The 142,208-nt window shown below is 30.3% G+C and overlaps 19 protein-coding genes across 25 annotated transcripts in view; 8 read left to right on the forward strand and 11 right to left on the reverse strand.

The window, feature by feature from the left end:
- Positions 1 to 6,426: 6,426 nt before the first annotated feature.
- Positions 6,427 to 8,096, reverse strand: LOC149497385 (heavy metal-associated isoprenylated plant protein 46-like). The gene is made up of 3 exons (XM_089718867.1): positions 8,091 to 8,096; positions 7,927 to 8,005; positions 6,427 to 6,767 (listed from the first exon to the last, which is right to left on the reverse strand). Exons 1-3 carry the CDS (start codon positions 8,094 to 8,096, stop codon positions 6,427 to 6,429), a joined length of 426 nt encoding a protein of 141 aa, XP_089574993.1.
- A 6,931-nt stretch (positions 8,097 to 15,027) lies between these two features.
- Positions 15,028 to 15,864, forward strand: LOC149497386 (uncharacterized). The gene has a single exon (XM_089718868.1). The coding sequence runs from the start codon at positions 15,028 to 15,030 to the stop codon at positions 15,862 to 15,864; it is 837 nt and encodes a 278-aa protein (XP_089574994.1).
- A 5,257-nt stretch (positions 15,865 to 21,121) lies between these two features.
- Positions 21,122 to 22,858, reverse strand: LOC105647996 (heavy metal-associated isoprenylated plant protein 16). The gene is made up of 3 exons (XM_012234234.4): positions 22,768 to 22,858; positions 22,603 to 22,681; positions 21,122 to 21,441 (listed from the first exon to the last, which is right to left on the reverse strand). Exons 1-3 carry the CDS (start codon positions 22,771 to 22,773, stop codon positions 21,122 to 21,124), a joined length of 405 nt encoding a protein of 134 aa, XP_012089624.2. The 5' UTR covers positions 22,774 to 22,858.
- Positions 22,859 to 33,184: 10,326 nt separating this feature from the next.
- Positions 33,185 to 33,803, reverse strand: LOC105647997 (heavy metal-associated isoprenylated plant protein 16). The gene has a single exon (XM_012234236.3). It carries the CDS (start codon positions 33,588 to 33,590, stop codon positions 33,219 to 33,221), a length of 372 nt encoding a protein of 123 aa, XP_012089626.1. The 5' UTR covers positions 33,591 to 33,803; the 3' UTR covers positions 33,185 to 33,218.
- A 1,752-nt stretch (positions 33,804 to 35,555) lies between these two features.
- On the reverse strand, positions 35,556 to 35,933 carry LOC105647976 (heavy metal-associated isoprenylated plant protein 16). The gene has a single exon (XM_012234203.4). The coding sequence runs from the start codon at positions 35,931 to 35,933 to the stop codon at positions 35,556 to 35,558; it is 378 nt and encodes a 125-aa protein (XP_012089593.3).
- Positions 35,934 to 40,187: 4,254 nt separating this feature from the next.
- Positions 40,188 to 40,822, reverse strand: LOC105647977 (heavy metal-associated isoprenylated plant protein 16). Its single transcript, XM_012234204.4, has one exon. The coding sequence runs from the start codon at positions 40,688 to 40,690 to the stop codon at positions 40,331 to 40,333; it is 360 nt and encodes a 119-aa protein (XP_012089594.1). The 5' UTR covers positions 40,691 to 40,822; the 3' UTR covers positions 40,188 to 40,330.
- A 3,029-nt stretch (positions 40,823 to 43,851) lies between these two features.
- LOC105647978 (heavy metal-associated isoprenylated plant protein 16) lies at positions 43,852 to 44,392 on the reverse strand. The gene is made up of 2 exons (XM_089718869.1): positions 44,049 to 44,392; positions 43,852 to 43,924 (listed from the first exon to the last, which is right to left on the reverse strand). The coding sequence occupies exons 1-2, from the start codon at positions 44,390 to 44,392 to the stop codon at positions 43,852 to 43,854; spliced, it is 417 nt and encodes a 138-aa protein (XP_089574995.1).
- Positions 44,393 to 52,909: 8,517 nt separating this feature from the next.
- On the reverse strand, positions 52,910 to 53,381 carry LOC105647979 (heavy metal-associated isoprenylated plant protein 16). The gene is made up of 2 exons (XM_089718870.1): positions 53,038 to 53,381; positions 52,910 to 52,913 (listed from the first exon to the last, which is right to left on the reverse strand). The coding sequence occupies exons 1-2, from the start codon at positions 53,379 to 53,381 to the stop codon at positions 52,910 to 52,912; spliced, it is 348 nt and encodes a 115-aa protein (XP_089574996.1).
- Positions 53,382 to 58,842: 5,461 nt separating this feature from the next.
- Positions 58,843 to 60,917, reverse strand: LOC105647980 (putative glycosyltransferase At5g03795). Its single transcript, XM_012234208.4, has 4 exons — positions 60,638 to 60,917; positions 60,326 to 60,555; positions 59,905 to 60,253; positions 58,843 to 59,536 (listed from the first exon to the last, which is right to left on the reverse strand). The coding sequence occupies exons 1-4, from the start codon at positions 60,914 to 60,916 to the stop codon at positions 58,874 to 58,876; spliced, it is 1,521 nt and encodes a 506-aa protein (XP_012089598.1). The 5' UTR covers position 60,917; the 3' UTR covers positions 58,843 to 58,873.
- Positions 60,918 to 62,119: 1,202 nt separating this feature from the next.
- On the reverse strand, positions 62,120 to 64,902 carry LOC105647981 (putative glycosyltransferase At3g07620). The gene is made up of 4 exons (XM_012234209.4): positions 64,633 to 64,902; positions 64,337 to 64,503; positions 63,367 to 63,715; positions 62,120 to 62,858 (listed from the first exon to the last, which is right to left on the reverse strand). The coding sequence occupies exons 1-4, from the start codon at positions 64,792 to 64,794 to the stop codon at positions 62,196 to 62,198; spliced, it is 1,341 nt and encodes a 446-aa protein (XP_012089599.2). The 5' UTR covers positions 64,795 to 64,902; the 3' UTR covers positions 62,120 to 62,195.
- A 1,775-nt stretch (positions 64,903 to 66,677) lies between these two features.
- On the forward strand, positions 66,678 to 70,718 carry LOC110008610 (putative membrane protein At3g27390). Of its 3 annotated transcripts, XM_020684868.3 has the most exons (10): positions 66,682 to 67,095; positions 67,167 to 67,275; positions 67,385 to 67,577; positions 68,314 to 68,450; positions 68,574 to 68,862; positions 68,997 to 69,103; positions 69,251 to 69,398; positions 69,478 to 69,673; positions 69,947 to 70,178; positions 70,289 to 70,718. In XM_020684868.3, exons 1-10 carry the CDS (start codon positions 67,002 to 67,004, stop codon positions 70,464 to 70,466), a joined length of 1,683 nt encoding a protein of 560 aa, XP_020540527.1. In that variant the 5' UTR covers positions 66,682 to 67,001; the 3' UTR covers positions 70,467 to 70,718. The 3 variants fall into 3 exon arrangements, with proteins under 3 accessions (XP_089575271.1, XP_089575270.1, XP_020540527.1); XM_089719145.1 differs by lacking the exon at positions 70,289 to 70,718 and having other exon boundaries at positions 66,678 to 67,095; positions 69,478 to 69,662; positions 69,947 to 70,085; XM_089719144.1 differs by lacking the exon at positions 70,289 to 70,718 and having other exon boundaries at positions 66,678 to 67,095; positions 69,478 to 69,677; positions 69,947 to 70,080.
- A 609-nt stretch (positions 70,719 to 71,327) lies between these two features.
- On the forward strand, positions 71,328 to 72,260 carry LOC105647984 (uncharacterized). The gene has a single exon (XM_012234215.3). It carries the CDS (start codon positions 71,328 to 71,330, stop codon positions 72,258 to 72,260), a length of 933 nt encoding a protein of 310 aa, XP_012089605.1.
- Positions 72,261 to 73,078: 818 nt separating this feature from the next.
- LOC105647983 (protein transport protein sft2) lies at positions 73,079 to 75,726 on the reverse strand. Its single transcript, XM_012234213.4, has 4 exons — positions 75,276 to 75,726; positions 74,418 to 74,685; positions 74,183 to 74,287; positions 73,079 to 73,377 (listed from the first exon to the last, which is right to left on the reverse strand). Exons 1-4 carry the CDS (start codon positions 75,482 to 75,484, stop codon positions 73,267 to 73,269), a joined length of 693 nt encoding a protein of 230 aa, XP_012089603.1. The 5' UTR covers positions 75,485 to 75,726; the 3' UTR covers positions 73,079 to 73,266.
- A 546-nt stretch (positions 75,727 to 76,272) lies between these two features.
- Positions 76,273 to 78,504, forward strand: LOC105647982 (period circadian protein). The gene is made up of 4 exons (XM_012234211.4): positions 76,273 to 76,497; positions 76,602 to 76,701; positions 77,642 to 78,034; positions 78,220 to 78,504. The coding sequence occupies exons 1-4, from the start codon at positions 76,391 to 76,393 to the stop codon at positions 78,346 to 78,348; spliced, it is 729 nt and encodes a 242-aa protein (XP_012089601.1). The 5' UTR covers positions 76,273 to 76,390; the 3' UTR covers positions 78,349 to 78,504.
- A 1,191-nt stretch (positions 78,505 to 79,695) lies between these two features.
- LOC105647985 (uncharacterized) lies at positions 79,696 to 91,668 on the forward strand. The gene is made up of 16 exons (XM_012234216.3): positions 79,696 to 80,266; positions 80,706 to 81,406; positions 83,252 to 84,718; positions 84,869 to 85,204; positions 85,660 to 85,731; positions 85,820 to 85,900; positions 86,042 to 86,079; positions 86,194 to 86,281; positions 86,359 to 86,505; positions 87,417 to 87,608; positions 87,697 to 87,776; positions 87,898 to 87,970; positions 88,057 to 88,158; positions 88,542 to 88,647; positions 89,473 to 89,560; positions 91,237 to 91,668. The coding sequence occupies exons 1-16, from the start codon at positions 79,873 to 79,875 to the stop codon at positions 91,415 to 91,417; spliced, it is 4,146 nt and encodes a 1,381-aa protein (XP_012089606.1). The 5' UTR covers positions 79,696 to 79,872; the 3' UTR covers positions 91,418 to 91,668.
- A 5,850-nt stretch (positions 91,669 to 97,518) lies between these two features.
- Positions 97,519 to 104,962, forward strand: COL9 (CONSTANS-like 9). Of its 3 annotated transcripts, XR_001047560.4 has the most exons (6): positions 97,521 to 97,721; positions 98,625 to 99,308; positions 100,286 to 100,513; positions 102,117 to 102,421; positions 104,009 to 104,200; positions 104,302 to 104,962. XR_001047560.4 is itself a non-coding variant. In XM_012234218.4 (5 exons), exons 2-5 carry the CDS (start codon positions 98,727 to 98,729, stop codon positions 104,136 to 104,138), a joined length of 1,245 nt encoding a protein of 414 aa, XP_012089608.1. In that variant the 5' UTR covers positions 97,521 to 97,721; positions 98,625 to 98,726; the 3' UTR covers positions 104,139 to 104,962. The 3 variants fall into 3 exon arrangements, 2 of the variants coding, with proteins under 2 accessions (XP_089575518.1, XP_012089608.1); XM_012234218.4 differs by having other exon boundaries at positions 104,009 to 104,962; XM_089719392.1 differs by lacking the exon at positions 100,286 to 100,513 and having other exon boundaries at positions 97,519 to 97,721; positions 104,009 to 104,962.
- Positions 104,963 to 105,979: 1,017 nt separating this feature from the next.
- On the reverse strand, positions 105,980 to 108,966 carry LOC105647988 (Rrp15p protein). The gene is made up of 8 exons (XM_012234221.4): positions 108,373 to 108,966; positions 108,186 to 108,287; positions 107,910 to 107,991; positions 107,772 to 107,791; positions 107,578 to 107,638; positions 106,844 to 106,917; positions 106,441 to 106,527; positions 105,980 to 106,242 (listed from the first exon to the last, which is right to left on the reverse strand). Exons 1-8 carry the CDS (start codon positions 108,817 to 108,819, stop codon positions 106,180 to 106,182), a joined length of 936 nt encoding a protein of 311 aa, XP_012089611.1. The 5' UTR covers positions 108,820 to 108,966; the 3' UTR covers positions 105,980 to 106,179.
- A 14,504-nt stretch (positions 108,967 to 123,470) lies between these two features.
- On the forward strand, positions 123,471 to 125,352 carry XERICO (RING/U-box superfamily protein). The gene is made up of 3 exons (XM_012234223.4): positions 123,471 to 123,674; positions 124,358 to 124,429; positions 124,568 to 125,352. The coding sequence occupies exon 3, from the start codon at positions 124,670 to 124,672 to the stop codon at positions 125,141 to 125,143; it is 474 nt and encodes a 157-aa protein (XP_012089613.1). The 5' UTR covers positions 123,471 to 123,674; positions 124,358 to 124,429; positions 124,568 to 124,669; the 3' UTR covers positions 125,144 to 125,352.
- A 5,979-nt stretch (positions 125,353 to 131,331) lies between these two features.
- The window catches only part of RNEE/G (RNAse E/G-like protein), a 12,423-nt gene continuing 1,546 nt past the window's right edge, over positions 131,332 to 142,208 (forward strand). The window contains exons 1-13 of one of the 3 annotated variants that reach the window (XM_012234224.4): positions 131,338 to 131,747; positions 132,020 to 132,120; positions 132,992 to 133,173; positions 133,897 to 134,146; positions 134,235 to 135,235; positions 135,367 to 135,684; positions 135,834 to 135,875; positions 136,510 to 136,634; positions 137,137 to 137,284; positions 137,919 to 137,991; positions 140,906 to 141,018; positions 141,326 to 141,445; positions 141,818 to 141,973. In XM_012234224.4, the coding sequence (XP_012089614.1) occupies positions 131,584 to 131,747; positions 132,020 to 132,120; positions 132,992 to 133,173; positions 133,897 to 134,146; positions 134,235 to 135,235; positions 135,367 to 135,684; positions 135,834 to 135,875; positions 136,510 to 136,634; positions 137,137 to 137,284; positions 137,919 to 137,991; positions 140,906 to 141,018; positions 141,326 to 141,445; positions 141,818 to 141,973 (2,793 nt within the window). In that variant the 5' untranslated portion in view covers positions 131,338 to 131,583. Of the gene's footprint in view, positions 131,748 to 132,019; positions 132,121 to 132,915; positions 133,174 to 133,896; positions 134,147 to 134,234; positions 135,236 to 135,366; positions 135,685 to 135,833; positions 135,876 to 136,509; positions 136,635 to 137,136; positions 137,285 to 137,918; positions 137,992 to 140,905; positions 141,019 to 141,325; positions 141,446 to 141,817; positions 141,974 to 142,208 lie in introns of those variants that run through there. The other 2 variants (XM_012234225.4, XM_037638267.2) reach the window with 2 other exon arrangements.

A 142,208-nucleotide genomic window follows, 5' to 3' on the forward strand; every position in this document is an offset into this window, starting at 1 on the left:
AATTTACATGTGTTTGGTAAGAACATCAACTTCATGGATAATAATGCAAAATACAATAATGTTTATTATATAAATTTAATTACATTTAAGTAGTAAGATAAATTTGTGAGTTCATTGCATTTAACAAAAAACTGTAACTTTCCTATACCTAAAGGATTACCAATTATATGGGAAGTACAGGTCTTAAGAATTACAGTTTTCAGGGAATTATTTTCTGGAAAGAATAATTTACATGTGTTTGGTAAGAACATCAACTTCATGGATAATAATGCAAAATACAATAATGTTTATTATATAAATTTAATTACATTTAAGTAGTAAGATAAATTTGTGAGTTCCTTGCATTTAACAAAAAACTGTAACTTTCCTATACCTAAAGGAGTTATTTCCGAGAGAGTTAGGTGATCTTTCTCTAAAAAGGTGGAATTGATATCATAAATCAAACAAAAACATTTTATATATAGAAAGTTACACTTGCTCGGTCTATTTATTCCAAGAAAATATTATAGAAGTCTTTAAAATGCTAAATTTAATGAGGACAACGTTTCATGAAATACTGTCTCAAACTCTAAAAATATAATAGATGTGACATTACCGAACACAATAATTAATTAAAACAGTATTTTAACCCAATTAAAACACTAAACAGTACTCGAAATGCTCTTGCCGAACAGAGCCTCAATATCATTAGTATTGTGCTAATAGTTTTCAAAACTATATTGTATTGTTAGCTAATATTATAAAAATTGATTTGATAGTCGATGGAACATTCTAAGAAAATTTGTGACCTTCTATAATAAGAAAAAAAAAATTAATATGTAAGGACGACTTATGCGTTGATATTAATATTATTAAAATTGATTTTGGTTAGTTGAAGGAACCTGCTATTCAAATTTTGACCTTCTATTATATTTTAAGAAATAAATAATTGTCTCCCAAAAAAATAAATAATTAAAAAATCAAGGACAGTTTATGCATTCATGTTAATGGACCATGAAAATGAACTATTTGCTTAATTAATTAATTTAATTAATTCTTTAATTCCAAAGTTTTACTGTCATGAGTGATTAAGTTCCCATAAACAACTAATGTTTTGGTGCTAATAACAAATAAAAACTTGATCATATAAATAAAAAAATAAAAAATTAATATTTAGTTTCTAAAATTTGAGTTAATTATGATTTTATAAAAAAATATAACCAGTCTTTTATGTTTATTTATGTTAATAAAATAGTTTATCTAAGAATTGGAAACCGCATGCACTAATTAGGTATTTGAATCTATCCGAATCCGTTTAAAATGAAATTTTATTATTCATTCAAACTCTATTACAATTATGTTTGATATCCAAACCCATTTAAATATTGTTCAACATTAAAAATATTAGTTTATTTTAATTTTTAAAGATAATATAAATAAAAATCATAAAATTCAATTTTGATGACTTAAAATTATGGCACTAATACTGTAATTAGAAAGTTATATTTATAATTTTTTGAAAAAATAATTACTTCAATATTTTAAAATATTAATTAAATGAGTAATGGGTAGCAGTTATCAAATTATTGAACATGAATATGAAAAATTTCATCCATAAAGCTTAATGTTTTTAATGGGAGATCTGTGAAAAATTTGAGCTTTTAACCATTTACAATTTCTTAGTGTGATTAATTGGTTTTATCACGGATTAATCAATTTTATTGATTTGAGAGAGAAATAGAAAGCCTTTAGTTCAAGAGTTAAGGAATTTATGGGTTAAACATAATATTTCACTAGAAAGATAATATAGTTAGTTTAATATTAAAAAAATTAGTTACACTATTATTAACAAAATGCGCTCTGGAACTAACGCAATCATTTTTTAAATGTAAAATAGTAATTCCAATCAAAGTAAACCCTCTATCTATTTTATTTTTTTTTATTTTGAATAAAAGCTCAAATTAACTATTATTTTTTTATTTATTTTTTGATGAAAAACATTTTTTCTGATACAAAGGAAAATTACTTTTACATTTTTAAAAAAGTTTTTAACCTCATTTTAATGAGTTTAATATATATATATATATATATATATATATATATATATATATATATATATATTATTTGTTTACTAGTGAAATATATCAAATAAATGTTTATTCGTAGAAAAATATTAGTTTAATTGGAAAATATTTTGTCAAACACATGAACCGTCCCACCTAATGAAAAACACGTGACACGTCCCATAATTTCCATTGAAATACTTCGCAAGTTGGCCAATTAGTTCCTTTATAAGGTCCATGTCGTAATACCCGTTTATAATTTTGGCGGCTTCTTCGCATTTTCTCCTTCATTTACTCTTTCTGCAATTTTTAATATTTTATATTCAGCTATATATTCAATTATTATTAATTATTAACTTTAATAATAATAATAATTATTATTATTATTTAAAAGGAAATAACAATTATTATTATTATTAACCAATTGATGCTACAATCTACTTCTTACAAATATAAATTTTGCTCTCCAATATGAAAAAAATAATATTAATATATTTAATTATCTCTTAAAAATAATTATGATATGCAGACCAAGTCATCGTATAGTAATAATTACATGTATAACTTAGTAATAGATTTAAGTTTAAATCACTTTCAATACTAAAAAAAAAAAAACAATATGCTCGCTGTAAGGACCTATTTGTAATTATATAAAAGTAGATCCTTGAAATGCAAATTTTGATCCTTTTTACCTTGTTCTCCATTTCTTGGCAAGTTGGACCAATCTATATCTTGGTTATTCAGTGCACGTTAAGGCCGATAATCAGTAAGCAAATGGTGAACTGAACACTTTATCTTTTTACATTATTCTCCATTTCTTGGTTTTTCTTTTCTTTGATTTATCTTTGATTTCTTTTCTTTGAATATGACCTGTTGGCAACTAGGTCATATTTTTATTATTTTTAATTCATAATTATATATATATCTAATAATTGATGATTCAATGTAAGAGATCAAATTATAGCTCAGTAGGAGCAAGTTAGACTTTAGAATTTAAGGAAGTCAAAATAAATTTTTCAAAAGTTAGGAGACCAAAATAAAGAAAAAAAAAATTTATACTAATTAAAAAAAAAAGAAATCTGAAGTTTGGGGCCCGGGCTCCCCCAGCCCCCCCCCCTCCCCTGTAGCTAAGGACCTCAGGTATTAAATAATCAATTTCCTTTAGTTTTTAGAATATGAATCTCATTTTCTTCTTATATCTCTTACTGTCCTGATGTATTTTACTGAAATAAATTATCACAAAAATTAATAGGATAAAGTACTTCTTATTTTTAGAAGAAATCAAATTAGAAAGTTCATTAAGTGGAAATTGTATACAAATATAAGATGCAAATCAATATATTTATATATTTTTGTATAGGAGGTTTAATAATAAACAATTTATACCACTACAAAAATTTCGGTTATTACTGACGGAATTTTCTGTCTGTAAAATATAAAAATCTGTCGGTAATTAGGTTTGCTGATGAAATACCAATGGAAAATATTCGTCGATAAAACCCTTGTTGGTAAAATATTATCAACCAAAAACTTATTCCGTCTGTAATTTAGTGGTATGATATATTTATAATTTGGTTTTAATTGGTTTCGTCAATAAATGGTTGTTAATCCATTGGTATTTTTAAAAAGATTTTAAAAAATAAAAATTTTAAATTATATTATTTTTGAATTTTTTAATATTTCATAATCAATAATCAAATCAATTAAATTAATTACGTCTTAATAATTACACCGATTAAATTTAATTCATAACTAAGCTAGTTAAAGAAAATTAATTATAAACACAAAAAAGGAAGAAAAAAAGAAAAAGAATAGAGAAAGAGGAGAAGAAAAAGGAAGATGCAATAGAAGTAGAAAAATAAAAATAGAGGAGAAGGAGGAAAATGAACATGAAGGAAAAAGAAAAGAAGGTGAAGGAGAAGAAGGAAAAGAAGAATGAGTGTGAAATAGAACTAGAAAAGAAGAAGAGGAAAAAAAATATAACACTAGAGGACAAGGAGAAGAGAAGGAAAAATAAAAACATGAAGGAGAGGAAGAAAAAAACAACAGGTGTAGAAGAAAAGTAAGAAAAAGGAAAAAAAAAGAGAAGTGAACATAAAGAATAAGAAGAAAAAAGAAAGAAAGACAAAGAAGACGAAGAAGAAGAAGGAAAAAGAAAGTAGAAATAAAATGATAGGAAAAAATGAAGGAGGGAGAAGAAGATATGAATTTATACTGTAGATTTTGCAATTACCGACGGAAATCTCGTTGGTAATTGAAAATTTCTGTCGCTAATTTCTTTATTTTTTCACCTATTATGGAGCCAAAAAATTTAAAATTTACGGACGGAATTTCCGTTGCTAAATTTGGTAATTTTCTGTTGCTAAATTCTAAAATCCGTCAGTAAATTTGGTAATTTACCGTCCATTTGTACTGGCTAAATTTTTAATTTTTTTTGGAATTTCGTCAGTAATCTGTCTGTAAATAACTACTGATTAGCAATGGAATATGTTTTGTCACTACTTTGTGAGTAATTGGTTGTGATCTGTCGGTAAATTATTAAAAGTATGCACGAATATATTGCACTTTTTTTACCTATGAAATTTTAAATCCATCGGTAATATGTTGCTAATCTGTCGGTAGAAATAAAAAATTAGCACAAATATTTGACGCTCTTAACTGCCAACAGAATTTAAATCCGTCGATAATTTATGGCTAATTACCAACGAAAAAAGTTCCGACGGTAATTGCCGAATTTTTTGTAGTGTACAAAAAATTAAAAAATACAATCTCGATTTAAAGTATCTGATAGAACTGATAGAACATAATATTGGTGCCATAAGCGATCGCTTGCTCCACTTTGTAACTATTTATAGTCACTATTCGACTTTATGGTCTTCTACAAGTCTGATCTGATTACTTTCAAATTTCTTCCTTCTATTAAAGAGTAGATCTGTATTTCTTTCTGCATAACTATCTAAATGATAAAATACGTTAGACAAAATCACTATAATGGTAATAACAATAACTCAAAACTAGATTTGAGAACAAAATCTCAATATATAGGCAACAATAAATTCCAATATTTGCGACAATAATTCAGATTTATATACATATCGAAAGATTATTTACAAAAAAAAAAAAAAAATAAAAAAAAATAAAAAACTAAAAAGGGGAAGTGATTACCACTGGGAGAGCTCACCGGTGGCCGCCCTTTAAAGAAGAGAAAAGAGTTTTAGGTTTTAGATTTGAGAGAAAGAGAGTGGGGAATTAAGTACTTTTTAAATATTGAGGGTTGACTAAATTCATTAATATGTTTTCCTTCTATTTTGATAAATCATATAAAAAGTTTTGAGATTTGGTTTTGTCAAAGTATATAATTCTTCTATTAAAAATATGACATTTTAGCCGCTAAATATAAGTGAAAATACAAAAATACTTTCTATTAAATAAAAAAATGTTTAAAATCTCTATTCATGTTCTTCTCTCTCATTTTCTTTATACGATCCAATTTCCGAAGTGATGTTTTCTTTAGATAATTGGAATTAGAATTAAAAAAACCGCAAACTTTACTATTATTTAGATCTCTCACTATTGATTTTAAAGATTTTTTTTATGAGATAAAAATTTTTTCATGTTTATTTGATTTTTTTAAAAAAAATTGTTATAGATTTATATGGGCTTAGTTGCAATTTTGATGTTCGAATTTTTAAAATTTTTTATTTTGTATAAATGAAAAAAATATATATAATTAGAAGGTTAAATTCTTAATAATTTTACATTCAAGTAAAATGTACACACGTGGACAAACTAAAATTCAACGTATGATGACTGAATAGTCTAAATCCTACGAGTTCATCTTTTTCTTAGCATCATTCACCATTTCTCATCGCAAGCCCCTTACGTGAATAAAAGTCCAGAGGTCGAAATTCAACATTTCCCATCAATATTAATAAACCACGGCAAAGTGTAAATTAGGTTGTGTTACCGACAACTTTTTAAGTAGTTTTTAGTATTTTAGTCAATTAAAATGCTAAATTTTTATTTTTTATAGTATCCAGTAACATATTATTTGAATTAGTTTTTAGAGATTAAGATAGTATTTTATAAAAACAATTGAAACAACTGTTAGCTACTCAAATAACTAAATTCTATTAAAAGTTAATGGCTAAGTTTATCGAACATGCTCTTAGTTGGAACAAATTAAAAAAAAAAAAAAGTACAAAGAAGCCATTATTATTAGAATACAATATTTAACTTAAACATTATAAGATACAACACTTGAACATTAGATTATTAAAATTATCCCAACAAAGATGGAATAAAAACCTGACAGAGTTGAAACAAAACTACAAAAAGAGTTGCAGAATTTTTTTTTTTTTTTTTTTTTTTTTTGAGTTGATGCTCAAAAGATGCAGCAAGGGTAGGGATCAGGTTCCTTAATGCACACAAACTGAGGGGCGCACTGATGGGCACTGCCCTTACATGAACAAGGCGCTGGATCTTTCTTCTCATCTTTCTTTTCGTCTTTCTTTTCTTCTTTCTTCTCTTCTTTCTTCTCTTCTACATCGCTCACGCTTACTAGCTCTGCGTGCACCATCTTACACTTTGGTGATACACAGGTGAGAAAGTTGGGCCATTTTGCTGACTTCTTCCTTAGCGAAGTTGTAAGTTTCACTGGGTCTACTTCTCCGATCACTTCTAGCTGGTTTTCTTCTTTTCCGCCTAATGCCACTGAGTACACTCCTGATTGATGCGGCAATTACCAAATTAATGTCGTTTCATCAACAAATTAATTACTCAATCTGAAAGTTAAAAGTTACACATAAGAGAATACTAGTAAATTTATATCTTCAATGGTCACTTTACGAAAAATTATAATTTGGGTGCCTAGGTTTCTAAGAGAATGCTATTCGGTTCGGTTCCATTGAGTTACTTTTAATTTTTTTGCAATTAAGCAAAATTTTCAAGTTTTCTTTTTAAAATTTTTATTTTTATTTTAATTTTAGAACATGAATAGATAAAATAATAACTATTGTTGGAAAAACTACAGTAAAAAAATCTTGAGCATTTGTTTAAAAAAATTATAACAGAAATTAATTGAGAGTTACATAAATAGTTGGTAATTTCACAATTTTTTTTTTACTGTTTTTTTTTAAAATTGACTTCGTGTATAGATAGTTTTAAACGCTTTTTGTTTTTGGAATTATAAGCCCAATGGGCTTCCAACAAACATTAAAAATTCAAGTTTTGTATCCCGCTTTCGTTCGGACAACCAAACATTCCAATATACATTTTGAACTTTGATTCAAAATTTTGTTTTAGGTTAATGTTCACGTAATAGTCTAAAATAGAAAGCAACTAAAATAATTATTACTTGAAAATAGTTATTTCTAATTTATGAAATGGGTAACCTTAAACTTAAACTTTAGGTCCCTTAACGGTTTAAATTAGAAATGTTTGGTAAAAATAATTGTTTAATTTAAAATTAAAAAAAGAAAAAACATCAGCTGTTTAATTAGCTGAATTCGAAGAGAAAAAGACAATAGGTATAATTATCTAAATATTTAATTAATCTCCATGAAATACTAAACGTTACATTTACATCTAAAAACTATTATAGATAGTTAAATACTATATTATCAAATTATATAATTAATATAACATCTAAAAACTATTATAGATAGTTAAATACTATATTATCAAATGATATAATTAAAAGAGATAGAGTCAAAACATCAAAGTCTTAATTTATTCTACTGTTTACTTCTCCATTCCACAAACTAAACAAAGCCTTAATTTTGAGCTTTCAGTCAAAGTGACTGATATTTTATTAAGAAACCATTCAACAAGTTAGGAAAAGCGTAATTAAATTAAAAGCGGTAGATTGTCAATTTTAAATTACCATAAACGCTGGCAGCAATTTTCAGAGCCTTGGAGCGAGGCTTATCACTCTTCAGGCACATTTGGACTACTATCCTTTTCTGCAACAGTCAACAGAAAATTAAGCAATTTTTCGTTTCTCATATATAGAAAGTTTCCCAATAATATACATGTATATACACGAACCTTCATGGTTTTTGTCAGTTAGATGGAGGATGCAAGAAACGAAGCAAAAGCTTGGGGAGTGTGTTAATGGTGGTGGAGAGAGATGGTTGGGTGGGTGAGATACCTTTTGCTATTTATAAGCCCTCAATATATACCCTAATGTTGTTGTGGGGTCCCTCCGATATGTGGTACCCACACACTTTTGAAAAAGAAAAAAAGGGAAAACATGTTTTGGTAATTCATCTTCAAAGAAGGTTGCGCTAATAATTGAAGATGGATTCGTTAATTACACGTCAGTCGGTGACGTGTTGATTAATGCATCCCCTTCTCCTATAAATAAGAGAAGGATTTCCCTGAATCAACACAAAGCAGAAAGGAAGGGGAAAAAAATATAGAGTGAGTTATCTAGTTTTAGGAAAGGTTGGGGAGAGAAAAATAGTGAAAAAATTATTATGAGGTATTTTTGGGAAACACTTTGAATTCCACTATTTTTTGTATTACTCTCTTTGTGTACCTACTATTTTTTAATAGTGGAAGAATGATTCGTAGTTTGTCCTGTGGACGTACCTAAACAGCTAAGGGTGAACCATGTAAATTTCTGTGTGTCACAATTTTGATTATTCCACTGCGTTAATTTTCTCTTAATTGGTTGAAAAGGCCTAACAAGTGGTATCAGAGCTGAGGCAAGTAGTACCTGAGGCCCAACAAATGCTTCTTTTTATTAATTTGACCATTAGAAATTTAAACTCGAAACCTCCTACTTCCCTGAATATTTGAGCTCTCAAAACTTATTGGTAATATGTATTATTTAAAATGTTACAAAATTGACCAATATTATTATGAATTTACAAAATAAAAACTTAAGAAACACGGTCAACTTAAACAATAATTAACATACAATTATGAAAGAATCTATGTACCTAATATGCCCAATGGTCTTATAATGATGTCCAAATAAAAAAATAAAAAAAAATCATAGAAGCGCAACCAGAACTGAATAATGTATAGTTTACGAATTGTATAAATCTTGATAAACATGTGAGTTGATCCAAAATCTAAATGAGTTGGAAATATTATACTATAATGTTGGCGCATGGTAGTCTTCCCATACAAATAACACTTGCCGAAAGTTATATGCACTTATTACTAAATTATAATTTGGTATACATTTATTTTATACTAGTTCAATTACTTTGAAATAACTAATTTATATTTATATAGTAATTTATGGTAACTTAAGGATAATATTTTTAAATACCATTAAATAAAAATCTAAGGGTGGCTTCTATTATATATTTAGCAATAAATGAGTATAAATATTGTTTTTCAATAAAAAAAAAAGAAAAAGATACTTCATATTATCCTATCTATTCGTCTGTGTACTAGGAGACAATGAAGCAATAATAAAAAATAATAATACTTCCTAAATATTTAGGCAATGAAAATGTATCGGAATAAGGTATTTGAAAGTAGAGACAAAATTCCCCAAAAAAAAAAAAAAAAAAAAAAAAAAAAAAGAAATAGAGACAAAATTTTGGAAGTAATAATTCACCATCAAAAATACTTGTCTACCTACACTTAATATATGCTAATAAAAAAGAAATGTTAAATTTTATTATTATTTTATTATTTTTCTTCAATGAAAAGACTCATATACTTTCCTTTCTTCGAGTAGTATTATTGGATCAGATTGATATATGAATACATTCATATACGATATAGATAAGTAATTATTAAATAATAATTAAAATACACTTGTAAATAATATAATAGACATATTATTTTTGTATATATATTGAATTCCAACTTTGTCTAACACATGTTCAAAAAAAAAGAAAAAAGGAAATGACATTTTGAAATTTAAAAGTTATATAAAAACATATATATGAATGCTACCAATTCTACGTTGATACGTTGAGAATATAAATTCGATCTTTGAGAAAATATTTGTTAAAAGACAATAATTTTATGTCTTACGGTGGAAGGAGATTAATTCACACCGAAATAATGAAAGATAGCTCCAAATTTTACCCAAAGAAAAAAGAGCAATATTGTATGCTGCTGTTTTTGCAATCCGTGAAATGATTTTCACTCGAGGAAGGTCTATGGTAGGAGTAATATACTTGAAGGTTGACATGGAAAAAATGGCATTCCTAATGACTATAGGACCTCTTTCTTCATCTTTTCGTGAATAGGAAAGCTGCTCAACTTCACAAAACTAGGTTAATACACCACAGATAGTCTTTTAATTTTCTTGTCGTGACAGCATTAAATATACCATACTCTGCCAATGAAGCTTTAGCTTAATGGCTAAAATGGAAGTCATGGGTTCAATTTACTTCCACAATAATAAATTAAGTATTGTAATCGCTATTTTTGCCTCTTATGGATCAAACTACTCTTAATGAGTTTTAATTTGATATAATTTGTGTTTGAAAATGCAACTGCGATGTAAATAAAAGGATCTCCTTCTCCGTCTTTTGCAGAAATTTAGGAAAATGCATAGACATAGATCAGATAATTTATTTAACCTCTTGTCGTGTCGTGGTGTCAATAGAATCTGCATGCATAGTAAACAGTGTATATCCTTTGGACTGAGTCTGTCTCTGTCGTACGGAAGTCCAACACAGTCTCCTCAGATGTAACCATTCTGTCTTTGGCTCTCTGGTTTCCTTTTTCCTGCAATTATTTTCTAACAAATCCATTGGAGTTATGTTTCCAAAAAAAGAAAAAAAAAAAAAGAAGAATCTCATTGAGTTCACCGACTAATTCATTTTTTTTTTTTTATTATACATCTATTGATGGTGATTATGATTGAATGTTTTTTTTTCTTCTTTCGATTCTTACTAGATAGCAATGTATACGTCTAACGATGATGATCTTTTTTTTCAATTCATTTAGTGCAAACATAGGAATATTAACAGAATATGGTTGTCAAATTCCTGATTTTAGCGGTTTTGTTCGGCAAAATTAACAGTTTTATTAGTGACTTAATAGTTGTTAGCATTTGTATTAACTTTTTCATCAAATATTAAAAGGAAAAATATTTTATAACATTACTCTCTTAAATTTTAAACATTAATATAAAAATTATGTCACCAAACACTATATATAATTAGGCATGACCACCTATTCATTTTGAACCAGAACTAAACCATATTGTAGATGAACTGAAGCCGGACCAAAACCGTCGGTTCAAAGTTTAGAACCAAAATCGGCGGTTCAAGGGCCGATTAAGGTTCATGTGAATGTTAAGATCTGAACCTGAACCGACGGTTCCGGTCCGGTTCGAACAGGAAATTTTATATTTTTATTTTTAAAATGATAATCACTTAGCGTATTTTATACATCTCTAAAAGTCTTAATAATATTTTACTACATGATATACTTTACTTAAGATTTTTTTTTTTTAAAATACACTTTACTTTAAAAGTTAAAAATCTAAAAAGTAAAATGGTAAAAAAAGAGAAAAATATTTAGTGTAAACTTATATTGTTTTTAACTTTTTTTTTTTACCCTTTTAAATTATTTACTAAGTTTAAAATTACATTCTTTTGAAGCATTTTTCAAAATTCTCTTATAATTTATTTAATTAATAACATTTAAAAAAATAAAGCGATAATTTATTTGATTATTTTGTAAAATTAATTAATTTTATTCTTATATGAGTATGAGCATTTTAAAATTTATTTAAAATAAAATTTATAATATTTTTCAAATTCATATTAATATTTTCGAAAGAAAGATGTAACATTAGAACCGATTTAAAAAAAAAACACATATATCTCCGAAAATCATGATCGAAACCGGTCGGAACTGGAACCGGACTGGAATTGACGATTCAAGGATCGGTTTAGGTTCAACATTTTAAAAATTTTGAACTGTCGGTTCTGTAAACCGGAACTGACTGTTCAATGAACCGGCCATGCCTATATATAATTGAGATAATGTTTTGATTTTAGTGAAAACACTAAATACTACGTGAAAAGTAATTATACAATAGAGTCGATATCATTTGATTGAAATGAATTTTATATTGATTTTATATTGAACGCAAGAGCTTCGTTGACATTGGGTCCTTAATCCATGAAACAAATCGAAAATAGCAGAAATCGAAACCACAACATGATAAGTTTTGATAGCAGCATTCACAAAAGCATACCAACCCTCAGCAGTGATATGACAATAGAATAAAAATTTTGATATGGGCAATTTAGTTCAAAATAACATTGTGAGATTAATTTTGTGCAATTCATTTTAGATTTAATTAAATTTAATACAACTTGATTTTAGTTATAATCAATTCTATATAATTATTTTTCTACAATCGAATTAAAATTTTCTTTTCAAACCAAACATATATATATATATATAGAATTTAACTAAATTTTGTAGAATGTGTTTAAACAAATACCAAATTTAGCATATAGGCAATATCACTATTTAATTTTAAACCGAAATCGAAATGGTCAAAATTGAAACCAAACTGCGGTTAACGGTCCATTTTTTAAACTATAACTGAAATTGTTTGTTTATAGTTTGATTTCGGTTCTTAATTTTAAAAATTAAAACCGATGGTTTTGGTTAAAAAGCAACGGTTCCAATTTGAAACCGTGAAAAGGAAATCCTGATTTATTTTTTATTTTATTACAATCTTTTAATATAACTTTTAAGGCTTTTATTAAATTGGTTAAGTCTTTTCAATAATATGCTACAAAATTAACAAAAAGAATTACAAAAACTTGAAAAAATAAATCTCTAATTTTAGTTTTAAACTAAATCGAAATGAAACCAGCAGTTTCGAGATCATCATAAAAATAGTCTAAAAAAAATACGATTTCGATTTCACTATTATTTTAAAAACCACCTCAAAACAGTTTAGTTTCAATTTCATTCTTTTATAACAAGAAGCGTGCTCATCCCAGTTGGTGTAACCTCCTGCTATTACAAAAAATCAACAATTGAATGGCGAAAAGTTTATCTTTTTTTTTTTTTTTTATTGATTATTCTAAATGATAGTACTTAAATGTCTTCTGGGTATACAATTCATTAGAAGTTTGCCTTCTTTTTTCTTTTGTCTCTGTCATGAAGCATAAAATATCTTCTAGTGGCATTGATTTCCTTCTTTCCCTATAAATAATTATATACTTACCTAATCCTTTCTGTCCTCCTCAATGCTCTTTTTTTTCCCTTGAGAATCTTAATAATAAATTCTAAGTTCTCTCAAAAAAAAAAAAATCTTAATATTTAAGCCTAATAGCCTTGTTGAATTGTACAACCATACTGTTTTAGTCTTTTAGATGGAAAATAATTATTTCATCTCTAAAGTTTATCATAATTATCTAAGTAATCCTAACCATTTTATAAATATTTATGACATTCTTAAATTTTGTTTCTGGCGTATCACTTAGTCATTTTATCCAAAAAACACATTTTATGGTTAGCGAGACTTGTTGCCATTCATGGACACCCTGATCACCATTTTTTGCTGCAATAATGAACAGAAAATTAAGCTACTTTCCGATTTCACTATACTCTATACAGATACAAAGTTAGCTAATGATATAATATACGGACCTTCATGGTTTACACCAAACGACTTGTAAGCTTTAAATTTTAAGGGATAGAATATCAATGGCGGTGGAGAAGGATTGGTGACTCGTTCTCCCTATTTATAGGCCTCTTCTTGAATATATTGTCGATGAGGGCATTTCTCAGATCATGACTTTTCTTGTTTCGTAATTTTGTCGTTTTCTTTTATATATTCCTTTAGTCCATGTGATCCATATTTCAAACCTTTCACTGGTCTGATCCAAAATTACCAATTATGTGGGAAGTACAGGTCTTAAGAATTACAGTTTTCAGGGAATTATTTTCTGGAAAGAATAATTTACATGTGTTTGGTAAGAACATCAACTTCATGGATAATAATGCAAAATACAATAATGTTTATTATATAAATTTAATTACATTTAAGTAGTAAGATAAATTTGTGAGTTCATTGCATTTAACTAAAAACTGTAACTTTCCTATACCTAAAGGAGTTATTTCCAAGAGAATTAGGTGATCTTTCTCTAAAAAAGTAGAATTGATATTACCTAATTCCAAGAGAATTAGGTAAATCAAGCAAAAACATTTTATATATTTAGAAAGTCACATTTCCTCGGTCTATTTATTCCTAACAAAACATTATAGAAGTCTTTAAAATGCTAAACGTTAATGAGAATAAATTTTAATAAAATACTATCTCAAACTCTAAAAGTAGGATAGATGTGATATTACCGAGCACAATAATTAATTAAAACATTGTTTTAATCCAATTAGAACACTAAACATTACTCGAAACGTTCTTACCAAACAGAGTCTAAATATCATTAGTATTGTGCTAATAGTTTTCGAAACTATATTGTATTGTTAGTTAATATTATAAAAATTGATTTGATTAGTTGATGGAACATTCTAAGTAAATTTTTGACCTTCTATAATAAGAAAAAAAATAATTAATATGTAAGGACGACTTATGCGTTCATGTTAATATTATTAAGATTGATTTTGGTTAGTTGAAGGAACTCTATTTAAATTTTGAATTTCTATTATGATTTTAAGAAATAATAATTGTCTCCCAAAAAATAAATAATTAAAAAATCAAGGAAAGTTTATGCATTCATATTAATGGACCATGAATGTTAGGATTAATTCAAAATAATATTATGAAAAATCTGTTGAGATTTCAATTTTATTTAGTGCAGATTTTCTGCAGTAAATTTTGATATTTTTGTTATTACGATTAATGATTTTTAGGAGTATTTTTAGGTCTTATTTGATTCACTTGTAAGCCTATAAATAGACACATTCTTTTGTTAATTGAATGAAGTGCTAAATATTGTTAATCATCTTGTGCATTTCCATTTTTCCTTCCTTTCAAAATTTCAACATGGTATCAGAGCCTGTCTGTTAAATGGCCACAAACACTATTCCATTTTCTTCCCCTCCAATTTTTGTTGGTGAAAATTATCAGCTATGGGCTATTAAAATGAAAGCTTATTTACAAGCTTATGACTTATGGGAGCATGTTGAAACAGAAAAAGAAATCCCTCCATTGCCATCCAACCCAACTATGGTTCAAATTAAGAATCATAGTGAAGAAAAAGCCAAAAAATTCAAAGCAAAAACCTGTCTTCATTCTTCTGTTTCGGATATAATTTTCACAAGTATTATGACTTGTGAAACAGCAAAGGAGATATGGGACTCATTAAAAAATGAGTATCAAGGCAACGAGCAGATGAAATTGATACAAATTTTGAATCTTAAAAGAGAATTTGAGATGCAAAAAATGAAAACATCTGGATGTGTCAAAGAATATGTTAACAATCTCATGTCCATTGTTAACAAAATTAGATTACTTGGTGAGGAATTTCCTGAAAGAAGGGTGGTTGAAAAAATTCTAATAAGTCCACCCGAAAATTTTGAGTCCAAAATTTCTTCTCTTGAAGACACAAAAAATCTTTCTGAAATTTCCGTTGGTGAACTAACTAATGCACTACAAGCTGTGGAGCAACGAAGAGCATTCAGAGAAGATAATACTATAGAGGCTGCTTTAGTTACCAAGACAACGAACAAATTTTTATCAAAAAGAAGAAAATTTCCACCATGTGGCATATGCAAGAAAGATAATCATGATGAAAATGATTGTTGGCATAAAGGTAAACTTCAATGTTTTAATTGTAAGAAATTTGGTCATATTCAAAAAGATTGTAGGTATAAAAATCAATCAAATTTTGTGCAAGAGGAATGAACTCTTCTTTGAGTATTGGAGAGATATGCTCCAAGAGAACATTGGAGAGAAGTGCTCCAAGAGAACATTGGAGAGATGTGCTCTAAAATAAAAGAAAGTGATGAGAAGTGCATCAATATTTGAAGAGAAGTGCTTCAAAAAAAAAAATTGCTAGTTTGATGAGAAGTGCATCAATATTTGGTGAGAAGTGCATCAAAATGATGAGTTGAGATTATTGTAATAAAAATTTTAATTGTTAATTATTGTAATAAAAATATTATGTTTGAATTAAGAGAGAATGTTAGGATTAATTCAAAATAATATTATGAAAATCTGTTGAGATTTCAATTTTATTTAGTGTAGATTTTCTGCATAGAATTTGATATTTTTGTTATTAGGATTAATGATTTTTAGGAGTATTTTTAGGTCTTATTTGATTCACTTATAAGTCTATAAATAGGCACATTCTTTTATTAATTGAATGAAGTGCTAAATATTGTTAATAATCTTGTGCATTTCCATTTTTCCTTCCTTCCAAAATTTCAACAATGAAAATGAACTATTTGCTTAATTAATTAATTAAATTAATTCTTTAATTCCAAAGTTTTTCTATCATGAGTGATTAAGTTCCCATAAACAACTAATGTTTTTTTTTTTTTTTTAAAGAACCTATCGGTGCTAATAACAAATAAAAACTTGATCATAAAAAATAAAAAAAATTACTATTTAGTTTCTGAAATTTGAGTTAATTATTATTTTTTAAAAAAATATAAACAGTCTTTTATGTTTATTTATGTTAATAAAATTGTTTATCTAAGAATTGGCAATGGCCTACACTAATTAGATACTTGAATCTGTCTGAATCCGTTTAAAATGAACTTTTATTATTCATTCCAAACTCTATTACAATTATATTTGATATCCAAACCCATTTAAATATCGTTCAATATTAAAAATGTTAGCTTTTAACTGCAGATCTAAGAAAAATTTGAGCTTTTAAGCATTTATAGTTTCTTAGTGTAATTAATTGGTTTTATCATGGATTAATCAGTTTTATTGATTTGAGAGAGAAATATAAACCTGATAATTTGCTCTTAGAAAAATATTAGTTTAATTGCAAAATATTTTGTCAAACACGTGAGCCGTCCCATCTAATGAAAAACACGTGACACGTCCCATAATTTCCATTGAAATACTTCGCAAGTTGGTCAATTAGTTCCTTTATAAGGTCCATGTCGTAATACCCGTTTATAATTTTGGCGGCTTCTTCGCATTTTCCCCTTCATTTACTCTTTCTGCAATTTTTAATATTTTATATTCAGCTATATATTCAATTATTATTAATTATTAGCTTTAATAATAATAATAATTATTATTATTATTTAAAAGGAAATAACGATTATTATTATTATTAACCAATTGATGCTATAACCTGCTTCTTACAAATATAAATTTTGCTCTCCAATATTAAAAAAATAATATTAATACATTTAATTATATCTTAAAAATAACTATGCTATGCACACCAAGTCATCATACAGTGATAATTACATGTATAACTTAGTAATAGAGTTAAGTTTAAATCTCTTCTAATACTATAAAAAAATATATATATATATGCTCGCTGTAAGGACCTATTTGTAATTATATAAAAGCAGATCTTTGAAATGCAAATTTTGATCCTTTTTACCTTATTCTCCATTTTTGGCAATATGGACCAATCTATATCTTGGTTATTCAGTGCACGTTAAGGCCGATAATCAGTAAGCAAATGGTCTTTGACTCGTTCCTTGGCTTTTCTTTTCTTTGATTTATTTTTTTGGTCGAGTCAACTAGGTCATATTTTTATTATTTTCAATTCATATATATATATCTAATAATTGATGATTCAATGTAAGAGATCAAATTATAGCTGAATAGGGGCAAGCTAGACTTTAAAATTTAAAGAAGTCAAAATAAATTTTTTAAAAGTTAGGAGACCAAAATTAAGCAAAAAAAATTTTTATACTAATTTTTAAGACAAATTTAAAAAAAAAAAAATCTGAAGTTTGGGGCCCGGGCTCCCCCAGTCCCCCCCCCCCCTCCGCCCAAATAGCTAAGAACCTCAGGTATTAAAGGTCTTCACCACTAAATAATCAATTTCCTTCAGTTTTTGGAGTATAAATCTCATTTTCTTCTTATATCTCTTATATCATTTTTATTTTTAGAAGAAATCAAATTAGAAATTTCATTAAGTGGAAATTGTATACAAGTATAACATGCAAATCAATATATTTTTATATTTTGTATAGGAGGTTTAATAATAAACAGCTTATATCACTACAAAAATTTCGGTTATTACCGACGGAATTTTCTATCGATAAAATACAAAAATCTGTCGGTAATTGGTTTGCTGACGAAATACCGATGGAAAATATTCATCGATAAAACCCTTGTCGGTAAAATATTATTAACCAAAAATTTATTCCGTCTGTAATTTAGTGGTGGGATATATTTATAATTTGGTTTTAATTGGTTTCGTTAGTAAATGGTTGTTAATCCATTGGTATTTTTAAAAAGATTTTAAAAAATAGAAATTTGAAATTATATTATTTTTGAATTTTTTAATATTTCATAATCAATAATCAAATCAATTAAATTAATTACGTCTTAATAATTACACCAATTAAATTTGATTAATAACTAAGCTAGTTAAAGAAAATTAATTATAAACACAAAAAAGGAAGAAAAAAAGAAAAAGAATAGAGAAAGAGGAGAAGAAAAAAGAAGATGCAATAGAAGTAGAAAAATAAAAATAGAGGAGAAGGAGGAAAATGAACATGAAGGAAAAAGAAAAGAAGGTGAAGGAGAAGACGGAAAAGAAGAATGAGGGTGAAATAGAACTAGAAAAGAAGAAGAGGAAAAAAAAAAATAACACTAGAGGAAAAGGAGAAGAGAAGCAAAAATAAAAACATGAAGGAGAAGAAGAAAAAAACAAAAGGTGTAGAAGAAAAGTAAGAAAAGGAAAAAAAAAAAAAAAAGAGAAGTGAACATAAAGAATAAGAAGAAGAAAAAGAAGAAAGAAAGAAACAGAAAGAAGAAGAAGGAGGAGGAAAATGAAAGTAGAAATAAAATGATAGGAAAAGATGAAGGAGGGAGAAAAAGATATGAATTTATATTGTAGATTTTGCAATTACCGACGGAAATTTCATCGGTAATTGAAAATTTCTGTCACTAATTTCTTTATTTTTTCGCCTATTATGAAGCCAAAAATTTAAAATTTACCTATGGAATTTCAGTCGCTAAATTCTAAAATCCGTCAGTAAATTTGGTAATTTACCGTCCATTTGTACTGGATAAATTTTTAATTTTTTTTTGAATTTCGTCAGTAATCCGTCTGTGAATAGCTAGGGATTAGCGATGGAATATGTTTTGTCACTACTTTGTGGGAAATTGGTTGTGATCTGTCCATAAATTATTAAAAGTATGCGCAAATATATAGTGCTTTTTTTACCTATGAAATTTGAAATCCATTGGTAATATGTTGCTAATCTCTCGGTAGAAATAAAAAATTAGAGCGAATATTTGGTGCTCTTAATAGCCAACGGAATTTAAATCCATCAATAATTTATCGCTAATTACCAACGAAAAAAGTTCCATCGGTAATTGCCGAATTTTTTGTAGTATACAAAAAAATTTAAAAATACAATCTCGATTTGAAGTATTTGATCAAGCTGATAGAATATAATATTGGTGCCATAAACAATCACTTGCTCCACTTGTAACTATTTATAGCCATTATTCGACTCTATGGCCTTCTACTAGTCTGATCTGATTACTTTCAAATTTCTTTCTTCTATTAAAGGGGAGATCTGTACTTTTTTCTGCGTAACTATCTAAATAATAAAATACTTTAGACAAATTCACCATAATAGTAATAACAATAACTCAAAACTAGATCTGAGAACAAAATCTCAATATATAGGCAACAATAAATTCTAATATTTGCGACAATAATTCAGATTGGGAAAGGGATGACCACTGGCGAGAGCTCACCGGTGGCCGCCATTTAAAGAAGAGAAAAGAGTTTTTAAGTTTTAGGTTTTGAGAGAAAGAGAGTGGGGAATAAAGTACTTTTAAATATTGAGGGTTGACTAAATTCATTAATATGTTTTCCTTCTATTTTGATAAATCATATAAAAAGTTTTGAGATTTGGAGTTGTCAAAGTATATAATTCTTCTATTAAAAATATGATATTTTAGCAGCTAAATATAAGTGAAAATACAAAAATACTTTCTATTAAATAAAAAAAAAGTTTAAAATCTCTATTCATGTTCTTCTCTCTCATTCTCTTTATACGATCCAATATGTTATCTAGATCTAATTTCTGAAGTGATGTTTTCTTCAGATAATTGGAATTAGAGTTAAAAAACCGCAAATTTTACTATTATTTAGATCTCTCAATACTGATTTTAAAGATTTTTTATGAGATAACAATTTTTTCATGTTTATTTGATTTTTTTAAAAAAAAATTTTGTAGATTTATATGGGCTTAGTTGCAATTTTGATGTTCGAATTTTTAAAATTTTCTATTGTGTATAAATGAAAAAAAATATATAATTAGATGGTTAAATTTTTAATAATTTTACAATCAAGTAAAATGTACACACGTGGACAAACTAAAATTCAGCGTACGATGGCTGAATAGACTAAATCCTACAAGTTCATCTTTTTTTTTTTTTTTAATTTTTTTTTTAGCATCATTCATCATTTCCCATCGCAAGCCCCTTACGTGAATTAAAAGTCCAGAGGTCGAAATTCAACATTTCCCGTCAATATTAATAAACCATGGCAAAGTGTAAATTTTGAAGAAGCAAGGATTAGGTTGTGTTACGGATAACTTTTTAAATAGTTTTTAGTATTTTAATCAATTAAAATGCTAAATTTTTATTTTTTATAGTATCCGGTAACATATTATTTGAATTAGTTTTTAGAAATTAAAATAATATTTTATAAAAAACTATTGAAATAGCTATTAGTTATTCAAATAATTAAACTCTTATTAAAATTTAACAGCTAAATTTATCAAATAGACTCTTAATTGGAATAAATAAAAAAAAAAGTACAAAGAAGCCATTATTATTAGAATACAAATATTTAACATAAACATTATAATATACAACACTTGAACATTAGATTATTAAAATTATCCCAACAAAGATGGAATAAAAACCTGACAGAGTTGAAACAAAACTACAAAAAGAGTTGCTTTTTTTTTTTTTTTTTTTGAGTTGATGCTCAAAAGATGCAGCAACGGTAGGGATCAGGTTCCTTAATGCACACAAACTCAGCGACACAGTGATGGGCACTGCCCTTACATGAACAAGGAGATTTATCTTTCTTCTCATCTTTCTTTTCGTCTTTCTTCTCCTCTACATTGGTCACGCTTACTAGCTCTGCGTGCACCATCTTACACTTTGGTAATACACAGGTGAGAAAGTTGGGCCATTTTGCTGACTTCTTCCTTAGCGAACTTGTAAGTTCTACTGGGTCTACTCCTTCTCCGATCACTTCTATCTGGTTTTTATCTTTTGCGCCTAATGCCACTGAGTGCACTCCTGATTGATGCGGCAATTACCAAATTAATGTCGTTTCATCAACAAATTAATTACTGTCGTTTCATCAACAAATTAATTACTCAATCTGAAAGTTAAAAGTTACACATAAGAGAATACTAGTAAATTTATATCTTCAATGAACACTTTATGAAAAAGTATAATTTGGGTGCCTAGGTTTCTAACAGAAAAACTGAACCAAATCAATGCTATTCGGTTAGGTTCCATTGGGTTACTTTTAATTTTTTGAAATTAAGCAAAATTTTCAAGTTTTCTTTTTAAAATTTTTATTTTTATTTTTATTTTATAGCATGAATAATAATAATAATAATAATAATAATAATAATAATAACTATTGTTGGAAAAACTACAGTAAAAAAATCTTGAACATTTGTCTAAAAAAATTATAACAGAAATAAATTGAGAGTTACATAAATAATTGGTAATTTCATTTTTTTTTTTTTACTGTTTTTTTAAATTGACTTCGCGTATAGATGGTTTCAAAGGTTTTTTGTTTTTGGAATTATAAGCCCAATGGGCTTCCAACAAACATTAAAATTCAAGTTTTGTATCCCGCTTTCGTTCAGACAACCAAACATTCCAATATACATTTTGAACTTTGATTCAAAATTTTGTTTTAGGTTAATGTTCACGTAATAGTCTAACATAGAAAGCAACTAAAATAATTAGTACTTGAAATAGTTATTTCTAATTTATGAAATGGGTAACCTTAAACTTAAACTTTAAGTCTGTTAACGGTTTAAATTAGAAGTGTTTGGTAAAAATAGTTATTTAATTTAAAATTAAAAAAAAGAAAAGACATTACCAATTTAATTAGCTGAATTGGGAAAGAAAAAGACAACAGGTATAATTATCTAAATATTTGATTAATCTCCATGAAATACTAAACGTCACATTTACGTCTAAAAGCTATTATAGATAGTTAAATACTATATTATCAAATGATACAATTAAAAGAGATAGAGTCAAAACATCAAAGTCTTAATTTATTCTACTGTTTACTTCTCCATTCCACAAACTAAACAAAGCCTTAATTTTGAGCTTTCAGTCAAAACGACTGATATTTTATCAAGAAACCATTCAACAAGAAGCTAGCAAAAGCGTAATTAAATTAAAAGCAGTAGATTGTTAATTTTAAATTACCACAAACGCCGACAGCAATTTTCATAGCCTTGGAGCGATGCTTATCACACTGCAAGGACATTTGGACTACCATCTTTTTCTGCAACAGTCAACAGAAAATTTAAGCAATTTTTCATTTCTCATATAAAGAAAGTTTCCCAACAATATACATGTATATACACGAACCTTCATGGTTTTTGTCAGTTAGATGGAGGATGCACGAAACAAAGCAAAAGCTTGGGGACTGTGTTAATGGTGGTGGAGGGAGATGGTTGGGTGGGTGAGATACCGTTTGCTATTTATAAGCCCTCAATATATACGCTAACGTTTCTTTTTATCAATTTGAGCTTATTAAAACCTTGTAATTTTCCGAATATTTGACCTCTCAAAACTTATTGATAATATATATTATTCAAAATGTTATAAAATTGATCAATATTATTATGAATTTACAAAATAAATAATTAAGAAACACGGTCAACTTAAACAATAAATAACATACAATTATGAAAGAATCTACGTACCTAATATGCACAATGGTCTTCTAATGATGTCCAAATTTAAAAAAAAAAAAAAAAAAAAAATGGAATCATAGAAGCGCAGCCAGAAGTGAATAATGTATATTTTACGAATTGTATAAATCTTGATAAACATATGAGTTGATCCAAATACACCACTTGTCGGTTTAAGTAAACAAAGTTTGAATTGAGAAATTTACAAGATTGAACACCACTGTATCTTTCTTGTCCAGAAAATAAGAGCTTTTTTTTTTTAAACCGAAATCTAAATGTGTTGGAAATATTATACTATAATGTAGGAGTATGGTAGTCTTCCCATACAAATAACACTTGCCGAAAGTTATACGCATTTATTACTAAATTATACTTTGGTATACATTTATTTTATACTAGTTCAATTGCCAATAATTGGCATAGTGGTCCAACTTTGAAATAACTAATTTATATTTATATAGTAATTTATGGTAACTTAAGGATAATATTTTTAAATATCATTAAATAAAAATCTAAGGGTGGCTTCTATTATATTTTTAGCAATAAATGAGTATAAATATTGTTTTTCAATAAAAAAATAAAGAAAAAGATACTTCATATCGTCCTATCTATTCTTCTATGTACTAGGAGACAATGAAGCAATAATAAAAAATAATACTACTTCCTAAATATTTAGGCAATGGAAATGTATCGGAATAAGGTATTTGAAAGTAGAGACAAAATTCTCCAAAAAAAAAAAAAAAAAAAAAAAAAATAGAGACAATTTTAGAAGTAATGATTCATCGAGGAAAATACTTGTCTACACTTGATACATGCTATGAAAAAAAGAAATGTTAAAATTTAGTATTATTTTATTATTTTTCTTCAATGAAAAGACTCATGTACTTTATTTTCTTCAAATAATATTATTGGATCAGATTGATATATGAATACATTCATATACCAGATATAGATAAGTAATTGTTAAATAATAATTAAAATACACTTGTAAATAATATAATAGACATATTATTTTTGTATATATATTGAATTCCAACTTTGTCTAACACATGTTCAAAAAAAAGAAAAAAGCAAATGACATGTTGGAATTTAAAAGTTATATAAAAACATATATATGAATGCTACCAATTCTAGACGGTGAGTGATCTCGATTTCTATAAAGTTAAGAATATAAATTCAATATTTGAGAAAACATTTGTTAAAAGACAATAATTTTATACCTTACAGTGGAAGGAGATTAATCCACACCGAAAAAATGAAAGATAGCTCCAAATTTTACCCAAAAAAAAAAAAAGAGCAATATTGTATGCTGCTGTTTTTGCAATTCATGAAACGATTTTCACTCGAAGAAGGTCTATGGTAGGAGTAATATACCTGAAGGTTGACATGGAAAAAATGGCATTCCCAATGACTATAGGACCTCTTTCTTCATCTTTTCGTGAATAGGAAAGCTGCTCAACTTCACAAAACTACGTTAATATACCACAGATAGTCTTTTAATTTTCTTGTCGTGACAACATTAAATATACCATAGTCTGCCGATGAAGCTTTAGCTTAATGGCTAAAATGGAAGTCATGGGTTCAATTTACTTCCACAATAATAAATTAAGTATTGTAATAGTTATTTTTGCCTCTTATGGATCTAACTACTCTTAATGAGTTTTAATTTGATATAATTTGTCTTTTGCAGAAATTTAGAAAATGCATAGACATAGACATAGACATAGATCAGATAATTTATTTAACCTCTTGTCGGGTCGTTGTGTCCATAGAATCTGCATGCGTAGTATATAGTGTATAACCTTTGGACTGGGTCTGTCTCTGTCATTCGGAAAGTCTAACGCAGTCTCCTCATATGTAACCATTCTGTCTTTGGCTCTCTGGTTTCTTTTTCCTGCAATTATTTTCTAACAAATCCTTTGGAGTTATGTTTCAAAAAAAAAAAAAAAAAAAAAAAAAAAGAATCTCATTGAGTTCACCGACTAATTCATATTTTTTTATTATTTTTAATTTTATTATACATCTATTGATGGTGATTATGATTGAATGTTTTTTTTTTCTTCTTTTGATTCTTACTAGATAGCAATGTATACGTCTAATGATGATGATGAACTTTTTTTCCATTCATTTAGTACATACATAGGAATATTAACAGAATAAGGTTGTCAAATTCCCGACTTTAGCGGTTTTGTTAAGTAAAATTAACAATTTTATTAGTAATTTAATAATTATTAGCGTTGTATTAACTTTTTCATTAAATATTAAAAGGAAAAATATTTGATAATATTACTCTCTTAAATTTTAAATACTAATATAAAAATTATATCACCTATACTACAGAGATAATATTTTTATTTTAATCAAATCACTGAATACTACATGACAAGTGACTATCCTGAGTCAGTATCATTTGATTGAAATGAATTTTATATTTGATTTTATATTGAACGCAAAAGCTGGAGTTGACATTGGGTCCTTAATCCATGAAACGAATCGAAAATAGCAGTAATCGAAACCACAACATGATAAGTTTTGATAGCAGCATTCACAAAAGCATACCAACCCTCAGCTGTGATGTGACTATAGAATAAAAATTTTGATATGGGCAATTTAGTTCAAAATAATTTTGTGAGATTAATTTTGTGCAATTCATTTTAGATTTAATTAAATTTAATACAACTTGATTTTAGTTATAATCAATTCTATATAATTATTTTTCTACAATCGAATTAAAATTTTCTTTTCAAACCAAACATATAAATATAGAATTTAACTAACTTTTGTAGCATGTGTTTATTAGCATATAGGCAATATCACTATTTAATTTTAAATCGAAATCGAAATGGTCAAAACTGAAACCAAACTGCGGTCAACGGTCCCCTTTTTAAATTATAACTGAAACTATTTGTTTATAGTTTGATTTCGGTTATTCATTTTAAAAATTAAAACCGATCGTTTGGGTTATAAAACAATAGTTCCAAAATGAAACCGTAAAAAAATACTTTCAAAAGAAATCCTAATTTATTTTTTATTATATTACAATCTTTTAAAATAATTTTTAAGACTTTTTATTAAATTGGTTAAGTCTTTTCAATAATACTATCTATTATTATTATTATTATTTATTCGAGCTACAAAATTAACAAAAAGAATTAAAAAACTTGAAAAAATAAATCTCTAATTTCAGTTTTAAACTAAATCGAAAATGAAACCAACAATTTCGAAATCATCGTAAAAATAGTCTAAAAAAAGTACGATTTCGATTTCACTATTATTTTAAAAATCACCTAAAAACAGTTTAGTTCCGACTTCATTCTTTTTATAACAAGAACCATGCTCATCCCTGTTGGTGTAACCTCCTGCTATTACAAAAAATCAACAATTGAATGGCGAAAAGTTTATCTTTTTTTTATTTATTATTTATTGATTATTCTAAATGATAGTACTTAAATCTCTTCTTGGTATACAATTCATTAGAAGTTTGCCTTCTTTTTTCTTTTTCTTTGTCATGAAACATAAAATATCTTCTAGTGGCATTGATTTCCTTCTTTCCCTATAAATAATTATATACTTACCTAATCCTTTTTGTCCTCCTCAATGCTCTTCTTTTTTCCCTCGAGAATCTTAATAATAAATTCTAAGTTCTCTCAAAAAAAAAAAATCTTAATATTTAAGCCTAATAGTCTTGTTTAATTGTACAACCATACCGTTTTAGTCTTTTAGATGGAAAATAATTATTTCATCTCTAAAATTTGCCATAATTATCTAAGTAATCCTAATCATTTTACAAATATTTATAACATTTTTAATTTTTGCTTCTGCCATTTCACTTAGTCATTTTGTCCAAAAAATACACTTTTATTGTTAATTTTAAAAGAAAAAGAAGAAATTAACCTTCATAAATTTTTTATTCTCATTCTTGTCAATCTTTCTCCTCTAAAGTACCTAAACTTCAAATTCCCAACGTCTTTCTCAACCTAATACCGCTCTCTGTCGCCATAAACCACAATGTTGTCCATCAACCATTATCTCCATCACCAAATCACATTAAAGCTAAAGCTTTACATCCAAACCCAAATCGTCATCAACCTTCACCAATATCTCTCTCTCTCCTTCATTCTTCGACCACCTCTTCGCTCAAAATCCCTAAAACGAAATCCCTATCCCTCTAGTACCAATTCATCCAGTAGCCACCACCAACCTCTGCTTTCAGCGACCATATCACATCCTTTAATCGAATAACCACCCTCAATAAGTTGAAATTCGAGCAGTTTTAAATTTAGATTGTCCCTTTTCGATTTTGATGATAGAATGCTATGAACTAGAATGGATCCACAATGATACCAAAATTGCAACTTGGACACGATGATTTTTGCTGCAAATAACACTACATGCTACACAATACGAGGTAGCATTTTCTTTTGCTTACTAAATTGGTGAAAACAATTGTGGTTGAGAAGATTCAAATTTGAAGTCTCTCACTCCTCATATAAATGAAAAGATCAATCAGACCACCACCTAATTTCTTTTAGATACAAATTTAGTCTTCTTTGCAAGCTCAATAACATAAAACAGGACGAGGAAAACTTATTAATCAATATCTTACATCAAATGAACCAATTGAATGGGAGCGTTTGAGTTAGTCGTCTTGTCGTTTGCAAAGTCCATCAAAACTCGCATTTACGTTTTTTTGACCTTTGTATCCGAGACAAATTAGTCTTTCGTTCACTCTTTTAGTCCACCTTGCAAGTATAGGAAAATTCCAAACGCAATAATTACAATAGAGAAATATATTATTTAATCCCTGTAGTTTGATGAATTAACTACATTTATACCACTGTTTTTCAAAAAATACATCATTTAGACCCTGTGATTTGCAACCTGTCCAAAGTTGTCCTTTTCTGATATATAAAATTATGCGTAGTAATTAGTGGTTATGTATGAATATAAGTTGGCTAGAAAGTGATGTTTCTATCAATGTCTGACTCTAGAGAATTTGTCTTTACAAGATTGAAAGGTCAGAAATTATATCTATTGTATTTTTAAAAGCACTTAACAACAAAAATTATATCTATTCGACATAACTCAGAAGGACCACTTTAATCAATAATTCCAAACTACATAGACTAATATATGATTTTTTAAAATACAACGATTAAATAGTTAATTTAATCAAATTATAGAAATTAAATAGTAATTTTTTCTTATAATTATATAAATACTTAGTCTTAAAATATATGCATGTATTAATAAAAAAATCAAATAATTTTTTTGCAATTGTTTTAATTTTTTAAAATATGTATTAGTGAATTTCTTTTTAATTATATTTATCATTGACCTCCTTAAAAATTATGTATTAATCCTAAGCTAAGTTTTAATTTTTGATGGGTTGCCCCACAAATTTATTTTATTTATAGAACTTGTCTTATTTCACCATTCATTTATTTTCTTTAATAATTTATCTTTGTTTGGTCTCTTACAAAATATGGATTTACAAATTAGTATAGATTCGGTAGAATAGAAAGCATTAGAGGAATACGATTTGGGATGGACACAAGTTGTACATATTTTGTAAAATTTTAATTTAATTTAATTAAAATATTTACATTGGTCCCCATATACCATATGCCTTATTAATTAAAATAATAAATAACTCAAATTGTAGGAACAGAGTGAGTAGGTATTATCCCTTTTTTAAAAATATTTTTACTATTTTTTGTAAAATTATTTAATATTTTTTCAATTTGTCCATATGTTTGCTGTTATCCTGTATATATGCTATTAACTTTTACCAAATAACTACTACCAACTATGTGAAATGTTAATTTAAGAATCACTAGTCTTTTCTGTGACACAAACATTGTTTATGCTCATTATGTACAACTTGTGATTTTATTTTTTATTACATATATAATTTTCTATTATTTTTTATCTATAATTATTCAAGAATAAAGGATATTAACTATAGAAATCTTAGCCATATATGTATATATACCACTTCAGGATTTCTTTGAAAGATAATAATTGTAATTCTTCTAAAAAAAAGGATAATAATTGTTATTAAATTAAATATTTTGTGGGTACGGGTACAATTTTAATATATGATAATTTTTTAGGGTACAATTATAAATTTTAATCAAGTTTAAACAATGCTCAACATATAAAATTATCTATGTACTTTTTACAAAAACTTTTTGGCATTCTCGACTTTTGTTTTGACCTATTTAACACTTTAACTTATAAAATTAGACTTGTTAAATATTTTATTTAATCTATTGAACACCTAAACTTGTAAAATTAGATTAATTGAACACTTATTGGATAGTTGAAAAGTTAAAAATCTTTAAAATTATTGTTTTTAGTGCAAAGAGATATAAATTATTACAAAAAAATGAATTTCAAAATACGACAAGGTGGATTCTAAAATTCAGGAACTCACAAGATTTTTACCAAAATTCAAGTGTTTAGTTATATATTCAATCTTTAAATAATATATTAAATTCGTGCCATTTATTAATTCTTTTACGTGGCATAATAAAAGAAAAAAAAAAGGGCGAAGTATCGTTTTTAAACTATCTGACACTTGGACAACACCTTAAATCTGTATCAAACGCCAAGTTTAGAGCAGCTAATAAGGATGGCCCATTAGGCCCACCTTGCTTCATTACGAAAAAAAAAGTCAAGGCCCAGTCCAAGACCTGTATAATGAAAGCTTTGTTATCCAGCTTTTCTGCTTTTATTTTATTGGTAGGTATCACTATTCATTATTATTACAACAAGTATATCAGTTGTCCACGTAATTTTTATTGACTTATTGACTTCTTACACAGTGTACAAGGTTGAAAGGAAACACTAAAGGGAGAAAATGTGGTTTGGCTCTCATTCATGGTTGTGGCTTGCTTTCATAGGGAATCATAAAGTAACACTGTTTTTTAAGGGCCCGATCCACAGTAATTTGAGCTGTGTATAATTCAGAAGTGTAGCTTTAAACAACTACCTCCAACCTAATGTTAATTTAGTTAAGATAGAGTGATTGGAAATTAAAAATTTCGAGTTTGAATTTTGAATTTGAATTTTGAATATGAAAATTGTCGCTCTAAAAAAGTCGCTCCTATATGGACGCTGCGGTAATTAAGTCAGATTAGGACTTTCGAAAATTATATCAAAATGGCAATTTTACTAAAGTTGTATTGGAACCGATCAAAATTAGAACTAGCTCGAAATTGATAAGTCCTAAGTTAAACTTAGTTCCTCATCTTGGTGATTTGAAATTGCTTGTTAATAATGTATGAGTGATACATACATTGTCAAATGGCTAGCTAATTTGAATATGATTTTATTTGGACTATGTTAAGCTCAAAAAAATAGTTATTACTAAAATTTTTAAATTAATTTTTTAAGATTGCTTTATTTATAGTTGCTTAAAAATAATAATTATTATTAAATAATATTTAAAAAATTAAATTAATATTTTTTATTTAAATAATACATTAGAACAAAGAATAAATATTCACTTTAAAAATAAAAAAATATATAAAAATATTTATATTCTTAATGGTCATTTTACATTTTAATAATAAATTTCTATCGAAATTTTACCCGATACTAAAATTCATTAGCTAATTGTTATCAATCATCAGCCATTATCTATCAGTCATGAACCACTAGCTACTGGCACGAACAACTAAACCAAATGCGCGTGAATATAAAATCTAATCCAATGATATATATAAATGAAATTAAGAGGAAATGACCATTTAGAATTGGTGTAAATTTAAGAAAAATTAGCCCCACCTAGTACGAATCTCTTCTAAACTATCAAAATCAAAAGACTTTGACTAGTATTGTCATGCTATATATAAAAAATTAATTTTTTACGATATTTGAAAAAATTACTAAAAGATAATGAAAAATATTTTGAGATTATTTTACGAATTAACTTTCTTTAGATTCAACTTATTTTACTGATTGGTTTCCTTATAACAGGGCTGCAACTTAACTTGCCAATGGTCCTTATTAATAACTGTTTTATTTATTTATTTATTTATTGGTAGATTCAATGATTAAAATAACACGATATGTTGCACAATATGAGATAATTATCTATTTGATTCATCAAATTGATAAAAATTTTTGTGATCGAGAGAATTTAAACTCAAAATACTTTAATGTTCATATTAGTGAGAAGACCAACCAAAATACACCTGGTTGATTCTTTATTAATAACTTGGATACTTAGAAATTAGAATTGTAAAATTAGTACAATATATAGAAAATAACTAATAATAATATTTAAAATTATAATTAAATAAAAACAAATAAAATTAAGAGAAGAAAATGATGGAGTGATCATATGTGGACGAATTTCATTGAATGAGCAAGACCATACATAAACTTGACTTGCTTCAAGTCTTCTCTTAAGCGAGTAAATGTCAAGACGACTTCGTTTTGGAGATTGAACAAGTCAAGTATCTCAAGAAAACTACGATGGTCGATGGACCAACATCAACTGCCCATTTAATTACTCGTATATATATTTATGACGATGATGTATGCCACCTTGTATGTCCATATTTTATATACATGGGAAAATTATACTCCTATTTAGCTTAACTTAACTGTATTTAGGGTTACAAAAAATTGAGAATAAATCGTAATATTTAGGTAAAAGCTCTTTCAAAAACAATAATGATTTTAGATTTTGAGATATTTAATTTTATAAGTAAAGTTTACCTTACAATGCAATCCACTTTGATTTAGCCGTTTACCGATAAATTTATTTTTATTTATTAATAATTTATCTTCAACAACGGTAGAAGTTTTTAATTTGGCTCGATTCATTAGAATTTTATAAGAAAAGTCCCTTAATTTTGATTTTATTTAAATAAAATCCTTCAATTTATAAATTATATACATTGAACACTTCAATTTTTAAAGTTGTACCCATTAAATATAAATTTATATAGTTTTCAATTATCGAAAACCATATTTAACAGGTTAGTTGCTTTATATATATATATATATATATATATATATATATATATATATATATATATATATATATATTAAACACTTCAATTCCTCATTTTTCTTTGCAAGTTAAATCATTTTTCTTGCTCCTTTCTTACACGACTCAAATGAAACCAAAACTCCTGTAGTTTCAAATCAGTAGTTGCCGCCCATTGAAATTATTGATGAAAGAAAATTAAGAATTTTAGGGAATTGGGAAATAGAGAACTTACATTCATCTTCTTAACCTAAAATGATGCATGATTTTTGTTCTTATTGTACTTTTTTTGGTACATTAGGACATTTTGAAAGGGAAAAATGTTACTACTAGATATGAATTATTGATTTTTTATATTATTAAATAGACATTCAATTATTGGACCGTTGATCCAATAACTTGCTATTTTGAATTTTAGAAATTATGATTTTTAAATGTCAATGCCACATTCATTGACTACAAGCTCTTCCAGCAACCATGATATAGACTTAAAATAATTATATGTAATATCATCTCTTAATTTCGAATAAATAAATTTAAACATTTCATGAATTTGCAAGATTTTTTTATTTAATTAAAAAGCAATGATCAATAGAATTGAAAATGTCCATCATTTGGTTAATTTCACAACAAAAAAAAAAAAAAAAAATCCAATTTCATAATATTTTTGTAAATAATTTTTATTTTATTTCACAAATATCTTTTAAATTCATAACTTTTAATGGAAAAACTGCCTGTGTGACAATCCATGAAATTTGAATTCACATTCCATCCATCCAAACCATCATTTACTTGTTTTTTCAATTTCCATGGTGATTGATAATGGGAGTTTAGAAGTTTCAAATATGCCCTAAAATACTCGTATTATGGAAGAAGAAGAAGAAGTTCCACACAACATTAAAAATATACTGATTTATATACAGAGAAAGAGAATTAACGGAAGGGACAAGTCTTATCTCTTAAATATATATTGCATTTATTAGTTAACTGTGCATGAATACAAACAATTAACATGTATTAACTTCAAACAAGAACTCTCATAACTTCTTCTATCATAAAATAAGCTTAGCAAAGTGCAATAATGTACACAAACAAAATCCTCTGTTTTGCTTATGAAATTACATGATGGAACAGGAACTGGGTTCAGGGTATTGCTGGTAATGGCATGGAAGGTATTGAGGAACTGCATAAACATATTCACTACCCATGTATGGCCATGCTTTTGCCTTCCCTTTCTTGTCTTCTATATTTTCATTTTTCTTCTCTCCGACAGCGCTCACGCTTACAAGCTCTGAATACCCAATTTGCTTTCGGAGCAGAGTAGTAAGCTTTACAGCATCAACTCCGTCTCCTACTACCTCTATCTGGCTCTTGTCTTGGCCTCTTAATGCTGCAGATTCTACGCCTGCAACTCCAACTGCAATTTTCATGGCTTTAGAACGAGACTTCTGGCTGCTCATGGAAACCTTTATCACTATCTTTTGCTTCATTATCTTGGCTGGTTCGTGTAATTGTATATTCGTTATGGGATTTTTGGGTAATAGCGAAGCAGAGGAGAATTGTTTCTTTTCTTTGTTGGTTTCAAATTCAAGTGAAGGCAAGTGCTGGTATTATTTATAGAGTTTTTGTTCTTACTATTATTTAAGAATTTTTTTTATATATTTTTAAATAGTTTTGGAGAAGAAATCAGATTTTCAGTAACATTTGAGCTTTTTTTTACAGAAAGACTAAATTTTACTACGGAGCCAAATCTCGGGACTATATAATATAATATAATATTTATTAGGTTTACCAAAATGGAGTGATGGACTAATGAATTAGTCAAACATTAGGGACTAAATAGTATTTTACCCTATAATGGATGTTTACTTGTTTACTTATTTTGATAATGGATGTTTTGATTATGGAAGAATTAGTTCCATGCAGAGAGAATTAGTGGAGGGGAACCAATCAAACATATGTATTAAACTGCACTCAAACCCTAGAGTGCGTCTATGGCAGCGACGAAAGAGAGAATGGATGGTTTTGAGTCTTTGTGCGTTCATCTTAACGGTTCTCTTGTTCGTCTGGATCTGAAAAGTTACAAACACAATCCCTCTTCAGCTATACCTCCATTCACACCGTCAGCAACTGTTGCCGTAAACTATTCAGATATTGGTCATCTTGACGATCGTGATCCAATTGCCGTTGTCAGATTCGAAATCTACTGGGCGGCGACGGCTTAAAGGATGTCTACGAATTCGATACCACAAAAAGTTCCCTTAAGAGATTTGAAGCCTCTTTGAAATATCCCAAACGGTTGGCTATGGTGGAAACAATTGAAGGCAAGATTTATGTTCTAGAAAGACGGTCCTCATGGGTTTTCAGTTTTCGAGGTTTTGAATCCCTCTTCTTTCGATTCCTCTTGGGAGATACTACCTTATCCCTATTACTATTCTCTTTGTGGTTCTGATAATAATTCTGATAATCGTGTGGGACGGCATTTTGTCCTCGGCCATAATCTGTATATCTGTACCGTGTCGATTATGCTCTACTACTTTGACACCACCCGCGAAGGACGTTGGGATACTGATAGAAACATGTTCAAATATATGTATGAATATTCCAATACTTCTAATTACCCCAAAGTGTCTTCCTTATTGATTCCAATACAGGGAAGGATGGCGTTGGAAGATGTAATCATTTCTTATAAGGAAGATAGGTTTGAATTCCCTCATGGTATAGGTCCAGCGGTACAATTTTATGGGTATCTCTACTCGTCAGACGGTTGTCTCTTGGTATGCCAGAAACTAGGTGATGTATTCTCTGGCATTACTCCAATGAAGCTATGGGTAGACAACATTATACTTTGATTAAGATGAAAGATGGAAGAATGTGTGCTCTAGGAGTCGGGAGCAATTTAACCATTCCAAAATTAAAGTTAATTCTTGCCGTTTCAATCTTTAGTGTCAGCAAAATGCCTAATGCCAATGCAATCCAAGACGAAGCAGCAGCAAATATGCTGTAGATATCGTCATTGAGGACGAGGTAGAGGACAAGTTCCTGAAAGTGCAGGTTGAATAGCAATACATCTCTTTTCCTGATGATTTTACAAGGCCCGCTCTGGGGGCATTCTTAGTTTAGCTTATTGCATTTTGGCATTGTGATCTACTTATATTTTCAAATTATGTTATGGTCTTCTATGTTTTTTTTTTTTTTTTTAATTATGCTATGGATTTCTTGTTCAATTTGAATTATGTTGAGGATATCTTGTTTAAAAAAAAACATATATATTAAACTTTTTTTCTTTTTTCTTTTGGTACTGAGAGAGAACAAACACACCCTAAACACAACTCTTGTATACAGTAAAATAAGTCTCCCATCTAAACGCTTCCAATTGAATAAAATCTTAGCTTTTCAAATTGGAACGTTTTGCACTCAATCAAAATCCTCTGTTTTGCTCTGTTTTTATAAAATTACATGATAGAACAAGAATTGGGGTCAGGGTGTTGCTGGTATTGATGGTATTGAGGAATTGCATAAACAAATTGACTAGCTGTATTGGGCCATACTAATTGCTGCACTTTTGCTTCCTCTTTCTTGTCTTCTTTCTTCTCATCTTTCTTTTGTTCTACAGCGCTCACGCTCATAATCTCCGAGTAGCCGACGTGCTTTCGTAGCAGAGTTGTAAGCTGTACAGCATCAACTCCGTCTCCTATTACCTCTATCTGACTCTTGTCTTGGCCTCCTAATGCTGCGGATTCCACGCCAGCTACTCCGACCGCAATTTTCATGGCTTTAGAACGAGACTTTTGGCTGCTCAGAGAAAACTTTATCACTATCTTTTGCTTCATTATCTTGGCTGGTTTGTAATTGAATTTTCGTTAATGGGATTTTTGGGTATTGACGAAGCAAAGGAGAGGAGAAGCAGGTATAAAATGTTTGTTTCTTTTCTCTGTGAGTTTCAATTTGAAGCGGAAAGCGCTGGTATTTATAGAGTTTTCTTCATTATTATTTAAGAATTTATATATATATATATTCTTAAAATAGACTAGAGAAGAAGAAACAAGGAAAGAGAAAGACCCCTTCCAAACAATTTTCAGCTCAAAAGTCCGAACAGTGTCATGAGATGAGATGCCGCCATGTAAGTTCGAGCCTTCGAGGAACTTCTTGTTGTAATTTGTATTTGTAAGAGCCGTACATTGGTGGGTCAATAGTCAATACAGCTAATGCTTAGCATGGCATTTTAAAACTAAGGCAGAACTTCGTTTGGAAAAATTACTGACGTTCGGTTCGGTCTGGTTCGATTTGATATTTTACATAATTGGTTTTATTTCAGTTTTAACGAGAAAACTACAATTTTTTAGTTCGGTTAATTTTTATAAAACCCAAAATATGTCAAATTTTGCTAATAATAAATAAAATTAAATTTGAGTTGATTCAATTCGATTTAATTTACTTTTATACCCTATTCTATTTGAGTTAAAAATTTTAATTTATTGAAATCATAATATTGATGTGATTCAAAACACTCAAAAATTCAACCTTCCTAAGAAATGTCAAATCTTATTTGAATCCAAAATTGGATTTAAATAGAATTAGCTTGACTCCAATGAGATTTAAGCTCCGTTTGTTTCTTTAAAATAATTTACAAAAAAATAATTTGCTAAAAAATATTTTTATAAAAAACATTTTCTTTGAAAATATTTTCCGTTGTTTGGTTATAATATTGAAAATTAGTTTAAAATATTATAATCTTTATCTTACAAGAACATAAAAAACATTAATAATAATAGAAATTTTATTGTTAAATATGAAAAGAATACAAAAAATATATATATAAATTATGAAAGCAGCCAGTGGCCAGTGGTGGTGGTGGTCAGTGGTAAAGGGTAACTAATGGTAGTAATTATGATGATTAATAAATTAAAAAAATATAAATTTATAAGGTTTGCTAATGTCCGGAAAATATTTTATTCTCTCGAAGATGGAAAGTTATTTTTCTTAAAAAATGACTTAATTTTCCTTTGACCAGGAAAATATTTTTCGTCGACTTATTTTCCTAAGCGCCCAAATAACAAAAAATTGTAGAAAATATTTTCTGACAAATTAATTTACGGAAATAAACGAAGCCTTAAAACATATTTGAGACCATATGAAACTCAATAAGATTTTGAACTTAATTGGTTAACAAAATTGAGGTGAACTAAATAATGCTGATTTAAAGTAATAAAAAAGTTTAAATTGTTTTTTAACAATAAAATGAACAATTGAAACCGATTTGATTTAAAAATGGGTAAATTATTTGTAAAATCTTTTTACTCGCCAACTTAATGATTTATTCGAAATTGAAAATAATATGATTTGTAAAAGATTTAAATAATAGTCTCTTTAAACACCCTTGAAAAAACGTTTTGCTATTTTTATAAATTTACTCCATATGAATCCAGATTATTCCAACCAGTATACTTCGAAAATGTTAAAAAAAAAATAAATAAAGACCCAAGTAATAATTGGAGGCAAGTCAACTATGAATTCTCACCCCTTTCAAAAAAAAAAACTATGAATTCTCACTTCTGAGCATAACTCCACACAACTTGCCAACTATATCAATCAACGGATAGCACAATTCAGATAGCAGCTTTAAGACTTAGACCAAGTCATTTAGGAAGCTTTAAGACTTAGACAAAGTCATTTAGGATTTTTACATCATTTTAAATTTATATCTCCTACTTTTCAGATTTTGTTTTGGATCATTAAGAATTTAATCATTTAATTACAAATTTTATAATATTTGTTACAATTATATGATTTTTTTTTAAAATGATCAACTTTACCGGATGTCTATTCTTTTTTTTAGAATTTATATATTTGAAGCCTAATGATTTATTTATGACATATTTATATATAAGGAATATATTGCAAATTTCTCTTAAAAAAAAGAAATGTATTATAAATCTATCCAGAAGCAGTTCTGCAATTTAAATAGACCATTACATCAATAAATTATTGCAAATTACGTCATCAATATAAGAAATAGTGACGTCAATATAATTTGTAATTTCTACAATAAAAGTGATGACTTGATACGCGGAAAGACCAAGTCAAGCCCACTTTGGTCTTCAATTGTAGCCTCAAAAGTTGATTGCAGTTCATATCGTACAAGAGTTTATTTATACAACTTCCCTTTATTTCAAGTGTCCCTTAAGGTAATTACACAATAATGAAATCAATCCTATTACAAAATGAAAGAATTCAAGAATTCTAGTATTCTTGGGGAAATTCTAGTCGGTGGACAAGTAATAGCAACTGTATATAGCCGGTCGTAGAGTTTTAAAATCCATCGCTGCACTCTGAGAACAACATTAACGATTTAGAAACTGTTGAACATCGGTCGCAAACAAGAAAAAAAAGAAAATTTTTTCGTTAAGGCATCGCAAATTCGATCACGATGATGCGCTATAAAAAAAAAAAGTCCTAATACAATGATTGATTACTAATCGGTCGCAATCTGGTCACTAGCGGTCTCAATTACATTGCAACATAGTTATTATATTTTTAATTGTGAATCTATTGCATGAGATCGTAAATTAGTCGCAAAGTTGCGATAAATCCATTGTAAATTTCTTTAATGCCCATTTCACGAGTGGAAATATTCAATTCTTTTTCCAATAATACAATATTATGAATTAATAGTGCATAATTTATTTATTTTTTGTTTATACACATGTATTTGCTGTCGAATAATAATAATAATTAGTTAAATTTCTCTCGACAATAGTGATTAAAATGAACATGATTTATAAAAATTTTCAAACTAAATCAAACTATTTAATAATAAAATTTAATCCAAATCAACATCTAATGAAGCAGAAAGCAGTTTGGTGACTGTAAAAGACTAGTTTTGCATTAGTGAATAAATATAATGACAAATTTCATTAAAGATGAAGGAAGTGTAAATTTTGCTTCATTTTATAGTTGCATTCATTGAAATTATTCACTAAATAATTGATAAAAAAATATTTTAATTATTTAATACCAACTTGCTACGCAACTAATAGAAAAGATCACATGTTTCTAGATAATAAACTATGTATTATTATTTAACTTTTGACAATTTTTTAAGGGCTTAACCTAAAAAAATCCGACTTTTGCGACTCATTGCAAAAATACTCTAATCTGACCATCGTCTCCCTGACACTCTAAAATAAAAACTTTGTAATATTAGCACTGTAATATTAGTTTTGAATAAAACTAATAAAACTAATAAATTACAATATATAATTATCGTATTTTGATCTTTTTAGTGATTTTTCATTCAATTATTTCTATTCTTATAGCAATAAAAAGATAATTAATAATGATATGGTAGTGGTGGTGGTTACGGTGGTTGTGGTGGTAGTAAAATGGTGGTGGTTATGGTGCTAATTGCGATGGAGTGCTGGTTGCAGTGGTGTTGATAGTGATTGTAGCCGCAATGGTAGTGATTGCAATGGTGGTGGTGGAGTGATGGTGGTGGTGATTGTGATGGTGATGTTGCAGTGGTGATTGAGAATAGTTATGCCCTTTGAAGAATCTAATGAGATTTACATACATTTTTTTTATGTAATGAATATTATATCAATTTAAATAATAAACATTACACATATAATTTCAATTACATTATAAAATTTTAAAAAAAGTCTAATCAAATAATGTAGTCAACGATATAATGTAAACATAGCCTAAAAGAATTATGTATACTTAATAGTTACTCAAAGATTCATTTCTTTCAAGACAACACTGAGTCAAAATTTTTCACTAAAATGATCTCTCATTCGAAAATTATCCCATTAGTTTTAAACACTTGAACAATTGATGATCAGAAAAATAAGTAGAGAAGTGAAAGATAAATTTTCTATTACCAACTTGGTGGATGACAGCTGTGATTTTCACTTTCACATATGTAATATAACCACCTTAAATTTGTTGGACAAAATTGAAACGAAATCAATAATTACTATTCCCATTTTCATTCCTGATTTAAGTTGATTCCTTGTTGCAAACCTAGCCTAATTAAATTCTTGAACAATTGAGGAATGAACGAAGTAAATTTAGAAATTCAAATGTAAGAAAAAAACAAAGTGCTATAATTTAAATATAAATTGCATAGAAAAAAAAAATACAATTCCTGAACACAAAAGATAGCATCTTTAGCAGATTGCAATTATGAAAATGGGTAAATCCTCTGTTTTGCTCTGTTTTTACAAGATTACATGATGGAATACGCAAAGGAGTCAGGGTATTGATAGTACTGAGGAACTGCATAAACATATTGATTACTGCCCATGTAAGGCCATACTAATTGCTGCACTTTTGCCTCCTCTTTCTTCTCTTCTTTCTTCTCTCCTACAGCGCTCACGCTTACAAGCTCCGAATACCCAACTTGCTTTCGCAGCAGAGTAGTAAGCTTTACAGCATCAACTCCGTCTCCTACTACCTCTATCTGACTCTTGTCTTGGCCTCCTAATGCTGCGGATTCTACGCCTGCAACTCCAACTGCAATTTTCATGGCTTTAGAACGAGACTTCTGGCTGCTCATTGAAACCTTTATCACTATCTTTTGCTTCATTATCTTGGCCGGTATGTATATTGTATTTTCGTAATGGGATTTTTGGTTAATGGCGAAGCAAAGGAGAAGAGAAGAAGGTATGGAAATAAATGTTTGATTCTTTTCTTTGTGGGTTTCAATTTGAAGTGAAAGTGCTCCCATTTATAGCTTTATTATAATTAGTATTTAAGAATTTGTTTTATATTTTTTAAAATACATTAGAGAATGAACACGGAAAGACCCTATACAATTACAATATTACCATCCAGCTAAAAGGCCAAAACGACAAGGTGATGAGATGTTGCCATGTAACTTCTAGGAACATATTCAAGCTGCATCTAATGGTTAGGGTGGGCACAGTCTTACTGGCAAGGGCCCGAAGCAGAGATGTACATTTTTTGTTTGAATCCCAGAACTGGATTTGAATTGACTTCCTCTGACTCTAGTTAGGTAAATGAGCAAACTGCTCATTTAAATTTAATAGACTAAGTTTCAGCTTTGGAATTAAGGTCCGCGAGCCTTATTATCAGCTGATTCATGAGCCAATATTAACATCAAATTATGAATATTAGTTGTTTTAATAGATATGATCGTTTAAATAGCCGTAAGTTTTTCATAGGTGTGATATAAACATTAAAGAGATTATTGTCACCTAACAGTCTAAATAATAGAAGTAATATTTTAATCCTAGTTAAAATGCTAAATATTACTTTAAAAATTATTACCGAGCAACCTAAATAAGACTTTAAAGAAGTCTATATTTGAATATAAACTTATAAATGGGCTATAATATTCGTTAACTATAAATTATAAACAAGTAAAACACAAATTAAATTGATTAGCATATTTGTAGCATAACTTGAAATCATTTATAATTTATCTGAAAGTGTATGAATTATTCTCCAACTATATTCTATATGATTTATTCTCTCACTCATTTTATTTATTTATTTTACTAAATTTTGAAGGGAATGATTATTATATAGTCTTTAGATTTTTTGTTAAAACAATGATAAGGACTTCAATTTTTATTTTACTATTTAGTCTCTGCATTATAATTCTGCTATATTATAAAGTTCAACAATTAGTTGTTCGGTTAAGTGATGGTAAATTATCAAAAATATTATCAAGGATAATTACTATATAAGTGATGGTAAAATATCAAAAATATTATCAAGGATAATTACTATATAAGGATTAGATAATATAAAATTATGAAAATTGAAATTTTACTAGTGCATTTCACCAAACTATAGGGACTATATAGTAATTACCTTTAGGAGCATTTTTAACATTTAACAGTCACATATCAGAAAAACTATACGTTAAATTTTATTGTATAATAGAATTATAATGCAGGGACTAAATAGTGTAATAATGAAAATTGAGGTCCCTATTAATGTATTTAAGCAAAATTTAAGAATTACATAGTAGTTATCTCGTTTGAAAATTTTAATAAATAAAAAGATCTTGATATCTTTGCATAGGAGTATAAAATTATTTTTTCGATCTTAAACATTTATTTTGTTTGGTGTTAATTTTAGCTTATAAAATTTGTAATCACACATATGAGATCGGAATAAATTCAAATCTGACTTCAACCCTAATTTAATTTTTGTTGAATAGATATTTAAAATAGTGACCTCATTTTCAACATCTAAATGTGAACATCTAATATATATAATTAACACATGGCAAACATTTAAAGTTCAAAAAAAAAAAATTTAAATTACCTTTCCCCTCCATTAATGCTTCGGTATCACAATCTAATTTCCAAATTGAAAGTAACAACAGGATACACGCGGAAAGACCTTTCTGAATTTCTAGAATAGGTACAAATATGTAACAACTATTTAGCTGAGATTATTCATATTGACTCCAAGTCAACCCCACTAGCTCTCCTTAATGGTTGGTTACCTGCAAGCCGCCAAGCCCATTTTACTATGTCTAATCTTGCTCACGCTATGTCAAGTTCACAAGAGAAAAGCGTCCCACTGAAAATTTTCTGCATTCATAAGTAGAAAACACTCCATTCATTTTTTAAATAACCTGAGTCTTTTTCATTTAAACCAATCCCTCTTGTTAGTTTTAGTAGTATTAATTGACTTTTATTTGGTATGGATTGACTTGGTATGAGAATAATAAGAATTCAAAAGTTAAGCAGAGAGTACTTAATGATACATGTAACTGTAAATACTCATCAGCTTAAATCAGTGAGAAAATAATAGAGAATTAATGGAATAAGCTAAGGATTCACGGTGTTTATCTAAATTGATGACTTGAATCAATAGAATAATCAAATCATTATGTGAATACGATTTTAAAATATCCATGAACAATCTAATAATCATATTGTTAATTAATTTTTTTTTTTTAGGATAATCTAGAGGTGTAACTTTTTTGGACCGTAAAACGTAAATGTTTTTAGACTTTTCAATAAAATTCGCTTCCTAAAAATCGAATTTTACTCTTCGGAAGATTGAGATCACTTATCTACCGCCCCAATCCACGTCTTGTTAATTATTAACTGATATTTTAGTTCAACAATACTAATAATTAACATTTGATAAATAGACACATGGATTAAAAATTACAAACTAAAGAGCATATAGAATTTTTATAGAAAGAACATATATAGAAGAAAAAACATTTCCTATGATTCATGAGAAGATTTTATGAGATACACATGACATATCTTCTCCTCAAAATGACATAACACAAAGTGATCTTTGTAGGATGTCATCTCAATTTCATCATCAAAGCAATCAAGTCCCTTTAAATTAATTTAAGGCTAACTTTTCAACAATCAATAAGATGTTTTCATCATCAGAAAGATAGAGGCCAGATAATAATAATAGTTTGAACATGGCCCAGTAAAACTCCATAAATCATTTATTAAAAGAAATTTAGACCAATGGAGAAAGAAAGCTAAATAAGACCAAAGACTCGTTGCTTCATTGCGCTTAACTTCTTTTCATTATATTATAATTTCTTTCATCAACCAAAAAGCAATCTAATAATTGAGATTTTTTTTTTAAAATAAAAATTACCTCATTCGAGAATTTTCTTAGTAGCAACAAAATATGTAGTTGTTAACGTGTTAATGACACACGTTGAGGGCATAAAGTTAGGATTTATGAAGAATGGGAAGATTGTTCGAGTGTTCTATGAATTTTGATTTTTCATTTCTGGTTCAACTGAGTAACAACAGGAGATTGTTTATTTTCTGAGCTCAACGGGAAGAGGAAAGTTCCCCTACAACATTAAAAAGAGAAAACTTAAAACAAAATAATTACAACATACAAAGGATAGCATCTTTAACAGATTCAATTATGAAAACCCGTAAATCCTCTGTTTTGCTCTGTTTTTATAAGATTACATAATGGAATAGGCAAAGGAGTCAGAGTATTGATAGTACTGAGGAACTGCATAAACATATTGATTACTGCCCATGTAAGGCCATACTAATTGCTGCACTTCTGCCTCCTCTTTCTTCTCTCCGCCAGCGCTCACGCTTAGAATCTCTGAATGCCCAACTTGCTTTCGTAGCAGACAAACAAGCTTTACAACATCAAATTCGTCTCCTACTACCTCTATCTCACTCATGTCTTGGCCTCCAAATGCTGCGGATTTTACGCCTGCAACTCCAACTGCAATTTTCATGGCTTTAGAACGAGACTTCTGGCTGCTCATTGAACCCTTCATCACTATCTTTCGCTTCATTATCTTGGCCCGTATGTACATTGTATTTTCGTTATGGGATTTTTGGTTAATGGCGAAGCAAAGTAGAAGAGAAGAAGGTATGGAAATAAATGTTTGTTTCTTTTCTTTGTGGGTTTCAATTTGAAGTGAAAGTGCTCCTATTTATAGCTTTATTATAATTAGTATTTAAGAATTTGTTTTATATTTTTTAAAATACATATAGAGAATGAACACGGATAGACATGTAACTTCCAATTATAATATTACCATCCAGCTAAAAGGCCAAAACGACAAGGTGATGACATGTTGCCATGTAACTGTTATGGTGTGCCCACTTAAATGGGAAAAATAGGAGCGGCCAGTTCAACAACAATGGCTTTGAATTGCTACACATGGGCGGTGAACGCAGTGTACGCATTAGGCGGTTTTGAACGCGTTAGGCAGTAAATGCGTTAATTACGCGTCTCTTATTCTCACACAACAGATAAAAAAGAAAAACTGTATCTAGGAAGGACTAAGAGGGAAAAATAGTGAGGAAATTATTATGGAGTGTTTTTGGAAAACACTTTAGTGCCACTATTTTTGTATTATTCTCTTTGTATACCTACTATTTTTTAATAGTGGAAGAATGTTTTGAAATTTTTCCCATGAATGTATCCCAAAAGAGTTAAGGGTGAACCACGTTAAATTTCTGTGTCACAAATTTGATTATTCCGCTGCATTAATTTTCTCTTAGTTGGTTGTGAGAGCCCAACAAGTGGTATCATAGTTGAGGCCCAACAACTGGTATCAGAGCTGATGCCCAACAACTGGTATCAGAGCCGAATGTTTCGGCAGGTCTAGCCGGTTAGATAGCGGTACCTGATCCGTGGATATATTTTGAAAATAAATATACCACGACGAAGAGAAAATTATGACGAGTCCATTGGTACTATCCTCTCAGAAAGACGCTGCAGAATCGACTTAGTGATGAATAGTAAAATAGTAACTCAAAGTTGATGGTGAACAGTACTATTGGTTGCAGAGTCCGTTTCAAGTAAGCCCAGCACTATTACACATAGACTATTCACGTGTACAGTCACTATTTGAGTATACTATCACTATTCATGGTCACTATTCATGTATACTACTGTTCACGTATACGGTTTATGTTGGTGATGATTTTCTGCACAAGTCAAAATGGACAAACAAAATTATCAGTCTAAATGGCGGGAATTACCATATATGGAGAAATGAGAGATCTCCTTATGGTAATTAAAATGCATTTGCCTGTGTTTAGTTGAACTAAACCGGAAGACAAGACTGATGAGGAATGGGCTTTCGAGCATGCGTCCAAATCTCGGTTGGCAGATTTGATGATAAAGGTTTCTGTAGCACCTTCAGAAATGGTCAGTGGAAGCTCACAAAAGGTTCATTTGTGGTAGCTAAAGACCGAAAGATGTACGTGATGCATGCGAAACTCTCCCAAGACACTTTGAGTGTAGCGGAGAATGATAGTACAGTTGAATTGTGGCATAAACGACTATGCCACATGAGAAAGACAAATCTGGCAAGAAAGAACGTACTACCTAGATTAGATAAAGTTCACCTAGACAAGTGTCCTGATCGCATGGTGGGAAAGCAAAACAGAGTAGCTTTCGAGATTATCCCTCCTTCTAGAATGAAGAATGTATTAAATTTGATTCATTTAGATTTGTGTAGACGATTGATAATGTCATATTGTGGAAATCGATATTTTGTGATATTTATCGATGACCATCCTAGAAAGACTTAGGTATACACATTGAAGTCTTCTAAACTTGGTTGAGAGACAGACAGGCAAGAAGCTTCAGTGTATCAGAACAGATAATGGTGGAGAATACACTGGGCCATTTAATACTTTCTGCAAAGAGCATGGCATTCGACATCAAACGACACCTCCCAAGACGCTACAACTGAACAGTTTGGCTGAGAGGATGAACAGAACTTTGATGGAGAGAGTCAGATGTTTACTCTCACATGCAAAATTGTCTAAAAGAATTTGGGGTGAATCTTTACTCACAGCAGTTTATCGTTCACCCTGTTTCCCTTTACAGTATGATACTCCAGAGAGAGTATGGTCAGGAAAGGATGCTTGCTATGATCATTTGCGAGGGTTTGGTTGCAAAGCCTTCGTGCATATCTCGAAGAATGAACGGTATAAGCTTGATGTCAAGACTAGACAGTGTGTATTCAATGGCTATGACAAAGACCAATTTGGCTATAAGTTTTCTTACCCAATCCAGAAGACGATTATAAGAAGTCGTGAAGCTGTATTTGTTGAAGATCAGACTATTGAAGATATTAAAGCAGAGTGCCAATAGATCTGATGAAGACTCAACAGACATATAGAGATTCTCTCCAATAGAACGTAAATAAATTGGAGATGAAGAAAATGTTCCACAAGAACAAGTGCCAGAGTTAGAAAATCCAGAAGTTCCTAATGAAAATGAACCAGATGAAGATTATGGTGTTCATGTTCAGCCACTAGCACCGGAAGGTTCTCAAAAATTAAGAAGATCTAGTAGAGTCTGACAACCATCAACTAGATATCCAGTCAATGAGTATGTACTGACGACAGACAAGGGAGAACCTGAAAGCTTTGAAGAAGCTATGGAAAATGAACACAAGAGGAACTGGATTGAAGCCATGTAAGATGAAATGAAGACCTTGCATGAGGATGAAACATTTGAGCTGGTGAAGTTGCCCAAAGGCAAGAAAACTTTGAAGAACAAGTGGGTGTTCAAGATCATGTAGGAAGAACACAGCTACCAACCACGATTCAAAGCTAGACTGGTTGTGAAATGATTAAATCAGAGAAAGGGTATTGATTTTGATTTTTTCACCAGTTGTGAAAATGACATCCATTCGGACAATGCTCGGAACGGCTGCCAGTCTTGAACTGGAAATCGAGCACATGGATGTAAAGACTACCTTCCTAAATGGAGATTTGGAAGAAGAAATATATTTGGATCAGTCAGAGGGTTTCGAAGAAATAGATGATTGTGTTTGCAAACTGAAGAAGAGCCTATACGGCTTGAAGTAGGCACCGAGACAGTGGTACAAGAAGTTTGAGTCTATTATGGGGGAGCAAGGCTACAAAAAGACTACTTCAGATCACTGCATTTTTTATGAAGAAATTCTCTGATGATGACTACATTGTTCTTTTGCTCAACATGGATGATATGTTGATTGTTGGTCAGAATTACTAGCTTGAAGAAATAACTATGTAAGTCTTTTGCTATGAAAGACTTGGGATCAGCAAAGCAAATTCTTGGCATGAAGATCGAAGAGCCAAGAAATCATGGTTGTCACAAGAGAAGTACATTAAGAGAGTACTTCAAAGGTTTAGAATGAAAAACGCTAAAACAGTTAGTTGTCCTCTTACTAATCACTTTAAATTGAGTTCTAGATAGTGCCCTTCTACGAATGGAGAGAAGGAAGAAATGGAAAAGATTCCATATGCTTCATCAGTTGGAAGCTTGATGAATGCCATGGTTTGTACACGGCCAGATATTGCTCACTCAGTTGGAGTAGTAAGTCGGTTTCTTTCAAATCCTGAAAAGGAACATTGGACTGCAGTGAAATGGATTTTCAGGATATCCAATCACATCTGCAGGGGGAGTCATGTCGTGGCAGTCAAGATTACTGAAGCGTGCAAGGAGTTGCTGTGGATGAAGAAATTCTTGAATGAACTCGAAATTCATCAAGAACGGTATCAGATATTTTGTGATAGTCGAATCCTGTTGGTTAGCTACAGGGATGATGGAGAGTATAGCTAATGTTCCCACTTAAGTGTGCAGAGGGAGAATTGTTATGGTGTGCCCACTTAAGTGGGACCCACATGTGTGAAAGTAAGAAAAATAGGAGCATTCAGTTCAACAATGATGGCTTTGAATTGCTACACATGGGTGGTGGACGTAGTGGACGCATTAGGCGGTTTTGAACGTGTTAGGCAATGAACGCGTTAATTACGCGTCTCTCGTTCCCTATAAATAGAGGCAGCTGCAACGCACAAAACACACAGCAGACAAGAAAGAAAAAATATATAGAGAGAGTTATCTAGTTTTAGGAAGGGTTTCCTAAAATTGGGAAGGAAAAATAGTGAGGAAATTATTATGGGGTGTTTTTGGAAAACACTTTAAGTGCCATTATTTTTGTATTACTCTCTTTGTATACCTACTATTTTTTAATAGCGGTAGAATGATTCGGAGTTTGTCTCGTGGACGTATCCCTAAACAATTAAGGGTGAACCACGTTAAATTTCTGTGTCACAATTTTGATTATTCCGCTGCATTAATTTTCTCTTAATTGGTTGTGAGAGCCCAACAAGTGGTATCAGAGCTGAAGTCCAACAACTGGTATCAGAGCTGAAGTCCAACAACTGGTATCAGAGCTGATGCCCAACAGTAACTTCCAGGAACATATTCAAGCTCCATCTAATGGTTAGGGTGGGCACAGTCCTATTGGGAAGGGCTCGGAGTAGAGATGTGCATTTTTGTTTGAATCCCAGAACTGGATTTGAATTGAGTTCCTCTGACTCTAGTGAGGTAAATGAGCCAAACTGCCCATTTAAATTTAATAGACTAAGTTTCAGCTTTGGAATTAAGGTCCGCGAAGCCTTATTATTAGCTGATTCATAAGCGTCACATTCTGAATATTAGTTATTTTAATAGATATAGTTGTTTAAATAGCCGTAAGTTTCTAATAAGTATGAGATAAACATTAAAGAGATTATTGTCACCTAACAGTCTAAATAATAGAAGTAATATTTTAATCCTAGTTAAAATGCTAAATATTACTTTACAAATTATTACCAAGCAGCTTCTAAATAAGACTTTAAAGAAGTCTGTATTCGAATATAAACTTATAAATGGGCTATAATATTCGTTAACTATAAATTATAAACAAGTAAAACACAAATCAAATTGATTAGCATATTTGTAGCATAACATGAAATCATTTATCTGAAAGTGTATGAATTATTCTCCAACCATATTCTATATGATTTATTCTCTCACTCATCTTATTTATTTATTTTTTTGCTAAATTTTTAGGGGAGTGATTATTATATAGTCTTTAGATTTTTGTTAAATACAATAGGACTTCAATTTTTATTTTACTATTTAGTCTCTACATTATAATTCTGCTATATTATAAAGTTCAACAATTAGTTGTTCTGTTAAGTGATGGTGACATATCAAAAACATTATTAAGGATAATTACTATATAAGGATTAGATAGTATAAAATTATGAAAATTGAAATTTTACTAGTGCATTTCACCAAACCATAGGGATTATATAGTAATTACCTTTAGGAGCACTTTTAACATTTAACAGTCAGATATCAAAAAAACTAAATGTTAAATTTTATAGTATAATCGAATTATAATGCAGGGACTAAATAGTGTAATAATGAAAATTGAGGTCCCTATTAATGTATTTAGCAAAATTTAAAAACTACATAGTAATTATCTCATTTGAAAATTTTAATAAATAAAAAGATTTAAACTTGATATCTTTGTATAGGAATATAAAATTATTTTTTCAATCTTAAACATTTATTTTGTTTGGTGATGATTTTAGCTTATAAAATTTGTAATCACACGTATGAGATTGGAATAAAATCAAATGGACTTCAACCCTAATTTAATTTTTGTTAAATAGATATTTAAAAGAGTGACCTCATTTTCAACATCTAAATGTGAACATCTAATATATAATTAACACATGGCAAACATTGAAAGTTAAAAAACTTAAAAGTACTTTTTTTCCCTCCATTAATGCATCGGAATCACAATCTTCCGAATTGAAAGTACTAACAGGATACACGCGGAAAGACCTTTCTGGATTTCTGGATTAGGTACAAATATGTAATAACAATTTAGTTGAGATTATTCATGTTGACTCCAAGTCAACCCCACTAGGTCTCTTTAATGGTTACCTGCAAGCCCATTTTACTATGTCTAATCTCACTTGGGCTGTGTCAAGTCCATAAGAGAGAAACGTCCCATTGAAAATTTTCTGCGTTCATGAATATAAACACTCATATCCGTTTTTTTAAAAACCTAAGTCATTTTCATTCAGACTAATTTTATTAATTTTAGTAGTATTAATTGACTTTTATTTGGTATGGATTGACCTGGTCCGAGAATAATAAAAACTCAAAAGGTGAGCAGAGAGTACTTAAGGATACATGTAACTGTAAATACTCATCAGTTTAAATCAGTAAGAAAATAATAGAGAATTAATGAAATAATCTAAGGATTCACGGTGTTTATCTAAATTGATGACTTGAATCAATAGAATAATCAAATCATTATGTGAATAGGATTTTAAAATATCCATGAACAATCTAATAATCATATTGTTAATTAATTTTTTTTTTTAGGATAATCTAGAGGTGTAACTTTTTTGGACCGTAAAACGTAAATGTTTTTAGACTTTTCAATAAAATTCGCTTCCTAAAAATCGAATTTTACTCTTCAGAAGATTGAGATCACTTATCTACCGCCCCAATCCACGTCTTGTTAATTATTAACTGATATTTTAGTTCAACAATACTAATAATTAACATTTGATAAATAGACACATGGATTAAAAATTACAAACTAAAGAGCATATAGAATTTTTATAGAAAGAACATATATAGAAGAAAAAACATTTCCTATGATTCATGAGAAGATTTTATGAGATACACATGACATATCTTCTCCTCAAAATGACATAACACAAAGTGATCTTTGTAGGATGTCATCTCAATTTCATCATCAAAGCAATCAAGTCCCTTTAAATTAATTTAAGGCTAACTTTTCAACAATCAATAAGATGTTTTCATCATCAGAAAGATAGAGGGCCGATAATAATAATAGTTTGAACATGGCCCAGTAAAACTCCATAAATCATTTGTTAAAAGAAATTTAGACCAATGGAGAAAGAAAGCTAAATAAGACCAAAGACTCGTTGCTTCATTGCGCTTAACTTTTTTCCATTATATTATAATTTCTTTCATCAACCAAAAAGTAATTTAATAATTGAGATTTTTTTTAATAAAAGTGATAAGTGTTATTTTTATAGTATTTTTAATATAGTTTTTATTAGGACTTTTAGTATTTTATTAATTACTTTAATTAGTTTTTATTTAGTTTTATTTATGTTTTTATGTAAAGCTTCCTTGAATCATATTTTATTTGATCTTGAGAAATTTTGCAAGATTTTTATAGAAAATCAGCTTATTTTCTATCTAGGCGCTGGAAGAGTCCTAATTGAGAAAAAATACAAAGCCTAACCAGTTTCTTATCTCCAAAAGGATTTTTTACTCAATAAAGATTCACTTTTCTAAACGAACACAAAGATACTCCATAAACTTTATATAAATAGAGAGATTAGCCATAGACAAAGGGAGCCATTCATTGTATATTCCATCTTTTTGTTCTATTGTTTTCTCTCTCTCTCCAAGACTTGCATTCAAGATTTGTGTGAAGATTCAAGGAAGCCGTCCACATTATTTGTTGACTAGTTTTTATCTCTAAACTCTTAATCTTATTTTTACTTTTCATCATTCATATTGATTATAGAATTATTATCAAGTTTAATTGAGTTTTATTTAATTACTATGTCGAACTAAACTTTCATACTAGGGATTTGATGTAGTTTAATTTCGATTCCAATTTATAATATTAGATTTGCTTTTCCTTGTTCATGATATAATTTATTATTGAACTTAATGCTTCCAGACAGAGTTTCTTCCCTGGATTGATTTATTTCATTAATCACTATAGGGAGAAGGGTTTTTGATATCAAAAATGTAATAAATTACATAAGAATAATAACTTGATGCGGAAGCTATATGGTTTGACTCATGAAGAGTTTTCATAAGTTAATGACCTTAGGTTATGAATTCACAAAACAAACCATAAAACTTAATGATTTAATTCATCTTTGATTGCGTTATTAGAAGATAGGTAATTAGACCAGGTTAAAATACTAACAATACATCGGAAGAGAGCTTATTATTGATTTTAGGGTTGTTTCCCCTACTTGAACAATTAAAATTGATTATCAAACTAATAAAATAAATTATATAGAATTAAATGAAGTCAAAATCCCTAGTATGCCTTGCTTGATTTCCTTTTGTTCTATTTTATTTGTTTAATTTAATTTCTTAAAATAATTTTCCTTATTACCGTTTAAATAATAATAGTTTAACATGATTTTAGTACTTGGTATACAGTTCCTGTGGATACGATACTCTACTCATTCTATATTACTTGTTGCGATTTCGTACATTTGCGAAAATTACCGTAAAAAAGTTACCTCATTCGAGAATTTTCTTAGTAGCAACAAAATATGTAGTTGTTAACGTATTAATGACACACGTTCAGAGGCATAAAGTAAGGATTTATGAAGAATGGGAAGATTGTTCTGAGTGTTCTATGAATTTTGATTTTTCATTTCTGGTTCAACTGAGTAACAACAGGAGATTGTTTATTTTCTGAGCTCAACGGGAAGAGGAAAGTTCACCTACAACATTTAAAAGAGAAAACTTCAAACAAAATGATTACAACATACAAAGGATAGCATCTTTAACAGATTCAATTATGAAAACCCGTAAATCCTTTGTTTTGCTCTGTTTTTATAAGATTACATGATGGAATAGGCAAAGGAGTCAGGGTATTGATAGTACTGAGGAACTGCATAAACATATTGATTACTGCCCATGTAAGGCCATACTAATTGCTGCACTTCTGCCTCCTCTTTCTTCTCTCCGACAGAGCTCACGCTTAGAAGCTCTGAATACCCAACTTGCTTTCGTAGCAGAGTAGTAAGCTTTACAGAATCAACTCCGTCTCCTACTACCTCTATCTCACTCTTGTCTTGGCCTCCTAATGCTGCGGATTCTACGCCTGCAACTCCAACTGCAATTTTCATGGCTTTAGATCGAGACTTCTGGCTGCTCATTGAAATCTTTATCACTATCTTTTGCTTCATTAGCTTGGCTGGTTTGTATTTCGTTATATGATTTTTGGGTAATAGCGAAGCAAAGGAGAGGAGAAGAAGGTGTAGATATAAATGTTTGTTTCTTTTCTTTGTGGTTTTCAATTTGTAGTGAAACCGTTGGTATTTATAGAGTTTTTAATTGTATTATTATTTAAGAATATATATATATATATTTTAAAAGCAGTACAGAAGAAACGCGGAAGAGACCCGACCCAGTTATAATAGTAATATGCAGCTCAAAGGCCAAAACGAAGCGTAGAGTGAGCGGAAGCAGATGGTGATGAGAAGATTCTCCCAAGCAAGCTCGACGAACGTATATTTGTATTAATGAGAGCCGCACATTTGTGGGTCATGGCCTCTCCATCTAGTGGTTTGAGTGGATTGCATCATTAAGCTAATTAGGATTTACTTGCCTAAATCTAATCTACGGGCTCATTTATAAATTAAATCGGTGAAAATAATTATTTATTAAAATGAGAGTATTTTTAATCATATACTGGATAAAAAGAATAAAATGGAAATAATATTTCAAGTGAAACATTAATTTGAATGATGATATTTAATTCATTTTTAAAAAAACTACAATTAAGTCTTTATAGTTACTACTCTTTTGTTTAAAAAAATTACAATCTCATATACCGACTATGGTACCAGGTTGCCAGTTCTTGATCCGATTATGAGTAAGTTTCATAATTTCTCTTGTAACCATGTTAGGTGCGAGTATAACTCGGTAGCTCATGCTATTAAACATTTAGCTTTTAGCTTCAAGTGTGCTAGGATTTGAATCGGGGAAGTTCCACCCTCTATCCTGCCTGTTCTTGCTTCAGACTTTTGATTTCGTATTAATAGCCATTTTCCTTGGAAAAAAAAAAAATTTATTTAATCTCTATGCTTTGCAATCATTGAACAAATTAATCTTTCCGTAAAAAAAGTAAAAAAATTATACTTTTTACTGTTAAGTGCCTACGGAAAAAACTAAAATACTATTTTTGTTTTATTTTATTTTATTTTTTAAAATAAAAGTAAAAAATTAGTTAGAAGAATTTTTATTTGGTGTACCATAAATCTTTTTGCCAGAAGTGCAATTTATGCTAAATTGAATTTATAAACTACAAGTTATTTCAAAAGAAAAAAAAATTATAAATTAGAAGTGTTGAAAACGTGGAAAGACATAAATTTCTATATGCATTGTTCATACAAAGATATAGGGTCTATTCGGCAACAGTAGTTGTTTTAGTAATTGTTAACTGTCCTAGTAGTTTTTAGCTATTAGATATTAGTTGTTAGCTGTTATGTGTTTATGTTGTGGTTTAAAGCAAAAGTGTTCGGTAAAATTAAATGTTTGATTAAGTGTTAAAATTAAAATGACAAAAAAAGATATTAGAATATTGACTTAAAATTTTAAATTATGGCCATAAAACTGAAATGGAATAATTGATAAAAAAAAGAGATATATATATAAAACAAGTGTTTTTTTTTTCCAAAATTATTATCATTTTTTTTTCATTTCAATTTTTTTCTATAACAAAAGATTATTTCTTATAAAATTGAAATGAAAAGACGGGAATTGTTTTAATGTTATTTAATTTTGACAACATGCTGTTATCCTTATTTTAAGACAATAGAAATAAAATAATTAAATAATTAAAATGATATATATTCCTTTCAGATTTGAGAAAGAAAAATTAAATAAATAACAAAGATTACCAAATTCAAAAGAATGTCATTGGAAGTAGAATCGTAAATCTTAAGAATAGGGAAAAACAAAATAAATGGATCAGAGTGTCAAAAAATAAAATTTAAAACACTAAATATAAGAGATTTAACATTTGACGAAACGCTCTCTAACCTCTAACAACTTTTACAAATATTAAAATATTAAGTTATCGAATAATCTAATGTAATGCTTTTTAAAATGTTGTTGCCGAACATGCTCGTAATAACAATAATTTTTATTGACTTAATACATCGACTCCAAGTCAACCCGCTTTAGGCCTTCAATAATTTTTTTTTTTTTTTTTTTGACAAATAGAAGAGCTAGATAAAATTAGCTCGGAAAATAACAAATACTGGATACATCATGGGCTAACCATGGCAATAGATCAGACCGAGAATATAACAAATCATGACCTAAAGGTTGAGAAGAAGTAAATTTAAAGAGTCAATTAGCGTAAACATTCGCCTCACGATAAACACGACACAAGCGGAATTAAAATCCAGATTGTTAATATAAGTTTATTTATTTATTTACCTATTTAGAGAATGTAATATAGGACCCTTATTTTGTTGGGATATTATATAATTTTATATATAATGTAAATTTAAAATAATTAAATGATGAAATGACAAATGTTCATCTCTCTCGATATATTAAACTTAAAATTTAAAATGTAAGAAAGAAAATATAAATCATATAAAATGAAATAAGATTATACTTGTTTAAGATAAAAAGTATGAAAGGATCAAAATTGAAAATTTTAAAGGAATTAAAATCGAAAAAAAAAATACATTAAAGGTATAATTTAAAAATACTAAAAAATAATTTTTAAAACAAATGGCCATGGCCATCCTCATCCCCCTTTCTTTGTCAATAGTTAGAATAATGATGTGCATAATATATAAAAAGAAGTAATATACTTTTTTAAAAAAATGGTGATAAATAAAATAATATCACATCAGATATTATGATATAAATATAACAATTTAAATAACAAAAATAGCATCGAAGTTAATATGAGACAATATATATATATATATATATTAATCAACTAAATATCATTTGATTGATTTTTTCACTTATATTGAAAATAGGAGATCTTAATTTCAAGACTTTTCAACATATTTTTTATATTTCATTAATTTGATCATATTATTTGATATTACTTTTTAATATATTTTTATCGTATATTTACATTGCTATTGGTTTCTATCACTTACTTTCTTTTTTAACCATAAAATCAAAAGGGTGATTTCTCATCGAATTAAATAACTTTTTATATTGAATTGTTGTTCAATAAATTTTGAGTTTGTTTGAGAGGAAAAAATATTATTTATATAAATTGAGATCCATTTTTCATAATATTTTGACAATTTTAAACAAAAAAAAGTCTCATAAATAACTTATTAAACAACAAATTATCTATTAGACATAATTTGCATTCTATCCCATAGCGTGTTGTGGGCTAAACAATAAGAGCAGTCTTTTATATACTCATCAAATTGATGAAAATTCTTATAATTGAGAAGTCTTGAAATTAAGATCTCACATTTCCCATATAAATGAAAAAATCAATCAAATGATATTTAGTTGATTAATATGTATACATATTTTGATTCATATATATATATATATATATATATATATATATATATATCATATAAAAATTCTTTGATCCTATTTCAGTTATTTAAATTATTATATTTATATCGCAACATTTCACGTGACATTATTTTATTTATCACTATTGTTTTCTAAAGTATATTACTTTTTCTATTAGAAACCTTTATTTAAAAAATCAAGGGGGGCATGGCCCCCTCCCAACGTCAGTGATAGCCCCCTACCTACGTCAGTGATAGCTCATCAATAGATCATGAACCTCTTTCCAGGTCTAATTGACATTAAAAAAAACAAAATCTTTCCTTAAAATCTGAAGGCAAATTAGAAATCTCTTCCGTAAAATTAGTTATTATCTTTTTTAACAGTATTTAGTTGTTAACTGCTTGAATAATTTTTTATAAAATGCTAAAAGCTATATATTATCTGAGTTAACTTTCTATAAAATACATTAACTTTCTATAAAATATTACATTAATTTTTAAAAGATAATTCAAACACTGTAAAAAATAACATATAGTATTTTGATTCTGCGTTTTTGTCCAACACAGCCTAAATAGCACATCCATAGATCAAGCATGGGGAGGCAATTAAGTCATCTTTTCTTAAAGAAATTTTTTTTTAAACTATTCTATGTACAAATAAAAAGTTGTCCATAGCTATAAATTACAGCTACAACAAGTATAATATTAGGCAACATCGATGAATGAACATGCAGGATGAAAATCACAAATTATTCTACTGTTTAAAAAATAAGGTTAAAAAGATTAAAAAAAAAAAGGGATAAATGCTGAGTTAAATTTTTGAATTTTCAAAATAACATGTTTTCGATTTATAATTTTTTAGTTTTTTATTTTTTTTTATTATTTTAGGTCAGAAATAAGTATTTTGTATGTCTTTCAAATGATATTTATTAACGTTCATCTAAAGTTGAAAGGTGATGCAGCTCAAATGGTAGATTTCTTGCTTTGCATGCAGGAGGTACAGTTTTCGATCTCCCGCATCTCGTAGTTCTGTTTTACTTTCCCTACCAAATCATAAATTGCTATATGAAAAAACAAAGTCTCTTTTTATTTTTTTAGCTATAAAATTACAAACTGTATGAAAAAACATAGTAAGAATCTTACATTTTCTGATAATGAACTCATTTTCATAATGTGGAATTGTGAATTAATGGTAAGAAAAAAAAAGGGGAAAATATTCTATAAGTACGTGCTATAACAAGCAAAGCATCCCACAGAATGAGGGAAAATACCCTTTAACGTGCATCTAATAATTCCTTAAAAATCCAAACTCTAGAGATGGTAGAATTTATTTTGCAAATAAGAAAAAGTTGAATTAGACGTTTTCATTCATGCTAAACCATTGGTAGTAATGATGATATTAAGGTACTTCCAACTTTGAAAACCATATCTAAATATAAAAGAAATAGGTTAATGAATAATTAGAAAAGGGGAAAAAAAATTCAGCATGCTTTAAAATCAAAACCATTCATTCAATACAACTAAATTTTATTCAAAGTCTCATCTGTAGATGATAATATCGGGTTATCCCGTATTAGATGAATGGAATATCCCAAAAGGGGATATTAAATAAATGGAATTGGGATATGGATGGAATATAATGAAATAGAGCCACTTTGAGGTTCCCTATGAAATGAGGCATGGAACGAAGATACTACGAAGAAGTTCCGGGAGTTACGAAGGAAACTTCAAGCTCATATTGGTCATGGGTTGAGAACGGGAATTGAACTCTATGAGATCGAATCTCCCGTTGTTCCTCAGTAGCTGAGTGGTAGAGCGGTCGGCTGTTAACTGATTGGTCCTAGAACATATACTTATATAGATATACACTAAATATAAGTTTATAGAAACATTTTCTTTTTCATTCGTGATTAGTAAATTGTGGTAGATATATATATTTATTTATTTTTAATATTAGGAAAGGAGAATCAAACCTGAATCTATATTGTTAGATTATTTATGTACTTATCACTAGACTATATTTTGGTGTGCTCATCCACTCTATAGTTAAGATAAAGCATATGAATTTGAAAATTCCCAATCCAAAGATTGCTTTTTTTTTTTTTCCTCCTAATATGAGACTGTTATAAAAGAATAAAAAATCAAAAATTTTAATTAATTGATTGTTAATCTTGAATATGAATATTCAATCTCCTAAGCCAAATAGAGTGAATAGTCATATGAAACACATCAAACCTCTTAGGAGGTCCATTAACCACAAAATGTCTTTGGACTTGCTTCACTCTCCTTTGCATTCTCAAGTACTGCCTTTGAGATATACCCATCAGAATCTCCTTAATTTTGGGTATGTCTTTTACTTCCACTTGCACAGAAAATGCCTTCCAATTTAGGACATCACTAAAAGGTGGGACATAACTGTCTGAAATCAAAACAGGAACACATTCTGAATATATAGCTTCTACTACTCTTGGGCTTGCCACTTCATACCCACTAGGGCATAAGCAGAACCTACTCTTTTTTAACATTGATTCATATGACACATTCTTAGGTAATTGCTCAAAAACTTGTACATCTTTGTCTTTGTTCTTCCATTTCTCTAGTAGTAGCCGCCTAATGTCTCCATGTAGTCGGCCAGCAAAAAAGGCGAGAATCGATCGCCTAGAAGGGGAGCTGCCGCCGATAAGTCCTGTAATTTCTCCTGTTTTTAGATGTATTTCTGGAAATGATGCATCTTTCGATGGATTGAATCCTTCAGAAGTATTTGCGTTGCATAAAACCCTAATTGAATTTTTGAATAATTGAGAAACATAAGAAGATGTACGTGGCCCCTGTACATAGCCAAAGTTACATTAATTGACTATACAATTTTGCAATAACATACCTAATTTTCATCAATTTTAGGGAAATTTAAGGTTTTTTTTCTTAAATTAAAGCATAAATATCATTTAAAAAACATAAATTCATTATGATCATGTTTTGCTGAACTAGAAAGCATAAGAAGCTACATACTGAATTTGGACCAAAACTCCTAATTTTCTCAATTTTTCCAAATCTTAGAGATTAAGTAATCATGTAATTTTAAAATAATAAGGACTAACTATTGTATTAAAATGAAATAAAGGAAACAGAAATCTACCCACCAAAATCAATAATTTTCAAAACCAGGATTAGGAAAAGAAAAAATGTTATTACTTACCCAATCATGGCAAGAGAGCATGAAATGGTCAGCACCAAGACTTCTATTCCAAAAGGGATATTTATTAGAAATTACATTGATGTAGTCAACAACCACACGTCCAATGGCTTCAATCTCATGGGAGTTAGGGACATAAAGGTATTCTACCATCATCACCACACTAAATGGTAGGAAATAAACTAAAGCCTCTTCAGGATCTCTAGTCCTATAAGATTTTCCCTTCTCTAACTCATGAATGAAAGTTCCTTCTGAGGAATATATACTCTTGCATGGACCATCATGAAACAATGGAGTTTCACCTTCTTCATACACATATATCTTGAATAGCTTCTCCATCTCTAAATAGCTCCTGAAATTTTTATGGCAATACATCAGTTAGAAAACCATAGCTAATTATATATGCGCATATGTAAAAATGTACCTGTGAAAGGCATTGGCATTTCTGTAGATTGGACCTTGAGGAACATAATCTTCATCCTGATGGAGGGATGTTAGGTTTCGAATTCGAGCAGCCTCTCTTATGGAAACTCTAACCCTAGCCAAATTTGCTTCCATTTTCTCTAACTTACTGTATCTCTTCACAACTTCTGCTGTGGCATTAGCACCAACTTCATCGGATTCTTTAAGGTTCAATTTTACTTGCTCATGTCCCTAATTGATCAAATCAATAGATAATTAAGATAACATGAAAATGGGAAAATGTTAGATGTAAAAATGGAGTAATTAATCTTACTGGTTGATAAAAAATAGAGGAGCCATTGTTATTGAAAATGGTGTAATTCCTTGTAGGAGCTTTGTTTGCTAGTGAAAAAGAAGCAAAAGGATAGGAAGTGAAGAACCCAAGTCTCCATGTGGTAGGAGAAGGCAAAGAAGACAAAGAAGAGCCCTCATCAGGAAACAGTATAAAAAAAGACAATAAAATGATAAATAAAGGTAAAGCAATTGTCAGAACCAAAAATGAAGGAGATGACGATGAGGAGGAGACTAATGGTTTAGTGTTTGGTGGCCTCATAGCTTTCTCTCTTCAATGCTTCTGTTCAGCAAACTCTATATATTCTATATATGTAACTAAGTGCATGTGAACAACATATTCATTGCTTGCTTTTCTAGTTATTCTTTGCTGCATGTAAAAATTATTCTCTATATTTTATTATATATATAATACCAAAGGGATTTATTTTCTCTGTTCTAGAGGTAATCTTTTTCGACACTTTTCTCTTCTATGGTTTCTTCAAGTTTACGTGTCTAATAAATAAATGAATTTATTTAAATTTCATGATTTATAGTTTTTTTGTTTGTACACACGTTTCCACATTCTGTGATCAAATTCTTTCGAACAGTGATAACTCCAAATTTCAAATACCTGACCAGTATTAGTGTGCATTAATCAGTACTAACCAACTAACCCAACTAAATTAAACCGAATAAATTGTTAAATTTAATTTTAATTTATGTTCGGTTCAATTTTAGTTAGTAAAAATGAGAAGGTTTCTTATTCAATTCGATTATTAGTTGGTTATATTCATTAATTGAAAAAAGTAAACTAAAATATAAGAAAAACTTATCTACACAGATGTATGAGCCTATCTACATATCAAGTCAATTACAAATAGTATTTTGATTTAAATAAGGATATTTATGATCATACACTGGGTAAAAAAATAATAAAACAGCCAAATTTTTTATAAAAACCTTTTTTTTTTATTCGCTCGGTGATACTTGCAGCTTGCAAACGGTGTATTTTCTCTTTGGTGCAGAGTATAGGAAAATTCAGAATGTATATGGCAACAAAATTGTTAAGATACATTATATTAAAATTGCTTATGACGTAGTGTTAAGCAAGCATTTGTCGTCACTTCTGCTATGTGATATGCACATTTTCTAAGATAGAAACAACAACTTATTACGTCACAAATTTGTAGTTTCGTCTTGTAGTGTGCTTGGACATTTGGGAAAAAAAAATAAAAATCTGATCAAGTTTCGAAATTTCAATGATGAATCCTCTAAGATAAAAATTTCCAAATTTCTTGAGGTAAGAGAAAAACCAATGTAGCTGGTCCCCTTGCATCTGAAAATTGTATTCGATCCATAAGTCAAATCAAACCAAATTTAGGATGCCTTAACACCAGACCTGCTGATATAGAGAGATTATAGTTGTTGCCATTAAAGCTTGAAAACCTTTTGGCAAGCAAAACCCAAAAATGATTCTCCATAATTGATCCAAAAACCTTAACATTGTCATGCCATTCATTATAAAATACAAATCTGTTACCATAAATGTTATAATTCAACTAATTAATATTCTTTACATTCAGCCTTCGAAGCCAAATCGAATGAAGTATCATATGAAACACATCAAATCTCCTAGGAGGATTATTTATAACAAAATGTCTTTGCACATACTTCACTTTCTTTTGCATTTTTAGATATTGATCTTCAGGTGTTCCTAATAAAATTTTCTTCAGGTTTGGTATCTCACTTACCGAAATCTGAATCGAAAACGAATTCCAATCAAGAACATCACTAAATGGAAGAACATAATTTTCTGATATCAAAATTGGAACACACTCTGCATAAATTGCTTCTACAATTCTTGGGCTAGCAACTTCATATCCACTAGGGCAAATACAATATTTGCTTTCCTTCATCATTTCTTGATATGAAAGTTCTTGTGGAAGATTTTCATAAACTAGTATATCTTTGTCTTTTTCTTTCCAATGCTGTAAAAGGGCAGGTCTTATTCTTCCATGCATTTTACCAGCGAAAAATGCCAGGATTGTTCGATTTGATGGAGATAAACCACCAACAAGCCCTGTGGTTTCTCCTGTTATTAAATTGATAGCAGGGAGTGATGCATCTTTCTTTGGATTAAAATACTCAGAAGTATTTGCATTGCAGAGGACCCTGATGGAATTAAAGTATAGCTGACGCTCGTACCAGGTTGCCCTTGGCCCCTGTTAAGAAAGCAACAGAGAAAAAAAAAACAGGCATTTGATTGCATTATGACTATGAAGACAACTAGAGGCTGGAAAAAGGGATGAAAATAAGCCGAGCCAAAAATTAGCTAGCTCGTACTTAGCTAATTCATATAAGATATGTAAGAATCATATTTGAACTGGTTAAATTTTAATTTTGCTCGTTTAATAAAAAAAATAAGTCTTAACAAAATCCCTTGCACATGTAATAGGTCTTGAAGCACTATTTATGTATCTCCTTGACCAAATCCACCCACATTAGGATTATTCGTTAATGGTTGATCAAGTTTGATGAATTCGTCTTGATTATACCTAAATTTGAAGTTCATTTTATTAAACAATCAATCTTGAACTAACAAAAATTATGATTCATCTTATCGATCATTATCCAACTACTGACCTGATTCTACAGTTTATTTATTTTCCGATTAATCTTGTAAAATATATAATTCAATACTACAGCATTAGTTAATATGAAATTATTTACCCAGTCATGGCAGGAAAGCATGAAATGGTCAGCTCCATGGCTTGTATTCCAGAAAGGGTGATTGTGAGAGATGATGCGAACATAATCAACAATCGTACGTTCAAGAACAGCTTTATCACGAATAACGGGATGGAAGAGATGCTCAATAATCATCACAACACTAAATGGAAGAAAATAGGCAACAGCTTCATGAGGATTGAAGGTCCTGAACTTGGTATTCGTCTCCATTAAGCTCAAGAACAATCCTTCTGTCGAATATATGTTCTTGCAAGGGCCATAATGAAATAATGGAGGCTCTCCTTCTTCATATACAAATATTTTGAATAACTTCTCCATTAACATGTAACTCCTACACAAAATTCAAATAGAAAACCACAAACCTCATATTCTGCAGATCAATTTTTAATTTTCATGGTTTAATGTTCAAGTTAAAAATGAAATGAAATTGCTTGATGTGAATGTTTATTTTATTTATTGAAAGCAAATCACAAATATGGAAATTTTTAATAATGATCTTAATATTTGTTTTTCCAGACATATATTATTTCAATAAAAAATAAAAAAAAGAGTTCAAGTTTCAATTTTAATTCAACTGGAAAAACAAAATAATCTTCAAGAAATTGAAATTATCCTAAATAAGCCAATAATATCTCTATATTAGAGCTAATTACAAGGGCTAAAGATTGAAAGAGTAAACCCTATCTCTTCCCTCTTTTCTTGAACAAGAGTGAAAATCCTATCTCTGTTATCTAGGAGATACACCACACTGTCAATCTTTTGGGATAAAAATTTATCTCTCTTTATATAATAAAAGATTAAAAATTCAAAACTCAGCAGACCTCATTTTGCAGATTAAAGTAAAAATTCTTAATTTAATAAAAATAGATTAATCTACCATTATTTTGCAGATTATAAGTAACAATTATAATTTGATTATGACTCTTATCATTATAATAAAAAAAATACATACCTATGGAAGGCACAGAAATTCCTGTAAATATTACCATCATCACCATCACCATCACGAGATGATTTGCAGTTATGATCTAATGCAGCTTCTCTTATCAAAGCTCTAGCTATGGAAAGAGTTGCTTCAAGCTTCTCCACTCTTTTAAGATCAGATTCATCTTGAAAAACCTATTTCCAGATGATTAATATGCACAAATTGAGAAATGTAAAATTACCAAAAAAAATAAATAAATAAATAAAAACAACAGAAAGTGAAAGAAAAAAGAATTAAAATCTTAACAAAGTAATGATACATACCATGGTTATGGTGGGTGTAGAAGACCATATCCATTTTGATGATGGGAAATAATAAAGCCAAAAGAAACCATAAGAAGAAGAACCCTTTGCTAGAAACAACACCAAACACAGTATAGTAATGGAAGATAAAGATGTTAGAATAATACAAAATGATGGTTTCATTTCATTTCGTTTCTCTCTCACCCAGTGATGCAGTTTTTGTTCATACTCCGATTATATGAAATGAAAGGTTTGGTGATTTTGTCATATAAATTTAGTGCTCATCTTTAAATAATAATAATTATAATAAATAATTTTAGTCCAAAACCTCGGAATCGAACAGAATCGGAAACAAATCGACCGTTTCTCGGAAGTAACTATTGGCGATCTAAGGGTCCCACATCAGTGTTTGTCTTTGACTTTTCTGTTAATTATATGGATTAAGATTCTGTGAAATGTCAATAATGTCCTGTTATTAACAAATATAGGGTAAATAATTATTTAATCCTTAAATTTGGTGATAAAATGCTGAGTAAATAATATAACCTCTAATGCAAAAAACATTATCTTAAGGAAAATAACCATAGAAAAATATATAAGGAAAGATCTTTTCCCATATTTAGAAAAGAGAAGGAAAATAATGTCTTATTATTAACAAATAGGGTAAATTATTATTTAATCCTTAAATTTGATGATAATACAGTGATTAAACTATTTAGTCCTCTAATGCAAAAAACATCATTTATCATTAAGTTTTTATTTGAATGGGATTACTTTTTTAAGGAAAAAAAAATAACCATAGAAAATATATAGGGAAATATTGAAGGAAAGGAGTCAAAAAATAATGTTTCACTTATTTTCATCAGCGGCGTTCACATGTTTTGAATCTTTCTAATTTAGAGAGAAAATAATTGAGAAAAATGAGAATTTTGTTTATTTTTATTAAATTACCTAAATACCTCAAAATAAGTAAATCATACTTTATTGTTTAAAAATAAATGAGGGTTTAATTATCAACTTTTAATGATAAGTTTTTTTCCACTAAAAATTATAATTTTCCAAACAAAGAAAAACAAATTTATTTTCTTTTTTTTATTATAATTCAACTACTACTTTTTTTTCCATAATACTTGTCACATTTGAAAAAATAGTTTGTTCCACACATTTGTGGTTTCAAGGAGTAATAAATATTTTTTCTATATTTACTCTTTGTATATGACCAATAATTATTACTTTAAGTGAATAGTTTTATTAAAAAATTAGTATTAAATTAAGGGTATTATAGTCAATTTACTCAATAATTTATTGCAATTTAGACACATTTAATAGTTTTTTTTAGAAACGTGAAATTTCAAATGTAATAAATATTATGGAACAGAGTCAGTACAATAGTGAAAAATAACTAAGCAAATTGACAATTTTTCATGGTTTTACTCAATCATTTTCCTTCCTTTTTTGAACAAAGCGAGAGAGAGATTAAATAGTAATTAATAGTAAATGTGATAGACTAAATTACGTCGTATTAAATATAAAAAACCAAATAGTCAAATATCACAAAGTACTTAATGCCTTAAAAATGATACTTTTTGAACAAAATAACCAAATAGTTTTAAGTGATTATTTATGATTTTGAGAGTATATTAATAATTTGTTTCAATTTATCGATATTTATTAGGTGTAATTTATATTTATATTTGTTTTTATTTTTCTTTTTTAAAATTTTGAAGACACACGTAATTAAATTTTCATAATATTAAGACATGAAAAAATGAAATGAAAATACTATTCTAACTGTGATGCTTTAATATATGATAAAATTAGCATTGATTTTGTAGTAAATTAAATAAAGATTTTTTAATTTTAAAAATGACAATTTAGACATTTTAATGTATATGTTTAGAAAAATTCATGTGTTTCTTAATTCTTAGGAAGAAATGTATTAAAACTACCTAAAATTCGCAACAAAAATCAATTAGACCCATAAAAAGCACAGTTGAGTTGAGCAGCCTATCTTTGTCTTTTTAATTAGAGTAAGGTATTTAGGTAGGCCAGGCGTTTCGTTCCCGCCAAAGGAGTGATGAAGCAAGAAAGTTTCAGTTTTAGTGTCTTACTACTGTCTCCGTCGCAATCTCAGCTTGCCGTTTCACGGGACTTTCACGCTTCGCTTCTCTCCTTCTTTCGCCACGTGTCTCTCTGGACACCTCCTACTGCCACGTAACCTATGTCAACATCCTCTTCAGGCTATAGCGGTAAAAGAATTCTCTTTCTTTTTTTTTCTTTTCCCTCTAAAGCTGTGCAGTGGTAGCAATTCAGTTTTTGTTTTTTTTTTTTTTTCTTTTCTTGATTTCTCCTTCAAATTCAATTACCGAGTCCATTAACGGAGAAGACCCATGAGAGTTCCTGTAGGGTTTCTTGCTAAGCTATGGAGCTTTGTTCGCTTTTTGCCCTTCTTCTTCTTGCTTCTCATTCTTGGCCTTCTTAAAGGTATGATTTTGTTGAAAGGATAATCTTTTGATGTTTTGGTGCTAATTCTTTTGTGTTTTTGGGTTCCGCAGGTGCTATTATTTGTCCATTGGTAGTGGGGATTATTGTGATTGGCAATTCAGCTGTTATAATCGGGCTCTGGATGGCTCATTTTCTGTGGACTTTCTATTGTGTAGCAAAGTATGCTTCTCTTGCTCAATTTGAATTTGATATGATATATCATGCCTTTTTTTTTTTTTTTTTTTTTGCCTTTGAGTCTCCAATTGTTCTGTTTTGTTTGGGATTGTAGAACTCAGAGATTGGGGCTGGTTTTGAAGACTGTGGTGTTGTTATTGTTGCCATTGCCTTTGGTCCTTTGGCCAGTGTTGGGAATTGGTGCAAGTATTTTAGGTGGAATTGGTTATGGGTTTTTTGCTCCGCTTATCGCTACTTTTGAAGCTGTTGGACAGAATGTCAAAGAGAAATGCTACCATTGTTTTCTCGTAAGTTTCTTTCTTTATGCCCTATACTTGCTTTTATTTTTTGACTGATGGATTAATGCCTAACTGAACTTGCCAAAGTAACAAAAGTGTGATTTCTTTCGCATAGTATTTGAATCTATTGAATGAGAAATTCATTTCATTTATAAAAATTCATTTGTAAATGAATTGTCATGTGTGATATCCTAACTAGTAACTACTTAGTCTAGAATCAATTTGCAATGAAAACTAATGTTAGTTGTCGAAATTGTAGCCTTGCTGAGTTAATGTTCATTTGTATATTCTACCAAATTGACAGGTTTTTGTTGAAGTACAATCAATTTCTTGGAATTATTGACTTAGATTTCTAAATGAGTTTTCATTTATGCCAAACAATATCTAAATACCATAATTCAATGTCTTTTTATTGAATGTATGACTTAAATCTGTAAAAACCCTACTAATTTCCCCTTTTTAAGTTTATTCTGTATTTGCATTTCAACTATTCTAATTTACTATGTTTGAAAAGCCACCCTCCCTCAGTCCTTGAAAGTCGAGACATGCTATGTTTCCAAGCTTTCTTATCTACAGTATTGTTGTGGATTCAGCATCATCACATTCACAGATACACAAATAGAGGTGTTTCTCAAGAATAAAAGAGTACTAAAGACCCTGCACAAATATATTTTATGTAATTAGGGTAAGCCTTTGGTAAGGGGATCTGATGGTAATTTGGGTTCTGAAAAAACTTACTAACCAGGATGGTTGTTTATCCACTATCAAAGGAAGCTGCACAGTGGTACGGGACTTCACAGATTTTTGCTTCCATTCTTACTTCTCTTTCATGGATGAATTAAGTGAGAAAGTCCCAAAGGGTGAAAAGCCTGTGGACATAAAGTAAGACATTTTCTTTTGCTGTAGTGTAATTCACTCAAAAAAAAAAAAAAAAAAAAAAAATTGAAGAAGAAGAAGCAGAAACAAAAAATGACTCTGGAGATTATTTGATCCTGTTCTTTCTAGGTTACTAATTCTGCCAAGTTGTTTGTTGGTGATCCTGATTGCCGTGCCAGTAGATATGATTCTCATTACAGTTGTTGCTCTATGGAAAAGCCCATACATGCTTTTCCGAGGATGGAAAAGGCTATTAGAAGACTTAATCGGTAGAGAAGGGCCATTCTTGGAAACTGTTTGTGTGCCATTTGCTGGTCTTGCCATTATCCTGTGGCCGTTGGCTGTCATAGGAGCCGTGATTGGTGCAATTCTATCCAGTTTCTTTCTGGGACTTTACAGTGTGGTTGTAGTCCATCAGGTATGCAGCAAGACACCTTTCCATTCAATTCACTGTGTTGTTTATGTTACAATATTTGCAGATATTGGTATGTTCATAGGTTATCTTTCTATTGGTTTCAAGTTTTATCTGAATCGAGATCCATAAATTTACAGGAAGATTCACTCCATATGGGGCTTGCCTATGTTGTAGCAGTTGTTTCATTATTCGATGAATATGTAAATGATTTACTCTATTTGGGGGAAGGATCACGCCTGCCAAGGTACATTATCAGCACAAATAGCTTTGTAGGTTGTACTCACACACGCACAGCGTATATATGAATAATGTGCACATCTTCTTGAGAGCTTTTGTAAAAAGCCTTACGATAAATTAGTGCATTTTATATAGTCATCTATGTGACAGCCAGGCCTAGATATCGGAAAAAAATGGCCCCAAAAATGGATGAGAGCAACCGCGGTCAAAATGACAGACGAGAAAACTCACTGGAAGCAAAACTATACTCACAAAGATCAAGAACATTGAAGTGGCAAATCCAGCAATATAAACCAGTGCATGTATAGAAACTCAAAAATGCACCTTCTCATCAAAATATTTTTATCTCAAACTTCACTGTTTAAGCTTGTTATGTTGTAGGTATGGGATTGGTTATTTAAATTGTGTGAGGAGAATGGTAGGATACTGCATCGTGATGGCCTGATAAATATCAAAGATATTGAAGTATGCATTTCGAAGGGTGATTGTAAGATGTTGAGCATCAAACTCCCAGCTTGGTCCCTGTTACAACGTCTGCTTGCCTCTGCAAAGTCAGACTCATCTGGGTTGGTGATCTGTAGGTCTTTTCTGATTCTTCTCTCTTTTTGATTAATGCTAAGGCTTGATGGCAAAAACTAGGCTTGAACTTTAGCACTTCTTGCAATTCTATTATGAACTTTTGCTTTTGTTAATTTTTAAGACAAAGTGACCATAACCGAAGTGATGACATTTTTCTGTTACTAGGTGGTGATTGAATTTTTTCTGTTACTAGGCCTTTTTCTAATTCATATTTTCTGTTAATAGGCCTTTTTCTAATTCATATTATGATTGTCGTGATTGAATTATGCAGCTGATGATGCTGAGCTGACAAGACCAAGGGATAAACTGTTCGAGTGGTTAATCGGACCATTGTTGATTATGAAAGAGCAAATAAAGCAACTTCAGTTATATGAAGATGAAGAAAATTGCCTGAGAATGCTAATTATGAAGGGCAAAAATGAAAATCCCGAGGACTGGGACGAGACCGAATTTCCATCCAGGGACAATGTAAGAAGAGCACAATTGCAAGGCATAATTAGAAGGTAGGTACCTTTTCAAATTGGATGCTTTGTGAACTCAGTCACTATTCCTAAATGCAATTGAAATATTGAATATTAAAATTGAGATTCAATATGCATCTCCTTCATGGCAGATTGGAAGGCATCGTAGCTTTCATGACCCGAGTACCAACCTTTCGACGTCGTTTTATGAATTTAATGAAGCTTCTGTATGTAGAGGCACTTCAGGCTGCTGCTTCATCTGATCAAAATCCAATAAGCAGGCAGGAGAGCGATTCAGGGTTGGAAGAAACGTTAGAGATGAAACAATAACTGAGCTCATATGAAGATTTTCAGTTTTTTAGTTTCCAATAGTTTGTACATTTCTGTATCATATTTCCATTGGAATGTAGTCAGTTTGTTTAGAAAGAGCAAGTATAGTTGAAATCACAGTACAAGAACCAGTAGGCAAATGTAATGGAAACATATGCAAGATGTGTAATTTGTTTCATATGTAATTAGATAATTAAATATTGTGTATTTAAAAAAAGGCTTAATAACAAAAACAAAATGTTTTAAATTTAATTTCTATTGTGAGTTTTTAATTTTGTAATTTTATACAACACTTTCTTAATTTTAATTAATTAATGAACAATAATAAACTTTTCTTATTTGGAGAATGCAAATTAATTAATTACCGGTCAAAGATATTATTACCGTTAAGGGTCAATATATAGTAAAATTGCAGCGAAGACAGTTGGGTTTCTTTTTCTTGACCCCCTTGTGTTTCGTCTTACCCTTCTTATTACAACCTCTAAATTTAGACATTCTCTCCGTTCACCAACGAACTATTTCATCACCCATTACTCCTAATCAGACCTTTTTCAAACAAACGAAAGAAGGGGAAAGAAAATATCTTTTGCAAACCATTTTTCTGCACTTCTTTCCTGTTTATGTTGCTGCTGTAAATACTACTTTGATTAAACAGAGAGAGCTTTCAAGAAATTGTTCATCTTCGAATTTTCTCAGACAAATTCTTCTTGTTGAAGAGGTAACATATAAGGTTTTGGTTCTTGTCTTGATCCCAGAAGATAAGGAATTTAGTCAAGAATTTGTACTGCAGACAACAATTGAATATGTCAATGGATAGCTGAAGTCATAGTTATATTATCATATACTTCAATTTGTGATGCAATGTCGTTTCCACATCCTTTGAGAGCCTTCTCAATAGGAGCTCAATCAAATACACATTTAATAGATAAAATAACAGATGATTCTGTAACGAATAAATCACCTCAAAGCACGGTAACCTGCCTTTACCAGACGCATATTTCCAGATTTTGGTGTAATGTCACAGTTTTATGGTGTAAGAATCTAATGAATCATTCTCTTAATCTCATCTTCAACAACCCAGATGGCGGCGACATTTATTATAGCTGTAAGATTGATCTTAAACCTTGGATATTCTGGACCAAAAAAGGGTGCAAGTCATTCGAGCTCGAAGGATCCCAAGTAGATATCCATTGGGACCTACGATCAGCCAGATTTTGTGGCAGCCCTGAACCTTGCAGCGATTTTTATGTCGCTTTAGTTTCAGATGGAGAGGTGGTATTATTATTGGGAGATCACAAAAAGAAGGCTTACAAAAGAACAAAAGCGAGACCTGCACTTTCTGAAGCTGTACTATTTTACAAGAAGGAAAACGTATTTGCCAAGAAATCTTTCTCTACCAGAGCTAAATTCGATCAACAGAAACAAGAACATGATATTGTCGTAGAGAGTTCAACGACAGGGCATAAAGACCCTGAGATGTGGATTAGCATAGATGGACTTGTGGTGATTCATGTTAAGAACTTGCAATGGAAATTCAGAGGAAATCAAACTGTAATGGTGAATACACAACCCGTGCAAGTTTTCTGGGATGTCCATGACTGGTTGTTTAATAACGCTGCAACTGGTCATGGTTTGTTCATCTTTAAACCAGGTGCACCGGAGTGTGACGATGACAAAGACAGTAGCCCTCGAGCAGCAAGTGATAACAGCGACAGTAGCAAGTATTTTTCAGCAAAAAGCAATGCATCGACACCTGAATTTTGCCTTTTTCTTTATGCATGGAAGATAGAATGAATGTTCTTTCTATGTAAAATGTAAATGGCTCCAATGAGAATGAACTCTGTACATTATCATTCTCATTGTTGGGGTCTGAACCCTTTCCTTGATGTATATTACATTCATAATATTTGCATGATACTTTTTAGCTGTAAGCTATGCAGTTGTTACACAGACCTTGAAACCATTTACATTTGCTCAGTTTTTCCGCAAACTAGTATGGATGTTGTTTTCAAAAAATATGCACTCCTGAAAAGCATTCTAAAACAAGTTATTACATGGTTCGATGTCAATGTCAGATCTGGTTCAGATCAACCGGCTTGTACATCATCAGTTAGCCAGATGACAAAGTTTCATAGCATATCAGAGTTATTGTAACACAAAATTGCATCACAAAAACAGGAGTATCCACCATGGCCTCAGCTGGCTTGGTATATGGAAGTAAAAGATCTCTTTACTGCATTCTCGTGTTTAAGCAGGTAAACAGATCAATGAATATCTTATACAACACAAAGTCCCTGAATATGCTCAAGTACCATGCAAGACAAGCTATTAATGAAACATGGTAAAACACCTAAAATGATTTGAACTGGTGAACATGGCAAAGACCTACCTTGCTTGTGTTGTATTTATCACATTATTATTGCTGGGTTTATTATTATTTTTCAAATCAGGAAAGAGTCTGCTGCATATTATCTTGATTGCTGTTATAAAAGACACATCTGAAGGATCTAGGAGAAATTAAAGCTGAACTCACATTCTATACAAAACCCAAGCCGAAAGTAAAACTTTTAATATTTAAAACTCATCCAACCAAAAGGAGAGAGGAAAATATATACATTTAAATATTATCAACTTGCATGGCATAAGAGCATATCAAAAGAAACAAAGTATAATTTCACAAAGATATTATGGTTCCAGAAATCATGAATGGTGCTCCGAGGAACATTTCCTATCTTACAAACAATGTAAGAACAATCTTGTGAATGATCAAAGATATTACAGAAATAATTAGACATTCAGATTACCTTCCAAAACATTTCAGTATAGAAGAGGTAAAAGTTGAAGAAATAAACTTCAGCCCAGTAGATCCTCCAGGGAAGTATGAAATGGCATAGTATGATAGAGCAAGGACCTAGAAAAGGTTGAAACTACATCATTTTATGCAAATCCATAATGCTGATAGTGATAAACAAGAATAAGAAGAAGAAAATGATATCAGAAATTTGGATGACATGTATTATCATAATAATATTGTTGATATTCATGATCTCTGATTTGGTGGATAGCATGACGTACAGTCTTCAGATAGCAAAATCAAGAAAATAGTGAAGGTGTGTCATATATGGTTTCTTCGATTTGAAAAAATTGCCCACTGGACCAATAAAGGCACAGATGAAAATCAAAAACTATAGAACTCCACACAAATTGGAAAAGTGGAGCAACAAAACTACTTGACATGCCTAAATATATCCAGACCCAGCAACTTAAAATAAACATCACAACCTAACTGAGATGAAGTACATATGTTAGAGGCATAGGATTTACACTCTGTGTGGATGACTGGAAAAGCAAGAAATGTTTGAGGTAAAAAGTGAGAGAGAGAGAGACAGAGAGAGGAAATAAGTAGAAAAGTTTATCTTCTCTTTTTCTATGGATGGGAATAAAAAATTGGAGGAAAATAATGAATGGGAAGTTTTTGAAATTTCAACTTTGACTTGCATTTTTAGATAATACATCATTAACAGATGATAATTACTTGCATTTCTAAATTTCCCACTCACTTTCCCTCCAATTCGGATAGACTAAATTCAGTTAGTAGATCAGAACACTATTACCAACTAGTCCATTTTAATTCCCAAGTTCCCATGGGTTAGATATTTTAAATCACATGACTAACAAATTCAAAGTAACAAACACAAGTTGAAACATTTTTGTACCTGCAAAATTGAGAAGAGAACAGAAAGAATGTAACTATGAAGGACCATAGAGACATATACAGTTCCCACCATGGTACTGATGAATCCCAATGTAAAAGGAAGCCTCTGTTGATAAGAAGACAGATATACATCATTTACAGGAAATTTTCTATAACTTGATTCCAGCACAAAGCAATAATATATTTTTAGGTGAATAATTAACATAAGCATCAGTGAGAAAGCATATTAGATGCACCTCTTTAGAAGACATGTGCGCAAGCTGATTCTTGGGGCCTTTAAGAGCAAAAAATGAACCAACTATAAAGGCACAGCCAATGGTAAAACAGATAGCGAATTTCTGAGGCACCAACACCATGACAGGAAGGAACATTGTAAATGCGATAAAAACAAAGAACACTCCAGCAGCAAGGAGCATGCTAAAATAGACGAGAGATTTTCCAGAAGGAACATTACTAGTGGCAGACTGAAAGTTGCCAGGCAAATCCCTTACTCCTTTTGAAACCCTGAACAAATATTGGTTCAAATGAAATATTAATGGATGATTACAACAGTAACCAAGCATCTACCCAAAAATTGGTAATTCAAAAACAATCATGTTCCCAATTTGACTGATTATGGAAAGGCCATTTAATCTCCCTAATTTTCACTTTTTAGCCTCAAAACAAGGGGGAAATCATCAGGACACATATCATGGACCAAATTGTACTTCTAGTAAATGAAACTTGCAACAAATGGTAAAATCATGCATTCCAAGCTTCCTAATCCTGACAAATCAATTCTAACAATATACAGTAATTACAATCATGCAAAAAAAGATTGCTTGCTAACAAAATGTCCACTTTGAGAAGACCCATGAACCCTAGTTCACAAGTCTAGCTCACCACACAAAAAAACACCACTCTTTTAAGAGTATTTTTTTGAAAAACTTTTGCCAAATCCCACAATTGCTTTCCATCAATTAGAGATCTAACAAATCTCAAAATCCCTAGAATTACTTCCTAAACTACAAATGAATGATCGCAATAAAGTAAAAGATACAAAATTGAACAAAAATGGAGCAAAGGATCAAACTGTTTAGGGATTTAAAGTTTACACGTTGAAAGTACCAGTGACTTTGTCACTGGTAGTGCGAACAGCAGCTTCGAGATCAAACCCTAGAGCCGAAGAATCAGAATCCTGAGAAGCAGCATAAGAATTCCAATCAGCTAGCAAAGAGGAAGACTTGGATTGCAGTTGATCGTTAAAGGTGGCGGAGCTGCTGCTTGGACCTCCAGTAAACCATGATTGGGCTGTTTTCTGCATCTCTCTTCGTCTTCGTTTGCTTGTTCGTTTTAAAAGACAAAAAGGAATTTAAATTTTTTGTGTTATGAGTTGGAGCTCAGATAGTGAATTGAATTGGCGATCTCAAAGTCTGATAGATCTGATAGGGATTTTGGCGCCAGCTTTCTACCGTTATTATATTCTCTCTGCTTGTTCCATCATCCATGCGCTTAGTACTGGATTGTCTTTTTTTTTTTTTTTCTTAAATTAAAAAAGAAAAATGTATTATGACCAAGAGGGTTGGGTTGTTCTATCTTCTATGTTAGCTCAGAGTCTAAGAATTTTAAACGTAATTAAATTCGAAAAATTTTCAACTTGCATTCAATTTGAGGTGAATGAGCTAAATTAAATATTATATTTATGTATCAATAAATTTTTAAATTGAATGTTATTAAGTTTGAGTTGGAGTCGTGTATTGAATGAGCTAATTTGAACTCGATTTAAATTTTTTTTTCTATTTTTTTAATCAAATTAAAACACCTCACAAATAAATTTCTTTTTTTTAAAAAAATGATTTTTTATTTTTAAATATCTCTAAAGATTTAAATTTAAATTTATTATTAAATTATGTAAATATTTACGATAGATAATGTTTGACGTGTTTATTTGAAATATTTATATTCACATTATTTTTTTTTACAATTATCTATTTTTAAAAATTTGAAAACTTATCTAAAATTAATTAGAGTCTCTTAGAGCAAAAAAAATAGAAGGGAATATATAATTTATTTTATTGGTTAAATAAAAAACATGCCATAGACACATAAGTACATAATAATTTGTCATTCCTTGTTCCTGATCAAGCCGTTACCCATCCCAGTTTAGACTTGTTAGAAGAGGTTCTTTCGCATCAAAATCAAATTGCAGAAGAGAAAGCTTGAAGGAATCATGAAGGTAGCTTCAAAGATAATATTCCTGTTCAATGACACAGACGGATTTGCTACCGCCATTTCTACTGCTCTTTACCCAAACCCTAACTCCTTTGTTCGTAGATTGTAAGTTAAACCTCTTCTCCTATCTGCTTATTAGACAAACGCTGAATCAATAACTATTTTCGATTCTGCTTTGCTTCTTTGATCATTTTTTTTTCTCCAAACAGAGAAGAATCGTTCGAGCTATCATTGGCCCGATTCGGAGTACAAGATCTTAAAGCAAAAGGACATTTGATTAATTTCATTGACAGTGGTGGCGATCCTCAGGTGCTGTTTTTCTTCTTAGGTTATTTATCTGTTCTGCATAATAAATGTTTATGCCTAATGTCCATTTAAACTGATTAGAAATGGTGTGTTCATTGCAGTTTAGCGTACACATTGCAATAAACACTTGAGAACATGAAAGGAGCAAATGTAGGCTATCTTTAGTCATAATTTGAGCAGTTTATCAAAGATGCAATTTAATTGGTTGAGATAATTGCTGACAGTCTCATAGCTAAAAGTGTAGATTACTATTATCCAAATGATAGGAGAAGATTCTTTTCTGGCCAGAAGAAAGAGTATAGATGGTGTGTTTTTATATTTATGTTTCCATACTATGAAGAATTGGCTACATATTATAAAGCAGTGCGCATTTCCTGGCTTACACCGTATGATTTATTTTGCTTATTGTAGATATGTTGGTATTGGTGAGTCTGGCTTTGTTGTTATAGGCCAGTTTGTAATTAGTATCAAGCAGAAAAAATGACACAATTAAAAGTGTGATATTGCAGTTCTAATACAGTGTAATGCATTGGAAGGGTAGTTCAGAACCATGATTTTATAAATCATGGTAATTCAACTCAAGTAAACATCAATCACCAATTAGTTGTTGTCAAGCACGGAAATTTCTTGCCTAGCACAGTCACGTCAGGTGGATTCTACTAGTAATGTGGAACCTATCCCATTTGTGTGGGTTTGTGCGCGCTCGCGCGCGTGTATAGACACCTGGACGACGCAAGAACTCTCTATCAAGAACAATGATTATTGTTTTTCAGTCAACTGTCTTCAGGGCCAAACATTTTATTAGCCATTGCCTGTTGTGAAATGAAGTCATATGTGATTTATCTCCCTTAACATATTTTTGATAGTCAAAAACTGAATTCTCGAACATCATACAAATCATTTGTAGCAGTTTCTCACTTTTAAGAACCTATTGATTTAACAGGTGTCAGTGTTGCTTCTTGAGAAGTATGAGCCGCCGACTTTAGTGTGTGCTGTAAGTGAAGTTTTGACTCAAATAATAGGGGAAGGATCATCAGGCCTACTGACACTTATAATTCCACTTATTGGCACATCATCAAAACTTAAATGGGAGAGCAGAAGCTTAACAGCAAATGATGGCAAAGTTTCACTTTATGGTGTGCAAATAGGTCCAGAAACGGATATAACTCAGGCCATTGCTTCTAGAACCCAAAAGCCACAATCCAATGTAAAGGTCCATTACGAACCTTTGGCCTGCTTTCTTCAGTTGGTACGCGTCTTGAAATTGCCAACTTCAGTTCTTATTGGGCAAAGAAATCGAACCCTTTCAGATAAGGCCGCTGAAGAAGAACTTGAGGTATTCATTCTTCAAAAACACTCGATGAACATGACTATCAAGTTAAGGAATTGCAATTATGATTTTAGGGAATATATGGTGCATGGAAGTTATGAAAGTAAAAACTTTCACTTTATAATTGCAACATGAAAATAGTGCAAAGTAGTTTATATTTAATTTGCTGATGCTTGATGGTAATTTTCCAGATACTCTACGAGTTAGGAGAGCTTTTGGCGAACACTGTTGGCTTGTGCTTTTTGAGGGAGAAAATCATGTGGAATCCTGGGAACATATCAAAGGACATTAAGGAGCCATGGCGTGCATTGTATGGTTGAATCTCGTTGTTCCTTTATTTTTACAAGTGGAGATGTTTTTCCTATAATTTGCTGCATCTGATTGAAAAAAAAATGTGGATTTGAATCATCTCTGCTGTGAAAATTTATGAACACAGCACAACCTTAAATGCAGTGAATTTAACAAGATGTTCTGCATGTTAAAGTGCTTCTGATCTTTGTGCTATGTAGGAGGGAATTTGATATGGTTGAATCCAAGGGTGTGTTCTTCTGTGGAGATATAGAATAATTTTTGTTTAGGCTTTAGCTCAGGTATGGATTAGCTTGGAATGGATTAGATCCGCCCAATTGACAAAAATATGCCAAAAAAAAAAATGTCATAAAAATCCAAAATGGAAAATTTTGTGAATATAGAAGTTCCATTATATGAAGACATTAAATAAGTTATTTTACACAAATATTTAAAATAAATTCTCAAAATGACAAAGACTGTATAAATTCAGCGGCCAATTTCTATGAAGCTAAGAAGTGTGGAAAAACCCAGAAAAAAAAAAAAAAAAGATTCTCACTTCAGAAGAACAGTTGTTGTGTTCTAAGAAATTTTTTCTTTTATGAGAAATCCAGAAGTTATCCATTGCTAAATAATAAAGTCATTTACAACGAAACTTCGATGAAACCTGAGTATAATTCAGGAGGTGTAATCCTCTCCTTGGCATCAGTGATTGAACTTGTATTTTCATCGTTACGGATTGAATTTGAGCGTCACTTTTAATAAAGTTAAATGCATAAATATACCCAATAGTTTGCAAACCCAAAACAATTGAAAATGCTTAAATTTGTAAAATTATATTTATTAAATATTTCGACTTATAAATTTATTGTAATAAATATTTCAAATTATAAAATTTGATTAATTAAACATTTACTGACTAATAAAAAATAAAAACATTATTTTAAAAGTTATAGTATCAAATATCAAATTAATATTTTATATATATAAAAATAAAAAAAACAAAATGGTTGTCGGTGAAAACGATATTATCAAAATTCATAATGTGCATACTAGGACCTCGCTAAATTTGAAATACCATAATATTTTTTTATAAATTTAATAATATATTTATGCATTTAGCTAATTTAATAATCATTTAAAGTATTAATATTTATTTTAAAATTTAGATATATTAACACTCAATTGAGTAATAATACAAGTTATATTCTATTAAAGAATTGCTCTTTATATTATTTTTTAACTTTTATTTTAAATTCAAAACAATTTAGTTTTTTCATTTTAAAAATACATAAACTGCAATTTTTTTAAAATTCTTTCAAAATTGTAAACGAGGCAGTATACACTCTTATTTATGGTATAACGAGAACACAAGACAAGGAGTAAACAGTACAAGTAAAATTTTTGATTTCAAAAAAGTAGAAAGTATTTGATCAGATAGGACATTCAAATTGCAGCATTTTCCGTACTTTCCCGCACAAAACCAATTTTCCTTTCTTCTTCACCTTCACTATAACCCTAATTTCCTCTGAAATTTCTTCAATCCTTTTCAAATCATGGCCTCAATTCCTCCAATTGGTGAAGATCCCTGCAACACAGAAACCGACGAGGAAACTATAGCTCTGAGGAAGAAGCGTTCACGGCGTGTGAGCTTCGCCGACCGCGAGATCACTTCCGTCCACATTTTTAAACGAGATGACGATAGTGAAACTCCTCCAGACTCCTTTGGTAAGAATCCAAGTTCCGGTAATGTCTCAGATGCAGAGAATGAGGTCATAGGGTTTTTCAGGGACCTTGCCGATAGTGATGATTCTAAAGAAATGACGCCAACCAGAGACGGATACGATGACAATGACGACGTTGGCAGTGTGGGGAAGTCGTTTTTGAGACCGATTGGATCGCCGTCTCCTGGAAGTAGTATTGTTGCTTCTGCTACCTCGAATGAAGAAGGTTTGTGCTTTTTATTGTTCATTTTTGTTAGAAACTTTGTTGGTTTTTTTTAATCTTTCTTTAGGTTTGCATGAGTTTGATACTTTGATTGGTGCATGTTTATGTTTCGAATGAACTGGATTAATTTCTGTGCTTCACTTTCATAACACCACAAATTTCAAAACTGAATGTTGATTGGTTGATGTTATACGAAGGGAGGTCTATGGGTGTTTGATGTAACTGAGCACGGTCTAGTTTGATGTTTTTGTAATAAGACTTTGAGATTTATGTATAATGAATCAGTTTGAGTCGGTAGACATTTAACATTTCCGATCATCCACATTGTATACATGTAATGAAGGAGGGCTCAAAAATTAAAGCTAGCATTTCCCACTTTAGACATGTATATGACCAAATAATGAATTTCTTAAAAGGAAATGCTTCTGTTGCTATTTTTCAGAAGACAACTTTTTTGGGCCTGTATCAGCAAGTTTTATTAGACGTGGACAGCTATCTGATTCTGCTGCCTCAGATGACAATCATGATATTACAATGGATTCGACTGCATTTTCCATGCATTACCGTAGTCTTGCAAGGTCAGATTCAGGAGTAAACGCCTTTGAAGAGAAAACACCAACTCGCATAACCACTCCTTCTGATTCAGGAAGTTTTATGGTACTAACAAAAGCCAAGAAGCTAATTCCACAGGTTTCTCTTCATGCTGAAAGAGCCAGTGGCAGTAATGATTCAAATCACATGAGTCTTATTGGAGAAAACCCACGAAATTATGATTATGGGAGACTTTCTCCTACATTGGAAGCACTTCTGGCAGCAGGCAGTAAGGATTTGCATGATGTTTCTGTTTCTGATTCTATGGATAAAAAATCATTGAAAAGAAGTGAGGTTTACACGTTTAATGAGAATTCCAGTGGACATGTTGATTCAAGGGATCACAGAGAAGAAGCATGTAATGTTGGTAATCTAGACATATATACTGAGCATGTACCTGCAGCTTCCATGGAATTGAATAAGGTGAATTGTGTTTCATTGACCGCTCTTGTTGATCAGATTACTAATGGTTGCACATCTCACAGAACTGAAAGTTTGGCAGCTGATACATCTGTTGATAAGCAAATGCGAACTCCTAATCAGCTGAGCAAAGTAAGAATTCTCTTTTGGATTGGATTTTACTCAGTGCTTTGATTTCTTCAATTTTATATACTGTAAGTTGACCTACTCAGGTGCTCTTAATTGATTTATCACCCGGGTTGCTTGTGTTCTGTTCATCTGATGCTCAATATGATTTTGAGGGTTGTGATGTGATTTTTGTGTTGGCACTATACCATATTGCAATTAGCTTTCGTTCTATTTACATGGTTTGTTTTGCACACACCTATTATATTTTCATTGCATTTCTCCTACTACTTGCTGTATGTGTAGTTATTTGTTTCAATATAATCAAATGTATGTGGTATGACTGGTTGCAACTCCACTAAAATTGTTTTCGTTGGAACATTTATGGTGTGTTCACTCGTAGAAAACTGAAGTAGTTTTCTAGAAAAATTTTCAAAAAAAACTGGAAAATTAGAGTTTTGTGTTCAAATTAGTCAGTTTTCTATTTGGAAAACTAGAAAACAGTTTTCTAGTTTTCAAGAAATTAATTAGGGTTTGGAAGAGAGTTTTCTTTTATAACAAAAAATGTGTTTTCCAACTATTTTCCATTTAAAAAAAATAACATTTTTATAATTAAAATTATAATATCTAAATAAGTTTTCTATAAGATACTTTCATTGAAAAAATAAAAAACATTTAAATAACATAAAAAATTATATCATACTTTAATATGTACTTAATTTTATTGTTACAAATATATTATAAACCTTTATTTTTTTAACAAAATAACAAATGATAAAAATTGATAGTATTATTATAAATAATCAATAATAAAAATTCAAAAGTTGTTAAATAAAAAATTCTAAATTTTTTTAATGATATTTTATTTCTTTAAATTATGAAAATTATGAATGTTTATGAAGTTTTTAAATTAAAATATGATTTTTACTGTTACCAAGTGAAGGCATTTCCCATTTTTTTGTTTTCTGGTTTTTATTTTCTAAGAAAATTTTTTTCTTAGAAAATAGAAAATCGAAAACAGAAAACAGAAAGCTATTTTCTGTTGGAGTAGTTTTTTAGAAACGTTTTCCAAGAAAACTGGAATACAGAGTTTTTGTGTTCAAATCAGTCAGTCAGTTTTTTATTTGGAAAATTAGAAAACAGTTTTCAAATTTTCCAAAATATAACTAAGATTTGGAAAACAGTTCTAAGTTGTTTTACACAGTTTTCCTTTATTACATTTTCCAACTGTTTTCTATTTTTAAAAGATGGACATTTTCATAATGAAAAAATTGTAATGGCTATAAATAATTTTTTCTATAAAATATTTTCATTGAAAAAATAAAATATGTTGCAATAACATGAAAAATTATATTATGCTTTGATATATAATTAATTTTAATATTACAAATATAATATATTTATTTTAAAAAAAATTTATGAAATGATAAAAATTGAGATTATTAATATTATAAATAATCAATGATAAAAATTCAAAAAATTTAAATAAAAAATTTTAAAATTTATTTTATAATATTTTATTTCCTTTATTATGAAAGTTATGAATGATATTTGTAAAGTTTTTAAATTAAAATATGATCTTTTTTTTTTTTTTTGTTACCAAGTGAATGCATTTTCCATTTTCTGTTTTTTAGTTTTCATTTTCTTAGAAAACATAAAACATAAAACTTTTTTTTGTAAGTGAATACACTCTTAAGTTCTGGCTGTTGACTTCCAATTGTTTGGACACAGTTTCACATCTTATACCTCTTGTCATGTTGCTTGAAGAAGCCAACAAATTCTAATAATTTTGCTGAAAATTTACCTCGTATCCTATATTGTCTGGAAATTAAGGCAGTGGCTTATGCATAATAATTTTTATTTCAATTGTAGGTGAATAATGACAATGCTAAAGCTGTGATCAGGATGAATTTGATGAATACTGAGTTTCCTGCTGATAGTGGTGGTACCTCACGGGGCATGAATGGTAAAGCTTTGCAGTTGAATTCATATGCACAAACTGAATCTAGAAAAAATTCAAACAATGGCTGCTCTGAACAAACTCCTAACAACAGAAGTGGCAATTATGGCTTTTACCACAATTCTGATCAACAACATAGATCTCCATTAACTGGGTCCATATCATTGGTTTCTGCTAAACAGCGACTAGTATTTTTGGACACTGCTCAATCCAGCAAACAGTTATCATATGTGACGCCTTCACCAAAACAGTCAGGTTCTTTTTTTGGGAAAGAAAATATGAGGAGTGCTGAGAATCTTTTTCCTATTCATAAAAGCAGTTCTAATGTCAAAATATTTGAGCCTTCTCCTCTTTCATATTCTTTGAAAGATGGAATTGAAAAATCAAAAGTAAGATTATTAAAGCATCTTTCTTCTACAACTCCCTTCAATGCTGTAACTGAAGAAAGCTGCAAAGTTATCGAGAGTAAAAATGTGGATTCCCTGGTTACTAACTTAGAAAAGCAAATACTTAGTCAGAAGAATAAACAGCATGATAGCACTGACTACATGGATAGTGTTGGTGTTGGGACGCCAGAGATTAATGATATGTCAGGCAAAAATGAGGAAGTGATAAGCCTTACGAAAGATGGAGAATCTCTGATTCCCATTTCTACACACATTCTCCCTAAGGAGAGAGATTCTCAGCTGATGACTGAAGTCGATTCACCTTCTCAATTCACTTGGTCGCTGAAAAAAGTCCAGCAAGATGTTTTGATGCCAGAGAAGTTCAAGCAACAGAGAATGACTGTTTTTGGATCTGATTCCCCATCGATTGAGGTTAATCTGGGTTACAAAAATGATGTGAAAACAAGCAGTCCTCTTGATAGGTTTATTTCTCCTCCAGCAAAGACGTTGGATCAGAAGTTATCCTCATCAAAAGAACATAAGGACACTGCCTCTCATGACCTTCAGTATAACGACATTAGCATTGGCTTAGGACAAGATAAGATATCAATAGATAATGTCAACAGCAATAACCATTCAACTGCAGTAACTGATGGATCAGAATCCGGGTTCGCTGAAGTTAGAACACAGTCTAGCTCATCCCTTATAGAGATTAATCATTTCGAAGGCTCTAACCAAATGGAAAAGTTGCATGATAAGCGAATTTTTCCTTCTGATCTGCAACATGTATCAGAAACCTTACTTTATTTTGGAAGTCCTTTAAGGGAAAGGAATAACCTGAAGATTCTCTCAGGAAGCCCTGATAAAAATGTTTTATTTACAAGTGAACAAATCTACTTTGAAGAGGAGCTTGCTGGGGTACGGAATGATGCTTCTCTTCCTGCTTCAGCTTCCCCAAATAGGAGAAATATGAATGAGCCATCATTTCTGAAGGTCATCTCTCTCTCTCTCTCTCTGTCTCTCGCTCTCTTATTTGATAGAATAAAAATCACTTGGCTGTTTGTTAATATTGATATTAGTTTTGGCATTCCTTGGGTGCTTTTGAAGTTTGACATTTCTATGTTTGATGTGTGGTTAAGGCAGAGCCCCTTTATGAAAGACATGACTCAGAGTCCCCACAAAAAAAAACTCCACGATGTGTCAAATGGTGAGAATGTGCAATCCTTGGCTGGGAAAGAAATACTCTCTCCCAATTCCAATTCCAGTGGACCTGGTGACACTGACAGCCATCTTGACCTGCAAGTTTCTCAGAGTCAAATTCCAGCACAATACATTAAAAACTCTTCTCTGAAGAAAAGAAGGATTGAAGAATCAGTTCCTGAGGATGCAGATCATGCAGATAAAATAAGGAGGATCAATCAGAACCCAGACATTCACAGAAATCAGGGTTCTAACGCAAAATTTAAGCATTGGAGTGATGTATGTATGCGGGTTGCTATTTTAATTTTTCTCACAGGACTTACATATACAGGTTTTGCTTTATGCAGTTAGACCTGGGTCAACTATGCCCATCTTAATTCTGTCATCTTGTTTGTTTGTCTTGGTAATTGGCCTTATGGTTTGATACATTAGTTCTTTTGTAGAGGTATACATTAAGTTATAGACTGTAGCCCTAGAAGCAGTGTTATTTTCTGTGGTTTTCATCATATGTGCCGAAATGAACTGATTTGTCAAACTATTTATTAAAATTTCTTGCAAGAAAATCAATCAATTAATTTTAATGAGATAGATGTATGTAGTGCACCTTGGGGCATAAAACATTTCGGCAGAAACTGTAAGGGTACAATGCAAATGGATAACACCAAAGGGTTGTCTTGTAGAATTTTCCCTTTTAGCCTTCCAATTCATTCTGACTTCAGTGTCTGCCTTTGCAGGTTTTGCTAAAATTCTCTGGAGATACGCAGCAGTTGCTCTTTCCGTTAGTAGATAAACTAAATGTAAATTTGGTGAGATGTTCTCCCCTCTTTCTTTATGACATGCTTCTGTTGCTGTCTTTCACTTCTTTTTGATGTAGTTTTAACTTTTTATCATTAGATTGTGGTGCTGCAAGATATATTGGTTCATCTGCAGAAGATGAAGTTTTATGAGATGCTCTGTTTCCAAATAAAGTCTCAGGTCTGATGAATGAGTACAACTGAAACAAGGATCATCATATCATTTATACATTTTTGTTGTGCTCATTGCTTCTTTTGATTGGAATAACAAATCTGGCTTAACTATGTGCCTTCTGCTGCTGTTTTTCTATTTCTTCCACAGAAAATGTGCGATCAGTCCAGTGAAGTTTTGCATAAAAGGTGGTTACTCGTGTTTTCATTATTACTATGTCATGGATATAGCTGGCTTTGGTCCTTTTATCATTGCAACTTAATTCGTTGTAAGAACTTCTAATTGACGAGTTAATGTTACAGAGTAGCTGAAACAAAAATGTTGCTTTATAAGTTGGCATATGAAAAGGCAAAGCAGCAGTTAATGTCTGTCAAGCGTGAGAAAGTAGTGGTATTTCTCTCCTCCTTTTGTGTTTTGCATTCCTTGATATGTATACTTTTATCATCTGCCCTTATTTTTGCATGCAGAAAAACTTACAACAACTGAGCTCCGCAATGCAAAAGTCTCAGACACTGAAATTGAATAGAAGACATTTATTTTTGCGTCATGACAGACATAAAACAGTTGATAATCTTAGCAATTCATGCGGAGTTACTTTGGGTGGTAAACATGTGGTATGTGTATTAGTTTTAAGATGTCAATCTGTTCTATAGACACCTTCAGCATGATTTCCACTTTAATCATTTGCCAATTATGTAAAAATTTATGATGGCAATAAAAGAATGTATTCTTAAATTGTGTAATGCGAGGGTTTGTGATTTTCAGGAACTGTAAGAAGAAAAAGAATGATTTACAAAAAATTGTGAATTGTTTTTAAAACCACGTTAGCCAGCCCATTGATTGTTCTTTCTATATAGAATATTTTTGAAAGGATTTGATGATTTCATAACTTTAGGAGCTCTCTCTCTCTCTCTCTCTCTCTCTCTCTCTCTCTCCCTCGCTGCACAACTTCCCTAATCCCTAAGATTCAATTCTTTTCCTTACAGCAGAAGGCAAGGGATTGTTTTCTTAACCTTTCACTGTTTTCCCCACTTCTAACCTTACCATTCTCTGAATTCATTATGACCTTGTCAAGATGGCATTTTGCTTCGGGATTACATTGATGCTGTTCAATGCATGGTAATAGTTGATGGAACAAAGAGCAATCACTGTATTGTCGCTGTGCTGAGTTAGGTTCATGTGTCATTCACCAATCCAATTTTCTGAATATACGATAATGATATTCTTTCTTGTTATTGCGTAGGCATTCATAATTTAGGGTGGAAGAGATATACATCAATGTGTAGCGTCTAAAACTGGAATCTCTGCCAGTATGCATGCTGCAGTAATGTAGATTGACTTAACTTTCGTCTCCTAGTAAATATTTGAAGTTTTCTGTCTTGCAATGTTTATTTAATTCTCTAACATATATCTCCATATTTTCCAATATGTTTTATTTGTTCGATATAATGTTTCAGAGATCTAGGTACGAATATCAAGTTCATTTCAAGTTTCATCATGAAGTGGATGCGTTATTATTGTGCAGGGTTCTAGGGAAAAGGTGGCTACAATGAAGCATGAGTTTGAAGCTTTAGATAGGAAAATAAAAAATATAACCAAATCTTTCCACAATTACTGCAAAATAAAAGGAGAGCCAAGCTGTTCTGAGACTATCGTACTGCTAGGTGATCACCTTAAGAAGAAAACAACTCGCAGGTTTATACACAAGAATTTGCAGGTCTTTCTACTTTGCAATGATTTTTACCTCATGTAATATATCGTCTACTCCTTCACTGAGAGAGATGTCTTATCTGTTATTTCATCAGTTGTGGGAAGTTGATGATTCTGGGAACAGGAATGGTAAACAAATTATTAATCTCAATTATCAAGGCTTAATCTGCCAAAGGTTGCTTCTTTGTTGATTTTCTTTTTCTTTTTATTGCCATGCTATCTCCACTTAAGACATAAAATGCATATTACCTGTAGTTTATGCCCTTAATCGCATTCAATGTTGTGATGAGATACAGATTTGCAATAAATGATGGCCATTCTCCTTGCATATATGTTTCAAACATATTGAACAACATCATCATTGCAAAGGTAATTTAGCCAAGCATCTTTCTGTTTGTGTAATCCGTTTCATTTTACTGTATGCATTCTGAACTTCAGTGTTTCTTGTTTACTAGAACTTCCCTAATATGGAGGCTTGCGTGGCATTTGCTTGTATTCTCAATGCTAACACCTCAAAGAAATGTGTTGGATTCAGAAGTTTTGCACAAGAAACACAGGTGAATCTTGGTCTTTTTCCGCATTTGGTCCCTTTCCGCATTTGGTCCTTTTCCTGTGCGTATTTTGTTATACTCTTCAAATGCAAACAGATTGATATTTAACAGATAAGCTTGCAGTTTAATTATTTTTAGATATATATGCTACAAGTCTTTTTCTTTGCTTCAAAATATGTGCCATAACATGTTGCAAGAAAATGATACGTGGCTTCTTATTCTTTTCCAATTCCAGCTTTGGTTGTTACTTGTTAGATTTACTTGAGTTCATGTGGTACAGGTCTCTCTCACAAACTGCATCTTGGAAGGGCAGAATTGACTGAATTAAACTAGGATTCCTTTGATACTGTAATAGACTATTTCATTCTAATGCCATTTTGGTTGTGCAGATTACCAGTTCACTACTTCATAATTTGCTTGATGTGGTTGGAGAAGTACAATTAGCACAAGTAGAAATTAGAAATCTGGTCCAGACAAGCTTTTGTTCTTCCTCTGGTAACTGATAGTGTTTGTTTTGATCCTTTTATGCTTCTCTTTTAACTATCTGTGGGCTTGGAATTCTGATATTGACCAAATGTTATTTTCTTATGGATTAGTGATGCTATTTAGATTGCAGGCAGTGAGTTGTTCAAGTTATGGGCCCCATTAAAGTAAATTCAGACTATTGATTTTTATGCTCGAAGTCCTCAATGAAACCCTAAATATCTAAGGGAAAGGATCTCTGAGAAATGATTGATAGCCAAAATTCAAATTTTCAGTAGAAAAAATGAGAAGATTAGTGAAAAAGAAAAAGATAGAAGTGGAGTTTCCAAGGTGCCTTTTTAGGGTTTTAGGATATAATAAGAATATTAATTATAATAAGCATATTTAAAGTGTCAGTTAATGTTAGGATATAATAAGAATATTTAATCATTAATTATAAAAATTACTATCTATTAAAAAATAAGTTAACTGGGTTTACTTTGCTCAATTTTTACTATAAACAAGCCAATAACTGACTTTTACAGAAAAATAGCTGAAACCAAACTGAAATAAAAATTATATTAACAAAATAACCAAATTTCACTAGTTTAGGTTTGGGTTTTTTGGTTATATCCTAATATTGTTGACCCCTATTTCTTGACTTCCTTTTGGCTATGGCCATTGAAGGATTGGCTTCATAGTCCATCCTTCTTAGGCTAACTTATTATTATCCTTTTATTTATTTTTCTCATTCGATGCGTTTGAATTTACAGTCTCAGTTCCATATAATTCTAAAAAGAAATTGATGCCTGAGAAGGTCGGAACTAACATTCACCTTATATTGTTTTTTATCTTCAGTTGAGCAGCTCGATTTGCAGCTTTGTTTCATTGATTTTGACAATGGTCAGAAGCTGATGGTGACTCTTGACATGACATGTTTGAACTGGTAAAACTTGCACTACTTATTCTTCTTCACATTTCCTAAATGTTCTCAAACTCATGCCATATTAGAACACATTATTGTGGAGCAATTAAGTTATGCATATCCTTAATGGCACGCAAGCTGTGCTAGTGCTGCATAAGCTGGTCAGTGACAGTAAGCTTCACCCTTATTTTCTAAGATCATGAAGAAAGATACTGCAGTTGGTTCTAGGAATCACCTACACTCAACTCAACTGAGCCATAATTCCAAAATAGCTGGGGTTAGTTATATGGATTTTGTCCTACATTCAAGGCTATGCCTTTAGAATGATTTCAGTTGCTAAGTCCCCTTTTGCTTCTTCCCCTACACTATTTAGCAATTAGCAGTTACCCTAATTGTGTTAGTGTATTAAGATTAAAATGTGATAATTGTTCTCTTATTCTGTGCAAGTTACTCAATTCCAATCCCTAGCTTCATTACGTAGTGCCATTTGACATTAGGAGTGCTGTTTTTGCCTTTGAAGTCTGTTGTGACTTGTGCAAGTCTTGTCATATTACAAACTGATGCAGACAATCAGTGTACTCCATGGGGAATTAAATATTAATTTGTGCAAATTAATATTTACAATACAATGGGAAGTTGTTTTCTGCATTTGGGGGTATTTCAATAATTTTTGTAGTCTGCTGGATTCACCGTGGACTCTTGGGCTTGATTTAGATTTACTTTTTCTCAGGTTTAACCTGGAATCCTAAATTCCTAATGAGTCCAGTAGTTGTTTTTAGTTTAAATTGTGTTTTTGACTGGAACTCTTACCATGGAATTGTAATAAGACTTGTAGTTATTTTTAGTTCAAATTTTCTATTTGGAGTGCAAGTCCTTTAAGGATTAAAAATGCTTGTAGGCTTATATTACTTTGAGTATAAGTGCCCAAACTTAAATGCTCTCTTATTTAGTTTTCCAGTGAATAAAAACGATGCCTTTTTTTGTGTTGTATGATGTGATTTGAACTATAAAAACTGATAGCTTTCTTGTTAGGAGCAAGTCCTAGATTCTGTTAGTATGAGGCTAATTTTATTTTGTTTTTCTGATTTCTCTGATTTTCTGACAATTTTCTGATTTACCAAGTTGTCTTTCAGCCCCAATTTCTTGACTTCTGAAACCCTAGCTTTAGTCTCCAAAAAAGTAAAGTTTTCCTTATTTCTGCTACATCACCAAGACTAATTGGCTAATATCGCTAAATTGTTTCAAATCTTCTTGATTGGATATCAATCTTCCATGTAATAGAAGTTGTCTTTTGCAAATTTTATTCTGTCATGATAACAACCTTTCAATTTTTATGAGCAGTCTTTCTAAGGTAATCCTATTGCTTGATTTAAAAAATGACGGGGATGAGTTTGGGTAACTGCTGCCTGCTATTGACTTTTAACAGTTTTGTGCAAATAGTGGTTATTATATTCTTTTTGTTTTGGTTTAAGTTTGTACTTACTAGAGCACTTGATAACATTAAATTAATATTATATCCTCTCCCTAAAGAAAAAAGAAAAAGAGAAGTTTGATTTATTCGTACCAAGTTGATGATTTCGGACCTTAAACCTTTAGCCTAAAGTAATAAGTTGTTGATTTATAATTACATATATATTTTGGAGTTTTATGATTTGTCAAGATGATTTGATTGTCTAATAACTGTGTTTCTGAAACAGTGGGATTTATCCTTCCGACATCTTTCCATATCAACTAAAAGCTTGCATTGCTGGGACATACATGTCACTGCCGGAGTCGCTATCAGTTAAAATAAAGACTGCAGTTAACAGTGTTGGAGTTGGGTATTCAAGGATTATAAGGCTTTGCAGATGTATTTCCCAGGTGGTACAGTCCACGTGAACATGAACAGTGCTTCAGTTCCTTTGAGGGAAGAGATCTATTGCCTTTACTCTGTATTTTAAGATGGTATGCTCATTTTTTGTATGATTCATAACACAGATATATGACTCATCCTTCTCAATGAGATCCGTAGCGAGTTTTTTCATTGATTGATTTAGCACATGCAATCTATTTGCCCTTGCGATTCTCTTATTTGTATATTTTAATTTCAATTGAATCAAAAGTCTAAATTTAGGAATGTTTCTTTGACATTTGCACTTTTTTTTGGTCTTCTATTATTCTCTTTTGTTGTTTGGACAAGGGACTTTCCTTGTTTGGCTGGCATGGCTGCTACTGTATTGAATATTTGAATTCTAGAGGGAGGAATAGTTGAGATATACACAGCAGAAAATATGGTGGAAAAGGAAGACTATTGCCGTTAGAATTAGGGCTTTTCAAATGGATATTTGGGTAACTATGTCTTTATTGAATGTGCTAATGTGGACACTGAAAGCTCTCTTGATTATTACATGAAATCTATCACCTTCACCTATAGGCTGTTCAAACAAGGGTCCCATACAAGTATACAACCTGATTTGAACCATCCTAGTTGCAAGTTATATTTTTTTTACTGGGGTAGATGATTGAAAATTGAAGTTGGTTTGCTGTCGTTTTTTGTTTTTTGGTGGTACAAATTTTTAAACATTGGGACCACTTTTTATGAGAGTTGTATGTGGACCGATTAAACACTTTGATGTTGAATATTTTAGCCGAAAAATTGAGGCGTGTCTCTATGATTTATGATTTCCCTTTTACGTGATCGGATATCAGTCTAATCTTGCTTTTCGAGTGTGCAGAGTTCTTTCTTGCTATTGGTACATGTGGCAATCTGCTAAATGCGGTACGTGTCCTTTACCTTTTGCCTCAGGAACCTGTCCTCCATTCTAGGAAATGCATCTGTTTCTGTTTGTACTTTTTTGGTCTGATTCATCACTTGCCTATGAATTAAGAAAGAAAAATAAATAAGAATTGTAGTATTCATTTTTTTATTATTTTTCGCTCTACTTTTAGATTGAAAGGAAATTAAAAGGGAAAAAAAGAATTTTATCAAATATACGGTAAAGGTCCTTATAGTATTATAATTTTGTTATACTATAAGATTTAATATTTAATTTCTCCATTAAGTGGTTATGAAATATTAAAAGTACCGGTAGGAATGATTATTATATAGGGAATAAATAGTGTAAAATTATAAAAATTGAGGTCCTTACTAATTAGTGTATTTCATCAAACTATAAAGACTATACAGTGATTATCTTTAAAATTACTCTTGGCATTCTATAGTCATTTCTAGAAAAAAAATAATAGTTGGATCTTATGGTATACTGAATTTATGATGCATGGACTAAATAGATTATCTCAAAGAATTTTCCTTTATTTAGAAATGATCAAATTATGAAGAAAAAAAAATAATATTATTATAAATTTACATTTTTATACACGTATGGATCAGACATTTTAGAGGTTGTTGTATAGTGAGCTCCAAAGGATAATTAATTTTAAACTTATACAATTAAATTACAGAGCTAATTATTATTCATTAATGTAAAATATTTCTGCTAACCCATTGCCAAAAACTGTCATTACCACTTTCCAGTAGCCATACATGCTCTACCCCATAATCTTTTGCATATACTAAATTAGCAAACTCGCAAAACACCAAAATTAGAGTTTCACAACTGACAAATCAGCATGATGATGTAAGTAAGACATGATTTTGCCTACCTAACCCAAGGCCCTTAGCTGATCTAAATATCATAGATTTTTCCAAAAATAAAAGTGTTTGTCAGGTCAAACATTTTACCAATGTTGTTAATGGTCTTAATCTAGTAATCTGTAATCCAAACCTAAAAAAAATTAATATTCGTAAAATACTACCAAGGAATAATGGTTGGAGGAAAGAGAGAGGGATGCGGGCGGTCCGTTAATCGTGAAGAAGGAGAAGGGTAGTTTGGGCAATGCAATAAAGTGATGAACTTTTTGTGGGGTTGAATCTCACATGTCTTTCCTTTGTCTCGTCAAGTGGCTCCTTTCCTTACGTACAAATGCCTTATCTAAACAAATAGTATAAGATGGTTCCATTCTCGTACCCATACTTTCTCGAGTATAAATTAACGTATACTCTCTTCTCGTTGCAGTAAATTATAAATGAAAAGAAATTATAATAGTTTTGTAAAAGTATTTTAAATTAATTCATCTCTTGAAATAAAGTCTAAGATGAAAAACAAATTATTGAAAGTTTGAGATTTCTTATGGAAGTAATTATAAAAATGATAATCATTAAAAATTTAAGATTTCTTATAAAAAATTATAAAAAGTAATCATGAAAGTAACAATTCCAGATTTCAGACCTTATAAATGGCCAATGAGGTCAGAACGTTGCCTTCGCTCTCTTAGCCCCAATTTTTTTTTTTTTAATATTTCACTTTTTATTAATATCATGTTTTTCATATAGGAAAAACATGCTCTATATATATATAATTTTGAAAAGTTTTTTAAGCCACCAAGAAAGTATTTTCAATGTTAATGTGAATTGTGACTAATATGTCGTATAGAATAAAAAGTGTGAATAGTGTATGTGGCTAAGCATTTATTTATAGATATTGAATTTTAAAATTTATGTTCAATGTACTACTTTTAAATCCTCTTGCGTTCTTTATTTTTTTTCTTCTTTTCTTTGTCCACAATTTAATATATAGTCAACCACTACAGAGCAATAAATGTCCACATTGTTTAAAAGACGTCTAGAAATAAAAGGTGTGGTAGACATTGTCTATTCTTTTTTTTTTTATACCTCAGCTTGACATACCAAATAGACGTTAAAGTTAGAGAATATTTTTTAAAAAAATCTTTCTATTTTTCTGGTAATTAAATAAGTACAATTCACATTAGTATTAGAGATACTCTTAGTTACCTGATATTACAGATAAAATTCATTTAAAATACATTAGATTTCCATTGGTTTAATCATTTATTGATAAGATATTAGATATTACTTACACTAAACTAGCAACTTATTGGAAATATGCAGTTTTTAATTACTGTCTATCTATATTGCTAATTTAGTTTCTTTACATCCAAATTTTATTATCTATTTGTATTAATGATTTAATTTCCTTACATCCACACCTTCCCTAAAACTTATGGTCAAGTACTATGAGCTGGATTCAATTCAATTTTGAGCTAAAACAAAAGAAAAAAAAAAAAACATCCAACCAATCTGTATAAATATAGAATAAAAGAAAGTGCATACCTACTTTTTATAATATATTACCATATCATAAAATTTTTGTTCTTTACCTTTTATATATGCCGACTTTCATAAGTAGGAATATAAATAAATTGAATGATGTCTAAATATTGACTCTACTGTCTAAGAGTTTAATTTTTGGGTTGTTTAGGCTGGATTCTACTGTCGTGGACTGAAGATTGCAATACTATGATACTGTAGGAAGGAGGTAGCATTTCTCATCGGTGCTCAGGAGGTCGATGCGCATTATAAAAGTGTCTTAAATCAAGATGTCAATACATGATCGGTGACCCGAGCCGACATGGTAATGACTAGAACACTTGGTGATCTTTTTTTCAGTTAAAAAAATTATAAATTATTTGGATACAGTGACGACGGAATAAGAGTGCACAAAAAGCTCATAAGGAGAGGAAATAAATAATTTAAAGAATTGCTTTGCTTGCACTTTTGGATACTACTAGATTTGAAGCAGAGCACTATAGAGTTGCCTCACCCGCACGAAGACCCTTTTCCATCGTTCAAAGGAAAAACAAACAAACTTTCTTTCCTTTTTATGGCCGCCAAGTAAATTGCAAGAAATGGAAAAACTATTACAAAATGCTTTTCTGCTAAGCACTTCTATTATTAAAAAATTGAGTTTGGTCTGTCACGCTAATGCCTAATGTGCTATTATTTTATTTATTGTAATTGTTTATAATATATGATTTCATATAATAATATTTATTAAGTTTATATAACATCATTTCGCGAATAATATAATATTGATAAGATATCATTCATCTCGTCAATCCTTACAGAAAATGTATGAGATTGAGAAGTTTCGAGTTTGAGTCCTCTTTATCACAAAAATTATCATTAATTTTTTTATTTAGTTAAGAAAAAATGGTCAAAATTCATGAAATTGGTAAATATTATAGCCTCAATTCCATCTTTTTAAAAGAGAGAAAAATCACATTTCAAAAGATTGATACATGGAATTTAAATAATTGATTTATTTTTAAAATTATTATGCAAATCCATAGATTTTATTTTTCAGTCAGACGATTGAATATGAAATTCACTTGATTTAGTAATTCATCAATTCTGCAATTTATGGATTTTTTGATTGATTTCACATTCTATTAATATAAACAAACACTTAAAAGTTTCATTATATTTGGAAGGGTAAAAAAATATGAAACGAAAGAAATTAATTAAGAAAAAATAGCAAAATAAATTTATGATATGTTTATTTACAGAAGCTGTTTTTTATTTTTATTCTTTAATTTTAATTTAAAAAATAGTTTCCAGAAACTAAATTATTAAAATAATATTATTTATAAAATTTATAATTAAAAGAAACTTCAATAAATTGAGAAAATTTTTATTTTTAAAGTTTTTTTAAATAAATAATATAATTATAAATATTCTTACCAAATAATCAAATAATTACATATTAAATCATAATACTAAAATAAAGATAAAAAATTAATTAAGTTATTTATTATTTTTTTATTTTTTCCAATAAGAATATTTTAAAAAAAAGTTATAGATATTATAATCTTAATTATAAAAATGTGATTTTTTAATAAAATACATTGAAAAACATGACTTTTGGGTGTAGAAAAAAATTTAAAACTGTTTTTAAAATTTTAGTCACACAAAATTCTATTTAATTTTTTAAATTTTTTTTTAAAAAAATTACTCCAGTCTTCTAGGAATAAACAATCCTTTATTTTCTCTTATTTTCTTATTTAGAAAGACGAAGGAAAATAACAAGAAAAATATAATATTTATTTTTCTTCTGAAATTTTATTTCCAAATTAAGCACAAAACATTAAAAAAAAATATTTGTCTTCTGCATCGAATATGAAAAAGAAAAATAATTAATAGTATTAACGCGAACATAAAATGAGACCGAGATAAGATGATATGCTATATCAATAATGGTAATTATAATTATCTCTTTAATTCATTAAATTTATAAAAATTATATTATCGAGAAGACTCGAATTCGAAAACAACAGGGAAAATATATTCATGCTTGTTGGCTTCTTTAAAAAAATTTTAATTTTTAATTTCTTTGTTTTGTCAATTTTTTTTTTTTAATCTCAGTCAACCTCGTATGCCTAGAATTTGACCGTTAAATGAGGACTTTTTCCGTTTGGTGGTTCTTTAAGGCTATTAAACATTATGAATCACTAAACTCGCGCTATTTTTTCTCTTACCTACTAATCACTGCAACATTATTAACTGCTGAGGTAAAAACCCAAAAAAATATGAAAATACGAAATCATAAAACAAATGAAAAGAGACACGTGTCGAGTCGATGTGGCAAATAGGTGGCATTTGTACACACATTGATAGTAGGCAAAAGCAGAGATTAGTTTTGGATTAGCAATTTTAAACAAAGTATTAATTAAATAATAAAAGAAAGAACTAAAGTCCAATATACCCTTAAGTTTATTATTAAAAAAAAAAAATACAAAATTGAGCTTTTAGTTTAATTTATTCCTTGAACTCGTAATTTTCAATAACAATTGGATTTTAGCTCTGTTAGACAACAATTTATGATGTAATATTTGTGTTTTGAATTTTTTTTTTCTTTATTGTTTATGGAATTCAATTATATAAATATTTTAAAATTTAATATTTGACGAAACTCTCTAATAAAACAGTTGATAAAATGACAACTAGCAGCTAGGAAGGGCTTTATTCCAGAAAGTAAAAAGCGTAGCTTTCTTTGCACTAATGAAAAGGATGGGGCCCCACCTCCCCCACCCACAATTTGCCCTTTTTCTTCTCTCTCTTTGCACTTTTTTATCAGCTTATGTCACATTTCCTGTGCTCTTAACTCGCCCACCCAATCTCTCTCTCTCTCTTTGTCTCCATTTCTATCTGTATAAGCTAATTTTAATTTATATATAAAAAAGAAACAATTATTATTAATTATTATTGTTATTTTTGGTTTTGCATTTTATTATGCAGTAGACAAGAAAGAAAATGAGATAGATTCCAGAGAGCTCTCTTTATCTCGTAGGTTTCTTCTTCATCTTCTGCAAATCTTTTTCTTTTTCCTTTTTGATTTTTTTGTTTTGTTTGTTTGCCATATATATTTTAATAGTTTTTTTTTTTTTTTTTTTTTTGCTTTCGCAATTAATGATTTGTTTGACAGATCTTGTTCCTTTTTATGGTAATTTTCTTTTCTTTCTCTGTATGTGTTTATCTGTTTTTCGTTTTTGGTAGTTCTGCGGGTAGTGAAAGTAAGACTAATCCTTGGTTGAGTTCATTTGTTAGTGAATATTGATTATTTTTTATTATATTTATTTTTAATTGTTTGATGTTTTTGTTTTTTTTCTGGATCATGGTGGATTGTTGTGTTGTTCGTGATTTAGTGTAACGATTTCTTATTTTTATTTTTATTTTTTTTGCTGGTTATGGTGATTTTTTTGTTTATGGGCCACGATTGCCTAGTTCATACTCCTTCATCAAACTGAATTTTCTTTTTTGCATTTTTTTTTTAATTATAGAAGCTCATAATTCGTATCTGTTAGACCTTTGCTGATTTTCCTATGGAATTTCCTTTTTTACAAAAAGGTATATATATATTTCAAAAGTGCTTTTATTTTAAGCCAAAATTCCCTTTATAGCTTATCTTCTCGTTTCTGTGGAGTTGGAAGTTTTATGTGGTCCAAAAAGAAAAAACATTAATCTGATCTTTTCTCGGAGTTAATTTTTCAAGCAGAGTTTGAGAAAGCTTTTTTTTTTTTGTTTGTTTGTTTTGGTTACCCTAAAGGTAAAAGGGAAAATAGAATCTGTAAGTGTAGCATAGATTCTATAAAGACATTTTTGTATCTCATTGAAGTGTAAGTCTATCTCCGTGATTCCATATGTCTGGCAGAACCATTGAATTTGTCTTCCTTATGACACTCTTTGCAGATTCTAAAAACCCTCGGTGGATTGTGCTGCATATTTTTGTTTGCTGACTTCTAAATTCAGATTGGAGTTAATTGAGTCTACAGAGGATATTAAATTTGCAACATGGGTTACATTTGTGATTTTTGTGGAGATCAAAGGCCTATGGTCTACTGCCGATCAGATGCTGCATGCTTATGTTTATCATGTGATCGAAATGTTCACTCTGCCAATGCTTTGTCAAAGAGGCATTCACGTACCCTGTTATGTGAAAGATGCAATTCACAACCCGCATTAGTTAGATGTGCTGAAGAAAGGATCTCCCTTTGTCAAAATTGTGACTGGATGGTTCATGGCAACTCTACCTCAACTTCTGCACATAAGAGGCAAACAATCAGTTCTTACTCTGGCTGTCCATCGGCTGCTGAGCTTTCTTCAATATGGTCATTTGTTTTAGACTTTCCCGCTGGTGGTGAATCTGCTTGCGAGAAGATGGGATTGATGAGCATTGATGAAAATAGCTCCACTAGTGCATGGGATATTCCAGAAAATGTCATTAGCCAAAATGCAAACCGGGCTACTGCTGTTGCTGAGTCATGTGAAACAGCTAAACGCAACCATTATCTCGAGACTCCTTCAATACCTGAATTGATCTCTATGCCAAACAATATAGATCAGCCCGGATCTGCAAAGGCACCTTTGCCAAAGGTATATGGTGCTTTTACGTATTTATTGTCTTGCAGGTGTAGTTAAATTTTTTGTAGGAAAGCTCAGGTATCTACCATGGTGGTTTCTTGACAGTCTTTGTCAGTAAAGTGACTCTGATTTCGGGCTTTCAAGAAAATTTATTCCTTTAGACAAATGCATTCACATTTTAGATCCCAGCTATGAAGTTACACTATTGTAATTGTAAAAATTTGAAGTTCCTTTCAAGAAAATCTTGTTACCACATCAGATTGTTTGATGCGTCTGGCTTTTCAAAAGTCTAGACCATAAAATTTTTCAATTAATGCCAGTTTTTAATTTTTACCCCCTTTATGCTGAGAAAAATAAATGTATTTGGGAATCTGTTCCCTCTGAAAATTCTATTTTGCAAGTATCACATATTTTTTTGGTTATGCAATTCTATTTTGCAAGGTTTCTTTCATCCTTGGAACTGATTCTATGATAGTTTTTGAATGCCGTATGCATATAATACTTGCAGCGATGGCATTAGTTGATTGAAAATAATGTTTGCTGTGAAGCACTTGCAATGTCTATCATTCAGTTATGGTTTGCAACTGTTCCATTTGAGGCTTGAATCCATCTGTATCAGATAGAGCAGCTTAATTAATTTTTGCAAAACACATTATGCTGGAGCCTTACTAGTTTAGGAAATGTAACTTCACTCATGGTTGGGGGGCTTTATGTGGAACATTGTGAGAGATACTCTTGTCTCTTTCTTGTCTCAGTTGAAATCAGTGGAGTTCACATCTCATTTGCTTTAGGAGCTGTTAGAAACTCTTTGGACTTGTGAGCCTTATGTTATCATTCTTGGCAATGTTCAATAAAATTGAATCCTGCCAGCAAACCGAAATGTTAAACTATAAAGTTCAACTATTGTCTCCACTTGTATATGCATGCATATATCCTTCATTCTTATATTTCATGAGGACTTTTGTGAACTTCACATTATTAAAATGCAGTTATTCTGTCCTGGAATAAAAGGCTCGGCACTTTGTGAAGATGATGATCTGTATGATGACTTTAATATGGATGAAATGGATTTGAATCTTGAAAACTATGAAGAACTCTTTGGTGTTACCCTTAATAATTCAGAAGAGCTTTTTGAGAATGGTGGGATTGATAGTTTGTTTGGAACAAACGACATGTCTGCTGCTGATTCTAACTGTCAGGGTGCAGTTGCTGCTGAGGTTCTTTCTTCTTATTTTCAGTTCTGTTTTATGCTGCTCGTATATTATCTTGATTTGCACAACCTCTTTGTTTGTGTAGCTTCTTGTGCTTGTTTTTTGTGGTTCAAATGCACGTTAATATGTGATTCATCCACCTTGATCTGGCTACAAAAAATAAACCATGAAATTTTTCTATTTGAAATAAACTCCTAAACGAAACAAAATTAACAGTTCTAAGTTAGCAGAGCTCTTCAGTTCTGCGAATACAGTTCCCTTTTTGGATGACAAATGGTTCAGAGAGTAGTTTCATTGTTGCTGTTTATATTATGAAATTACTTGACTGCCAAAAGTGTGATTTTGTACCATATTGCAACTTTTATCTAGGAAGAGCGGAAACAAATTCCCAAAATCTGGATGACAAAAAATTCATTAACTTTATAATCATATCTACTTCTTTTAATTTTATATATTTGGGCTAAAACTTTAACTAGTGTTAAAATTTTAATCTTAGACTTCAGTCCAAAAATTTAATTTGCGAACTTGCATACTGAGCAGGAGCTTTGGACTCTTATTGTACTGAGAACAAACTGATGTGTCCTCAACTCTACATCCTAGGTCATATATGACCACCATCAAATGGGTTGTTAGATAAAATTTCCATTACCAAATCATATTTGATTTACTAAGCAGGAGTTCATCCTTTATGTTTTCTCATTCCAATTTGGGTCTTTTATCTGCTGCACAGTGTTCAAGTTGATATATTAATGAAAATTTTAACAAAATAGTAATTTAGGATACAGTTATAACAATAATTGTCAATACTTATGCCCCTAATTGATAAAATTAAAAGAAGCATACGTTATAAAAGCATCAAAGCATTCTCCTGTATGCAAAAGCAGGAGTGCAGCCCCCAAAAAGAAAATGAAACTAGATGCCATGCGGAAGAAAAAAACCACTGGAAAAAGTTATGCATTTAACTTCTACAAGGATGTAGCTCTCACCCTAGTGTGATTGAGTTTCTCTATGTTTATGATGCAGATGATGTGTCTGTGTGGAAGGAAAATGTTTTCTGCTTTAATGCAATACACCCTAAGTTCCTGGTTGGACTGATTGAAGAATAGAATAGTAGTAATAATTATCCATTAGTTTTTTCTATTCTGTTATGGCCATTGAATGGAATGCAGATATTACACCCTGTTAATTTTTTGATATTGGATTGTCCCCTCAGGAATGTGATTATGCATATATCCCAACACTTGTCCTAATATGGAACTTTCTTTGTTTTCGCGTGCACTGCTTTTTTTTTTTTTTTTCTATCGAAGAAATCCCCTTTCATTGTAAATCATACTATTAGCAAATGTTGTTAATAGGGTTAATTTTGGTTATGCATACATAGAGGCAGTGCCTTTTGAACCTTTGTGCATATGTACTTAAACCTTTACCTAGCCAAGCTCACCAGCATTATTTTTCTCTCTTTAGTTTCTCTTTCTTATCCATGTGTATGATAATTTGCTTACTTAATACAACACAAAATTTGCATTGTTGCCTGTTTTTTGTGAAACATTAATAGCAATAGGCATTTATGATTTCACATGTACATGTACTTATGGTTAGATTTCTCCAGGGATCATCTATTGGACTGGGTAACACTACACAGCCTGCATGCAGCAATGCTGCATCTGCTGATTCCATGATGAGTGCTAAAACTGAACCAATCCTTTGTTTCACAACAAGGCAAGGCCATTCAAGTCTCTCATTTTCTGGCCTTACTGGAGAGAGTAGTGCTGGAGATTATCAAGATTGTGGGGCATCTTCGATGCTTCTAATGGGAGAACCTCCATGGTGTCCCCCCTGCCCTGAGAGTTCCTTTCCATCTGCTAACCGGAGTGATGCTGTAATGCGTTACAAGGAAAAAAAGAAGACACGCAAGTAAGTGTACTGCCTATAATAGCATCACAATTATATTAATATATTCACTGCGAGAGCCATTTTCATTTTCAATTACTACATTGGCTGCTTCATGCTTGTAGTTTGCCATGCCTTTGAATTCTACTTAACATTGACCCTTAAAATATCAATTACTTGAGTACGGAGTTTTGAACTTGATGTCTTCTCCTTTATTTCCATTTTCTAATTTTTTATTTAAGATAATAAAAATTTTCATTTGACTGTCAAAATTAATGAATGTCTTATTGTTTACAAAATTTAGATACTATACACTTGGGTGTGGATGGGCATGCATTTCTTTTTCTTAAAGTGGTTGTAGGTTGCAGATATCTTCATTTGACTCTAGTTTAATGAATATTTTATAATTCAGAAAATTTAGGTTAAGTTATGCACAAGTGCAGGTGAGCATTTGTACTTGTTTTTTATCATAATTTGTGCAGGCTAATTTCAGTCATGGTCCTTGAATGTTGCACTTAGTATCACCATTCTTTTAGTTTAATTTGTAGCTCTGGTTCATGAACTCCTTTTTCATCATCTCCCTAAAGATTTGTTAGCAGATGCACTGCCAAAAACTTCCTCTACTAAGCTATTTTCCAAAGCAAAACAGTAATCAATTTGTTTAAGTAAGTAACTATAGTGCAATGCTTGCTCTCGAAATCACAGGTAACATAGAAATTCCTTTGAGTTCTGAGGAAATATTGCTTCTCAACTGAGATAAGCCCTTTACAAATCAAAAAAAAAAGAAGGGAAAAAAAACAATAAACTTGAAAATTACAAGTTTTGCCTTTTAATCTCACTTTCATTGCTTGTGAGGGTTCAATAAGAACAATCTTTACGGCTTTACAAAAAAAGCACAATTAGTTATTAATAAAGTGAAACCCAGATCACAGAACCCATAAAATAAACACTACTCATTAGAGCAATTGACTAGGAAATAGTGGTTTGGAAAGAGTTGAGTAAATTTTGGATGGCAGTGGTATGGGTACTGCTATTTTCAGAGTTCACAGTGGGGGGCGTGTGTGTGAGTGTGATAGAGAGAGAGAGAGAGAGAGAGCGAGTCACATGAGACTGAGGGAAGAGGGAAAGTCTGGTGGATGAGATGGACAAAAAAATAGGCTTCTGTACTGATGTAGTGATTTTAACTGGAATGGTTAGGAAAGGTTTGTGATATATGAGTTACAAGATAAACTGAAAGGCTCATAGTGATACAAAGGTTAAATTTCAGGGGGACATAACTGATTGTAGCCCTAATTCATGCATAAATATGATCTCTTACTTTTTGTTTGGGGTTGTTTTTCACATGTTTGAGCTTCAGACTGATTATTTTAGTTGATGATGTAGCTGCAAATGTACTTGAAGGAGAAATTATAGAGGACATATAGTAACGTAGAATACTTGTCTTTAGGTCTACCTTTTCAATGAACAATATTCTGCATAAAGATTTTCCCCAATAACCCAGAAACTATAGCTAGAAATTATTGCATACTTGAAATTCATTCATATTTGTGGATATTTTTCTGCCACTCGAGCAACTTTAAAGTTTAAAGCCATGGCTAATTTTTGTTATAGGTTCGAGAAGCGAGTGAGGTATGCCTCACGCAAAGCAAGAGCTGACGTGAGAAGACGTGTGAAAGGGAGATTTGTCAAAGCTGGTGATGCTTATGATTATGACCCACTGAGCCAAACCAGAAGCTACTGAGAGTACAATTTTTATGCATGCTTTTAGAGAGAACTGAATATAGAAAAACGAAAGAAATCGAGGTTTAGATCAAGAGAATCAATTATTATTACATAAACCGCTGGCTGAATTAATGCGTGATTTTCCTTTGTGCAATGACAAGATATATATAATTGTATCACAGGAGGAAAAAAAAAGGTGGATGTGAAAGAGCTGGTTTCTCGTGCTTCACCAATAAAGTTTGGACGCACAAGTTTCAATCACCACAGAGACAAAGATACACGTTTTGTTCGACGTTATCCAACAAGGTCAACATAAATCGATTGCCTTGCCTAAAAACTATGAATTTTGATTTCCTTTCTGCTTCCTCGAACAACTTCCATTCAGTTCTCTATGGAAAGGGAAATATTTAATTGTGCAGCTATAGAAATGCTCAATGCCGATTATGTGGATTATTAATCTCCTAGCTTCTTGCTCTGGTGACTTCCATAAAAGCGGCTCCCCCAGCATGGTGGGTCACTGAACTCTTTGTTGCTTGATTGACAAAACAATCTTGCACTTGTAATTTTTTTTTTTCTCACTTTCTTTTCCGTTGGATATGTATAGTTAGAAGTATATAATTTTAGTTGAGGGTATGTCTGGCTCAAACAGTTACAGTTATAAAATCTGAGAAAAAGAAAAAGGAAAGAAAAGCTTGCAGTTGCAATATTTTTGCCCTTTCTTTTTGGTGGACACATAGCAAAAGATGATTATACGTATTCTGGTGATGGGGTAGTTTTCAAGTGTTAAACACAAGACATTACTTTTATTTTACTTTAAGACAGAAGTAAATGTTTTATTTGATATGCTATTGGTCCATTATCCATTAGTAGAAAAGTGTTAAAGAGTGCACTTTTCATGTTGATATGTTTGAATCCTCCAATTGGTATTACTTTTGCGTTTGTCATCTGTCATTTCTCTCTTTTCTCTTTGTACCAAACAAAGGAAAAGGATTTTCTTTTCAATGGAAAATGATTAGTCAGAAAGTGAGAACCTTATCGAGTACAGCTGCAAGCATATCACATGACTATAATTCCCCACTTGATTACCATTTCACGGATCCAACAGTGCATTATAATTTAGGGATATATATATATATATATATAAGCGCTGAGCTATCATGCGATATCATACCCTTCATTTTAGGTTAATGAAATTTTTTGATAGAAAGAGGATTTTAAAATGGCAGACCCTTAATTGTCACAGTAGCTTGGACTAGTTGTTTGTTAGGATTCAGAGACATTCAGATCTTAACCTGAGAATTCTGACGAGAATTGTGTTTGGTAGAGGAGAAAATAAGAGAAACAGAGAGATCACAAATAGTCGAGAGAGGATTGAATGGTAGGAGGTCGGGTACTCATTTAAATTCACATCCAAATCCAATTATAAATTAAATATTTGAATCCGAATATAATTACCAATTTAAATACAAATAGCATTAAAAAAATTTCCATCCCTCGTGATTGATTGTACTTTTTTACGTATCTCCACATTGCGCGGTTTGTATTTATATCAAAGGAGCCCAATAACTATTAAATGCAACCCAACTACAATCAAACTTCTCTATTGGGTTAAGAGTCCTCGCACATTTTTAAGGTAGGAGATCAAAATCTTTCTACACTAGATTTACATATAAAATGTATAAGTTTCCCAACTTCAAGCTAGCTGCTTTCAAAGCAAAGCTAAAAGAACTCCATGACCATTTGGATTCATACCGTGTTTGAGCCAATAATTCATATGAACTGTTATGTTGTGGATTGGCACATGTTTGTTTTGGTGGCTGATAATCCATGAAAGTTGATATGAATATTGAATAGGAGAAATGAAAACAAATGAAAAAATAAAATAAAATAAAAATACCATTTAGCTTAAAGCATTCAGATAATCCATCCACTCACAACATAGGAAAGAAACGGAAAAAAGAAAGGCCTTTCCTGTGCACTAGTTATATCATCATATTGATTCTCCTGAGTCGAAGTGAGTTTTCCCAACAATAGTATCATGATTCCAGTGTTCAATAATATCAATCAACATCAGAACCACTATCTTCAGACATCTTTCCAATATCATCCGCTACAACAGCGTCCTGCATCATATTAAAGACCTTTCTCAATAAGAAGAAGAAAACCAGTGTGTGCATATGTGCCCAAGCAACATCTGCTGTGTGTGTGTGTGTGTGTATTTTAGAGAGAGACAGAGAGAGATTTTTGCAGAAACAATAGATGAGGAGTTGTGATTTGCACATTTTTCATCAAAGAGGTTGGCGAGAATAATAGCATCTTACCTGCAACTTATCCCAGTCCTTCAACTTGGAATTTGTTAACATGTAGTTGTCGCGCAATGGAGCCCATGATGGCCCTTCACCATCAACCTGCATTTTCCAGAGAAATCATAAATATCTGTGGGAAACATTTGAGCAATCAGACATGCTCGAGCTACAACTCGAAGTTAAATCTCCAATTGTGCAGTCTTATGTGCTGATAAATGGTCACCAAAGTTACCACTGGCAAATATACTCATCTTATCCAGAAACAAATAATTAGTAGGGAAACTGAGCATGATATTTTAACACTAAGAACTTACATTTAGATAAATAAGATAAATATGGCAGAACCAGTGAAATCTATGAGCACAAAAATAGCTCCTCTAGTGACAGCCGATGCTGAACCAAGAAACTAGAGAGGTACCTTAACAGTAGTTTCGGACACTGGTGTCTTGCCTAACTCAGAAAAGAAGGCCGCTTTCCTTCGCTTCTTTAGCACTGTCAAGATTTGGATAACATTTAGTTAGAATTGAAGAGGCTAAAAGCAATGGCGCGGAAAGGCACTCACATGATATAGCAATCATCCAGTAACAATAGACGAGCAAATTTATATCTGAACTCAAAATTTCCAGGATCGTACAAGTGATTCTCACAAAATAAAAATGTATTTATTGAGTTTGGCCCTACGATGGCAATAAGATACAGTTACTTCTTTATTCTTATGAAAACAATAAGCATGATCTTTGTTAGACCTCAACAGCACAAACTGGATTCAGAGCCTCCCCACTTTAAGTGTTAACATGTGGTTGACCTAAGGAGGACAAGGCCAAAGCTTCTCAAATATCATGGTAAAAAGAATTACACGCCCTTGAGAAAAGCTGCAATTCTAAATCTCTAAAAAGCAAAAACACAATGGCTTTTGAATGAGGTACAACTGTAAAAGTATAACAAACAAACCAAAGTATTAGCAGTAGGTTATGCGACTTGGTCATAAAGGATTACAGAGAAGTAGTAATCACATTTAGGAATATGGAAAAAAAAGCCACATCATAGTGACTAGAACAAAATATGCATCATTTTCAATCTCATGAAATTCTCTATATCCAAAACCCAAGAATAAGAGGACCCAAATTCTAGCTGCCATGTTGATGAGCATACCTTTTGCATCTTTTGTTCTTGAAGGATCCAATCCCTTTTGTGCATGTTGTGCCTTATTAACCTATATAAGATAACAACAAAAAAACTTCAGGCTAACCATGGAAGGAAGAGATAAAAACATAAAGAGAACCTTGAAGAAGTATGGATTCTGAAAGGAACAGAACACAATAAAAAAATTTAGAAAATTAACTTACAGCATTAAATAACTTGACCACTGATATACCAGGAATATGAACAGCAAAAATGATCTATGTCAGTAGGAGAAAAAACTAATAAAAAGTTGAAAAACAAAATACAGGTACTATTGCCATATATCAAACAGAATGTGTTACCTCCTTTTGTAGCAACACCTATAAGAAACTTTTCGTGCGAGTCTAAATAATTAACAGGCTTTACATGCCCCTTCTCCCCCACCTATAATATATCAAAGGAATAAGTAACAGGCTAACAGCTTACATATAATGACAACAGAAATATAAACAAGGAAAACATCAAACAAATGACAGAATTTATAAACTTTATCCAAAAAGAAAATAAAGGAAACTTCAAATTGCAAACAAGCAACATTATGAAAATTAAAATAAAAAATAAAGTGGAATTTCAAATACCAGCAGTTTCTCCTTCCTGGCCTCTCCCTTGACCTTCCTTTCTGCTTCCTCCTCAGCAAGCTTTTCTGCTACAAGCTTCTTGTGCCCTGATAAAACAGGTCCCTACAAATCCAATAGAATTTCGAAATTGCGCATCTCTTCAAAAGGAAAACAGAAAAAGACTCCAAATTCAATGTAGCTAGCTCACCAGTGAATCATCAGATACACTTTTCTTCATAATACTCCTAAAAGCAATCCTAAATGCTCTACAACCCTCACTGAATTTTGTAATTCCAGGCTGAATTCCACCATCTTCTTCTTCATCTTCTTCATTTTCAGACGCTTCATCAACACCCAAATTCTCATCTTCATCATCTGTCAAAGGACCTGCCTTTTCACCTTCAATACCATGGTTATTCTCCTCTTCCTCTTCCTCTTCTTCATCTTCAGCTTCATCTTCATCAGAATCAGAATTGTAATCACGTGCCTTCCTTCGAAGAAATTTCTTCATTTTAGGGTCTATTTTGATTCTCTCTTTAAAACCCTGAAACTGTTGTTTTTGCTTCTTCTTTGCCTTGTTGCCTTTCTTGTGCCCTAATCTTCTCTTTCTAAAGGGTCGATTTAACGATTCTGCCACATGGTTCTCTTCGGCCATTGTTTCCTTGAGTGTTTCAACAACTATCTATAAATGGTGCGCACTCAGGAGAGAAGACGAATTTTTTTTATATTCTCCCTCCCAGATGGAAGCTGTAAGTAGGGTTTTACTGCAAATTGCAAACCCCTATTTGGAAAATTTCATTTTTCCAATCTTTTTAAAATTGAATTATAATTACCGCTAAATAAATATATTAATTTAAAAAAAAAAAAAAACCCTAAAACATTCATTTTTATATTTGGGCCACTAACTGAATATTAACCAGGCCGAATTCGCAGGCCCGTTTTGAGACCAGGCTCCAGGTGGTAATTAGGAAGTCTGATACTGTTCAAAATTTTTTAAAATAATTATTTTAATGAAAAATAAATATATTTATACCAATCAATTATGATCTTATTTTGATGTTGACAAACAGCACAAAACATTTTAGAATCATGATTTTGAATTATTAATGATTTGACTTCAGTTTGATTTAAAAAATAAAAAGCAGGAAGATTAGTTTGATCTATAATTTTTGAAGTAAAACTTATTCAAGCAGAATTGAACAAAAATATTTATAATATATATTTTTTTTCTTATATATATAATTACAGTAGCCGAATTATTTTTTATTTTTAATAAGTCTTGTATTATTTTAAATATACTAATTTTTGACTAAAAATTATATATATATATATATATATATATATATATATATATAATAATGAATATTTCTTAAATCGTTCTCAAAGTGTCAATCGAATCAAATTTTTTGTTTATAAATTTGATTAGTTTGTACATCCTTCCAGTTTGGTTCGCTTTGATTCTAATTTGGAATCGGATCATAATAAGAGGACGGCCTCAGTTTTCGAAAATTCCTATTTTCTAATAATTTTATAACTGAAATTGATTGAAACAGCTAATTAAATTGTTTTCTGACTCGGTTTGGTTAAAACTAACCGGCTTAAAATTATCCAAAATCGAAAAGACTAATTTCTATTCCAATTCTGAGTTAACCGGCTCGAAAGAACTTGATTAGGTAAATCAGTTACTAGTAAACATCTAAAATTCAACTAATTCATTTAACATTCTTTTTTTTGGGAAAAAAAAAAAGTTAAATTAACGCATGAGAACCTTTATTTCTAAAAATATATTGTGAGAAATTCTTAACTTATGATTCTGTTAATACGTTAAGTTTTTCCACTAAAAATAACTTTTTTTGAATGCAAATTAACTGAGAAATTAATCACTAAAAATTATAATCAAACTAACTAAGAGGTCCCTAACTTATGATTTCGATTAATATTTTAATCCATTTGTTTTGAATAGATGGATCAAATATTAATAAAATCATAATTTAGGAACCTCATAATTAATTGTTAAAAAATTGATTTTTATGTGTTAATTTGAGTATAATTCAGTGATCAAATTATTTTTTTCCTTTTTTATTATTTTTTTTCTATTATCTGTCTGAAGACATATAATCTCCTTTTTTGTTTTTTTTTTGTATTTTCATAAGTTTTTATATTTATTATATTTTTATGTTTTATCATGAACCTTGTTTATAAATATCACGTTGATATGATCAAATTCACCAAATGCAGTTAATGTTGACATTGAAGGAGTTGACTATCCTCGTATCATGATGTCAAACGTCAATAAAATAGTGCATAATTGAAATTTAATTCATATATTATTTTATACATATTAATAATAAATAAGGTCACAAATAGAGACTAGTGACATGGAAAAACGAATTTTAATTTTAATTTTAATATTGCACTTATAGGAACTTATAGTTACATCTTATAATAAATTACAATTTAATTTCATCTTACAATTCCAAATTGAAATAGAATTACCTTTAAAAAAGGTACCCTATACCAATATAAGTTGGCCCAACCGTGGATTTGATATAGGGCCTTGTGTTTGGAGAAAATATATTTGAGAGACGTCCCGCTTCAATATTTGATTGTAATTCTTAGTTCTCAGACTATTTTTTATGATGATAAGAATAATTCTAGTGCACACTAAAAAAGAATTTTAGTTACTTTCAGATAATTTTAAATTTTTATTATAATCACTTCTAAATATAGTACCCTAATGTGTCATGGAACGAGGAATTAAAGAAAATTAATTTCTTTCACCTTGTAATTATAATTTCATCTTAAATTTCAATTTTCAATTTTCTTTTTTTTCATCTTGTAATTAAAAAATATATATATTTTAAACAAGTTGTATTAAATTTATAATTTTTTTCTTTTTTTTATTCATCAAGAGACTAATAATACCTCGAGTTACACAAACATAGCAGTCATCTCCTTAATTCACAAAATTTGTTCTTACAGTTTAATAGATTCGAATTCGAGATTTGTCATCACGCCTTGTGTAAGTGAGTAAAAACCAACTAAATCGCATATGATTGATAAATTTATAAATTTTTTTGGTCGGTAAAAAGCATGAGTTTAGAATATATATATATATATATATATATGTTTGATAGATTGTAATTGGTCATGCATGTTGGACATTTTCTTTCTATGAATAGTAAAAAAGCTACTATAATTATATTTATGTAGCAAGTATTGGGTTGTTGAATCTCTTTAGTAAGAACAAAATGCAGGCAAGTCAAAGAAGTAGGGTTTGAAGTAAGAATAGCGATCGATCGGATTCTTTTATAATATATTTGCAAATTGCAAGAATGAACATAATCTAACAAGTGAACTTGTCATACATATAAACAATTGTCCTGTTGTTTTGGGACAATTATAAGTAGTTAAAAAAACAGAAGAAGAGACAATTCTATCACTACTACCATCACCAACCCTAATCACGACAAATTTGAATTCCATTATTGCATCTATTCGTACTAGAAAATTAATTAATAATTGACTGTTTCTTCGTTATGTCTCAATTTTTTTTTTTTTATTTACATAATTAAGGATAAATTTTCTCACCATCAAGATTTGATCATGCTAGATAAGCTTCACTATAATTATTCACGAATATCATCATATTCTTTTTCAAATACGAGATTAATTTTATTTTTAAATTCGCGATTATCCTTTTATATATATAATATTATTTTTATACGGATTAAACTTTTATTTTTCAGAAAATGAGTATTTTTTAGCATATTGAATCCTAATCTTTATATATAGCGATGGAGGGTATTTGCCCTTTTAATCAAAACACTGTTGATTAGGTATCATCTGTAGAAAATGGTGTTCAAATTTTATATATACAAGTGTAATATATAGTCATGTTCTATTAGAAATAAATGATTATAACGCTTAGGTTTTGCCATGTTTTCTACATGGAGACGTTACACGTTGCTTTCATATATGAACACAAGATGGAAATGCAACTTACTTTTCTCTATTTGTCCGAACTCATTAATTGACTTGAGCTACACAATTTGCTAATAAAGAGCTACACAATTTTATTATTATTATTTAACCAATGTTTATATGCGACTTTAGAATACTTTTCAATGCTTAAATAAATACCGTTAGTGGATTGAATTTTATTCACAACGTGATTTTGTTTCTTATTTTATTGATTAGGCTTGATTTTGATGTTACCCAAAACATAATTTTCAAAGATACAAATTTTGAATATGAAAATATTCTTTTAGAATACAAATCCGGATTGGTTTGAATTGAAAGAATTTAAGTTTCTTTTAAGTAAATGATTGAATATTTCATCTCTTATGGATGTAGTGGAGAAAATCTCACTGAAAGCGCTTTTCTTTATAAATCTGATGCGCTTGAATCAGTCCAATAAATTATGGGACACCTGCAATTTAAATAATAATAATAATAATAATAATCAATTAAATCTATTGTAAAACTTATTGACTTCATATATAATTAAGTGATTTGATATATAAAGAAACTACCCCATTAATATTCTAGTTAGAGTAGCTTTATCTAACAAAAATATCTGGCAGGGGTTTCCATACATTTGTGCCCATTTGGCATTTCTTTTTCTGTGTAAAATTTCTTGTAATGATCAGATAATAATGTTATATGTCCCATCGCTCACAAGTGCCTCCTTCTCTCTCGATATTTACTGATAAGCCCAGAAAGAATGCATCTTTCCTTCCAGAGATTTCCCTACTATATTTTAATTAGCATCTAACCAGCTGCCAAGTCTCTTCAGATTCTCCCACATACAGATTCTTCGATCAAGTAGCCAGCTCAGCTGACAACTTCAAATGACTAAAGAAGAGCTATCTAAAGTATTGAGTTCCAATAGGTTAGGAAGTTAGCAAAATTAGATTTATTAAATTGTACTACCTTTTTTTATTTCCATTTCCATTTATTTTATTTATTATATTATAATAACTAAAATTAGATTTTGTAATAATAAGTAAGCTTTAAATTAGATTTTTATATTAATGTAAATTCTTTAGTTTTTCCTCATTTATATTATCAAATTTCATACGTGTAACATTTGGTTTCTTGATATTTTATATTACTCATTTTATACATTTTTGTTTTTTTCATCTGCAAACAAGCAAATTTACATTTCATTACGGAATTGATTGGTTCATGACTCGCGAGTCAATGGTAATGGAATTCTATTGAATTTATTCTTAAAAATTTATATTTTGTACTTATTTCTCTTATTTTTGATAGATTGTTCATTACAATTTAATATAATATTTCCATTTATTGATATTATAGATGTAAAGTAAGTACAAATGAATTAAATCGTATAGTTTATTATCTCTAGAATGTATATTTTTTAAAATTTGTTGTTATTTTTAAATATTATTATTGCATATATATAAAAGATAAGATGCTCAGTCGAAATGATTTGTAAGTTGAAAGTTGATATTACAAAAGTTGTAAGATAAGTTCTTGATAGAGACTATACTTTGAATCAATGTGTTACATTACATTAACTCAATTACATGCATTTTTCATACATTTGGCAGTTTGTACAAATCAATAATTTCATGCCACGTGGATGACGATGCGTGTGATTGGGGTGCCCCCATATACACTGACTGACATGTCATAATCTCCGTTAGATAACAACACGTGTCCGATCAAACTGTGTGTCGACAAAAGTATTCATGATTTAGGGTCCACATTCGTTGTTGCTCTTATGGAATTAAATTTTGATTTTATTAGTCGAGTAATGAACTGACACGTCCTCGTACATGGGGCTTCTTTTTAAATGCTAAAACGTGACGTGTCTTCTCTATGCGACAAATAATCAGAGAATATTTGCCATTTGGCAACTTTTTTGAAAGATATAATTGTAACAAAAACCTTGTTGTCTTTTCCTTTGGAGCCTTTCTTTTGTTCTATTTCCTATATTTTAAAGACTGAATTATGTTAAACGAGAATTAAGAAATTATAAATAATTTATTTTTTGAAAAATCTTTAAATAACTTATTTTATTTATTTTATTCAAAAGAACAGTTACCCATTTCTTTTTAATTGTGAATATAAAAAAAAATTATAAAGGATTAAGACTCTGCTTGTTTTTGAAAAGTGAACCATTTGAAATATTTTTTGGACTTCTTAAAGTTAGATGTGTTAGAAAAATTAGTTAACAGAAAACGGAAGGACTCCTGGACGATAGACGTCTAATCTCCAGCTTTTTTTTTTTTTTCTCTTAAATAATTGCATTAAGATAGTGTTATTGTATAATCTTTTATTATAATAAATTTAAGGTTTGATAAAAAAAATAATAAAAAAAACTTTTAACACTTTTTGTAACTTAGGTCATAAAGTTTCGATTTAAAAAAATTTCATGCAAGTTCATGAACCTGAACCAGACTAAAATCGAATGCATGAACGGTGGTGATTGACGTAAGCAATCCCATGTGGAACAAAGTTTGAGCCAATTTCCATCACCACCTCCCCTAGATAGCAAAACATACGGAGCCAATGCACTTTCCAGTCTCCAACTTTATATATTTTACGAATACTCTATTTTAAAAAGAATTACACGAAAATAATTTTAGGCTTTTAATTTTATGTTTTTTCAATACAAATTAAAATCAATATTAATAAGTTTTTAGCCTTACATTTAATACTGGAGTTGTTTCTCTCCATAATTAGGAGTAATAAGCTTAAATCAACTCATTAACTGTCTGAGCTTGTTAATATGAATGTTATCATTATTGAATATTATAAATAATAGAAATAGTCAAAAAAAAAAAAAAAAACTGAATGTTAGACTAAAAGTTTTTGCTCAATAAGGTATTAACTTAATTACTATGACAAATTAATCTTATAAAGTAAATAAGAAAATCCACCTACGGGATGTGACTCAGTTAGTAATGCAGGTTCGGCATGTGAAAAGAACTCTCATATTCGATTCCTACTAAACATATCTATAGGGATGGCGAAAAATTTTAACTTATGACTAAGTCTCAAGTCTTATTAGAAAATGTTTAATAATACGATCTGGATATCTGTGATTTACACACATAAAAAAAAAAATCCGATAAAACTAAAAGTAACAAAAAAAAAAAAAGAATAGAAGGATTAAAATATTGATAATATGTGCACTTTAACTATAGAAATAACGTTATTGTCAAACTATTTAAAAAATTATTACCGAAGGCCGTATTAATCATCGTGAATTGATAGTTAAAGTGTTATTGTCCTGCTAACTATCGACTTATGAATCAAATGATTAGAAAACTAACTAAACGGTGAACATTTCACCAACCTGAGAATTAGAATAAAGTAAAAAATATTAAATATGTTGGACACCAATAGAAAAATTGTTAATAACAAAACATATTAAATAATGAAAATTAGAAAATTAAGGCATTAATTATATTTTTAAAAAAGGAAAATGATTAATAATTTAGAACAAATAAAAAGAGAGAGCAATTCTATCTTTATAGAGGAAAGGAGTCGTAAAAACTTTATTGAGCAATAAACGAAAGGGAACTTGTATTAAAAGAAATTGAAATTCATAATGGAAATTAAAAGAGACTATTTATTTTTATTTGTGTATGAATTTTCTTTTTGTAGGTCATTTTTGAAAGATTACAAAGCATTCACTTCTTCCATCACTGCATTATTGGACGTGGTGTACGTGGTTGGGTAGTACACCGTTGGACTGGGGTAAGGATTGATTACTTTTTCATTCATTCTCTCCGTAACCGTTCCGTAATATTAGTTATTTTATTAATTAAATTTGAAAGAAAAAACAATGGGCATAATTATATAAAAAAAAAAAATCTTCATGAAATACTAAAAGCAATTTTAACGTTTCATAAAAGCTCACTAAAACTATATTATTGAATACTATAATTAATAGAGATAGAGTTGTGATTTGGTCAAAATACTAAAATCCATTGTAAAAGCTATTGACGCACGTGGTTTTTATTTGATGTCGATTATCTATAATTAACTATATACCTCAATATAATTTTTTTTCCTTCATCATCATCTTAGCTAATTAATTATTTTCTCCATTCCCAAAATATAAGTCGTTTTTGAGGGATTATTTTGTTTTGAAATATAAGTCATTTTGAGTATTTTAAAGGGTAAGAAACAATATTTTTTCAATGTTATCCTTATTTGCATTATATGTAATAACTATCTTAATAAGTTACTCTTGATTGTGAGATAAAAAGAGTAATTTGCTTAAATTACTATTGATTTTGTTATAATTTAGGAAAATTAATTATTTCCTTAATCCATTTGCAAAAATCTTAAAACGACGAACGACAGAGGGAGTAATTGATTAAAATTTTTTTATTAGCTATTTAATTAATTTGGACTTTGTATTTAACTAACCGGAATAAATTCAAACAATTAATAGACTTAAAATAAATTAATTAAATGTAAATATTGTGAACACAACCTCTCGACATGATTTTCCAAGGAAGCCAATCAAGGGCTACCACATGCCCTAATTTACATCTCACATGAAAAAATCTTGGAAACTACTGCAATCTTTTAGATTGGATAATAGTTTTTGAGTTTCTTTGGTCATTCAATGAACCCAGTTGAAAAAACAAAACCCACTCTGAAAATAACACCAAAAAAAAGAAAGTCATAAGAACAAACAATTGTAAATGTAAACAATTGAGATGGTGGACATTTTATATGCCACTCAACATTTGAAAAAAAAAAACAAATACAAATTAAAGAGTCTATAAGGAATCTAATTAATACTAAGTTAATATTATTATTTTAAACACAATATAAATATAGACAAAAGATTAGAACAATATTTGAACATAAGTTCGATATTTATATATTATATAGGGATTTTTTTCTTTCCCTTATGAATACGATACCTCTCTCTTCTCTCTTATTTAATAATCTGTTTTACTACTTTCTTAGTTGTAACTTCGCTTGAAAAGCTAGAATTGTAACATCCACACCTTATGAATTGATAGCTTGAGGTATTAGTTTATCTTTGGGCAAATCTGACATCTGAGTGAGTGTAAGAAAAGAGGTGGAGATATAAGTAGTAAAACACCTTAGGCATATAAGAGGCCTTCGAGGATGATCAATGATCACTCTTAGAAATAGGGGTGGCCAAAATCCAGTTTTCGAACCAGAATCATCGGTTCTAGTTCCATCTGAAACCAGCCGAAACTGTCCAGAACCGGTTCGAAACCGGCCGGAATCATAGAAAAACCAGCCGGAACAGTCGATTTTGAAACCAATGAGGAACCGAAACCAAAACCGGAACCATTCGATTTCAAACCGTAATCGAAACTGTTAATTTTCGGTTCGATTCTGGTTCCAAAAAATTTGGAACCGAAACCATCGATTCCGAAACCGAAACCGGCGGTTCCGGAACCGTGGCCACCCCTACTTAGAAATAAAAATTATGTGTATCCCATCCAAGTCTAAAGTGAGGTAAAACTGAGTTTGATCCAAAGAAGACAACATCTTTCCAGTTTATGCTATTATAATTTGGTATGCGAGCTGGCTCATGCTTTTCTATTTGATGGTAGAGCAAATCTCAATAAGATCATTGAGTCTCATAAGCGTGTTAAGTATAACATTCGCAACTAAGAGGTGCTAGCTTACCCTTACGTAAAAAGGAAAAGAGTTAGATGTACCTTGAACTTGTAAAATGCCTTATAGGGGTGATGAATGTTCACTCTTATAAATAAAATTGTACTAGTCCTATCTAAATTCAGGATGCAGTGGATTTATACTTTATCTAAAGCGGATAATATCGTGCATATCTAGGTTGTTACAAGAGGAAAGTACTGTTAATATTTTGATAAATAAATTGTAATTGATCATTTCTTAATTGATTGATTTTTGGGTGAATAGTAAAACATTATTTGATTTTTTTTATTAAACATATTCATTTTTCAATTTATTTTAATGAAAGTGATTGAAAATAAGATAAAATTTAAGAAGGGTATAATAGATAATTTAAGGATTAACTACAATGAATAAAAGGAAAATGGATTATATTTTCGGACAAACAAAAAAGAACGATGACCTATCTTTTTGGAATGAAAGGAGTATGATTATTACAACACAGTAATAAATTGCGAACATAAATAAAGCAAAAAATGCTAATTTGCTCTCTAAATTTAAACCCAATATGTAAAAAGCTCAAAAAAATAGTTTTTTTTTTTATCAATTTACTCCAAAAAAAAAAGTTTGTTTTTTTTAGAACAAAAGAATACATATCAAACAAATAATATTAGAAGAAAAATATTTATCATCTATACATTTGAAGACAAAAAGAATATTTGTATGTTGTCGAATTAGAATCATTAAATCAAACCCAACGAGTGGGAAAATTTAAAAGCAAAAGCCAAATTTTAAAATAAAAAACCCTAATTACCAATTTTTCCAAAATCAAAATGGAATTCCAAAGAAATGTAAAGACTTAAGCTTGTGTAATAGATATGTTAGTGATGTATTAGGTATTCCCATAGAATGCAAAAACATTCAACAAGAATTACAAAACCAATGTAAACCCTAATTTACACTTTTCTTATTCTTCTTTATAAATTTGATGATGTATAAAGTTCTTCTTTTCTACAAATTAAAAATAATAATAATAATAATAAGACACCAAAATCCAATAGTAGTAGTTTTGATAGCATATTTTGTTATAAGGAAGGAATAAAAGATTGCTAAAATAGATAGATACTAAAAAGAGGGATTTAGGGCTTGAAAATAAAAAATGAGAGACACATAGAGAGATTAGATTGGAGTGGACGAGTGAGCAGTGAGATCAAGGTTTATGAAATTGCATAAGTTTTTGCACATAGATTGGAGAGCAGAAGGATAAATAGAAACAGAGATAAAGGGGCAGAGATGGAGAAGAAGAGAGAGAGAGAGAGGTTTTGGGTTATTGGCAGGGACTAAGTTACTTATGCACTTGGGAAGTGTATGTGGGATACACACAACCAAAATTGGATTAAATTGCCAATCAATTGAAATTTATTGGAGCAAATTGATTAAAAAAAACTCCTTTTGAAGCTTTTTGTATATCAAATCCAAGTTTAACGGACAAATTGAGTTTTCTTATAAATAAAATCTTATGCTACTAAAATAATAAGAGAAATTTGTCTTATATTTTTTAAATTAAGGCTCCGTTTATTTTCGTAAAATAACTAGCAAGAAAATATTTTCCACAATTTTCCGTTGTTTGGGTCATTTAGAAAAATAAGTCAACAGAAAATATTTTTCTGGTCAAAGAAAAATTAAGTCATTTTTAAAGGAAAATAATTTCTCATTTTAAGAGAGTAAAATATTTTCGGATATTGACAAACCTTATAAATCCATATTTTTTAAATTTATTAATCACTGTAGTCACTACCACCAATTACTATTTACAACCGCCACAAAACACCGGCTACCACTCCCAGCCACCCGTTGCTTTCATAATTTATATATATATATTTTGCGTTGTTCTCATATTTGACAATAAAAATTTTAAATTATAAAATTTTTATTATTATTAATACTTTTTATGGTCTTATGAGACAAAGACTTTAATATTGAATCAAACAATAGAAAATAACTCATTTGAAAAATATTTTTCAAAGAAAATATTTTATATAGAAAATATTTTTCTGCAAGTTATTTTACGAAAATAAATGAAGCATAATATTAAAACTTCACACTATTATTGTTTTAACTCGAGGATAAATATGAAATTATCTCCGAGTGGGCTTTAAAGTTTAAATTTCACTAATGGTGTTAAAATTAGTTATATTTCCATACTACGCAATCATGTATTTATATGTTGTTTGAATAACATTGCTATTGAAAGATGTGACTTTTTAAAAAAGTTTACTTAAATTTTTTTCTTTAAAGACATACTCATGCTTTTTTTTTTTTTTATTTGAATATTTAAAGAGTAAATTATTTATCCTTGTTCAAATGTTCACACTTTTGAAATGAGCAAATATTTGATATTAAAGTGTATTAAAATGAATAAAGACCGAGGGATCTCATTCTCATCGATAAAAATCACATTCAAATTTATTAGTTCATACTACTTGTATGATTCAAAGATTCTCACATATTGTATAACTCGATGCTTGCTGAGTTTTTCAAGCTTGATTCAAAAAAATTTTAAAAAATTCGGTTCAAAATTGAACTTGAATCTAATGATGTTCAGCATTAAAGCTCATCGAGTCTTGTCAAGTTTTTATATACATATACATATATATTTATTTGAGGCTTACTCGAGTCTCAAGTCGAAAATTTTTCTAGTTGAACTTGAGTCTCAAATCAAACTCAAGCCTAAAATTTTCAAATTCGTTCACTTTCAAACTAAATTGTATTTAATTGAATTTCGAGCCTAGGCTTTTTTATACTCCCGCTTATGTCCTCATAATATTGTGTAAAGTTCAATTCATAAGGTAATATATTTTCTACACTGCAAATTGTAAAAAAATAAATAAAGAGGAAGAGGTGCATAAATAAATAGAATATTAAACTAAGAGAATAAGAGGAGTATAAATAAATAGAATACTAAAAGAAAAGTTTATTCCATATTTAATAGATAAGAAAAAAAAAAGAAAATGGAAAAACAAAGTCATAATAATCTCTATATATCTATTATTATAAATAAATTTTAAAAAATACCTCAAATGATTCAATTAAAATATATAGAAAAATGAAGAAAAAATCAATATATATATATTAGTCACAAATATACTTTTGAAAAATACCTCTTTTCATAATTGTTTTTTCCATTTCAAAATTTTAATTAATTAATTAATTTTGCTTATTTCAAATTTTATCTTTTATTTTAACAATAGGTAATGACACGGAAACACAATCCGCCGAATATAAAAACTAAACGGGTTAGAATTGAGTCTAAATGTGTTCGTGTTATAAACAGGTAACTAGTACATGATACGAGTTTAAATGTGTTGCGTCAAGGGTAAAATAGTAATTTCATACACACATATATATGAGTAAGTTTGCGTTATACATATTGTACATGTCATGTTTTCTAACCTGTATACAATCTATTTAATTAAATTGGTTGTATAAGGCACAAACGCAGGCTATTTTAAGGGTGGCCACAAATAAAAAAAAAATTAATTTTCAATGTCAATTGTTTTTTTAGAAAATATTTTAGTTTTACCTACTCATTAAATAAAAATATTTTTTAACTCTCAAACTATTTGGGTTGGATCCCACTGATTTAAATTAAGATAATTGTAAGAAGATTTAAAGTGAAATTTTTCTCCAGATTTTTAGAGTGCAATTATTTTCATGTTTGCAAATTGGTTTAATTATAGTTATTTAAAAATAATAATTTTTATTGCATTAAAATAAGAAAATTATATATTAACATTAAAAATCGTATTATATTTTTAGTGTACATTTTATATTTTAACAGAGCTCACTGAAATTTTATTAAATATCGACATTCATTAGTTAATTGTTAACGATCATTCACCAGTTATCAACATCAATTATAAACTATCGTTTGATATGAATGGTTGAAGTAAACAGATCCATTAATTAATGAGATTAAACTTCATAAATAAATTAATTTTTTTAAAGAAAAAAACTAAATATTTATTTACTCCCCATGCAAAATTGTACTCCTCGGGGACAAAAGAAAAAAAAAATCAAGTAGTAACATATACTATATATATATATATATAAGCAGGGAAGTCTATTCTAGATGAGAGCCAAGTGTAAAAATCTGAAATTGTCACGTGTAATGAGACTTAGCACAATTATAAGAAGATAAACAATTGAAAGAAGATAAGACACAATTATAAGAAGATAAATTGTTTTACGTTTTCAGATAATATCTTTATTAAAATAATATTTATAAAAATGATTATCTCTAACATTAATATATTAATATAAATTTATTTTTTATTACAAAATAATTAATAAGTAATTTACACGCTTGAAAATGTGGATAAATAATATATTATTATTAAATAATAATATATAAATAATTTAAAAAATTTAAATTAGAACATAGAGATATGATAATTTTTTAAAAGCACGACATTTACACACTTAGAACATATTACACTAAATAAATAATATGTTAATATTTCAAGTAAATATATAATCATTTATAATAAATGATAAACATAAAATCAAATAAAAACTTAATTTCTTATTTTAATGACACAAAAAAAATTTTAAAAAAATACTTCATTTTTAATTAGTAATTAAAAAAAATCTTGGTTGATTAGCTTGGTGTATGGAGTAGTCTCGTATGTTAAGAATTAGGTTGCACAGACACGAGACACGAGATATAAGAACGTACGAGATACAACAATTTTTAAAAATGTACGATATTCACACGCTTAAGACACACTACACAGAATAAGTAATACATTAATATTTAAAATAAATAAATAATCATTTGTAATAAATTATAACATAAAATAAATAAAAAAATTTAATTTCTTATTTCAATGACATAAAAATAAATTAAAAAAATACTTCAATTTTTATTGTAATTAAAAAAAATCTTGATTGATTAGCTTGGTATATGGAGTAGTCTCATATATCAGGAGCTGGGTTGCATAGACAGAGGGCACAAGAGATAAAATTTACATAATATGATAATTTTTAAACAAATAATAGTCTCGCTACCTGTTACCCGTTTAATTAATATTTTAAAAATATTTAAAATAATTATTTTTATAAAGAAAATTATATATATATATATATATATATATATATATATATATATATATATATATACCTTTTTAATTATATTAAAGCTGTAATTATATTTAATATTGATGTTATATTTTTTATTAATAATTTTATAATTTACTTATTTTTTATTTTTGAAAAATAAAAAAAAATATATTTTAATGTAAATGAATTTGGGTATTTAAACAGGTAATTATAATCAGATTCGAGATGAATTTGATCATTAAAAGTGAATTTTTAAACGGATTTGTATATCTAAATTTTTAATCAGGTATTTAAACAAATTGAGATATTTACAATGTATTTAACGATTATTTCATTAATTATATTATAAAAAATTATTACGCTTAAAAAAGAAAGAAAGGCTAAAAGAAGCAAAGTGGGGGAGATGATATAAAGTAACCAAGGTTAGAAAGGGATAAGAGTCCGGAAAACACGGAAGACTAACCATGGTTGAGCAGAACATGGGTTCAGCTTGCTGATGGTAGCAGAGTTTGGCCTTCTGTGAGTTTGCCGTTCTTGTTCTTTATAAGCCGAATAGCCAGAACAAAGAGGCGTGGGAGGCAAAGCAGCCATTATTATATCTTCTCCAGAGCACATATTATTTATGACTTGTCCTTAGCTGAGCCCATCAAAGGCATAGATACCATTTTTGTTAGATAATCCCATGAATCTATTTCTAAGCTCTTGTTCTTGAGTCTTGTACACCTATATATAATTTCTTTGTCAAAGCTCCTTTATAGTGTAAGGCTCTATCACTTGCAACTCCATTTTATAATTTTTTTTTTTCTTATCCCTTTTCCCTTCTCCTTTCTGGGTTTCTTTGAAATGTTAGAATTATGTACTTTTGTACCATTGATATGAATTTATGAGAAATGCTAGATCTTATTTCATTCTTTGATGCATTATCTTAATCGGTTTCATTTTGGTTCATTGAATTCATTTGGAATTGTGTGATTTGAGCTTGTTTTTCTTTCTGTTTCTAGCTATTCACCTTTTCCTTTTAATGTTTTTGATCTTCGATTTTAGAGCCAGGCTAGATCTTCTTAATATAAAATTGTACCCTTTCTTCTTCCTTCATTGATCAGCAAGCGCTTCTCTTTGTATAGAATTTGGAGAGTTTTAGGATTGGGTTGTCAATATTAAATCGGATGGCACAAAATGCTTTGCTTTCTTTTTATATTTTTCATCTTATAATTTTGTCTGTTTTCATTTGTTGGATTAAGGATTTTGATACCTCAAAAACTAGAGTTTAACCCAATTTATTTACAGGAATGGCTTATTTAAGCGATTTTGTCACCATTTGCCGCTTCCTAAATTCTATATTGTCTCTTAACTCTATTAGTACTGTTTCATCAATGTTGAAAACAAACCCTTGTGTTTCATTAATCTCATTTCCCTATTTTGATTTTGGCTTTATGATGCAGGCCAGGTTTTTGGCTCCTTTAACAGGATTTAGCCTCATCTTGATCATATTCAAAAGCAATTAACCTCACAAGGTAATTGATCAATCAGTTTTTAATTTACTTTTTAATCATTTAGTTATGCAAATTATCTTATATGTATATATGTTTCTTACTACTGTAGCTAGTCACTATCCCTTATGGTGTTCTAACTCTCCTTTTAATGCATCTCAGATCACATATCAAGAAAAGAGGGAAAACATCTGGATCTCGCTTATTTGTCTCCTCTGTGATTGATAAAGAATTGACCCTTTTACTTCCAATTTGATCCGAAATATGGGTCTCTCAAATCTTCCAGCTCCATCTGAAGGAGTACTATGTGTGCTTTTGGTAAACACTGCCTTATCAATCTCCCTCTTCAAAGGGTTGGTCAGGACGATTCTTCACATTGTTGGCATCCGTTTATCATGGTCCTCATCATCCTCCTCATCAACCCCATCCTTGGATTACACAGAAGAGCCCAGTGAATCATTTGAATTTCGTTTGCCTCCACCACAGACTTACATTCAGGAGTTCCGGAGCAGGACTCCAACAACGCGATTTGATGCAGTTTGTAGTTGTAAAATACCCGAACACGACTGCTCAGTTTGCTTGACTAGATTCGAACCAGAATCAGAGATAAACTATTTGTCCTGTGGCCATCTTTTTCATAAGGTGTGCTTGGAGAAATGGTTGGATTATTGGAACGTTACATGTCCTCTTTGCCGGACTCCTGTGATGCCTGAAGAGGAGACATTTTCCTTTTGGTGAAAGCATATACCAAGAGTCTGCTAGTCTCAGGAAAATGTTGGTATATAGCATGTAGTTAACAGGTACTTTTACTCGACTATGTGAGCCATGCCACTGTGTTGTATACTTGTGTTTTGGGCGAGATCAAGGTGTTGAGAGGGATCAAAATTTTATTGTACATATTGCAAAGTTTATGATGTTTAATGCAACTATCCTACTTTGGTCTCAAATTGCTTTTTCCATGTTTCTGTCTAATTTCGAATGAGTATAGTGAGTGTGTGAACTGGCTTAGCTGTTACTGCTGGGTGAGGTTTATTTTGAGACTTGCAGCCCTTGAACAGGCTTCAAGAATAAACAGGAGAGGAAATAAAAAGAGACATCATTAGTTTCTTTTTTGGTTTTAACCATCCGATATCCGAGATCCACTGGCCCGATTATTCAGTGGGTCTACCGATGTTTAAAGAGATTTCATATCCATGTTCGAGACCTTTGGTTAAGGTGATATGTGACATATTTGAGAAAATCTCATTGCTATTAGTATTTAGGAGATCCACTTGTGGAAACCTATTAATTCTTTTGTTGAGAATTGCTTAAGTCTTTATGAAGCACCGCTACTTTAATCTTCAGGTTGTGTCGATGTCGTATTATGTTTCATGTGTCTTCTGAAACAATATTGAGACAAACATGTATGCTCCATAATCATGTCCAAGTGTTTCGCTTCTGTGTTTGTGCCTCACTGGGGGATGGGGGGAGTAGTGAAAAATAATCTAGAGGCCTCGGACCTCCATAAACTATACTATAGCCCTAGACTGAGCACAACAGAGGAAATGAATACATTCCAAATAGATTGAGATTAAAGTTTAGGTTGTGTTCGGTAAAAATTTTTTAAGTAGCTTTTAATATTTTGACATTATTTTTTATATTGTTATGTGTAGTAAAAGGTTAAAAAAAGTTAACCTTAGCCTTTAGATTTTTATGAAAACTATTACAAAAAGTACTAGATACTCAAACAGTTAAACACTAACAGGTAAACACTAACAGGTAGCTAATTTTGCTAAAACAACCCTTAGTTGGATAGTGTTAAATAAGCAATTCCTTAGAAGGTTGAGAGTAATGGAGGTGATTTCATGACCTGGTCTTTTCTAGTACTGTAACTTGGAAGGACAAGGTAATGTAATGGTTGAGCAAAAGGCAAATCTGGATGGCTTCTCCTTTGCAAGATTTTCCAAAGAATGGCATGACCTGAAAATGTTGAAACTGCCATAAATTCATTTATTTGAGAAAACTCCTTACGAAGATTTAGACAAAAAGGATGAATATGACAATGATCCTTTTTGAGAGTGATGTTTTTATATATATATATATATTCAGAAATGCAGAAATGCTGGAAAAATCTGAATTGAGTTTCAAAATTGGCAGACCCACTTTTTCTTGATATTGTATTAAATAATTTTCAGCTTTGTAGCCTAAAGAATAAAAGAAACGAGAGAATGTAGATAATAATAATTATAATAATAATATTATTATTATTATTATTATTAGTATTTATTAATTCTGTTCTAAAGATCATTGCATTGTAACCCATTGTGCTGACTCCGTTTTATACACATTACAAAATAATTGAGTAGCAATTAGCGATTTTTTTTTTTTCGTCTATGAAGAAGACTTGAGATCGGGTACGAAAAGCTGTTATCGAATAAAGCTAAAAAAAAAAGATTTTATGGATGTTGATAAACCTGTTATCATCTTAAAGTAAATATATTTATGTTATTACTAACAAATATCTTGATAAACTTGTCACCCTAAATTACAACAGTTTATTATTTTTATATGTTTTTTTTTTTCATATTTAATAAATATGGAATGTTTTTCTAAATATCTTTATTTTTTTCTGATATTTTTAAACTAGTCGTTGATGTTTGCAAATCAAATAATAGAGATTGAGTTCTTTAGTACATATTTTTCAAAAGAAATATTTTCTAAAATAAATAATTTTGAAAAATAAATTGAGCCTTGCAGTTTGAGTAAGCTTGAGTTTGAATCTATCCCCAAATAATACATATATACATATAGAGGGTGTGATGCTTAAGGGCATGTTGGACAATAACGCTCAGAGTAACTTTTAATATTTTGAACTAGTCAAAATACTGTATCTCTCTGGCTTATTGATCTAACGTTTAGCGTTTCATTCTTTTGCTAAGATTTTTTTATTATCTTTAATTAATATAAAATCATTCTATTATCACATTGCGTATTTTATTATCTTTATGTTTGGCTTGTTTACAATTGATAGCAAAAGAAAAAAAAGCACTCATTCGTATATTTGTATTTAAACTCAAAAAAAAAAAAAAATGTTGATCCCCTAAAATATTAAAAATTTCCAATTTAATTTATAAAATAGTGAACTTTTCAATTTTTGCTCCCTTAAAATTTAGGATGATCATGGATCGAATTCGGATCAGATTATGCAAAATCCATATCTGATCCGCAAAAATATTCATATGTCCATATTCGCTCCACTCGGATTGGATTGGATCAGATGTCAAAGTGGATCGGATATTATCCGTTTTTATTATGTTTAAAGGAAAAATAAAAACAAAAAAATTATTTAATCAAAATTCATATTATTTATTGTGCTTGAAAATACACAAATTCTTAACAATAATTGAAATATTGTATACTATGACAATTGGAAGAGACTTTAAGAATTATTAAGCGCAAAAAAAATCATGCTAGTGATCATAATATTTGACTTATATTCTTTTGTTTGAATCATAGATTAAAAAATTGAAAAATTGTGAAAGAGTTGGAGATAATGATTTAAAATATATATAAATAGAAAAAAAAGAAGGAAGAAGCATAGAGGCAACTGCACATTTGGAATTATAATCAATAATTTTAGAAATACAACAAAAATTAAAATTACCTTTCGCGGATCGAATTATGCTATACCCATATCCGCATGGATTTTATTTTAAAAATCCATATTCGATCCACCACTATTTGGATCGAATTTTATTTGCTCCATTCGGATTGGATCAAAGTGGATATCCAACGGATCAGATCATTTGATCATCCCTACTTAAAATTTGAAAATTTAGGTTTAGCGAAATCCGTTTTATATAATGAATTTAATTGAAACTCTAGCTTAATGTTTCAATGTTCTTTTTGTCATTTTAAATTTATTGGCAATCAAATAACTGTTTTATCGAATATTTTTGCTTTCAACTACTATTTAAACAGCTAACAGCTAATATCTTCAGTTAACAGCTACTAAAACAACTAACATATATTAAAATAACTAACGGCTATTAGAATAGATAGTATTACTGAACAAGCTCTAAGTATGATGAAGAGTGTAATGCCTAAGTGGACATTTTTCTTTAAGTGTTAGTGTTAAGAAGTACAAATTATAGAACAACTTATAACATCTCAAATGCTAATGTTGATGGCTCTTATTTAATTGCTACATCAAAAAAATGGAAAGATCTTTTAAAAAATGATCTCGAATGGTAATGTCCATTTGGTATGTTAAGATGAGTTGTCAAAAAAATAAATAGATGTTGTCTAACACACTTTTTGATTGATTGCATATTGAATTGTCGGCCCGGAAAAGGAAAGAAAAAAAAAGAGGATGGAAGAGAATTTAAAATTAGTGCATTGGAGAGAAATTTTTTAAAATTTAATGTCAATAAATAGATATTCAGTCACATCAAGATTGACGCCTTCTATACCAAATGACACATTAGTCGCAATCTACATTAGCATTGAAGATGTTCTTACACTGTTTCACCAAAAAAAGACAATTGCATTATGATGAACTACATTTCATTTAGGCCATTCAACAATAACTTTTAAAGTGGGATTCAAACCTTTTAATTAGAATCAAAATACTATTTCTATTAATTGTATTGGTTCCTAATGTAAATTTTTATAGTAATATTAAAAGTTAAGGATGTATGTCATGACATATTACTCCTCAAAGTTTAACATTTGACAACAGTTAATTAAATTTTTTTATTTTAGTTTACATTTAATAAATAATCAAATAGTTATTTTTATCGAACATTTTATTTTAAAATCACTATATAATATAAATAACTAACTGCTACCTGCTATTATTTAATAACTAACATTTCTATTTGCTAGAATAGCTAACATTATGGAACAATACATATTTTTAATACATTAGTTATTAGTTTTTTTTTTTTTGTAGGGAAATTACGTTAGTGATTAGTTGGTCAGAAAGGCAAAAAGCTCTCTTATATTATAAAAAAAAAAAAAAAAGAAAAAGACAATTCTCCACTGTGATTTTGAGGTGAAAATTTCAAACTTTCATTCTTTCAAAGAAATGAAAAAGAAAAAAAAATCCTTATCACGGGAGAAAGAAAAGATTATGCACTCCAAATTGTCTTTTCTATAGAGGATGTCAGACGCCATGTGAGAGGGCATTTTACTTTTTTTTTTTTTCCTTATCATTATGGTTTAAATATAGGAGATTTGCTGTTAGATAAATGCAGATTGGACATGTGAGAAAAACTTTTAAGTTCAGTCATCATTACACACCTGTAGAAAAGAGCGAAGAATTTTAACTGTAACTAAACTCCAAAATTGCTAATAGAGTCCAGACACTGGTGGTTTACACCTAAAAAAAATATCATGTATCAAATTAGTAAAAATTGCAATTCAAATAATATTTTAAAAGTAAAGATTTCTAAAAGACATGTACATCAAATTTTCTATGAAATTATTTAAATAAATATGTTAAGAAAATACTAAAAACACTTAAAAATCTATTCGTTATTACATATATAAGAAATTAAATCAAATTTTTGTTCCAAACCATTTTAGCATAAAAATAAGAAATATACATATAGAAAATTGAAATTTTTATTCTCAAAAAAAAAAATTGAAAATTTTTATTTAGAGATGATATTGGCAAAAGATAATAATATTTTGAGTAAAAACTGGCATTTTTCAAATAAAATAACAAAATAAACATTTTATAATATTTTTTAAATTTCATTACTTCGGAAACTGACTACATTTGAAACTCATATAAGAGTTTAAAACACCAAACATAAATCATAATTTTTGCTGAATTGATAATATAGTTAGAAAGCTAGTTTAATGGATTTATTCCTTCCTTCTCTATTTAAAAAAGCTAGTTTAATGGATTTTGTTAATGAAAATAGAAGTAGCAAAGTGTTAATGAAAATAAAAGAGAAAAAATAAATTAAAAATTAACTATTTAATTTAAAATTTTTAAAAAAAATCTCAACTCGCAGTGTTATTTCGGCCCATTGAATTTCTATGAATCGAAAAAAAACTCACATTCTTAATAAAGTGAAAAACTATGAGGCTAAATGAACCCAAAATGTTAAGTTTGGTCTTTTTAATCGTTTTAAATAAACGAAATGATAATAGGATGATGATAAGGGGTTATTCTATTTGGATCATGAGGAAAAAATGCTTCAAAAATATTAGTGATCGATCAAACCTTATAAATTTACCATTGTACTTTACATAAAAAGTTGTACTTTATATAAAAAGTTTTGTGGCATTTTTTAACTTCACTAGGGAATTATTATTCTCTTAAAATTATAAATTTTAGTAATATTACATACTTTTTCATATTAATAATAATAATTTTTTTGTATTTTTGATTTTTACATGTAAAATATCGATTCATTGTCACGGTATAACAACTTTTAGAATAATAATTTCATATTTCTCGACTATTTAATAAATATTTGATTGATCTAAATTTAAAAATTAGAAGAGTGTCTAATACAAAATTTATGCATGATACAAAATTTTCAATACATAATATGTAATACATTTTAAAATTATAAAAACCTAAAATTCTAATATAATATATATTGTTTTAGAAGCCAAATAGATAAGAATAGATAAATTCGTTTTTCTTGGGTATATACCACATATATCCGTAATCGATTGAATACTCGATCTATTATTTGAAGGATCCGATGAGCACTTTTCACTCAAATCAAACTTTCTCGGCAGAATAGACAAATTCTTTGACGTGAAAGACTCGAGTTTGAGGTTTTCCAACTTTATATAAACAGAAAAAATATTTAAAAGGAAAATTAGGTTAAACTTGTGAGAATCTTTAAATTTTTTTAAAAAAAAAGAAAAATTCAGGACACCCGTGTTTAGAATTGGGTACACGTGCGACACAAGGCGCCAAGCCAAAAACGCCATCCTAATTTTATCCCTCCCCTCCCTCTTCTCACACTCTCGAAGCACAAAACCCCCTTCTTCTTCTTCCTCTTCTTCCTCTTTGTCAGTCTATCTATAACCGTACAATAACAGACTCCTTCGCTCATTTCTCATTGACTCACTGCCATTCCTTAACAATCTCTTTGACCTCGTTTTAACTTAAATGACAAAATTACCCATATCTTGCCTCATTATTTACCACCTCTGGACAATCTCCCATGGCTTCTCTGCTTCACTATCCTCACACCACTGAATTATACCATACCAAGACGTTGATGGACGTCATCGATGCTCGGCCTAGGCCTGGGCCTCACTTCCACTCTCTCACTCAGCGTTCTTCTTCTACCTCTTGCTTTCTTGGCCCGGACAGGTTCTTATCGCCGTAAGTTCTTAATATTCTTTGTATTGTAGGTCTCTATGTTAGTTTTTCTCTTTGATTTTCATTTTGTTACTCCTTTTTTCATGTAATTCAAAAAGAAAGTTAATGGTGTTGCGTACAAGCCATGTTTTAGTTAATTCTCAAATTACAATGCCTAAAATGTTATTCTGTTGTGGTTCATGATTGTAAAGATTGTTCAATAGTTTTACTGCTATCTCTCTCTCCATAAAAGTTACCATTTTCTCTGAAATAATTTTCTTCCTACTTTGAAACAGGTATATATGTCGTCATATGCCTCTTGGGAATATATTCAGATTTGCGCTTTCTTTAGGGAATTTTAGCTCTATCGCTAGTCCTGTAATGTCTATGAAGAAAGGTATTTCATGTGGCCTGTTCAAATATTTGTGATTATATTATGAATGCCTATGCAGTTTTTAGTTATAAATGTAGCTATGTTTGTCATTGTGTAGATATTAAAATATATCTTTATATCTTTGATGTTTCCTTCTTCTTTGCATTTGCTTTTGGAAGAGAAGAGGAGCGGTGGTGGTAGGTTAGGATCTTTATTTAGTTAACTCATTTTTTTCCCATTATATTCCTTTAAACCTTATAGTTATTAATTGTCAAATCGAGAATCAGAATTCTTATTTTTAAAAATCGAGAATGGATAATAGAATAGTATAGTAAGATTCAGGATAATTTTTCAAAATTAATTAAAAATAAGCATACACATTTATGGTTACATTTCCCTTTTAATGTTATCAAAAATGCTACAAATTTAATTGCAAATAATGTATTTATATAAATTTCAATTCAGAGAACCTAATTACTGGTGTAGTTTCCAAATTTAAAATAATAGCATATCCTCATTCACATTCCCTGTTTGATTTACCTTAAAAAAATGAGTTGAACTCATCGACAATACTTTTTCTATTTACAAACTCAATCAACTTCATTTCAATTGGTCAATTCTTTCTAGGAAAATGAATAAATGGAGAAGTAATGTGAACATCTTGGAAAGAAGAATGCTTTTAATTTTTCTCTCCAATATTGAAGTCCCCTTAACATTAAAATCATTGGCCTGTTATATGATTTCTACTTGAAAGAGAAAGCATTTCCCTAATATATTATTCTCTTTACTTCTAATGGACGGGGATAATTTTCTTTATAGGTTGTTGTTTGGCATAATCCGTTCAGGAAGTACTTTCCTATAGTTTATGATGGTCTACCACATTCTGATTTCTCAGGCCATTCAAATATTACTTCTAGAGGATTATGCGATGTAATTTGGACTGTGGAAGCTGCTTTGGCAGATGGTCAGTTCCTCTATGTTACTGGGGATCCTAATTCATTAGGTGGCTGGAAGCCAGAAATGGCTCTCCAAATGTGTCCCACTGAGCATGCGAACTTGTGGAAAATTGAAGTCAAGGTAATTTTATACAGCTGTGCTGATCATAAAATTTAGAAAGTATATGGTATCTTATGAAGCATCAAATTTGTTTTGGAAACTAAAAATTTCATTTAAAGATTTGAGTATTTTGAGTATTTTTTATTAGATATATTCAGGTTCAAGTTTCTGATTAAATTACGATACGGATGCATCATAATGATAAAAGTATCCATGCTGCAGTAAAATGCAAGGCACTGTTAAGTTCAGTAATTTTCTCATTGTTCTGGTTGCTGCAATATGTGGTTACTCCCTCCTTTCTCTTTTTCATGGTCGGTGCTGTGAGATTCACTCTTTCCTCTATCACATGCACACTGCTAATATTGGGTAAAGGGATGGCGCTTTATTACATGGCTGGTTGCTCTTACTGATAGTGTATTCTTATCAATGACTGGTTTTCTGTTATAAGAGTTGAGTTTATGCTGATTACCTTAGGTCTATGAATACTTGTCTTTTTCTCTCTGAATATTGTTAACTAAGTGAACCATGAAGCTTTTTGCACTTGGGAAAAATAGCATATGATCCATCAATCTACGTTTTGAAATATGTTTCAGAGTGATTTAGTCGACCAATAACTCTTATTGCTAACAATGAGTATCTGGCAGACATTCTTACCATTTAACATGTTTTTTGTATGATATACTGGTCAACTCCTAATTATCTATTGACTGTAAATTAACACTATCACGTTTTCCTGCTTTCCAGATGCATTCAGGTGTCAACTTTAAGTATAATTATTTTATCAAAGAAGAATCACGGCCTTCAAGTGACATCATTTGGAGACCTGGACCTGAATTTTCTTTATCAGTGCCTTTGACCATCAAAGATAGAAAAATCATGGTAAGAGATTCATGGTTGAAGTTTAATACTGAAAGACCTCCACCACATTTGTGGGGCTCATGGATCGGGGAGAAATATCCACCAGAGCAGCCTTTAGTTTCTGCTCAAGCCAGAGGTAACATCTTCTTCTTAGCAGCCTTTTTTATAAAATTTCTTTCCTTAAATTGTTTCTGAACACTCAAATGCTTCCAGTGCTTTGACAGATGAACATGAGACTGTGAATCATCATGCCATTGATTACGAAGGATCAAAGACATTCCTGAATGGTACCAAAGTTGAGGAAAAATTGTACTTAAATAAGCAAACAAATATGGCTAGAAATGGAGGTCTTAACTCTAATTTCTCTGAAAGAGACCAACCTGTTGAGGAACCCTGGTTACTCCAATTATCCTGTGTCCTTGTCTCAAAAGATGAGATCATGCTTGATGTGCCCAAAGATGATGCAATAAAGTTCGATGTTAGCAGTCAGCATCTCCAAGATGAAGATAAGTTGTCTGCAGATGGGAATAATCTAATGTTGAAGGATGATTCTGTTTCTACTATCATATTGATTAATTCTTCAATTTGTACCATGCAAAGGATTGCTATATTGGAAGATGGGAAATTGGTAGAATTACTATTGGAACCTGTTAAAACAAATGTGCAGTGTGATAGTGTATATCTGGGGGTGGTTACAAAATTTGCCCCCCATATGGGTGGTGCATTTGTAAATATTGGGCATTCAAGACCTTCTCTTATGGACATAAGGCATAGCAGGGAACCATTCATATTCCCCCCATTTCGACAGACGACAAAGAAACGAAAAGTCAATGGTTCTGGGGTGGAAGGCCCTGAAGAGCAACCTGCTGCTGATGAACATGCATTACGTGATGTTGAAGGTATTTATGATTTAGTAGAATTCATCTCCCAGGAAGATTTGGTGCCATTTACTCATCATGACCAGGAGGAGCATGAAGTTGATGAAGATTTTGATAGTTCAGAAGTCAAGGGAAATATTAATGGTAGTATAGTTCATTATGGTGAATTGGACACTATTGATTCTCCAATGTCTCATCCACAAGATATGAAGGATTCTGAGGCTGATGAAAGCAAATGGGCCCCAGTTCGTAAAGGCACCAAGATTATTGTACAAGTTGTCAAGGAAGGATTGGGTACAAAAGGTCCTACTTTGACTGCTTACCCAAAATTGAGAGGCAGATTCTGGGTATGCTATGCCACATTCATGCGTCTGCTGTGAAATTTAATGTGTCACTTCTTATGTTTTTTTTCCCTCCAAATCTGTCATATTTTAAACCAGCTATAGTTTTTCTCTGAAGTACTTTCTATGGCTTGCAGATACTAAGTACTCGATGTGATAGAATTGGAGTTTCAAAGAAAATTTCTGGTGTTGAGAGAACGCGGCTTAGAGTTATTGCCAAAACCTTGCAACCTCCTGGTTTTGGTCTCACTGTAAGGACTGTTGCTGCTGGTCATTCTTTGGAGGAATTGCAGAGGGACTTGGAAGGTTTGCTTTCAACTTGGAAAAATATAATGGAACATGCAAAATCTGCTGCTCTTGCTGCAGATGAAGGTGTAGAAGGGGCTATTCCTGTTATATTACATAGGGCAATGGGTCAAACGCTCTCAGTTGTTCAGGATTACTTTAGCGAGAAGGTAATTTTCCCGTTTATCTTAATTCCACTGCTTGCTTTCTTCTACCTGTTGATGTTTTATCAATTATCATGCATCAAAATCTCTCACAATATGTAACAAAATTACTTTTACATGTTCTGATTTCATTCTTTGTTGTAATTTTTTTTCAGGTTAAGAAAATGGTGGTTGACTCCCCAAGGACGTATCATGAGGTATGCTATCTGCTGTGAATCAAACAAGATATTTTTACTGATTAATATCCATGAATATGTGAGCAGGGATGTTGGTTGTGCACCTGTATGTATGACAGTGTGAGCATGCAGATGTTTCTATGCAATTGTTTTCTGAAATGAGGATGAGTTGTGGAAGTGGGTCAATTCTTTCTCTGGCATTAAACATAATCATGTCTAGGCAGATGACTTTAAGTACATGTCCTATGGAAATGTTGGCAAAAATATATTCAACGTGTACGAATTCCAAACGGATTTGTGCTTATTGTTAACTGAATAAAAGAACTTAACTTTTGTGCTTATACATAATAAATAGTCTTTTTTATTTATATTCATGTTTATACCATTTCTTTATTAAGCGCTAAGTCTATATGTAGGAAAGCTTTGACAATATTGGTAAGATTGGTAAAAACAAGCCTAGTTATTGACGAACTTCTTACATATTCGATGGAATAGTGGTTAAGCAGCTTGCTTAATTGCAAATGTATATTAAGAATTTGCTTTTGTTTCTATTATCTTAATTCTCTCTGAGCGCATATGTCATTTTTGTTGCCATAAGCATACAAAGGAACTAACTTTTTCTCCCTTTTGTTTTTCTCAATCATTTCCTTTTCAGGTTACGAACTACCTTCAAGAAATTGCTCCTGATCTTTGTGACCGAGTGGAACTGTATGATAAAAGAATTCCGCTTTTTGATGAATTCAAAATTGAAGAAGAGATAAATAATATCCTTAGCAAAAGGTGAGGATTCATTGGTGTCACTTGTTTTGGCACAAGTCACTTAAATGATTGGTGCATTTCATATTACTTGCGTTCTTATCTCTAGATGACCTAAGTTTCATAAATTCAATGATCATGATGATGGGGACTCCAAGTGCAAATCAAAGTATTATTGTGGCATGTTACAGGAAACTACCTTTCTCATGCCATTGAATGCCACTGAATTTTGATATACTAACTCTAAATAAACAATGTCAATGGGGTAATTTCTGTACCAGGTTTACATTCTTCCTTATGCACCTCTCATGATTCATGAGGTCCTGAAAATTGAAAATGTTTTGGTAGTTATTTTCATTCAGTCTATTGACTGTCATTCAAATAACGAGTTCCCCTCGAGAACCTGCAATGTAGTAGTGAGAAATTTTGTGTTTGTAATTTTTACATATTATTTCAAGGTTGACTATGTTCAGTGAGCTCAATGCTACCTTTTTGTTTAATGTTAATTATATTTCTTTCCTTGCAGGGTTCCAATCCCTAAGGGAGGTTCTTTGGTGATTGAACAAACAGAGGCACTAGTCTCCATTGATGTGAATGGAGGGCATGTAATGTTTGGTCAGGGAACGTCACAAGAAAAAGCTATTCTGGATGTCAATCTTGCGGCTGCAAAGCAAGTATGTTCACTATGAACTTGCACATCACTTTGAATGAACAGGCTGTTTAGTTGGTGATGGGCTATTTCTTTATTTGCTATGCTTACTTGTGCCTCAAAAATTAGGTCATGGATGTTCAAGTTCTTATTTTTCTGGTTATAGCCAGACTGTATAGAAGTGCAAGAATGAGGAGTCTGTTAATACTGTTGTTATTTGCTTCTGTTCCTTTGAAATAATCTTCCCCTTGATTGGCAAGTGCTGTAACTGTAGTGTATGCAAAAAGCAGTTTCTGATCTTTGACTATCCCCTTAGAGAATCATGAGTTTCCTTCTAGAAAATAGCCTTTTGACCTAGTCATGTATGAAACTAGACATCATCAATGGCATTGTATAATCCTGTAGACTACAAACAATGAGGATACTAAGACTTTTGGACAAGCTTGTGAGTTTGTGACATTCGAACATTTGAAATTAGTGGCAAATTATGAAATTTTTGAAAATAGGCGAATTCCAGTGTTTTGTACATGGAAAACATACTCATATCACATACTCACAGCAGTGTTCATGGCTAACTTGTAATAAACTGTAACTGGAGCATTCTGATTATGCTTTTGAACCTACTAAAGTTTTCAGTGCTACATTTTAATGTGTTTCAGATTGCAAGGGAGTTACGACTCAGAGACATTGGTGGTATCATTGTCGTGGACTTTATAGATATGGCAGATGACTGTAAGTTAAAAGCTCTTCTCTCTCTTCTCTGCATACACATAGACACACTAGTATATGCATGTGGATCTGTTTGCCTTCATATTTAATATCTTAGGACCCTGGAAAATATCAAGTTCGTCTGCAATATCATTCTGTGAATTGTCTTAAGTTGGCAGCTTGAGATTGGTTTCAAACTTTTTCAGCCTAGTATTATGCTGTATCATCCAAAAAAAATTTTATTTATTTTTTCCATGAGTACATGAACTATTCTTGCTGGATGGAAACTGGCAGTGATGGCTGAAGAGAAGCTGGTTGTTTTAGTTCTTCCGCTACAGTAACTATTTTCTGTGATATAGAAACCCTATTTATTGCATATGTGCTTGTAAACTGGGTTGGATGGACACATTAAAGCTAAGGAATTCATGGAAGTTACCAACTTTACTTGAATAGCTTAAGTTGCTTGTCCTAAGATAGGTTGACAGCTGAGTGCATAGGAATGAGTTTTTAGTGAGTCTATTCCCCTTCACACTGCATACTTTGGGATCATAGGTTCCTATTCCAAAAAGTTTAATAGATATCGTGAATTGGTCCAAAGCATGCTTCAAATCAAGGGAGAATAAGAATTGGATTTTGAGTTGATCTTAGGAACAGGTTGAGCAGATGACTTAAAATAGGGAGAACATACTAATTAAAGGCGCAAGGTGCACTAAGGTGCCAATGTCTACTGAAGCCTAGGCACTAGCCTTTGGTTGAACCTGCATGAGGTGAAGCAGAAAAGGAAAAATAAAATAGAATAAAATAAACAAACATAAATGCGAAAATTATATTTTAAGATATCAGATTAAAAAAAGAAAAGTCAAAATGGAAAAAAGAAACACATGAATCAGAAAAAAAATCTGTGGCATAACAACTTATGTTTTATGGCATTGGAGTTTGGAGTTCAGAAAGAAGGGAGTAGACCATGGGAAAAAAAAAAAAAAAAAAAGAAGAAACTTGAAAGCAAATAGAGAAATAGACATTGAGAGACACACACTTGAATGGCTGCAAGCTGGTGGCTGGATTGCTGGAGGTATGATGCAGGGGAAGATTAGGGTAATTAATTCTCAACGATTATGCTAAAATAGGGTGATTGGGTTTGGAACAAAATAACATAATTGGTTCAAAGAAACCCTTAGAATTAAAATTCTATATTAATAGAGAAAAATACCATACGTGAACTGATTGTTGTTGTCCTATTTATATAAGTTAAGACAAATCCTAAGTTTATATTATCAATTATTCCTAATTAGTTAATACTCTGTTAAATAGGACTTCTAAATAAAGAAGGAAACCTGAATATTCCTAGTTAATTAACATACCATATCGGAATCCTAAAAAAAAAAAAAAAAAAAAAAGAAAAGAAAACTAAAAAACTTATAATTTTAACTTGGATGCTCCTGCATCATTTTCCTCAGGTTTGAAAAGAACTCAGCTCTGACAAGAAAAGTTTAGATATATCAGTCATAAGAAGGATCAATTCATGTAAACTTCTCCTCAAAGTACCATGTGCTTAGGGCTATTGCAAGAGCAGACAACATTGCAAGCCATTCAAATAATCTATCCTTTTTCGGAGCAAGTCTGGTTCAACACAAAGACTTTACCATGTTTGCAGTAGCATTTTGCTTGAAGATGTAGTTCAACTTCATGGATACTTGCATAAAAAAATCTGCTTTTGGCAATTTTATACTATCAATATCCACGAGCAAATACTTTTCTAAAGAACAATGATCTTCCTTTGTTTTTTCACCCTTAACATTCCTTCCTTCTTGTTCTTCTACTTGTGGGGTAGTAAGAACATGTTGAATAACAATAATTTCTTCTTGGATAACTACGATATCAATTTCTTGCTCTTCTTTATCATAATACTCATCATAGATTGGTTCCCTGAGATTCTTGTTATTGTCACTGTTTTGAGCATTAAAACAAAAAACTTCTTTCTCCTTTCTCTCTTCTTAGGGTCATCAACGTCTATCAATGTTGTTCTTCCCCAATTGCTACTTTTTATGATCTATTTAAATAGTAAATTTTTATAAATTTCAGAAATTTGTTGAACTTGTAAATTAAGATCAAGAGCTCTCACCAAGCTCTCTTCTAATCTACAATATGCGGATTGTTCACGAATCACAGGATTATGAAACAGGTTGATCTACTCCTCAATAGACATGTTATTTTAAGTCAAAAATTGGAACTTTTCAAACAATTCCATCATAAAATCATCGGGTAAAAATTGCTTCCACAGCTTAGTTTTCATGTGCTCCCAAGTGCTGATTTTGAGCTCCCTTGTTGCACATGTTGCTCCTCAACTCTCTTCCACCATTGAAGTGTAGTGCCCTTCAATTTAAGCTTTACAAATAGCTCCTTTCAATTTTCAGCCATGGATTTCCATTCAAAGTAATTCTCTTGACTAGCTTCCCAATCTAAGTAATCCTTCACATATATTTTCCATGCTGCTTCAATCTCCACCCTTCCATTATTCAAATCAAGAGTATGTAGTAACCGCCCTTCCAATCCACCAGAGGAGAAGCACATTGCTTGCTATGATCATTGTTTGAAAAAAGTTCACCAGACATAATGGACTGGGTCCTTGGGTAGGGATCTAGTGATTGAAGTGAGTTGTTGTAAGACATTGAGGTAGTAGCATAGCGGTTGAGTGCCTGTCTCGTAGTGTATAGGGTCAGGAACTCAAACACTAACAGCCCCTTTTCCCTTTTGAGAATTTTCAATGTACCAAAGAAAAAAAATCAGTTGTTGTAGGTCTGAATTTAGTAGAGACAATTTTGCTCTTTCCTGTGATTGATCATCAGTTCCTTCAAGAATTGAATTGTTCAGATGAATGTTGCTGTTGAATAGTTTCAATATGGTCTTATTTTTCATTTCTTTGCTGCCATATTTTCAGCAAATAAGAGATTGGTTTATGAAGAAATGAAAACGGCTGTTGAGAAAGATCGATCAACAGTGAAGGTATCCGAATTGTCAAAGCATGGACTAATGGAAATAACTAGAAAGAGGGTATGTCGCCTTGTGGTGGTTATCTTCTCTCTGTTTCTAGTATTGCTTCTTTTTTTTTCCAAGAGAGATTATAATTGCTCAATTGAACCTTTTCTCATCTATTGCGACTGACTAGAAAGACTCAAAATTAAGGAGAAAATGATGTGTTAAGAACTCAAAAGGAATTTATATTCAAAGGAACGTGGAAATTACCAAAACAAGATTGCCAAATGCATTTTAATTCAGTAGCAATAATGTTTGGCTTATTGCTATTTCTGGTTCAACTGATAGTAACTATTATATTAAATAATGATGCAATGTTGAACAGGTTCGACCTAGTGTGACTTTTATGATTAGTGAACCTTGCACTTGCTGTCATGCTACTGGGAGAGTGGAAGCTCTAGAGACCTCCTTCTCGAAGATTGAACAAGAAGTTTGTCGATTGCTTGTAAGTAGAGTTTATAGTATCAAATCATACTTTTAACCACATTATCCTCTATGGGCATGGCAAATAGCCCAGTTCAAGACCCATGAAAAGCCATCTATAAAAATATATCAGCTACATAGCTCCATAATTGGAGCTTTTCTGGGTGGGACTCTTGGGGTGTTGGTTAGGCTTAAGTACCAGCAGAGTAATTCTTGATAGAGGGAGAAAACGAAACTTTGTGACATGTGAAACCAAAATTTTTTAAGAGTTTGATGATTACCATATTAGGAATAATCAATTTGTTGAATCATTCCCCAATTATTTATCATTATCCTCTTTTTTCTTTTTTCTTTTTTTTTTTTCTTTTTTTTTAAAACAAAAAAATTTCAATAGGCAATGATGGAGCAGAAGGCGAACCCCGAGAACCCTAAGACCTGGCCAAGATTTGTATTAAGGGTTGACCAGTACATGTGTAACTACCTGACTTCTGGGAAAAGGACAAGACTTGCAATCTTGAGTAGTTCTCTCAAAGTCTGGATTCTTTTGAAGGTATCTCATATTAGGATTATTTTCTTTATTCACATTCAGAATCTTCATGCATTTAGGGTAGTAGAAATCATTAATTTTTACAGGACAGTTCTGTTAAAGGTAGGACTGATTGATACTTGACCCCACAACCTGATAACTGTTTTTCTAATGTAGTTAGGATTGTTCGAAATCTAAATCGGGTTGATTAATTTGGTTTTTGAACAGCCCGAGTTAAAGGTGCACTTTTTTACTTGGT

The sequence above is a fragment of the Jatropha curcas genome, chromosome 3, assembly GCF_041381405.1.
Source record: "Jatropha curcas cultivar XTBG-Jc1 chromosome 3, XTBG_Jcur_1.0, whole genome shotgun sequence".
Classification (NCBI taxonomy): domain Eukaryota; kingdom Viridiplantae; phylum Streptophyta; class Magnoliopsida; order Malpighiales; family Euphorbiaceae; genus Jatropha; species Jatropha curcas.

Bases quoted from the DNA above. Each gene is read 5' to 3' on its own strand.
- LOC149497385 (XM_089718867.1), bottom strand. The intron at 6,768-7,926 runs GTAATTTAAAAT...CGCATCAATCAG, and splicing joins AATTGCTGCCAGCGTTTATG to GAGTGTACTCAGTGGCATTA.
- LOC149497386 (XM_089718868.1), top strand. From the start codon at position 15,028: ATGGCCACAAACACTATTCCATTTTCTTCCCCTCCAATTTTTGTTGGT.
- LOC105647996 (XM_012234234.4), bottom strand. The intron at 21,442-22,602 runs GTAATTTAAAAT...CGCATCAATCAG, and splicing joins AATTGCTGTCGGCGTTTGTG to GAGTGCACTCAGTGGCATTA.
- LOC105647997 (XM_012234236.3), bottom strand. From the start codon at position 33,590: ATGAAGCAAAAGATAGTGATAAAGGTTTCCATGAGCAGCCAGAAGTCT.
- LOC105647976 (XM_012234203.4), bottom strand. From the start codon at position 35,933: ATGAAGCAAAAGATAGTGATAAAGTTTTCTCTGAGCAGCCAAAAGTCT.
- LOC105647977 (XM_012234204.4), bottom strand. From the start codon at position 40,690: ATGAAGCAAAAGATAGTGATAAAGGTTTCAATGAGCAGCCAGAAGTCT.
- LOC105647978 (XM_089718869.1), bottom strand. From the start codon at position 44,392: ATGAAGCGAAAGATAGTGATGAAGGGTTCAATGAGCAGCCAGAAGTCT. The intron at 43,925-44,048 runs GTAATCTTATAA...TTAATGTTGTAG, and splicing joins TCCTTTGCCTATTCCATTAT to GGGAACTTTCCTCTTCCCGT.
- LOC105647979 (XM_089718870.1), bottom strand. From the start codon at position 53,381: ATGAAGCAAAAGATAGTGATAAAGATTTCAATGAGCAGCCAGAAGTCT.
- LOC105647980 (XM_012234208.4), bottom strand. From the start codon at position 60,916: ATGAGGCCACCAAACACTAAACCATTAGTCTCCTCCTCATCGTCATCT. The intron at 60,556-60,637 runs GTAAGATTAATT...TTGATCAATTAG, and splicing joins CCTCTATTTTTTATCAACCA to GGACATGAGCAAGTAAAATT. The intron at 60,254-60,325 runs GTACATTTTTAC...TAAAAATTTCAG, and splicing joins AATGCCAATGCCTTTCACAG to GAGCTATTTAGAGATGGAGA.
- LOC105647981 (XM_012234209.4), bottom strand. From the start codon at position 64,794: ATGAAACCATCATTTTGTATTATTCTAACATCTTTATCTTCCATTACT. The intron at 64,504-64,632 runs GTATGTATCATT...ATCTGGAAATAG, and splicing joins CTACACCCACCATAACCATG to GTTTTTCAAGATGAATCTGA. The intron at 62,859-63,366 runs GTAAATAATTTC...CTTTCTTAACAG, and splicing joins TGCTTTCCTGCCATGACTGG to GGGCCAAGGGCAACCTGGTA.
- LOC110008610 (XM_020684868.3), top strand. From the start codon at position 67,002: ATGAGAGTTCCTGTAGGGTTTCTTGCTAAGCTATGGAGCTTTGTTCGC. The intron at 67,096-67,166 runs GTATGATTTTGT...TGGGTTCCGCAG, and splicing joins CATTCTTGGCCTTCTTAAAG to GTGCTATTATTTGTCCATTG. The intron at 69,104-69,250 runs GTACATTATCAG...TGTGACAGCCAG, and splicing joins GAAGGATCACGCCTGCCAAG to GCCTAGATATCGGAAAAAAA.
- LOC105647984 (XM_012234215.3), top strand. From the start codon at position 71,328: ATGTCGTTTCCACATCCTTTGAGAGCCTTCTCAATAGGAGCTCAATCA.
- LOC105647983 (XM_012234213.4), bottom strand. From the start codon at position 75,484: ATGCAGAAAACAGCCCAATCATGGTTTACTGGAGGTCCAAGCAGCAGC. The intron at 74,288-74,417 runs GTGCATCTAATA...TCTTATCAACAG, and splicing joins CGCACATGTCTTCTAAAGAG to AGGCTTCCTTTTACATTGGG. The intron at 73,378-74,182 runs GTACAAAAATGT...AACCTTTTCTAG, and splicing joins TTCTCTTCTCAATTTTGCAG to GTCCTTGCTCTATCATACTA.
- LOC105647982 (XM_012234211.4), top strand. From the start codon at position 76,391: ATGAAGGTAGCTTCAAAGATAATATTCCTGTTCAATGACACAGACGGA. The intron at 76,702-77,641 runs GTGCTGTTTTTC...TTGATTTAACAG, and splicing joins ACAGTGGTGGCGATCCTCAG to GTGTCAGTGTTGCTTCTTGA. The intron at 78,035-78,219 runs GTATTCATTCTT...GTAATTTTCCAG, and splicing joins CCGCTGAAGAAGAACTTGAG to ATACTCTACGAGTTAGGAGA.
- LOC105647985 (XM_012234216.3), top strand. From the start codon at position 79,873: ATGGCCTCAATTCCTCCAATTGGTGAAGATCCCTGCAACACAGAAACC. The intron at 87,777-87,897 runs GTTGCTTCTTTG...GATGAGATACAG, and splicing joins CAAGGCTTAATCTGCCAAAG to ATTTGCAATAAATGATGGCC. The intron at 89,561-91,236 runs GTAAAACTTGCA...TTTCTGAAACAG, and splicing joins GACATGACATGTTTGAACTG to TGGGATTTATCCTTCCGACA.
- COL9 (XM_012234218.4), top strand. From the start codon at position 98,727: ATGGGTTACATTTGTGATTTTTGTGGAGATCAAAGGCCTATGGTCTAC. The intron at 99,309-100,285 runs GTATATGGTGCT...ATTAAAATGCAG, and splicing joins CAAAGGCACCTTTGCCAAAG to TTATTCTGTCCTGGAATAAA. The intron at 102,422-104,008 runs GTAAGTGTACTG...TTTTTGTTATAG, and splicing joins GAAAAAAAGAAGACACGCAA to GTTCGAGAAGCGAGTGAGGT.
- LOC105647988 (XM_012234221.4), bottom strand. From the start codon at position 108,819: ATGGCCGAAGAGAACCATGTGGCAGAATCGTTAAATCGACCCTTTAGA. The intron at 107,792-107,909 runs GTAACACATTCT...CTGGTATATCAG, and splicing joins AGGTGTTGCTACAAAAGGAG to TGGTCAAGTTATTTAATGCT. The intron at 107,639-107,771 runs GTAAGTTAATTT...TATCTTATATAG, and splicing joins TGGTCAAGTTATTTAATGCT to GTTAATAAGGCACAACATGC.
- XERICO (XM_012234223.4), top strand. From the start codon at position 124,670: ATGGGTCTCTCAAATCTTCCAGCTCCATCTGAAGGAGTACTATGTGTG.